Below are 144,179 nucleotides of genomic sequence, written 5' to 3'. Positions count from 1 at the left end.
TAAAAGACTAAAGTAATAAACATAGAGAGATGAGTGTTTAATGGCCTTCAACAAATTTTTATTGTAAGATCCATAATAGTTAACTATATACACTGACATCTCTGGCCTGGAGCAGCCTCGTTTTCAAAGTCAGAGAAAGAGACCCAAATCCTGCCTTGCTACAGAGGCTCATGAAACTGGCTTGAATTCAGCAGCCTAGAATGGGCTTGCCAAAATTGTCAGGTCCCCAAAACTTCCACCATATCCACAAAATTAGAAATTTTCACCTACTCCTCCTACAAACACATTCCCTTAATTCTTTCTCTAGCTGGATAACATACTGCGATCAGTATTGGACCATTTCTTCCCAAAACCTAGGCATCCACATGAAGCATCCACAAGATGCTCTTGAATTTCCTAAATCTCCAATCACTGGCCTTAACATAGTCCTACAAACACCCGGCCATAACGAGAACTGCAGTCATATTGTCAATGTTAAGAAACAACCTCAGAATGTTTCCTTATATATAGATTTTTTTATTTATAAACTGAGCATAAATAAAAGCAGAAGAAAGCAATAATCTGCACTCTGTTAAACATCATAGGTTATGAAATCGCCACAGCATAAAGCTAGAAAGACAGCACAAATATGTTAATTTCTTTTTAGGCCTGCTGCTTGGTTTTCTTTAGGTACAATAAGACTTCGTTTGGGTCCATGGTCTGTAGGCAGAGATTAATTTCATGACTGGATTCTTACTCTTCTTTGGGGGCAAAGAAGCAGTTTCAAGAACTCATTCAGACCCCCAGATTCATGGAGATCCTAAAGTAAGAAAGCTGCTTCGTTTTCTTTCTCCCCACCCCCGACCAATAGTAGATCTCAGCCTGACACAAACATAGTATAATATACATCAAGTTTCCCAGTAGGGGCAGGCTCTGAGAGAAGTTACTTTTTTCCTTGGTATCACCCGAAGGCACATAGTAAGTGCTCAATAAATGTTTACTAAATTTAAGACTATGATAAGTGTTTAGGAGACTAAATAGAAAATCATGATAGCTTTTATTTCCTTCATTGTTTTCAAAATATTGGTCAGGGATTAATGTTAGTTAATGTTAGTATGTTAGAAATAAATATATGTTAGTTGTTTTTTTTTAAAGGATCCCTTTGTGAATTTAATTGACAATAGCAGAGAGGATTGGTATTTGAGTATCAGATTAGAGAAGACAGTACCATCTTTATACCCCAAAATCTCCAGGATTACTTTTATAATAATGTAGGCTTTAGATATAAGCACAATTCAATTTCTTGTGGTTTATAAGTCTTCTGTAATTTAAGGAGGGATTTCTCTAAGTGCTGTATAAAACTTAGGAAGAAGCTCAGAGTCATGGATATCCATTCTTTTGTCTGCCCAAAACAAAATGCTTCTCTAATTAGAAGGAAATGCTCTTTCTAATACATGTTTCAAAAAGCAATGGCCACATTCTAATAGAACTTAACTCCCACTTAGCATTGGTCTAGGACCAGCCACCTGGTCAAATCTGGGCCAATCATCAAGCAAATCCCTCTGGCCATAATGACTGTCCAGGGGGTGGCACTTAGCCCAAGCAGGTCAATTTGAGGTTTTTTCTGGGCTATTTTTATCTTGAGTTAAGAGAGCAAGTTTTAGAGGCTTGCTGCCTCTCTGGCAATGAAACTAAAGATAGAAGTATAACAGTTGCCAGCTAACATGTCCCAACCATGTACAGAAACACGCAGAAAGAAGCAGAGCAGGACAAGGAATGGAGATGGAAGGTGCTGGTCCATCCCAGTCCTTCTTCCAGTTGTCCTCCTTCCTGTAATGATGATTTTCCCACCATATAGATACAATAGACACAAACTCTATAGCAAAATGCAGTAAAATAATTAGGAAGAGATAAGTTGTTTTGTACATTTATTACCTCTGTTCTTAATACAATTTATTTAATTGCAAGAGTCTCTAATGTGATTTCAATGATGGCTCTGTTTAACAATCAGCTCGCAAAATTCCTGATAATTAACCATCAGATCTGGTCCGAGATGGATGGTATGAGCACACATCTGGAGCATGGTAACCTAGGTTGGCTGGGTGCTTTGTTTTCTTTTTACCCCAAAGTTTTAAATTTTTATATAGTTAGATCTATCAAAACTTTCTGGTTTAAGCCTTTAGTATTGTATTAGCAAGGTATCCTTCTATTAGAAGGTTATAAAAATACTCATATTTCACTCTAACATTTTCATCTTTCCACAATAAAAAAAAATATAAAAAATAAAACAAAAAGTTTAACTTATCTGGAATGTATTTATATCTAAAGTATGAAGTAAGGACCTAACCTTTTCCCTTAAAGGTCAGCCTGTTGTCATAATACCTTTTATTCAAATAAACCAACCATCTACTTTGCCTTTATGATATACTAAATTCTGATGAATACTTGGATGTGTTTTTCAGATTCCTATTCTGACTCAGGGACTTATCTCTATTTTTTATGACCACAACCACACTGTTCTCATCAGTGGATCTTTAAAATGCACCCTTATCTGCTTTAGAGCATCTCTCCCGCTGCTCTTTCACATTGTTCTGGTTTGATTTGTGTATTATTATTCCAAATGAATTACATAATCTTTTTTAGTCAAGTTTCCAAAAATCCCATTAAGATTCTGATTGTATTAGCATTAATTTTTTTACCTTCTCATAATATTGAATCCTTCCATGATATCTTATATCTATATCTGTATGCCTATCATTATATCTCCATTGATTTAAATCCTCCTATTTCTTGTAAATTATATATACACATGTTTTGTGGGGGGTTTTTATCCTCATCTGAGGACATTTTTCCATTTTTTGTTCAAGTAGAGTGGGAGGGAAAGAGAGGAAGAGAGAGAGAGAGAAACATCGACATGAAAGGGACACATCGAGTGGTTGCCACCTGCACAACCCAACCAGGGCCGGGGACAAACTGCAACCGAGGTCCGTGCCTTTAGCGGGAATTGAGCCCGGGTTTCTCTGGACCACAGGCTGATGCTCTAACCTCTGAGCCAAACCGGTCAGAGCCAGATGTATTTTTTAATTTAGATCTTTCACTTTACTTATTGCTTATTTCTATAACTTTTCTATTGTGTTGCTATTATTAATGAAATTTCTCATTTTATTCAATCAGAAACCTTCCGTTAAAAATACAACTGTCAATTTTAAAGGCTATTGTTTTGTTTAATTTGTATAATTATAACTGCCCACCTTTCTGGCTCTCTTACTGATTCTACTAGTCTTTTATTTAATTCTTAGTTGTAAATAAAGATGCTTTTATCTCCAATATTTATGGCTCTTATTTCCTTGCCTTGTCTGATTGCATTGACTAGAACTACCAATTAATATTGAATAATAATGGTAAAAGTGGACATCCTAGTCTTGTTTCTTCTTTATATGCTAATTCCTCTAGTTTTTGTCTTCAGAGAGATACTTTTTACTTTAAACTAGTATCATCATAATCTCATATAACTAAAAGATGTTATTAAGACTAAATATTGACTTTCAACAAATAGTTTTCTGCCTTATGAGATTTATACAGTTTTTCCCTTTATTTTGTTAAGTTTTCTAACATTGACCTCTCCTTGTATTCCTGAAGCACTCCTTACCCTTAAATTGTTTTGATATTAAATTTAATTGTAGCATGATGACTGTCACGGAACAGTTATAAAAAATATTGATTAATTTACTGATTAATTGATTGGAAAATGAAAGTCACTGATCTTCTCTGTCATTAGGAATTGAAATTGCCATGATTATTTTGTCCTCCTTAGGATAATGAGGAAAACAAAGGTCCAAATTAATGGGCTCCAGGAGGGATGAATGCCAAGGATGAAGTTATTCTGGGTTTCAAGTCTTAATTCCCAGGAGAAAGTAGTTACTAGCCTCTAAGTAGATTTTTGTCCCTTGATTTGATCAATGTTAAAGTGAAATGGATAAGTTACATCTGAAAAACAGACCTGCTTTGCGGACCCTTAGGAGACATCATTCTGTCTAAGTTTACTGGGGTAACATCAGCAGTGACAACTTCCTGTGGCACCGACAGTGTCTGCCGATCTGCTCTCTGCACTCCATTCACGCTAAGTGGTGTCCTTGCTGCTTTCTTGCTCCATCTAGGGATCTGAGCTGAGAAGGGGGACCACCTCTTCCTCCCTCAACCCCCCTCCTTCAAGGTAGAACCTAGTATACCCCAAATAACTTAATACAGTCGTCCCTCGCCACTTCACACTTCAACTTTCACGGCCTCACTCTATCGCGGTTTTCTCCATGTAAATAAAGAAATTCTACGTGGCGGAAATTCATTTATCGCGGTAGAGTCTGGAACTGATTGCCCGCGATAAACGAGGGCCGACTGTATTCAACATCTGTAAAGAAAGATTGCAGCCTTGCCCCGTAAGACAATTTTCAGCTTTTCAGTCTTCTTGGTCAAAAAACTCTTCCCAACATCTAACCACAATTTCTCATACTCTCTCTTGTAATCAGTGTTTCAAAATTGGTCTTGTCAAAATTCTCCCCAGATAGTTTGCCCTTCCAGGTGGCCTCCCTCATTAGGAATGAAGCTAACTGAGAAATCGCTATACAAAATCCAGTTCTCCCACCTTCCATTTCCTCAGCAAGGCTTTATTGAGCACCTACTATGTACCAAGGACCAAAGTAGATTCTAAAAGGGAGTGGGAAGGGGAAGATAAGGAAACCTTTAAAATAAAGATGAATCAGACCTGGTTTCTGCCCCTGAGAAGTTTATGGGAGAAGCAAACACTAAAAACATAAAATTATTCCCTAAGGGTCCTTTCCATGGATTGTGACTTCAAAATGAGAATGTCACACATGGGAGAATGTTACCTACAAACACACGATACAAAGCACTTCACATTATTTGATGTTTATATAGATCATTTTCCTAGAAAATAAAAGTGATTTATATATTTTCCCTCAATATTTACACATCCCCTCACCCGCCAAGGGCCCTGCTTCCCTTCACACACACACATAGGGCTTTTATTGACTTCAAAGGGAGCTTGGTGCATAAGGGAATGACCCACAGAGGCTGACATGGACACACACTGCTATTAATCTCAGAACACTTCTCTGAGCTGCGGAGACAGGAAGTACTGTTATAAGCCTTTAAAGACAAAGGAATTAGACACAAAGATTAAACAACTTTCTCAGAGCCCAAATGGTTCCTGGGAATTGAGCCTGGTGATGAAGCATTTTGGCTCTGAAGTGAAACTGTTGGGATTTGAATCTTGGCCCCTATCCCTACCACCAGAGCAACCTCAGGCAATTGACTTAACCTCTCTGTGGTTTCCTAATTGGTAAGATGGGAATAAAAACAATACCGACCACATAAGGTTGTTTTGAGGATTAAATGAATCAATACATGCAAAATATTAGAATACTGCTTGTCAAATATTAATCATTCATAAGTATCTATAAGTATTGTTCTGGCACCAACGGTGCAGATTAGCTCCCAGCCTTCTGCATATTAAATTTTGATCACAGCCAACCACGCTCATTTTGGCAGCACCCATATTAGATTCAATTGCAAATCCAGCAATTGAAACCTTGAAATCTTAAAGACAGAAGTCACCTCAAAGCCATTCCACTGAATTAGAAATAACAGATCTAGGTCCAAACTGGCACAGCAAACCTCAGACAAGATCAGGGTCTACCCTTCCTCCTCCACCCCTTCCCGTAATGCCTTTCTTTTCTTTATAACAAAAACCAAAATTTCTTTTAGCTGAAATGACACGTTTCCATTGCTATGTTTCTTCTATATTTTACGGCAGGATCGCAAAGATGACATAGGGCCTGAGAAAGTTCATTTTGCCCAGGAAGATTACCTGGTTATTTCCAAAGAGATGCTGCATACAAGTCTTGAGGAAGGAAGGAACTTTTCATTCTTATGGTGAAGCTGTAAAACCTTTTATACCTAAATCAAATTGTCAGGTCATTCTTCAAGTTCAGTTAGTTTCATATGGGATATATTATTACATGGTCATGATTACAAGCTGCACTTCAAAAACATTCACACACAAAACAAAACTGAGTATTAAAAACCTTGGTCTGTAAAATCTTGCTTTCTATCCCAAACAAGTAGTCATAAACAAATATTATACAGTTATTGTGACATAATAGATGTTAGTGTATTTAAAAATCCCCCAAGTATACCTCCCTCCCATCGCCCTACCTCCCCCAGAAAAGCCCTAGGTTAACTTCTGGTAACTGGAGGTGATGCTCATGAGCCTTAAGCAAAGTTCAGAATTCAGCCTCTATCTGAACCATTTTCTTGCCCTATTACATGTTACAGATGGGCACTACAGGCCCCAACGTGACTGAACTCAACCGGTGTTGAACTCAGGTCCTTACTCAGGAGCCAATAACATTAGACTAAGTATGAATTCCAGTGACTTGCCCAAAATCACACAGATAGTTTTAGCATTAAACTTGAGTGTCTGCTCCCTTAGACTATTTTTTATTCTTTATTGATTTGAGAGAGAGGGGAAGGGAGAGGGAGAGAGAGAAACATCAATGAGAAAGAATATTGGTTGCCTCCTGCATGCCCCCCACTGAGGATCAGACCCACCACCTGGGCATGTGTCCTGATTGGAAATCAAACTGGCGACCTCTTGCTGCATGGGTTGATGCTCAACCACTGAGCCACAGCGGCCAGACTCCCTTAGGCTATTTTAAACAACATTATGCATCACCACTGCTGGGTAAAAGGATACATACGAAATTGATAACACACGGGGCAGCCGTGCTATTAAATGAAGAACACAGAAATATTATTTATATTTGCAATTTGCTTAAATGTAGAAAAGGTTTTTGAAAGATCTGCTCTGACCCCACTGGCCATCCTGGTCTAGGAGCTGCCTGTCTCACCCTTCTGGGTAAGCCCTCAGCAGCGAGGGACTATATTATATCTCCTTAAAGAGAAGGCGGGGGGAGGACACTGGCCCAAGTTTGGCCAATCATGTTTTCTCTCCTGAGAATTGGGGATTGACGCAGCCCTCCAGCCTGAGCTGGAGGACCTAGGAGTAGAGGAGATATGAGGTCTCCTTCCTGGTCTCTTTTTGACAGGTTTGCAAATAGCATAATGGGGACTGGAAAACCCAGTCAGGGGGACTGTGCATGGTCAGCAGAACCCAGGATACTGTCTTGCTGAAAGAATCACTAGCCTTCCTGCAGGAAACAGGACAGGGGTGTGTGACTGAGACCCGGTGATGTCACGGGAAGGTGGCCTTGACGTGAGCTGTCTGCATGAGGCATCTGGAAACCAAAGTCAGGCTGGAGGTGGACAGAGACATTCACATGGGAGGTGACAACATTATGTCCAGGTGTCAGGATGTAGGAAAGGTTGCTTCTTCACCTCCTGGCTCCTTCCCTGGCGCCGACTTCTGCACAGCCTGGGTATCAGCCCGTCACATTCTCCAGGCCTTTATTTAGACAGAGAAAGTAGTTGAGTTCGTCTTTTTTAATGAATTATCTATGAATAATTTAAAACATTACTCCTTTAAAGGATATTTTCATTTGTCTAGGCATAACTACTACCCACAGGAGTAGTAATAGCAGTACTAGCACTACCCTGGTAGTGTTAATAATAATCGCTAACAGTTGGAAAACCTCTAAGCTGCTGCAGAGCCCAGCCGTCCCGTGTGGGCTCTGCTGGTCCCCACAAGTACTCTCTCCTGCACAGCCAGCCATCCTGCCCCCAGTATAGACTCCGAAGTCCTGATGAAGTCCCTCCCAGGGGCCTCCCACCTTGAATGACCTTTGTTGACTTCGTTCATTGCCTCGGAATCCAGCGCATGGGGATGGCACTGGGAGTCCCTGGACGGGAACGGACGCCGTGGAAACAGACGTGAGCCTTTCGAGACAGAGTTGGAGTGGGTATAAGGCCAAAGACTAATTCCTGGGAGACACGCGGTATAAGGAATGGTGGAGGGAGAGAAGGAACCAGAGAGAAAGAGGAAGACCCAAGAGAAATATCAGGGAAGATAGGCGGGGAGAAAGTTTTCAGGACGAGGAGATGGGCTATAGTGGCAGAGAGACGCAGAGGACGGTGAGGGGCGGTGAAGCCAGCGACGGAAGGACACTGGAGCCCAGCTTTAGTCCCCTCCAGGCGCACAGGAGGACGGCACTGGCAGGGCCCACATGGCGTCAGAATGTGCCGGGAGGAGGCCAACCCCACGGCAAAGGGAGGCCAGAGACTAATTGGCTAAGACTAGTCCCAAGGAATCACAGATAATTGAAGTTGCCAAACTGAGAAAAATTGAGTCAATACTACATAAAAAATACTTAAAAGACTATTCATCAATGTCATTCCCCTCTCACCACCACCAAAAAGGCACAGGTTAGGCACTTCACACTGTCTCAGAGGAGTGCTACTATGCTTAGTGATAATCATCTCAACATATTGCCAGCAGAAACCCAGCTACCTGGAATCTTGAGTTAATCAGATTTTATTCACCTGTCCCTCACCTCTAAAACAGGGAGAAAAAAATTATCCAAAAAAAAAAATTTTTAGAGATTTAGTCAACAAAGAAATATAGGATCCCTATAGATTCAACTCAACTCCCATACTTTTTCCAGACAAAGTAACAAAAACTGATATTTGGGATAATAACCCTGAAACAAAAGATCCCAAATACTTACTTATGCTCATATGCTATATGTAACAAAAACTGTACACTTTTAAAAGCTTTACTCCATTTAATCTTATCAACAACCCTATGATGTACATATTACCTCATCAGGGTTACTTAATCAAATTCAAATGAATAATTTGGTTATAAATAGTCTCATAGCAAATTTATTTTGGCAGTATTGTAGATAGGTTTGGTATTCCTATGAGTTTCAGAAACCCAAAATTAAATCATTTACCAAGAAACTAGCCTCACCTGATTTGATTAAACACTTTTTAAAATATTCCATTTTTTTATGTAACTATTTTAAAATTATTAACATACAAAATTAAAAAAAAAAAGAAACAAGTTTGGGATGCTTTCTTTTATTCCCCTAAATTCAAAAATAACCAATTTAATACATTTTTAGATCTCTATTTTGGGTGAAAGGGTCCTATTGAAATATCTGTACTCCTTGACTATTTCACTGCACAACTTATTACTGGGGCTCTATCTGGGGAAGATAGGAGAAGGTAGCCCTCACTTTTATATAAAGCAAATGAAACACAGATATCAAACTAATAAATAGAAAAGCCAAAATTTTAACTCATTTCTCCTGATTGCCTTTCTTTTTCATTTTACTATATTATTTTTCTACCCATAGACTCTCTGGACTAATAATAGAGTCTTTTATAAATAAAATTAAGATGTGTTGCTCTAATATATGTTAATCAATGAAACTTTACATATATCAAGACTGACCAAATTTTTTATACATATGATTAAGAATTATCATATTCAGCTAGAATGCAGTGGCTGTCATATTCTTTGTCTCTCTCTCTCACACACACACACACACACACCAGCCAGCTGTTCTGACACCTTTGTGAAAGACTGTTGCTCTGTTGACTGACAGATCCCTCCGGGCCCCGGTAAGGCTGACTCATCCTCCTTTTCCACCGGCCGAGCCGGGCTGTCCAAGGAGAGATGGCCAGCTGAGAAGAGTGGCTGCAGGAAAGGGCACACGTGCAAAGGGCAGCTGTTTCCCTTCTGGCTCAGGGCGCCCAGGTGCCATGACTAAATTTCCTGGATGCTGGGCCTGGAAGAGCTCACTGACCTCGGGCGGGGGATCACTTTTTCCTTTCAAACTGCCTTTCTTTACCCATTGTAACCAGAAGATTACTGCTCACTATATTGTCTTATAAATTATTCCTCTAAGATTTATAGCCATATCTATGTTTCATGTCAAACATTCTTTTAAGGCCAAACAGAGTAATTTACTGGATTTGTGTCTCTAAACAATCTTATAAATAGTTGCTCTCTAGTTCAAGGTGAATAACAGTCAGTGGCAGGCTAGTATTCAATTTTATTACCTTTGAGGATTCACCCTAAGGAATGGGGCAGACTGGTCAAAAATCTATAGGCTGATCATTGTGGGTCTGTATTGGAAAATCCTTTGCAAGTAAACACCTCCTATAAGGGTTTTTGCATCCTCTCTTCATTGATGACCATTTATATTTTTTCTTTCCTAGAGATGCCAAGATGACAGGGTTGCTAATCACACCTGCAGTTATGGCTGAGAAGGACAACGCCTGCCTCTCACACATAAAGCCTGATTTCTAGGTTGTGGCTGCAAAGGCTTGTTTAGACCCTGACACACCTCGTAAACTCCCGCTCACCCTAACGCCATTGCAAATGGCAATGAACACAACGTTAATGCCATTACAGTTTTTTATTCTTGATCATTTCACCTGTCATTAAAGCTCGGATGAGATGCCGGCAAGATGTTTAAACACTACACATTATGTCTGGGCATATTTAATTCTCACAATTCTACAAATACATTAGCTTATGCTCTTTGGCATGGAGTTTGGTAACACATTGATACAATTTCTGCCTGTTTACCTACCAAAGAACATACAAACATTTTAATTTCCCTAAAAGCATACAGAATATTCCAAACGTGCCCTTGGGCACAGCCACCCCAGGAAAACTGTGGTAAGGTAGTGGGATAATGTAGAGAATTCTAGAATAGGAAACTCCATTTTGGTGGTGATTTTAGCCTGAGGGAACATGACAGTGGTAAACTGAGCTTGTATCTGTTTCTGTTTTCTCTCAAGTCCTTAAGATTTAGAGATGATTTAGTTAGAGTAAAAATTTAACTTTTTGTTAGATTGCTTTCTCTCATACTCTCACTTTTCAACAGCGAAGCACTTCAGATGTCACGCTTCTCCAGAGCCCAGCTGTATTCTGCGAACAAGGTCATGACGGTGTGCACGTGTGCAGACTGAGCCGCAGGTGCCGAGGGGAAATCAAAGGTGAGGAACAGGAAATGAAGTGCAAATGGAATTGTAATGTCTGTGTTATTGGTGATGTCTGTGAGAGAGGAACCAAGCCATTACTGTGGGGTGCAAAGGATTCGTGTTAATGTAACAACTAGGTAAACTTTATTAAAACTACCTTTCAGCTTCCAAAAGAATACTACTGCATTAAGATAACTAGCTACCTTAATGTTCATCCTGTTACATTGCTGGTTGCTATGGCAATATCCTCCTAGGTATTTGTAAGGTCGCAAAAGGAAGAGCTAACCCTCTTACTCCTGGAATAACTAATGCGGTTCTGTTACTTGCTTGATGTAAATGGTCTCAAGTGACAGCGAACTGTACATATAGTCAATTACAACTGCTCAAAGGAAATGATTTGTTGTAACAGCCGCTGTTCAACCTCTGTGACATCAATGTTTCTATGGAAACAGTTGCCTATTGCACTGCTTTGAATTGAGTATTGATCAAACTAGGGCCAACACTATTTCAGAGACTCGCTACTTTACTGTGTGGCAATTTACGATAGGAACTCATAACATCACTGTATATTTCAAGCCCCAAGGAACCAATTTAGCAGACAGTTACAGTAGAATATTAACAGAGGTCAATAATGGAAGTCTGATTATAGTCCTAGGACAATTATTCAATGCTTTTGTTGTCTGCCCTTCCAACTTTCCAGCAGCTATTATAGTTTTCAAATAATAATATTCACACCTGAAGAAAGGGCTATATTCATTCATCTTCTATTTTAAATTTTATTTTTCATTGTTATGTTACCTATCGATAAAATTATTCAGCTATATTAACCAAGCTGTGACCCCTCAGAAGTAAATAACTATTGATCAAGGAGTAAAGATCTACTGGTGCACAACACTGTTTTCCATTAATGATCTTATTGGCCCCACTGATGAGATGGTTGTCTCCAAACAACTGAAGATACAAAAGCAAAGAGTAACACAGGTCTAATTTCCATATAAAATAGTCAAGACGCAATCCCCTATCTCTGTTGAAGAATGGATTCTCCAACCTCAGTTGAAGGAATAGTGAAAATAAAAGCAATATCATGCCGAATCTTTCTGTCCTGTGTCATATTTCCATTATCCATGGATGTTTTATTCAATCTTCTTTGGAAATGACCTTCATAATGGTCTCATCCGAGCCTTTCCTTTACAGACCAGGAAACAAGGTGATGTGGCCTCTTTAGAGTCTTTCATAAAATAAATATTCTCCATACAAATGTAACTGTGAAAAATGTTAGGTTGGGGGGAAAAATTACATTCGTCACTCATCTGAATGAAAATACATGCCAATTATCTCTGCTCTTAGATTGATTTGTCAAGAACCTCAGTCAGCCCTGGCCGGTTTGGCTCAGCGGTTAGAGCGTCGGCCTGCGGTCCGGAGAGACCCGGGTTCGGTTCCCGCTAAGGGCATGTACCTCGGTTGCAGTTTGTCCCCGGCCCTGGTTGGGTCGTGTGGGTGGCAACCACTCGATGTGTCCCTTTCACGTCGATGTTTCTCTCTCTCTCTCTCCTTCTCCCTCTATCTGAACAAAATATCGAAAAATGTCCTCGGGTGAGGATAAAAAAAAAAAAAAAAAAAAAAAAAGAACCTCAGTCAGCCAATTCTACGAAATCATTTATTTCTACCTCTCCTCATTCTACAACAGAATTTGAGGCAGAGAGTCAACCAGTTTGCCGCAGTGACATTGACCACAGCACAGATGGTGAAAATTAATTTCTGCAGCTGAACTTATAAAACTTCAGAAAGCACTTGAATAACATGGCTACATGCCAATAAAAGGGTAGGTGTCTATGAATGAAATCTGTTTCAATGCATAGATAGGAGCACTAACTTTTTATTACCATAATTGAAAAATTATGGCTTGGGGAATGATTCTTGTCAGGTAATAACAAATTCATCCACTTGCTTGAAAGAAGGTCCTCCTTTTATAAGGAAAAAGAATATTCTCCCAGTTTAGCTATTGATTTTTAAAATCCTATCTGCATAGCTTAAAAATAAATATTAGGCCCTGGCCAGTTTGGCTCAGCGGTTAGAGCGTCCGCCTGCGGTCCAGAGAGGCCCGGGTTCAGTTCCCGCTAAGGGCACGTACCTCAGTTGCGGTTTGTCCCTGACCCTGGTTGGGTTGTGCGGGTGGCAGCCACCCAATGTGTCCCTTTCACGTCGATGCTTCTCTCTCTCTCTCTCTCTCTCTCTCTCTCTCTCTCTCTCTCTCTTGCTCTCTCTCCCTTCCACTCTGTCTGAACAAAAAATGGAAAAATGTCCTCAGGTGAGGATAAAAAATAAATAAATATGTTTTAAATATCAGTCCAGGTAAAGTCTAAAATGGTATTTAAAACATCTATATCTCATCATATCTTTTTTTTTTTTTTAAATCAGCTAAGACTTTAAGTTAGTTATCTTGGTGATAACCATTGTCTATGACTCAAGGTAACGTCTTCTTGTTTATAAAGCAAGTATTTATTGAGCACCCACTGAATGCCAGATATTTCTCTGGACCTGGGGACACAGAATAGTAGCAGGAAGTAAGAGTCCTTCGCCGTGTGGAACAGGGTGTTTGGGAAAGAGGTGGTCCCGGATGCCATACTTGATGTTCTCCCCTCGTCTCTTTTACCATAATGTCACCACCATGTGTGCTTGTTTATATAGTTATACTCTGCTTTACCACTGAGGGAGAGCAGTTTGCCACCCCAAAATATGCCTTTATGGGATATTGATTATTTTAAGCTAGTTATTTTTAAGAAACAAAAGACTCAGGAAGAACCTTTGACCTTCCCCCCTAACTGCCTAATTTAGGTAGAGGACCTGCTCCAGGAAGTGAGGTATCATCAGAGACAACTGTGGTCTAATAGGAACTAGAGAGTGATGGGCAAGGAGGAACCCAGCCAGGCCCACGTGATCAAGGTCCTCTCCATGTCCCCCTGTTAAAGATGGCCCAGCAAGCAGGTGTTTGCCAAACATTTGCTTTTCCGTCTGCACGGAGGAAATTGCTTTCCTCCCCTCGGAAGCCAAAAACCACAACTCCCCCCTCACCCCCACCCTTTCTCCCAAACTCAAGATGGCATATAAGCCTTAGTCTGATTTGTCAGGTCACATATTCTTACAGAACCCCTGTAGCTTTATATGTAATAAATTTGGTTATTTTCTTCCTTAATTTGTCTCATGTTGACCTGATTATTAGACCAGCCAGAACTTAGAAGAGTAGAAGGAAAATTATTTTTTCTTTTCCCATACCATAGAAAGGATTTAAGACACATGGACACTAAAAATAGAAAAAGAGACTAAATCCAAAAGTGAATTTAGTAAATAAAATGTATTCCAGAAGATTCTGATACAGTCTGTGAGTAGGTAGATCATAAATTTGATTCTAAGCTTCCTAGCAGCCAGTATATAAAAAAAGAAACATATTTAGCCACAAGTCCCTGTCTGGGAGATTAAAACCAAACAAGGCCAAACAAAAAGAAGATAATATGCAAAAGAAGCACAGTGACCAGAGAGAATTCTCCCCAGGTTCTCAGAAACCAGACCTTGATGATGTGGTAAACAGTATCTTCCTCAACACAAGGCCTGTAACACACCACTGTGTTTCATGGAGCTACAGCTATAAGACTTTTCAAACAAAGTCTGTGACCACACACCAAAGTGAAATTTAATGAACACAATTCTGCAGGAGAACCAAACATTGCCTTTTCTGAAATATTGATTTATGTCAACATATAGGTACTAAGGAACCATTTAAAAAAATAAAACTATTAGTAAACCACCCATACAATACCTAGTGAAATAATATACCTTCCTACTTTACCTTGAACATCAGTTAAGTGCCATAATTTACACCTGCATAAGTATATGAGTCGGCTTACCTCAAATCCTTTCATCTGTGTCTGTATCTGTAGTTATGTCTATATGTAAGTATGTGTGTGTGTGTGTGTGTGTGTGTGTGTGTGTGTGAGTGAGTGATTTTTAGCTCTATAGGCAAGATAGTTTGGAAGAGCTTTTATGTAAATGTTAATTCTCCTTTTAATCTATGGATCTCAAACTTTTCTGGCTTAGGCCATCTCTAGCTTATCCAAACTAGACCATCTGTATTAAATGAAAGAGGAGGAGGAGGAGAAAGAGGAGGAGGAAGAGAAGGAGAATATAATAAGGTAATCCTGGATCTAGCTAATATGCACAGGTGGCATTCAGTTATTAAAAGGCATATGAAATAGAAAGGGGCTAGGACACACCCCTGTTTCACATTATTCAGGCCATCAAAAGGCCCTACGTTGAATTCATGATGCTTATTCTGTATCAAGAGTCAAAGCAAGAGAAGGGCTCAACTAAATCCCACCATGAATCTACCTTGTTCCAACAGGTGACTCTGTAGAGTGCAAAGGTCATAGCAGAGGAATAACATTAAAGCCCACTTGCTCCTGATGCTCCCTTACTTTTTCAAAAAAGAAACTGGCTTGCATTTTACAAGTTTGTAATCTGGAAGAATGCTGAGTCAGAGCAATTTGAGAGTTACAAAAATTCAAGGTGGTTAAATAGGAAAGTTAAATAGGTGCCACCAGAAACCGGCCTTCACTAACCTCATTCCCCATACTATATTCGCTTCAAATAATCGTGTCCCAGAATCTGCTCTCATCATTGGACCAAACAGACAAATTTAGTTACATTTTTACTCCCTTTCCAACCATAGATTTATACCTAAATTTTTAGGCAAAAAGAAAGGTTTGTACTTCAATTTGTGAGTAAAATGGAACTGTTCCTCCTAGCCTCTTCAGTATATCCATTCTCGGATTTTTTCCTCGGTGGTATGCTGGAACCTCTCCACCGCACTCCCAGACTTCCGCAAAGGCACTGCAGGTAATTATCAAAACCAGTGTTCTTTGGGAGGAAGACAGTAGAACACTCCTACTCCACCCTTTTGCTGACATCACTCTCCTAACCTCTGTCCTTTGCCTGCTCCCGTTTCTCACTGAATGCGAGCTGTGTGATACCAAGAACACTGATCGCCCAGCCGCAAGCCCCGCCTCTGCTGCCTGCTGGGTACCTGACCTCAGGAAAGGCTCTTCATCAAGTAAATACATGTGAATGCACATCCTCTCATTTGATGGGGTTTGAAGATTCAAGGAGATACTTACTATCTGTGAAAATAAACTGCTGATTATTTGAATTTGAAAGGACACTTTATTGAAAGCATTTCTTTTTCAGTCTGCCTAAATCTCAGAACAACTGGGTGGTATTTTGGGTTTTCTGATTTCTTAGGAGATATTTTAAGCAGAACGGCTTTGAAGAGACTAATACAGAGAGGAACAGCTTCAGTCAGTGGAACCAGGTATTGCCACAGGAAAACCAGGGTTCTCAGAGTCTGACATTCTGGTGGGCACCAACCTTATTGCCAGCCCCACATGAGAGCAGGTTGGCTACTTGGCTCTCTGAGTTTGCGAACTTAGGTTAATGGTCTCCAACCAGAAGAATCCTTTTGATGATTAGTAATGAGTCACATCAGGGCACAGAGCTGGTGCTGGATATACGAGAGCTCTTACTATTTTTCAGAAAAGAAAACAAACTAAGTAGAACTACATAAATTGCGTCCATAATATTATTCTTGCACAGGGAGATTTGGAATAAGGTTTAATCTTGGAACTCATCTAGATGCGCTTAGTTATTAGAGTGCCAAAAGTTACCTCCAGGAGACTACCTCAAGGAGGTCTGGTTAGAAGAGGAAGTATGACCTTCATTTCCATTTCACAGGTGAGGAGAGCAAATGGTTACATTAGTTAGTGTAACGTTAGGACAGGCCAAGTTCTTCCAATCACCAATCCTTGCTTTCCCCCAGCTCCCTCCCAAGCACCCCGATAAGGCAGGCTGGACAAGCACTCCCAAAGCATAGCATTCTAACAAAATGTCAGCACCAGAGAGAAGTGCAGAGGAATGCTACCTGTCAACTTTGAGAAGTAAGTTTTAGCTGGCAAAAATCAGCTTCCAAAATTTTAAATAGGGCATATCCCTCCCCAGGTCTTGAGATAAATCATTCTAAAATGCCAGTTTCTAGGATTAATCTAGAAAACAGGAGCACCCCCACCAAGATGGGCAGTTACTATGTCCTCTCCCAGGTCTTCCAGCACTGCAGGCCATGTGTTACCAGAATCTGGGCTATCTCAAGGGTGCTCCAAATTCTAATCTCATCATAGGCAAGGCTTAAAGGATCTATGAAGGCCAAGAACCCTGCTGGTTTGGATTAGCCAAGGTTTAAGGAAACAGGGGATAGAAATATGGGAGAGGATGGGAAGAGAATTATTAGTGGCCCAGGGCAACAGAGTGTAACGACATGTCAGCATCAAAACTCTTTGAACTTGTTCCAATACGGATTTCTACTCCCATGCTCAGTCTTCTGGACACTAGAACCAGCTCAGGATTCAAACATACAGGTCACAGACACACAGAACTGGCAGTACACACCTGAGGTCATGCACTCCCCTAGTCTGATAGATGGGGAAAGTCACAGCTATAACTATTGGCAAAGGTAGAACCATCTGGAACCAGCTCCATTTCCCCGTCTCTCCAGTACCTCCCATACACCTTAAAGGTTGCCATCTCCTTTGGGAAAACTATTGCTGAGGTATAGCCTAGAAATCCACGATGAATATAAATAATAAGGAGGTGCTATACATTCTGGGTGATTCACTAATTAACTAAAGGAATAGTATACATCCAACAGAAAACTTCTTTAAGCAAAGACATTTCAGTGGGAAATTGGACTAACTCTTTGAATTTTTCATTAGGCACCTAATACTTCGTGGCTACTCCCAGTGTCATATCACAATTGCCCTACATCTTTTCCCAACATCTCTTCCCACTCTCTAATTGTCCCCATTAGGAAAGCCATCATGACTAATCTTAAACTTTGAAGTGAGTAAGAGGAGGGTGGTCATATATATCCAAACATTTACTTGTTCCAGACTACAGAAACAAATGTTGACTTGAAAGATCTTTATGAGTTTTCTCAGGAAACTGATGAAGTTATTGGATTGGGGCCAGGGACTTCTCCAAAAGCTGCGATTTATGCTGGAAGAATCTCAGGAAATATAAAGTCCTTGAGAATATAACATTGTAATTTTTTCTGCCTTCATTGCGGACATGTAAACCATGAATGTTTGATGTTGCATGAATCTCCCTAGGCTCTGACAACATTGTATTTTATCACATCATTGGTCTATGGGGTATGAAGGTAGAGCTTCCTCCTGGAACTAACAGGTTTTCCATGAATGGAGAGAGGCTGAGGAAGGAAATATGACCAACTCTAGTGCCCATGATCAACCTCCTCAGACTTGATCTTGTTCCTTTTCATAGAATCACTGGGCTGGGTGGGCAAAGGCTGAGTGTTGGGGTGGGAAGCATGGCAAAGATCAGGCTGAGACCTGAGGGGTAGAGCAAAGGCTTCTCTCAAATGCTGAGGATGCAGAAGAGGAAGCCTCCAGGCTTTATTGCACTTCATGACAATTCATCCACTGAAATTCATCGCTTCCTATAGTCTAACCTCAAATTCAGGACAGCATGGACTTTTGGCCACATGTACCATGAGACACACGTATCCTCAGGGTTACATGTCAGAAGCACACAGGACAGAAATAGAAAATCCCAAAGTCAGAAGTCCTTTGATAGTGGATTTCTTTACAAACCCCAGTCTTACCCTTAGGTCCTCCTTTGAGGAGTAGATGTGAATATCCTATGTCCATTACTCTGGTCCTGTTTTCTATCTTCTCTTCACTCTGGTCTGATAGTCTTATGAAGAAAACAACTTACAGCTCAGCAGTGCATGTCTGGGTTTCTCTTATTTATTTGGTTCTCAAACACTAAAGCTCGGATCCAAGGATGGTACTACAAATCCCCTTACACACAAAAATAAAACTTGGTATTTCCATAAGGCCACAAAGAAAAGGCATTTAGTCTGACTTAGCTATTCCCCTGAGCTCTCACCAGAAGTCAGGGGTAAGGGAAGCTATATTTCCCAGCATGGACACAGCATACACCTTTATGACTGAAAGAGGATGTTTTTATTTGCACTGCATTATACCCATAAATTCCATCCACTCAGCAAGTCAAATTATTGCTGGCCTCCAAAATACATTAAGTTTGGGTTTAAATCAGTCACTTTTGAAGATTTACAGCAGCCCACTTCCTAGCTATATTCGTAATATATTCACCCTGCAAATGTGCTTTAAAATGCATTGTTTGTGGAGTTGTCTTACTTCAGTCAGCCATGTGAAGATATAAGGAATAAAAACTCTAATTTGCAATTTCTTTGTGTGTGTGATTGGTCATGATCCCTACTCATGGAGCTAACGGCTGCCGAAATGCTTTCGTGCTAGGAAGAAAAAGAGCTTGCTGAATCTGAATCAAATATAATTAGTGATATAATAGTAAACAGCAATGGGAAAATACAGAGCCCTGAGCAGTTTATGTTAGCATATGGTGACAGCAGACAAGCTTTTCCAAATAATGGTGGAAGAGAAAGACAAAGAATTATTTGGGATGGCAAGCATGTGGCAAGATTAAGGTATGCTTAATGGTGATGCTCAAAATGTCTTTCCCTGACCAAGAATTCTTACTTTACAAACTGTTACACATTTGTGTTCCTCATCAATTGTCATTGAAAGAATTTCAACACGACGAACTGATTCAGAGAGCACAAAAGCTAGACCGATGATCACTTTAAGTGGCTGAGAAAGAGAGAGCTAAGATTTCCCTGGCTCCCTGGGGAAGGAAGGCCCGTTTTCTCAGAACTTCCATTTGTCACGCTGCTCTGTGCTCGGAGGGGAGGAGATGCGCACCGTGGCAGGAGACGCGTGGGCAGTGGCCCCTACCAGACTCACATTCTCTGAGCCGAGGAAGGAAACTGGGGCCCGTCCAGCCTGTGAGAAGCAGGACAATCTTGCACCTACTGCTGTTGTTTACGTCCACCTATTTCAAAAGACTGGTTCTTAAAGGTAAAAGCTGCTAAAAAAGAAGATACCACACACATTATCCACACGGAAGGCAGCATCTTTAAAAGAATATGATATGGATTCTTCTGTGCATTTCTCAGAAATCAAGCACAAATGTTTTCCTTTGTAAAGCTATTTGTGAGACCCTTTCCCATCCACATAAGCCTATTATAATAAATCTGGCGAATATTAAGATATAAACTTCCCATAACTCACATGCCAGGGCCAACGGATATCTATAATATTCTACATTCTCTGATCATCGTACTAGTTCCACACAGATTTGGGGATTGTCATATTTAATCTTAAAATACAGAAATATTAATAACAAGTAGCATTTTTGAGCACTTCCATGCCACGAACCTTGATGAACACTTTATATTTGTTATCTCCCTTATAGAACTTTCAACCTTATGAAAAATATTATTTCCATTGTGCATTAAGGAGACTGAGGATAAGAGAGGTTAAATAGCTGGCTAGAAATGTCATAGCTGGTAAGAAGCAGAGCTAGAATGTAACCTTGGGCTCTACTGAGTTCAGAGCTTCCCTATTCACTACCCACAGGTATGCCCACCATTACTGTAGAGTAAGGACAATGCATGTTACTGTTTACTGGAGCTACTTGTATCAGCTTGCAAGAGCTGATTGTTACATTCTAAGAAAGTCTGTGAGCTGTTTACTGGGAATTGGCCAGAGTGGGAGCATTTTCACCAAGGAACTAGGCAAACACTACAAATCAGGGTCTTTTTTTCTGAGAGAGAGAGAGTGAGTTTTTAAACATTTACCAGCATACCATGCCAAAGAACATTTCAAGTACGTATCATAGAATTATTTGGCCCTTTTTTTCCCTCCATATTGTTGCCTCCAAAATGTGTAATACGACAGAGTTAGAAACGAAGCGGGACAAATGCCCTGGAAAATGGTGCCCGCCTCTAGGCTTGGTGGGAAGTCACTGCACAGTCGCTTCGGGCCCAGTCTGGCCAAACACTGCCCTTCCCCCTCGCACCGCCTGCGAACCACCAGGTGACAGCAGAACAAACCGAGACATCTGATCCCGTTGTTTTGATGAAAAATCCTGCAAGCCAAATTCAGTTTTTATGACTCAAAATTAATAACCTCGGCCTAAGGCACCAATTAGCCCTTTCTCAACTCTTTTACTTTCATCAGGTGAATAGAATGTAAATCCAAAGGAAAGATATATTCCGAAGATACAGGGAATCCCTTTATGTCCCCAACTTGATGTCCACTGGGAAGAGTCATGCTCAATATTTTTTATTACTATACAATTAACATTTATTGAGTGTTAATCGTGAGCTTATATATAACACAGAGACCAGGCTCTACCTGGCAGATTGTGGGAACAGCATGTTTTTGATATCTCGGATGGCACCAAGCTCACTGTAATTTCCAATGGAGTCAGTTGCTCCTAATTTCCTGAACATCTGTGCATCAAATTCATTAAATGGCTAATGAATCCAGACATATAAGGTTCATAAAAATATTTATATCTGACATTAACAAAATGACACTCCTGCTTTGTTCCTCTACGTGACATCCTTAAGACAATCAAGTTTCTGTCCCTGGCTGGAACCTGGTAGCACCAGGCAAACAGCTGAAATCAGTCACTCCACACTTCTTCCGCGGGAGAGAGGGCTGAAGAAACTAAGGCTCAAAGCGGTCAGTGAGCACAGAACAAAGAACGGGAGCAGGAGCAGGGGTGCAGACAAAGTCAGAAGAGGTTCATATTTCCCAAAGCCATTTACATGACAGTCTCAGCAAACATGGATCGAAGGGTCACAAGGGTGAAATGGTACATGGGGTGTGATCAGTGATCATACGTGTGCCCCCTGTGTTTCCACCATCAACACCGGTCAGGGGGTCTCCAGCCCAAGCTGACACCTAGAAAAATTAATAAGTATAATGCTCTATGCTTAGAAGTTTAAATATTGTAGCAGCAACTGAAGGGACACTATTTATCATGTACTCTGAATTAAGAGTCAAATACTGGAATTTTCCTGAGTACTAACATTCCCTGACTAGGTAACTCTGTACCTATTATAGGATTTCTCTGTGGTCTCGGATTTTACCACCCATGTATAAAATAAATGGGATAGGGTTAGCTCTCCAGTCCCTTCCAAATCTAAAAGTTGTAGGCTTGTTTTACCGAACAAGGCAGGAGGCTGGCGGTTCATGTTTGCCAATTGAACTTTAGTCCAAAATTTGAACACTGATCATTTGGGGGTTTGTACCATTTAAGGACTTCTTCTGAGCCTAGTAGGGAACACCTCCAACTTCATATTCTCTCTAACACCTATTCCCTTCCAACTAGAAGTCAAGTTTGCAAAACAAGAGCAAATTTGGTCAGAAAAAGAAAACCAGGAACCCTGAAACATCTTCCCCCGGTTCACAGAGCAGTGATGCTCACCAAGGAGGCCTGGGAGTTTCGTGAAGAGATTGAGCATCACATTGACTAATGAGGGGGCCCTTGTAAGCCCTTCCCAAAACTATAGGACCTACTAAAGGGCTTTACTTACTGCCAAGACCATCTATTGCAAAAGAGTTTAGATAAAGACTTGTATAAGCAAAACTGCCTCACTAATCACCTGTGCTGCTTATTCTAAGTACTGGAACTGCAGAATGTGCTCTTCAGTTATCAAAGTATTCCGCTACCAAAGTATCATTCAAATATATTATTATTGTCCTTTACAATATGTATGATATATTGCCCTGATTTTATTATAAACTCCTCGAGAGCACAGTTTGGGTTATTCGCCCTGGAGTGTCCACAAAATGCCCTGGCATGTTGCCATAGGAGACCCTCTGTACCTTAGTTACTTCATATGTAGAATGAGGATAATGACAGCACCTACTTCACTGACCTGTGGTGAAGAGAAAATGAGATTGTAAGGTGTAAGTTATGCCTGATTCAATAAATGTTAGACAGCATATTTTATTAGTATTATACTGGGGTAAAGGAAAAAATATAGTGCTAGAAATGAGAAAAACTAAAATCTTGTTCCACCTCTACCAATTTGTAACTTTGTGACCTTAAGAAAGTCAATTAAATTCTTTGGGCCTCAAATTTTTCATTCATAAAAATCAGATAAGCAACACTCCGTGCCAACTTTCTGTTGCTGTCAGGGTCAAAAATAATATCTCAAGGTACTAATTATAACTATACAAATGCATCACTTATTGGTATTCAGCAAATATTTGATTTGAGCATTATGTTGTCCTTATTTTATCACTTAAACAGCTTGTTTTCTCCCCCTTTGGGGCCAACATGACAGCATTCATGCATCTTATGGGCTTGGAGGAAGAAAGGGGGGTACCCTGGATCCTCTGAATTTTCAACAACTGGTGTATGTTTGGGGAATCACAGCAACTTGGTCTCCTCCTGTCATAGTCTAGGCTTCCCAGTGTTTACTTTAAAGGAATATTTTTATAACTAGATCAACCAAACTAAAATTTTTAAATGTCACCCAGCCAGCCATCCCATTGTTTTATGTAAAATAAGTAAAGTGTAGTTTTAAATAGTTAACTGATCAACTAGGCTAGCATGATTGGCTATGCCAAACATGAGCAGAAAGGATCATAAGGAAGCCAGAAACCACCATGTGTCCCTGGGATGTCCCAGGGTCTCAGCACACAACAGGATGGCTCCCTGCACATGCCTAGGCAAGGTCAAGCTTTCGTGAGAAAGCTAAATGTGTCACTGATTAAATTGACAATGTGATTTCCTAACTTATGGTCTAATCTTACTTCTCTACCTGCAAACCATAAATATAATCATTCTTACTTTTTCAATCTCATGTTATCAAGTATTACGTGCCAGAGGCCATCTAAGTTGTAATAGCAACATACCAAATACCCATTCATTCACCAAATAATTATTTAACTTGTCTATGTTCAAGGCACTAGGGCATACAAAAATGAATGACACGATCTGTTTGGTATTATTTAGACAACTTATCTTAGTATCTGTGAAGATTAATGTATTCACTGCTGTGTTGGTATAATTCACAATGTTTCCATTAATGGTACTTTTTTAAAGCAAATAAAAAATATTATTCAAGTAGTAACCCATGGTTAAAATACTTAAAATTTAGTATTCTTATCCCTTCTTGAAAGACAAAAAAAAAAAGTATTTACTATTCTGACATGCTCACACTGGTATTCCAGTGAAAACAAAAAATGTACAAATCATTTTTACCTGGATAACAAATCAACCCAATAAGAAAGTAAAGTATAGTTGAAGTATACACCCTTCATGATAGTTCTTGGAACTACTCCACCTTTATAGAGGATGGTATTCATCCTAGCAACAGCAATAACAAATATGGAAGTGTAACAGAAGAGATTAAATATGGAATTTATCTATGAGCTCCTGTACATTCAACCCTTAACACATTTGTAAAATGACAATACCCTACCAGGGGTGGGGAACATCCAACCCCCAGGCTGTGTAAGGCCCGCAAAATCAATACCAGCTAACATCATGCGCCTCGCCAAATTAGCCTGACCAAACATAGCAGGCTCATTTTTAAGTTGATAATTTTGTATGGCCCACAAATGATACTATAAATAGCCAAACAGCCCTTGGCAGAAAAAAGATCCCCCACGCCTGGATCCTCAGAGTTAGGATATGAAGTAAATGTTAATGATAACTGGTGACTTCAATTCCAAGATGTGATTTTTTGTTTTAATGGTCATTTAACATATTTGCTCAATTTGCACAGTTACAGCAATAATTTGTCAGTTTAACCAATAAGATAAAAACATGTGAAATTTGTGTTGCGAGGTTCCCCATCCCGACCTGACGTGCAACAAGTAGAAACCGGTCTCCAGCCTCTGCCTTCAGCTTCCCACAAGTGGGCTCTGGGGCCCGGCCGCCGGCCGGAAGCCGCAGCAGCAGCAGCAGCCAGCACACCTGAGATAGGCAGGATGCCCATTGCTAAATCCTCTGCCCATAAACTGCTGGACCTACGCGGCACAGTGGGGTCAGGGAACAACAGCCATTTCTGTGACCCGGAAACCGCCCGCTAGCTGACACACTGGGCCTCCATAAAGTGGGAGGAAAAGGTGAGTGCACCCAGGATTGAGTGCCTGATCATCATGGCCTATCGAGATCTTGATGAGTGAAACCTGAGTTGTCAGGGAGACAGCACAGCAATGAACGTGATGTCTGTAGGAAGTAGACAGGAGAGAACGGCTATAAGATACGGTTTCAATCCGGGCTTGGGAGAAAGAGGAAGCAAAGGGTGAGAAGGAGGAGAAGTCCTGGGGCAGCAGGGAACGGGGAGAATGGGGGGAGAGGTAAGAGTTGTATGAGTACTCTATATATTTTGGAAATTAACCCCTAATCTGATATATTATTGACTGTTATGCTCTGCAAAAAAAGAGAACTGATCATCACATTTTTGGAAAAGAAAAAAAGCTCGAGTAATGAAGGGATATTGGGGTGATTAAAACATGCTATAGAGTTTTAGCAATTAAATTATGAAAACCGCCCTGGCCAGTTTGGCTCAGCGGTTAGAGCGTCGGCCTGCGGTCCGGAGAGACCCGGGTTCGGTTCCCGCTAAGGGCGCGTACCTCGGTTGCAGTTTGTCCCCGGCCCTGGTTGGTCGTGCGGGTGGCAGCCACTCGATGTGTCCCTTTCACATCGATGTTTCCCTCTCTCTTTCTCTTCCTCTCTCTCCCTCTCCCTCCCACTCTGTCTGTACAAAAAATGGAAAAAAAAAAAATGTCCTCGGGTGAGGATAAAAAAAAATAAAAATTTAAAAAAAAAAAATTATGAAAACCACTGCAAAAAAATCAGCAATTCCATGGGAAAAATAGCCTAGAAACACACATGTTATATAAAGCATTAGTATGTGCCAAGGGTACCAGTACTATCAGTGGGGAAAGAATCCTACTCAATGCACAAGGATAACTACGCGGGACAGAGAGGGGGACACACCCATGTACACATGCACCACACACATGCATGCACATGTACAAATACATGCAAGCAGTTTAAATGTGTGCAAGTAAAATTCAAAAAATTAAAGCACAAAACCTTTGAAAGGAGATGAATATATGATGTAAGAATTGGAAGAGATTTTCCAGGCATAAATGTGTCTAAAAATTTACATCAAAAAAGTAAAAAGTCAACAGATTTGACTACATGAAAATTAAACTTCTCTATTTAATAAATATAAATGATTTGAAAGCAAACAAGCTAGTAAAATAATTTTTTTGAAATGTGACAGTATGTCAATATACTTTGTTTATGAGGAGCTACTACAGTTGGATAAATCCCCAAGTAGTGAATCTCTGTCATTTAGGGGCCCACACCCAACACCCCACCCCTTTGGAGGAAATGAAATCCCTGATGGACACAGGCTGCCATCCTTGCTCGCTGGCTCATGGAGTGAGGCCAGGTGACCATATCAGGCAATCATAGGTTCCCACTTGCGCCTTTCCCTCTGTGCGGGTGAAAGTCATAGAATCCTTTAAAAGTTGTTCACAGAAGCCAGGCAACAAGCATGGGGGGAAATCAACAAAGTCTGGAGCAGTGATTCTCAATTTTGGTCCCATTACATTCTTAAAAATGATTGAGGACCTTAAAAAATTTCTGTTTATGTGGAAAATATCTACTGATATTCACCATATTAGAAATTAAAACTGAGAAATTTATAAACTTTTAATTCATTTTAAAATAATGATAATAAACCCATTACTTCTTAATATAATGTAATGACAAATAAATATATTTTCCAAAATTAAAAACAACTTAGACTATATGCATGTATGAGTAAGTAACCAATGGACATAGACAACAATGCTGGGGGGGGGGGGGGCAGCGTGGGGAGGAGGGATGGAGGGAGAAAAATGAAAAAACATCTGTAACAAAAATTAATAAAAATAACTTAGACTGGTAGCACTGTTTGACATTGTTATGAATTTCTAATGCCTGGTGTAATCAAGGGCAGATGGATTCTCATATTGCTTCAATGTTCAATCTATGTAGTATCACACGTCTTGTAGCCCCTGTTAAAACCTGCCATACACTCACAAGCAAATGAGAGTGAGAGGCAATAATGCCTTGATATTATTATGAATACAATTTTGGCTTCGCAGAGATCTTTATAGGTAGGGTCTTAGAAATCTCTAGGAGCCCATGGACACATCACTTTAATAAACTAAAAAATAAACATTATTTTTAATGATTTTGTGAAATAAAATAATACAGTCACATCTTTCATTTGTATAGAAGTTTTGCACACATAATTTATTTTCTTATCTGTATAATCAAGATAAGAATACTTCAGAAGAAAAATGTAATAATACATGAAAAATGTCAGTAATAGCATCTGGTAGACAATAAGAGCTCATTAAACGCATGCCATTATTATTGTTTCACATATACTCTATGACATAAGTAGGGCAGAAATTACTATCTTAATTTTATAGATCAGGCAACTGAGGCTAAGAGATGTGCAATGACTTGCCCAAGATCACACCACTTGCCAAGACTGGTGTTTCTTTCAAGTACACCATCATTGTTCATCATCCATGGTATAGGAAAGAAAATTCTATTCTTAATGTTAGAGAATTTTTGCCATAGGATTTTAAAACACTTTATAGATTTGTTTTTGTCATTGTTGAGATATAATTCACATAACATTAACTTCACCCTTTTAATATGTAGAATTCAGTGATTTTTCGTATATTATCAGGTTGTGCAACCATTACCACTAATTCCATTACATTTTCATAAACACTCCCCCCATAAGGAACTCAGTATCCGTTATCAGTCAATCCCCATTCCCTTCTGCCCCAAGCCCCTGGAAATCACTAATCTCTTCTGTTTCTATGATTCTGCCTATTCTTAACATTTTCTATAAATAGAACCACATAATATGTGACCTTCTGTCTGGCTTTTTAGCATAGTAGTTTCAAAGTTCATGCATGTTGTAACATGTGTTGGTATTTCATTACTTTTTTTAAGTCATTTTATGCAATTACACTTTACATTTAATACTATTTTGTATTAGTCTCAGTGTGCGGCATAGTGGTTAGACAATGATATACTTTACAAAGTGTTCCCTCTCGATATTTCCAGTGCCCAACTGATACCACACACAGTTATTTTAATATTATTGATTATATTTCTTATGCTATACTTTATATCCCCAGGACTATTTTGTAATTACCAATCTGTATTTCTCAATCCCTTCACCTTTTACACCTACTCCCCATCCTTATAAGGTCTTGGATCTCTAGGAGCCCATGGACCACACAGTGAGTACTGCCAGTTTAACAGTGGTTTGTGCTCAGACCACTTATAATTGTCTCTTACTTCTTGATCCACTTCAAAACAAAACAAAACAAAAACCTAGAAATAAAAAATGTGTTATTGATATTGTTTTTACAAGAAAGATAGCACAGATTGCCCATCATAATTAAAGAAAAGACCCCTACCCTCTGGCAACCATCAATCTGTTCTCTGTATCTGCAAGTCGTTTGTTTTGATTCTCTGTGTTGTTCTTTAGACTCTAAATATAAGTGAAATCATATGGTATTTGTTTTTCTCTGTCTGACTTATTTCACTTAGCATAATAACCTCTAGGTCCATCCATGTTATCACAAATACTAAGATTTCGTTCATTTTTATGGCCAAGTAATATTCCATTGTATCTATGTATCACCACTTTTTTTAATCCACTCATCTACTGATAGGTACTTGTGTTGCTTTCGTAGCTTGGCTATTGTAAATAATGTCGCAATGAACATAGAGGTGCATGTATTCTTTGAAGTAGTGTTTTGGGTTCCTTTGGATATATACCTAGAAGTGGTATATAAATTTTTTGAAGAACCTCCATACTGTTTTCCACAGTGGCTTCACCAATCTGCATCCCAACAACAGTGCATGACAGTTCCCTTTTCACCACATCCTCAATCAACACTGGTTTTTTGTTTTATTGATGGTAGCCATTCTGCCAGGTATGAGGTGATATCTCATTGTGGTTTTAATTTGCATTTCTCTGATGATTAGTGACATTGAGCATCTTTTCATATGTCTATTGGCCATCTATATGTCCTCTTTGGATAAGTGTCTATTCAGGTTCTTTGCTCATTTTTAAATTGGATTGTTTGAGCTTTTGGTGTTGAGTTGTATAAATTCTTTATACATTTTGTATATTAGCCCTTATCATTGTTAAATATGTTCTCCCATTCAGTGGGTTGTCATTTCATTTTTTTAACGGTTTCCTTTGCTGTGTAAAAACATTTTAATTTGATGAAATCCCATGTTTATTGTTTTTCTTTTGTTTTCCTTGATCAATGAGATATAGCAGAAAAAAATATTAGAGTTTTCTGCCTATGTTTTCTTCTAGGAGATTTATAGGTTTGAGTCTTTAATCCATTTTGAGTTTATTCTTATATATGTGTGAGAAGGTGGTCTAATTGCAGGTATCTGTCCAATTTTCCCAACACCACTTATTGAATACACTCTCTTTACCCCATTGTATGTTATCATATCCTTTGTCAAATATAAATTGACCATACAGGCATGGGTTTATTTCTGGGATCTCTATTCTGTTCCATTGATCTCACTCTTTTTTATGGCTAAAAATTATTCCATTGTATGAATATATCACATTTTGTTTATCTATTCATCAGATATATCCTAGATTTCTGATTGTAGAAATTTGACAGTTTAACTAAAACAACTAGTAAATAAATCAGTAAAGTTCAGTAAACCAAGAAAATGGCTGAATAAAATGACCAGTAAACAAACAAACAAATCAGTAAAATCCAGTTCATCTAGTCCACCCATAACTTTTTATTTCCATCACTGCCTTGAAAACCCTAATTCTATGCTTTCCTAAAATAATAAAGCCTCAGACAGAGCACTTTAAAAATTAGAAATACATTTGTTCACCTTTCCTTGAAATAATTTGTTTGTTTTCTGTTTCATTACTACAAACCAAGAATATTCTAATTCTTTCTAGGAACTTTTATATATATATATAAATATCTATCTATCTATCTATCTATCTATCTATCTATCTATCTATCTATATATATCTCCTCACCCGAAGACATTTTTTCATATTTTGTTCAGATAGAGTTGGAGGGGGAGAGAGAGAGAGAAACATCGACGCGAAAGGGACACATCAGGTGGTTGCCACCCACACGACCCAACCAGGGCCAGGGACAAACAGCAACAGAGGTACATGCCCTTAGCAGGAACCGAACCCAGGTCTCTCTGGACCGCAGGTCGATGCTCTAACTGCTGAGCCAAACCGGCCAGGGCCTTTCTAGGATCTTTTGTCCTTTGACTCATCTGTAAATCTTTTAGTCTAGATTCTCTCAATGATAAACTACAAAATATATGCATCTCTGATACCCAAGGTAGGTGCTATTAGGAAGCCTAGTTTTTTCTTCCCTAAGTGCTGGGAACTATGCTTGTTTTCTTTCTTTCTTTCTTTCTCTCTTTCTTTCTCTCTTTCTTTCTTTCTTTCTTTCTCTCTTTCTTTCTTTCTTTCTTTCTTTCTTTCTTTCTTCTTTCTTTCTTTCTTTCTTTTTCTTTATTGATTTTAGAGAAAGAGGAAGAAAGAGGTAGAGAGAGAAACATCGATGAGAGAGAACATCGATTGGCCGCCTTCTTCATGCCCCCCAACTCAGGATCAGGCCCACAACCTGGGCATGTGCCCTGACTAGGAATCAAACTGGCAACCTCTTGATGCATGGGCCAATGCTCAACTACTGAGACACACCAGACGGGCCATAGTTAGATATTTAAATAGATGATCTCTGTGGTCCTATCCAATTCCAGAAGTCTATGATTCTAGTTTTCTGTTTGTGTGTGTGGCCACAGCCCACACCCCCAAACCTACTTCACCCCCACCTGACACAACCCAGTTACATTCAAGTTATGGAATTTACATGGCACTAAGCTTTCTGTGGCTCTGGTGGCAGAAAAAAATGGAACAAGGAGACATTGGCAATCATAATACGATAACTCCAGATGTTTACATAGCACACTACAGTTTACAAGGCAATTCTCCATGCAATTTCTCAAATAATTCCCCATGACAGCCCTTTAAGTGGGTCAGGCATTTTATCAAGGTGGAAATTGAGATTTGGGAATTGGTCCAAGTTCATATGGTCAAGCAATACCCCGAGGCTCCTATCATTTTTGTTTTTAAAATGTTTTTTCTCTTATTAATTCTAGAGAGAGAGGAAGGGAAAGAGAGATAGAAACATCAATGAGAGAGAACATCAACTGGCTGCCTCCTGCATGCCCCCTACTGGTTATCGGGCCCACAACCTGGGCATGTGCCTTGACCCAGAATCAAACCAGGGACCTCATGGTGCAGGTCAACACTCAACCACTGAGCCTCACCAGCTGAGCTAAGGCTCCTATCTTTCAATCTGTGTTTATTGCATTGTCTCACTGAACCACCTCACCTCCAGTGTCACTGGGACTGGGAACAATGAGCAGCTGAGGGCAAGTACTGATGACTGGTAGGCGATTACAGTGGTCACAAAGCATGCTTCCTGACATGGCTTTCCCAAGGAGGGATACAGAAAAAGGTAAAGATTCCAAAATGGTGGCGGAGTGAATGGAAGCTACACAGACCATCTCCCAGGACCAAACTGGAATTACAACTAAAATAAAGACAAATTGCCAGGAAAAAGCAACAGAAAAACAGTTGGAGAGGACCCATATAATCAGGAACAGAAAAAGCACACTAAATTGAGCCTGGTAGAAACTGCACAAGCATGAGAGGGTGGGGCTGGGAGCCCACAGACAACAGCTGTTCTAGCTGTGAGCAGCTCCCTCAGGGTTAGAATCTCAAGCTGGCTCCACAGCACAGAGGGCCAGGACAGAGCACTAAATTAGCTACAGCCACTCACCTTGGGCTTCAGCAGAGGAAGGGCGGACTAGACAGAAACTGTGTGGAGACTCAAGAGCTTGGAGAGCTGGAAGGGCAATGGGAGTTTTTTGCTGAATCATCCTCTCATAGGACAGTAGGTATCTTACTCAAAGAGCCCCTTCCCAGAACTCTGGGGAGAAGCAACAACCCCTCCTTCAGGAATTTAACACCACCCAGTCAGGCCAGAGAAATGCAAACTGAGGCTCATTAACAGCCAGCTAACATCTGCCCCACCCTCTGGAAATCCTCTTATTCGGAACACCTGAGGGATTTTTTTTTCATTCAGTTGAGGGCTACAACCCAAGGCTCATTAAGTAACTGAGACTAATAGCCTCCAGGCAAAAAGCTAAAGGATAACAGAACCTTTCCCAGGCTTGCAAATCTACCCAGGAACATAAGACTTGAATGTGGTGTTTAACATGGGTCCTCCAATACTCATCTAAACCCAATAGAGGAAGACACAATCAGTGGAACACCAACATCCACACAAAAAATGTGGGAGGCTCCAAAACCTACTGAGACAGCCAAAATGGTGAAACAAAGAAACAAATCCCAAATGAAAGAACCATAGAACTCTACCAAAGAAGAGATAAATAAAATGCAATTAAGCAAGTTATCAGAGGTAGAATTCAGAGCTATGATAATGAGGAAGCTCAACAACATGAGTAAAGAGCTAAAGAGCATGAGTAAAGATAGAAATATTGAAAACCAACCACTTGGAAATGAAGAATGACATAGCAGAAATAAAGAACACATTGAAAGGAATAACCAGCAGAGTAGAGGATCAGTGAATTAGAAGACAGGGTAGAAAAAAATCACCCAATCAAAAAAACAAAAAGAAAAAGCAATTAAAAAACAGGAAGACAACTAAAGAGAACTGTGCAACAACTTGTAAGGTAACAACATCCACAACATAGGAGAAACAGAAGAAAATGAGCAAGAGTGACAGAAAATGCCTCTAACTTGGTGAAGGAAAAAGGCATTCAAGTTCAAAAAGCACAGACAGCACCAAGAAAGAAGAACCCAAGCAGGCCCACACCAAAACACATAATAAGTAAAATGCCGCCCTGGCCAGTTTGGCTTAGCTGTTGGAGCATTGGCCTGCGGTTCAGAGAGACCCAGGTTCGGTTCCCACTACAGGCACGTACCTCGGCTGAGGTTTGTCCCTGGCCCTGGTTGGGTCGTGCAGGGGGCAACCACTCAATGTGTCCCTTCCACATCGATGGTTCTCTCTCTCTCTCTCTCTCTCTCTCTCTCTCTCTCTCTCTCTCCCTCTCTCTCTCTCCCTCCCACTCTATCTGAACAAGATATGAAAGAATATCCTCGGGTGAGGATAAAAAAATAAAATAAAATGCCAAAAATTGGAGACTAAGAGAGAATCCTAAAGGCAGCAAGAGATAAGCAACAGGTTATCTACAAAGCAATCCCCATGAGGCTCTTAGCTGACTTTTCAACAGAAACACTACAGGCCAGAAGGGAATGGCATGAAGTAATCAAGGAAACAAAAAACAAAGAACTGATGGCAAGACTACTCTATCCAGCAAGGCTGTCATTTAAAATAGAAAATGAAATAAAGAGCTGCCCAGACAAAAAAAGGAGGGGTGGGGGTGGGGGGCAAGGGAATATATTAGCACTGCAAGAAATGTTAAAAGGACTGCTGCAATTAGGAAGAAAATAGGAAGAAAAATGAAACCATAATAAACAAAAATGGCAATAAATAAGTACATATCAATAATAACCTTAAATGTAAATGGATTGAATGTTCTGATCAAAAGACAAAGAGTAGTTGATTGGATAAGAAGGCGTGACTCATATATGCTGTTTACAAAAGACTCACATAGGTTGAAAGTGAAGGGATGGAAAAAAATCTTCCAAGCAAAAAAAAGGAAGGAAAAGTTGGGTAGCAATACTCATATCTGATGAAACAGATGTGAAAATGAGGGCCATTACTAGAGACAAAGAAGGTAACTACATAATATTGAAAGGATCTATCCAACAGGAAGATATAACCTTGAAAAACATATATGCACCCAATATAGGAGTACCAACATATATTAAAAATCTTCTGGAGGACTTCAAAGGAGAAATCAATAGCAATACAATCATAACAGGGGACTTCAACACCCTGATGACTTCACTGAATAGATCCTCTAGACAAAAATTAACAAAGAAACAGAGACTCTAAATGATGCACTAGATCAAATGGATTTAATATATATCTACAGAGAATTATACCCCATAACTGCAGAATTCACATTCGTCCCAAGTGCACATGGGACTTTCTCAAAGATAGACCACATGTTAGGACACAAAGTAAGTCTCTACAAGTTCAAGAAGATTAAAATTATATCAAGCATCTTCTCAGATCACAATGGTATGAAACTAGAAATCAATTGCAACAAAAACATGCAAAGACATTTGAATACATGGAGGCTAAATAACATGTTATTAAACAATGAATGGGTTACCAAGTAGATCAAGGAATAAATTTAAAAATTCCAGGAAACCAATGAAAATGAACACACAACAACACAAAATCTATGGGACACAGCGAAAGCAGTCCTGAGGGGGGAGTTCATAGCACTGCAGGCCTATGTCAAGAAACAAGAAAAATTTCTAATTGACTATCTAACCTCACAACTTAAAGAACTAGAGAGCAAACAAAAAGAAAAACCCAGAGCAAGTAGTAGGAAGAAATAGTAAAGATCAGAGCAGAAATAAATGATATAGAGCCTAAAAAAAAACAAAAACAAAAACCACAATTCAAAAGATCAATGAAACAAAGAGCTAGTTCTTTGAAAAAATAAACAAGATTGATGGACCCTTGGCTAGACTCACCAAGAAACAAAGAGAGAGGACCCAAATAAACAAAATCAGAAGCAAAAGAGAAGAAGTGACAACTGACACCATAGAAATACAAAGGATCATTAACAAATACTATGAACAATTATATGGCAACAAATTGGACAATCTAAGTGAAATGGACAAATTTCTAGAAACACATAGTCTCCCAAAACTGAACCAGGAAGAGACTGAAAACTGGAACAGATCAATATCAACTAAGGAAAGTGAAGAGGTAATCAAGAATCTCCCAGCAAACAAAAGCTCAGGCCTGGACGGCTTCACAGGGGAGATTTACTGAACATTCAAAGAACAACTAACACCTATTCTTCTCCAAAAAGTTCAAGAAAAAAAAGTTCAAGAAAAAGGAAGACTTCCAAACTCATTTTATGAGGCCAGCATCATTCTAATTCCAAAACCAGATAAAGACACTATAAAGAAAGACAACTACAGGCCAATATCCCTGATGAACATAGATGCCAAAATCCTAAACAAAATACTAGCAAATCGGATCCAGCAATACATCAAAAAAATGATTCACCATGACCAAGTGGGATTCAATCCAGGGATGCAAGGCTGGTACAATATTTGCAAATCAATAAATGTGATACACCACATAAACAAAATGAAAGATCAAAACCATATAATCGTATCAATAGATGTTGAAAAGGCATTCCACAAATTCCACCACTCATTTTTGATAAAAACACTCAGCAATGTGAAAATAGAGGGATCATATCTTGACATAATAAAGGCCATATATGAAAAACCTACAGCTAATATCATACACAATGGGCAAAATTAAAAGTATTTCCCTTAAGAACAGGGACAAGACAGGAATGCCCACTTTCAGCACTCTTATTTAACATAGTATTGGAAGTCTTAGCCACAGCAATTAGACAAGAAGGAAAAATAAAAGGGATCTAAATTGGAAAAGAGGAAGTAAAACTGTCATTCTTTGCAGATGACATAATATCATACATAGAAAACCCTAAAGACTCCATCAAAAATCTACTGGATTTAATAAACAAATTTGGCAAGGTAGCAGGATACAAAATCAACATCAAGAAATCAACAGCATTCTTATACACCAACAATGAACTCACAGAAAGAGAAACTAAAAAAAAAAAATCCCCTTTACCATTGCTGCAAAAAAATTAAGATACCTAGGAATAAACTTAACCAAAGAAGTAAAGGACCTATTCACAGAAAACTACAAGACACTGAAAAATGAAATAGAGGAAGATATTAAACAGTGAAAACATATAACTTGTTCATGGATTGGAAAAATTAACATCATTGAAATGTCCATACTACCCAAAGCAATCTATAGATTCAATGCAATCCCCATAAAATACCAATGACAGCCCTGGCCGGTTTGGCTTAGTGGTTACAGCGTCGGCCTGTGGTCCACAGAGACCTGGGTTCAGTTTCTCCTAAGGGTGCATACCTCGGTTGCAGTTTGTCCCTGGCCCTGGTGGGTCATGCGGGTGGCAGCCACTCAATGTGTCCCTTTCATGTCGATGTTTTTCTCTCTCCCTCTCTTTCTCTCTCTCCCTCCCACTCTACCTGAACAAAAAATGGAAAAATGTCCTCAGGTGAAGATTAAAAAAAAAAAAATACCAATGACATATTTTACAGAACTAGAACAAATACTTCAAAAGTTTACATGGAACCAAAAAAGACCCCAAATAGCCACAGCAATCTTGAAAAAGAAGGACAAAGTAGGTAAGATCACAGTACCAGATATCAGGTTATACTACAAAGCTATTGTAATCAAAACATCCTGGTACTGGCACAAGAACAGACATATAGTCCAGTGGAACAGAACAGAGAACCCAGAAATGGACCCAAGACATTATGCTCAATTAATATTTGATAAAGGTGGCAGGAGCATACAATGGACAGCCTCTTTAATAAATGGTATTGGACAGCTACATGCAAAAAAATGAAACTAGATCATCAACTTACACCATATACAAGAATAAACTGAAAATGGATAGAAGACTTAAATGTAACTCGTGAATCCATAAAAATCCAAGAAGAAAATGTAGGCAAAATATTTCAGACATCACACGTAGCAGAATTTTCACTGATACAATGCCTAAGGCAAGAGAAACAAAGGAAAAAATTAATACATGGGACTACATCAAAGTAAAAAGCTTCTGCCCAGCAAAACATACAAGCATCAAAATGGAAAGGGAACCCACTATAAGGGAGAGCATAACAGTCAATAATATATCAGATTAGGGGTTAATTTCCAAAATATATAGAGTACTCATACAACTCAACAAAAGGAAGACAAAGAACCCAATTAAAAGATGGAGAGAGGACCTAAATAGACATCTCTCCAAACAGTACATACAAATGGCCAAGAGACATATGAAAAAATGCTCAACATCACTAATCATCAGAGAGATGCAAATTAAAACAAATGTGAGGTATCACCTCACACTGTCAGAATGGCGGCCATCAACAAATCATCAAACAACAAGTGTTGGTGAGGGTGTGGAGAAAAGGGGACTCTAGTACACTGCTAGTGGGAATGCAGACTGGGGCCACCACTATGGAAAACAATATGGTGTTTCCTCAAAAAATTAAAAATTGAACTGCCATTTGACCCAGTGATCCCACTTATAGGGATATATTCTAAGAAGCCTGAAACACCAATCAGAAAGAATATATGTACCTCTATGTTCATAGCAGCACTATTTTCAATTGCTAAGATCTGGAAACAGCCCAAGTGTTCATCAGTAGATGAGTGGATAAAAAAGCTGTGGTACATATACATCATGGAACACTATGCATCTGTAAGAAAGAAAGATATCTTATCCTTTGAGATAACATGGAGGGAACTGGAGAACATTATGCTAAGGGAAATAAGCCAGTCAGAGAAAGACAAATACCACATGATCTCAGTTATTTGTGGAATATACTGAACAAAACAAGCTGATGAACAAAATAGACTCAGAGACCCAGAAAGGAGTACAGTTCAGACTGACAAACCTCAAAGGAGGGGGATGAGAGGGAGGGACAAACCTCAAAGGAGGGGGGTGAGGGGGAGGGATGAATAAACCAAAGAACTTATATGCATGTATGCATAACCAATGAACACAGACAACAATGCTGGGGGTGAGGGGCAGGATCGGGAGGAGGGAAAAGAAGAAACATGTGTAACAAAAATAAATTAATAATAATTGTAAAAAAGAAAAAAATAAAGGTGAAGACGGGAGTAGAGGAACAATTGAAAAAATACCCCAAAATACTCAAAGTTAATACCCCTGCATTACGCATTACATAAAGAACATTCAGCACTACCAACTCCTCACCTATCGAAAGCATCTGAGAAATGATGGTTTCCAAACTCCTGTGAAGGCTCACTTAAACTTGGCATCCTGATGCAGACCTTCCCAATGGAACATTGCTTGGTGACATGATGAGCTTCACTCTGAGCTTCTCTAAATGGATGTCAAGTTGCTATTAGACACTACCACAAGTAAGCCACACACAAACAAGCAAACTGCTTACTCAGTATTTTAATCCATTTCAATGCCCACCAGCCCACCCCCCCCCCAAATTTTCCCCAGACTTCAAGACCCATAATTTGTCCCCACATTTACTAGACATTCCTTCATATATATTGGCTATGTATCTGCCAGGTGTTTTGTATATAATTTATTGCAACATACCTGTGAGGTAAGCATTACTGCCATTTTACAGATGGGCAAACTAGACTCAGAAACATGGACGAGTTGCCCAGGCTACTTAGGGATAGAGCTGTCATTTAAACTCAGGTCTTTGTTGTTCTCAATCTATTTTCTTTCTACTAAAATGCAGTACCTCTATTCTAACTCTCTATTAGAATTTCAACTGAATTCTTGCCTTCAGTTGAAATACATAAAACATTTTGAAGAAGTCTTTATTAGTATAAATTTGTGAACATTCAAATTTATAAGTATACCAATAATATTAAAAAGTCAATTAGTGAAATACTAAAGCTGCCTTTATAAACACACTTGCAATAGGCATTCTAGCTTCTGCCTCTTCATGCTGTATTTTATTTAGACTGCATAGAATTTTTTTAAATCATGACTCAATAGGAGCAAATGCCTTTTAATACTGGTTTTAACAGTCTTTTAATAGAGGGTTGTGATCTCAAGTCACACCTTAATCAAACATATGACAGGAAAAATTATATTCTGCCTGCAAAAAGACTTGTTAACCTGGTTGCACAATTGACATGTTAATTTTCTCCATTGTATTAAAAATGGTCACATTACATTTTAGTGTTCATGTGGCATTTATTACAACTTTAGTAATAGTTTGAAGTGTATTTAACATTTTAGCATGAATTTTTCCCAAATTGATTTATAAATTCAATGCAATCCTTATTAAAATTCCAGTAGTTTTCTTTGAAGAAACTGACAAGCAGAAGCTAAAATGTGTATGGAAATGCAAAAGGGCCTAGACTAGCCAAAACAATTTTGAAAAAGAATAATAATAATAAAGAATAATTACCCTGCCAAATTCTAAAACTTACAAGAAAGCTACCATAATCAAGACCGTGGTTATGAGAGTAAGGATAGGCTTATAGATTAATGAAACATAATAGAGTCTAGAAATAGACTCAAACTTACATAGTCAATTATTTTTTACAAAGATGCCAAGATAAACAAGTAGGAAAATCAGCAAAATGGTGCTGGAACAACTGGATCTCTGTAAGAGACAAACACTTAACCTTTACCCTTGTCTTACAACACATACAGAAATGCACTCAAAAGAGACCACAGGCTTAAATATAAGAACTAACATTGAATTTCTGGATAAAAAAATATAAAAGAAAATGTTTGTGACACAGGAAAAGTATAAAAGTACAAATCATATGAGGAAATATTTATTAAATTAACTTTGTCAAAATTAAAAGTTTTGCTCTTAAAAAAGTTTAAAAGACTCTTAGGAAGGCATCTTTCACAACATACATCATTATTATGCTATATACCTTAAATTTATACATTATACCTTATTCATTATAATTATATCTCAATAAAACTGGAAAAAGAAAAAGGCAAGCAAAATACATGATAATGTACATGGAAAACATATATCTGACAAAAGGCTTATATCCAGAATATATAAAGAATTCTTAAAAGTTAATAAGAAGGAAACAACCCATAAAAATGGGTAAAAGGTTTAAACAAACATTTTACAAAGGAAGCTACACAAATGCCAGTAAGCACATGAAAAGATGCTCAACATCACAAATTATGAGAAAAATGCACCACATGAGTGAGCTATTTACCACACATTTGACAATATCAAGTGTTGGTGAGGTGAGGCAATGGGAACTCTCATCCATTGCCTGTTGAAAGTATAAAATAGTAGAGTTTTATGTAAGGTTAAACACATATATGCTGTATGACCCAGCAATCTCACCTTAAGGGAAATAAACATGTATATCTACACAAAAACTTTTACATGAATATTTATGGCAACATTATTCATAATAGTCAAAAACTGGAAACAACCCAATTGGATAAACAAATTGTGGTATATCCATACCATAGTATGCAACTCAGCACTAAAGGAAACAAAATAGTACTACACTCAATATTATGAGTTAATCCCAAAAATATTATGCTAAGTGAAAGAAAGTTAAGGACTACATACTAATGCTCCATTTATATAAAATTCTAGAAAAGGCAAAACTATAGCAACAGAAAGTAAATCGGCGATTGCCTTCGGACAGGAGTTGGGGGAGTGAGTTGACGACAAAGGGGCACAAGGGAACGTCTGAGGGTGATGGACATGCTGTACCTTGATCAAAGAAATGGTTTTATAACTGTCTACAATTACCAAAGTCGATTAATCTGGACACGTACAGAATTTTATGCCATGTAAAGTTTACCTCAACAAAATGGGGGTGAAGTATTTTTTCTAATTAGCAGGGTTTTAGAATCCCTTAAAAAGAAAGAAAAATATATTCTAGCATAAGAACAAACATGTATTCCCTTCTGCAAATCTGCAAATTACACAAAATATGTAAAAAGATTGACTTTTTGATGCTTTTTCTTTTTTTGGTCCCTCTAAACTCTATCTCAAGAAAAGTTAAAATTACTTGATTACACCTTTGGCTGACTTTAATGTATGTAAAACTAATGAATATTAAATAGGTCTCCAGAGAACATCTTTGTTACAGGAGACTGTCAGTGGGCCATAGCTGATAAAGGCATTTAAAGACAAGTGAGAAACAGATTGTTTTGGTTTTTCAGGTTTTTGTTGGTTTGTTTGTGTTTGTTTTTGTTTTGGGCAGCGCTTAGCTATTTCATCATGCTTTCCTATTTCCACAAAGCACATTTATGATTCATCCATCAACACCCAGTGTCAGATAATTAGCCATTAACCTACTTCGCCTATACTGTGATGAAAATGATATCACAACTTGCAAGAGATCCCCTTGAAGATGAAACTAAAAGAAACTGTGGCCACATGTTGTTTCAAACGTGTATTCATTACACCTCCTGACTGCATGTCATCCAAGAGAGGCCAAACAGATGTGTAAAAATAGCTGTTTAACAGGGAGGAAAATACTGTAAAATTGTTTATGGCAGGACAGCGGGATCTTATAGGCAAAGTAAATTACAAATAGATTTCTCAATTACTTTTTAAAGCCTGGTATTTGATTCTTATATAACAGTCAAAAATCAATTTTGCATGGAATTTATGTGAATGCCTCATTATTAATAAAACAGCGGTTGGTAGCTGCTACTTCCTCCTCACAAAAGCAGCACGCAGTGGGGAAGCATTCATGTGCCAGGCTGTGCAATCCTTTATCTTTTTATCCTTGGCTTCAGCATCATAAAAAGGAAAGGACGAAGGGATGAATTCCAGGCGAACTGAAGCATAGACTCCTGGCAGTACCCACTTCAGGAGGTGAGGAGTTCCCTGAGAGGACTCAGCGGTGGGTGTTGGAGTAGTCCTGTCTCCCCTACTCTCTGTTCACATTGTACCTGAAGGACTTTTTAAAAAATAAACTTCTAATCAAACAAATAACTCCAGATGTTGAAAAAAGACATTGAAGTCCATCTCTCGCTCTATTCCTAGCGTATGCCATCCCAGTACTAGATTTCACTGCTAACCACATGAATTTCTTTCAAATGATTGGCCCAGTGGTGCTTTTTTCGAAATTATTTAATGACAATTGCTAATTTTTAAAAGAAAAGAAGTGGTTTCTAACCTAAACAGTCTAAGCACCTTAGAAAAATATTTATTTCCAACTCACAAATAAGAACATCGAATTCCATTGCTGTCCACAGACCATAGTCCTCTGCTCCCTATTTTGGATTTGATCCATCAAATCATAAATACTCCCTTCCCAAAAGAAAGAGTGTAGTGTAATGAGAAAACTGCATCTGTGCTTAGCCTTTCCCAACCATCGGGGTGACACTGAACAAGTTATATCACTGCTTCAGGTGCCTTGTGTCTTCCCCAGGAAAATAAAAGGGTTTTTAAAAATTATCTGAGGTTCCTTTTAGAACATAAGCAATGCTAAGACTCGGGGCAATAAGAAAAAAAAGAAATCATTCCACTCCTATTACATATGAAAAACAAAAAGGAAATGGTATGTTCGATCACCAACATTGGGAAACACTCATCTTCAGAAATTAAACCATAACTACCTGCTATTTCTTCTACTGGATCTACATTTCAAAGAGTCCAACAGGGGGGAAGGCAGGGATCTCCTAACTCTGGGTGCTTGCAGCATGTTCCAGATACTTATTCTCCTTGATTGAATCTCTGCTCAATGCATGATCACATTTGGAAGCAGCTAATTAGGAATGCAGGCATAACACAACCATTAAGTCAAGCCACAAAGTTGTGGTGGGATCTAGCTTAAGAATTCTATTTGAAACAGAGGTATACATCAGATGACCCCTGTAGCTGTAGAATGCCAGGAGTTTACTTAAGAATGAAACTCTGCCCTGGCCGGTTTGGCTCAGCAGTTAGAGCATCAGCCCGAGGACCAAAGAGTCGTGGGTTCAATGTTGGTCAAGGGCATGTACCTTGGTTGTGGTTCAGTCCCCAGTCCTTGTCAGGGTCATGTGGGAGGCAACCAATCGATGTGTCTCTCTCACATCGACATTTCTGTCTCTTTCTCCTCTCACACTCTACCTGAAGATAAATGGAAAAATATCCAAGGGTGGGGATTTTTAAAAAATAATAATAATAAAGAATGAAAGTCTGAGGTCGAGAGGCTCTTATCCCTTGGTTTGTCTTTAAGAACTAGACTTGATATTTTATGGAGAAACCAAAGCGGCTTAACTAAAGACATACCTCGGAGATACCAGGTTCCGTTCCAGACCACTGATTAAAGCAAGAATCGCAATAATGTGAGTCACACAAATTTTCAGTTTCCTGGTGCATATGAAGTTATGTTTAAGGGAGATGGAGTGATAGGAGAGGATAAAAGGGAAATAAAGAAAGGCTGATGGAAGAAGACTTCATTTGGGGTGAAGTAATTAGGAATGCAGGAGTAACACAACCATTAAGTCAAGCCACAAAGTTGTGGTGGGATCTAGCTTAAGAATTCTATTTGAAACAGAGGTATACATCAGATGATGTACAATACAATGTACAGATGATGTATTAGAGAACTGTACCCCTTAAACCTATTTAATTTTATTAACCAATATCACCCCAATAAATTCTATTAAAAATACTTTTTAAAAGTTATGTTTATAGCCCTCGCTGGTGTGGGTCTGTGGTTAGAACACTGGCTCATGCACTGCAGGGTCACGGGTTCGATTCCCAGTCAAGGGCACATACTTGGGTTGCAGGTTTGATGGCCGGCCCCAGTAGGGGCATGTGTGGGAGGCAACCAAGTGATATGTCTCTCTCACTTGGATATTCCCTCTTTCTCTCTCCCCCTTCTACTCTCTCTAAAAATCAGTGGAAAAAATACCCTCGGGTGAGGATTAACACCAACAAAAAAAGTTATGTTTACACTGTAATGTAGTCTATTAAGTGTGAAATAGCATTATTGTTTTTTCTAATGTGCATACCTTAATTTAAAAATATTTTATTGCTAAAAAATGCTAGCCATAATCTGAGCCTTCGGAGAGTCATAATCGTCTGGCTGGTGGAGGGTCTTGCCTCTGTTGGTAGCTGCTGATTAATTAGGGTGGTGGCTGTGGCAATTCCTTAAAATAAGACAACACGGAAGTTGGTCCTGTTCATTTACTCTTCCTTTCACAAACGATTTCTCTGCAGCATGTAATGCTGTTTGATAGCATTTTGCCCACAGAACCTCTTTCAATTGTGCAGTTAATTCAACTAAAATCAGTAAAAATCAAGATTCTTTAGGAGCAAAGAGAATGATACTTTTTTTCCTCTCAAATTCACATTTAGGATTTACTGTACAAGTTCAGCTTATAAATTCAAGGAGAAGCCTATTCACGGCATGAATGGCCTATGTCCTTCACCTCTACTTGTATCCATGCCCTTGGTCCTGTGACTTTGCAGTTCCTTTCACTAAATAGGCAGATCTTCCTCATGCCTTGAATCTGGTCCTGGACACCTGACTTGCTCTGGCCAACAGAAGGAGGTAGAACTGACAGGTGTGCAGCACTAAGCCTGGACCTCAAGAAGCCTTGCATGTTTCTGCTGGTCATTTCCTACTTCTGCCATTGCCATGACGAGTACATGCCTGTATCACCTGTGGGTCTCAGGAGAAAGATGAGAGACATGTAGAGCAAAGCCAAGTCACCCCCAAGCAAGCCCAAATGAGATCAGTCAGCCCTCAGACATAAGAGGGAGCCCAGCGAGATCAACTGAACCCTGCGGATGCAGGAGAAAAAACATCTACTGTTGTATGCCCCTAAGATGTTATGCTTGTTTGTTACAAAACAATTTCATGACAATAATTATTACATTAACCTTCCATCATATTAACTGACACTAATGATGCTGACATGGCCACACCTTCTCAAAATAGTTGTGACTATCTGGTCTTTCCCTTCCTTTATGAGTGTAATAGATTCTGAATCATAATTTATTCTTTTTGGTAAACAATCTTCCTCATATTCTCTGAGCATCTTAGGTAAGGAGTTCTCAAATTTTGATGTGCCCAAAACCACCTGGAGGGCTTCTTAAAACACAGAGTGCTGGACTCCCCCCCGCAGAGTTTCTGATTTAGTCCGGCTGCAGTCAGCCCCCCCCCCCCCAACCAGAATGTTCATTTCTCACAAGTTCTTAGGTTGTTGCTGATGCTGCTAGTTCCAGGACCACACTGTGAGATGCACTCCCTTAGGCCATCAAGGGTTAAGCACAAGGTTGCTGGTTCACAAACCCATCTGTGTTTTTCCAAGGCACATTTTCCATCACCTTCTCCCTCCAACCAATAAATGAATGGGGCCAGAGCCAAGATTCCACAGCCTTCCAGATGAGTTCCCTCTGGAAGAGGTGGTCTCAGCAGCAAACAGCAAGCAGGGTTCCCAGGCCACACGGCAGGGACTCAGCACACCCTCTGCCCCAAATTTACAGTTGTTCCAGCGGTTTGAGAAGCTTCCTGGCTTGTGTCCAAGATGCGCAGATTTGGAGGATAAAAGAGAGTTCACACTTCTTTTCAGTGTCTACCTCAAAGCATTTGTTCTTAAAATTCCTCATCTTACAATTCTGGGGTTTTACTGTCAGGGAAAATTCTTAGCCCCATCTATTTAAATGTGTGCAATCAATTTCCCTCTCAAATCTCCATGGCAGGTATTCTCATTTCTTCCCACGTGCTGTGTACGCAGTGATCCCCCGCTGGGGAAACAGAACAGCTTTTGCTCATGGTGCAGCTCAACTCTGCCCGATTTCTGTTTTACAATGGTCTTAAGTTAAATTTGAACTCAGACACTTGCACATGGCTCCTTAGCATCATCAAGAGTTGGCAGGAATCTGGGTCCTCTGAGTGATGTTTATTTGCAGTGCTGCCTCAGAAAATTAAACCAAATTAAAAAGCTGCCCCTTGAAACTTAACATTTTTAAAATGCAATAGGGAAACAGTAAGCAATTATAAAGAACTGGCCAGCTTACTTTACCTTTCACGTCTTTTTTTTTTTTTTTTTTTAATAAAGCATGGTTTTCATCTGCTAACTGCTACATTATTCTAACTCGATGGCTGTGCTTTGAAGAAGGGTAGGGTTGCCCTCGAGGTGTGTGAACACTTGCCCAGGGGCCTGGGGAATGTCTGGCACTTTTCTGCTCATAGTCTGGAGTAGTGGAAATATTTCCAATCTGTTTTATGGAAGTAGTTTGACTTTATTTTGAAAATCTTTTTATTTTGCAAAGAATTTTCATGAGAATCTTGATGCTCAATAATTGGCAATCAACCACTATTTTGCCTATTATTAAAGTTCTAGACTATTTGACATATTAAAACTAAAGTATCTTTATTCAACAGAATTCATCAAACGTCTACTATGTGCAGGCACTGTGCCTGATGACAGAGATGCAGAGATGAAAATACTTCCCTTTACTTAAAATGAGCTAATAATACTTTTGATAAAACAGACCGCAAAATGAGTAATTATTCCCTCCTTCATTTAACACATATGTATTGGGTGCCTTTTAGGTCTTAGACAGTGTTAACTGTACAGTAGAGCATACAATGAGGACAAAGTTCAGCTTGATTCCTGCTCAAAGTTTAGTTTTGTGAGAGAGTCAATAGATACCAAAATTGTGTGGTTAGTTTATGACTTCTTTTAAGTATGTTTTTATTGATTTCAGAGAGAAAGGGAGAGGGAGAGAGAGAGAGGAACATCGGTAAGAGAGAGCCATCTATCAGCTGCCTCCTGCATGCCCCCCACCGGGGATCGAGCCCACGACCTGGGCATGTGCCCTGACCAGGAATCGAACCAGCAACCTCCAGGTGTATAGGTCAACGCTCAACCAACTGAGCCACACAGGCCAGGCACATTTATGACTTTTGGTAAAAATGTGGCAAGAGCATGGGGCAATAGATCTGGTTTTAACCTGTGATGTCAGAGAAAGCTTTTGAAAGAAGTAATACTTAAGTTGAGATCTGAAAGTGCAAAAAAAGATACTGAGAAAGGAGGAGGAAAAAGAAAAAGGAAGAGGAAACATATGCAAAGGTTGGACATAATTTGTCACCTATAAAGAATTGGGGGGAAAAAATCAGTGTACTAAAAAAGCATAAAGGAAGGACTCATAAGAGATGACAGACACTCCACTCCCTAAGGACGAAAGAGGAAGAAGAAGAGGAAAAGGATTTCAGACAAAGGTCAACCCAGCAGCAGCTGCAGCAGCTCATATCTCCTCTTGATATGCTGTCTTGGCACCATGTGGACCCAAATGGTAGCATTCTGAGCAAGTGGGTCCCAGATATGGAGAGTAGATGGAGTTATAAGGCCTGTGAAGATATTAGGTCATATATTTCATCCATTATATGTTACATCAACTCCCTTCACTCTTGCTTTGATTTTCTTTCATGCTTGGCAGTAGGTCTCCTAATTGCCAGTGGAGTCCTCTCCCTGTCACACCAGACTAGTATTTAACGGTGCATACTTTACTTCACTGTTATCATCCTTGAGTTGTTTGCCATTACTTTACAGATATAAGGACCTTTGGCTTTTTGTTCGTTTTGTTTTTATGACTAGCACCCATCAGGCACTCTTACCTGACATAGCTTGCAATTTCAGGTAATTGCCACTAGGTGGACAAGGGTTTTTATTTGTTAAACAACAGATAAAAAATTAGCATCTCAGCTTCTCTTGGGCATGAATAAATGGGAAATCTAGGTGGTATTCTTGTCCTCTTGATTTTAATTTTTCCATAAACATTGAGCTCTTTATTTAAAAAGCAACTAAGCAAAGCACGAACCTTATATGGATGCCTGGAGCATTAGATTTCTACTCCACTTAATCTTGGTTCTCCTTTAGATAGGAGCAGATGTCAGGGAGCAGGGTCTTTTTGTTTGGGGTCTCTGTCTCCCCAGCACAGTCTCAGGATGATGCTTTAGACTCAGGGCAGCTCAAACACTGCACTTGCTCTGCCAACCCAGATAGCCTTGCAGGACTTCACCAAAGAACTGAAGCCTCATTTCTTCTGGATCCTCTGCTCCTCAGCTATTCCCAGCTTTTCCATCTTTATCAGAAGCAGAAAAATTTCATAGTGCATCTAGATATTATGAAAATTCCTGATGGTATTTTTCCAAACAGCAATTTCCCTGCCATATGGCTTCTAATTCTGAATTTTTTTGTTATATGAGAAATGTTCCAGTTTCTCATTCCCCTTTCTGATCAATAGCTGGCCTCTACCTACAATCAATTCTTTCTTCAACTAGCTCTAAATCACAGTATCGGATAGAAACTGCTTTCTGTTCAAAGGTCTAGTGTTACAAAAATAGTCACAATGATACTAAAACAAAACATGTAACTTGTTTTTTATTTAGGTAAGAAATTTGATGGATTGTTTTTTTCTGTAGGGCAGTGCTCCTCAATTTTAAAATATCTTCTACTCTTGTATGAAAATATGGGAACATATTTATACCAGTCTTGGGATTCCAGGTAATGAGCCTAATTTCTCCAAAAACAACAGACTCCCTCCACCACCTACTCCCAGACAAACTTCCCTAGTCTGAGTTTGAAACTAAAGGCATATTGATTTCTGGAGAGGTGTAACTTTCTGTGTTTAAACCAGTAATTAGAACAGTGTTTATACAGAAGGTCTCAAGTGCAAATGTGTTCTAGACCTTCTGGATCTTTGCAACCTAAAATGTGGTCCTTGGCTATTTGAATATCTAGTTGCTTATCAGAATGCAGACTGCAGTGCAGATCTACTGAATAAGAATCTGCATTTTAACAAGATTCTCCAGTGATTGAGATGAACAGTAAAGTATGAGAAGAAATGCAAATAAGATGATGTTGGGTCCCAGGCAAAGAATAGCATGGGAGAGAAAGATGAAAAGGTTTTGCACCTCTGGCTGTTATTTTTTATGTTCTCCTTTCTGTAGCACAGCTACCGTTGCAGCCTTTAACTACATCCTCGCCCCGGATGGTCATGCAGGCACCCGGAAGATGCTCCTGCCCAGTGTCTCGGCTGCATCCCTGTCCGCCGCAAAGCTCATTTCTAAGATTTACATGATCAATCCTCCCCTCTCCTTCTGAATTTCCCATTTCTCCAGTGTTGAGAATGCCAGGGCATAGAATAAGGTGGAACAAAAAGAGAAAAGACTGTAACATCTCCAGAACATCCCCCTTGACTCCAGAGTAGTGCTGCCCACCAGAACTTTCAGTGATGACAGCGATGTTCTCTATCGGCACTGCTCAGTCTGACAGCCACTAACTACATGTGACTATTGAGCAATTGAAGTGTAACTAGTGTGACTAAGAAACTGAATTTTTTTAATCCACTGGCTATTTAAATTTAAATCTCAATTAATTAAAAGTTAAAAATTTTGCTCTGGCTGGTTTGGTTCAGTGGTTGGAGCATCGGCCTGCGGACCAAAGAGTCTCAGGTTCGATTCTGGTCAAGGGCATGTACCTCAGTTGCGATTTGTCCCGGGCCCTGGTCAGGGTCATGCGGGAGGCAACCAATTGATGTGTCCCTCTCTCATCAATGTTTCTCTCGCTCTCTCTTTCCGTCTCTGTCTCTCTCTCTCCCCCCTTCCCTCCCTCACCCTCTATCTGAAGATAAATGGAAAAATATCCTCGGGTGAGGACTAAAAAACAAAAAAATTAAAAATGTGTAAATTTCTTTTCTCGGTCGCAATCCCCACATTTCCGGTGCTTGATAGCCACATGTGGTAGTGGCTACCTTCCTGGACAGTGCAGGTCTGGGCCTTCCTCTTAGGCTTTCCTGGCTCCCTCCCTTTTGATTGCTGCTTGGATGGTCACTGCATCATCACTTAATGTCCAATCACAACAGCTCTAGTGGCCACAAGTGTGTGCATGTATGTATGGGGTGTATATATCAGGATATGACTGTTTTTATAGTTACCATACATATCCTTCCCTAGTAGAGAAATCTCCTTAGAAACCAAAGGTCAAAATAAGTGGCTTTTTTTTTTTAATTATCATAAAGTGCTCTAAAAATGCTCCCAAGAAAATGACCACCTTGTAATAATCTCAATACAGTTGTAAACTTCTTTGAGAGTTTTTTTCCTTCAGCAACTCCAGAGTCCAGAAAGGAACCAGCATCATCAGCAAGCTTTACCATCGAATATCTGAATGTGTTAGAAGAAATCAAATATTCTGACTGACTAATAAGAAATCTGAGCAAGGACTAATGGATCGTAATTCTCTTCTCAGAATTTGTGAGGATTCATTGTCATTTAATTAACAATATAAATATTTAAAAAGCATTTCATAATAAAATTTTATAATTGTAATAAGACACCCTAGAACTTGAATTATGGGGTACCAATTCCCACCCAGTTTTGTTGAAACTGGACATAAATGAATACATTAAAATGCATACTATGTCATGTCTCAGAGTATAAAAAATAAAGTGGCAAAAACTGTTTCAAAAATTCAAAATCCTATCCCCTTAGAAAATAAGTAAAAAAAAGCTCAATGAAAATGTAATTTATTGAGTTTGTGTTTTTATTCATTTTTCCACTGGTAATTACATTACCCACACAAGAGACAGTTATTGAAGAGGTTCAAAAAAATTAAACTGTTTTTTTTTTTGTTTTTTTTTTGTTACTCTAGATTTGTAAGCTTTCACTCCTCCGTGGAGAGGCCATACTTTTTCCTCGTAAATCACCTCATAATTTAAAAATGCAATAATAATAAAATATTAGCAGTCAGCAAAACACAAAGATCAGAATTTTCTCAACGGCAGCCCTGAATCATATTCAGTAACATAATGGCTGATTTATAATTAACTTTTATGATATCTACCATGTACTGTGCAATGTGCTTTGTTTATTTTAGCTCAGTGAATATTTACAATAACCCATGAGGTTATCATTATCCTAGCAAGCCATTTTACAGGTGATAAAATGGAGGCTTAGAGGGGTTGAGTGAGCTGCCCAAAAAGCTAATAACTTGTTAGAGACAAGATTCAAACCAAAGCAATCTAATTTCAAGATTTAGCTCTCCAACCACACCCTACCTATAGGATAGCCAGCGAAATAGCCCCATTGACACACAGGAAGACTGAAGCAGATGATTAAGAACTAAACCTTCATAATCAGGGCTTAGGCCCCTATTTAGTGAACTTGGAGTAACAAACAATGCTAGAGTCTGGCAAGCCCCTCAGAGGGCTGAGGAGAGGTTTGGAGTTAGGCTTAAGAGATAAACAGGAGAGAGTTCGTAGATCAGAAAAGTGCTTCTGGGAACCCACTGAGTTAAAAAAATAAAATAAAATAAAAATAAAATAAAATAAAATAAAATAAAATAAAATAAAATAAAATCATGGCAAAAAGATTTCATGACTGCAAGTGTTTTGATATCCAAAGGTTCCAACTTGAGTTTAAGGATCTGGTTACGTTGGGGAACAGTCAGCGATTCGGTGGAGGGTGTAGAACCTTCTGGGAACAGGTATCTTGGTGTTGAGACATGCAGTGCAAACAATGGGTGCTCAGCATCGGAGAGGAGAAGGGGGTGTTCACCCGAGCTCTCTAGGATTCCAGGAGGGCCTGCAGGGTCGGGCACAGGTATGCAGCAAAGGGGCTGGTAGAGGGGCCAGAGCAGCAACAGCTCCGAGCACTCACCGCAGCCCTGCAGCACAGCTCTGGGTTTAGGGCAGCATCGGCGACCAGAGGTCTGCCTGGATACGCCCATCCAGGAGGGGAAATGGGTGGCCTCCTGGTAGTCAGGTCTGCAGAACATACAAAACATTGCTCGGGAGCCTCCAAATCAGAGGGGAGTAGGGCAGAGAAGTACATTTGAGACGATTCTAGTGACCTGATTTTCCTCTCCAGACTGATGACCCAGGAGCAGAAACTCGCAACATCCCCTCTCTATGGTCTCAAGTTTGCGTGGGATGGTGATACCAGCCACCAAACAAAATTAAAGGAGAACTCCACTTCTGTCATGTGATAAAATTCAAATGTGGGCTCTGGGAGTTTGGGAGGAGAAAGGACCCCAACACAGGGCACTTCTTAAGACCCAGATACTTGTCAAGCTACTATTGTGACTCTATTAGCCACTCTGTTAGGACCACTCTCCCAAGTGGCCGAACCTTGGATCATCCTGCTAACCTTTCCTGATAAAGTTCAAACCACTGAATTCTGACTCTACCACAACCTTATTGCTTAACCAGAGTCTGTCTGAAGAAAACCTGAGCTTTATGGGTTACTTAACCCTCCAACTGTGCCTTTGTTTATTGCTTTTGTTTTGTTATCCGTAAGGCCTATACCTGAATATCCATCTAGGTACCAGGTGAATGGACAGGGTCCAAGTAGAGAGTATTGTCTTCTACAATGTTACATGTTGTTCTATCCTTAATGAGGCAAATGCTAGTGTCCATAATGACAAAGAAAATTCAAAGCCAAGTAAAAATCCTGCACAAACATTCCTGAGCATTTTAAAAATCAGCACAAATCAAACTCTACCCCGTCCCCCTGCCATCTGACCCAACCTCTACATGTCCCCACCCCTTTTCTGAGTATCACAATCCAACCTTGTCCCGTTTAAGAGTGAATCATCCTCCGATTATCTTGCCTGTAACCATAACTGAGGAAGATTGAGTTCTGTCATTAAAACTATGCTGGCTAATATTTTATACCAACTGGGAAAACTGCATCAGTGGCTAACTCTCCACTGTAACTTACAGCAGTCCTATTCTCCAGAAATGATTCTTGGGCTTGAGGGGGGAGTGGTTGTTTTGCTCACATTATTGGATTGTTTAGAAAGGAAATCAGGAATCAATCATCCCTACACATATTATGGTAAGTGTCATAAAACAGGTAGAACTTTAGAACTTCACATATCTGGATTTTGCAAAGCAGAGAGACACATAAAGAAAATGTTAAAAACTAAATTGGAAATTCACTAGTCCCCACATCGAAAGGGAACATGTTCTAAAACTCCTAGTGGGTGTCTGAAACCACCAATAATACCAAACCCTGTATATACTATGTTTTTCCTATATATACATATCTATAATAAAGTTTAATTTATAAATTATGCACAGTAAGAAATTAACAACTGATCCTAAAATAGAACAACTGTAGCAACAGACTAATAAAAGTTATGCGAATGTAATCTCACTCAAAATATCTTATTGCACTGTACTGACCCTTTCTCTTGAGATAATGTGAGGTGGTAAAATGCCTACGTGATAAGATGAAGTGAGGTGGATGACGTAGATATTGTGATGTCGAGTTAGGCTGTTAGGAGTGTTACTTGCACACAAGCATGATGATACCCTGAAATGACAGCCAAGAGGGCTAAGTGACTAACCAGCGGGGTGCGTACTCAGTGTGGATATGCTGATGAAGAGATGATTCATGTCCAAGGTGGGACAGACTAGGTCATGTGAGATTTCATCACGCTACTCAAAACATGTGCAATTAAAAATTTATGAATTCTTTATTTCTGGAATTTTCCATTTAATAATTTCAGACCATGGTTGGCCACAGTTAACTGCAACTATGGAAAGTGAAACTGCAGATAAAAGGGACTGCTGTATTGAAGCAGTGAGTAGGTTGATGGGCCTTAAGAAAACCCAGTCTAGCTGGGTAACACTGGTATACCAACAAACAAGCTTTCTGAAACATTTGCCCTTCAACCTTTTCTTCTTGCAACTAGATGAGGTGGTAGCCATTGCCTCAGGGAATACAAGAATCAAATGTTTTAAAGCTACAGCCCAGGTTTAAAACATAAAAGATTTGGAGAGTACATGATTAATAAGAAGGTCAGTTTTTCTAAACCCTGAAGAAAGAAGGCAGCCAGGCCAGGGGAAAGAGAGTGAGAGAGAAAGCAAGACAGTTAGACTCCAGTGGATGTCCCTGAGAAGTGGCCTAACCCCTGACCCATCACCCTCAGACTGACTCCATGGGCAGGAGATGAAGCAACAGGGAAGATGAAGTCAGAGGAGTCCAGTGCCTCATACCATGTGGGCCCCAGAGAGCAGCTAGGTCTAGGGTTCTGCTGCACCCCACTGTACAGCTGGTTCCATTGAGTTGTCTGGGAGAAAAGGCTTACAGCAGCCTCACCAAGCACTAAAATGCAGACAAGAGATAGCTGACCTGCTAGGGCTGCCTAGCTGGACAGAAAGGGCACAATAGATGCAGCTGGAGACCACAGAGGACCAAGGACAGCGCAAGAAGGATCTCCATGAAGACATGACTTCCTAGCAGCCAGTGAGTGCCCTGGCCTCCCACTGCCTTGACTCTGTGTAAACACTAAGAATTCAGATAAAGAGGCAAGAAAGGAGAAACCTTGAATTAACTGAGAATCATCCTGATTTGAGAGAGATCATCCTGGATAAATAAAGAACACATTTTCTCCACCAGGCAAAATAAAATCTTGAGATGGAAATTAAGTTTCTTATATAGCAATAAAGTTTCATTTCTTGCACAGTTTCTGAAAATAGCCAACTTTCAAAGCAGGAAAATCAGATGCTGGTTCTTTCTATTATTTAAAAAGAAAGAGCCTGGTCAGTGTGGCTCACTAGTTGAGCGTCAACCCATGCACCAAGAGGTCACCAGTTTGATTCCTGGTCAGGGCACATGCCCAGGTTGTGGGCTTAATCCCCAGTGGGATAGGGGAGGCATGCAGGGGGTGCACAATCGATATTATCATTGATGTTTCTCTCTCTCTCTCCTTCTCCCTTCTTTACTCTCTAAATCTCTCTCAATCAAAAAGAAAAAAAATTTTTTAAAGAAAGAAAGAATCCTTAAGAAAATATTTCTTTGCTGAATCCCACAGGGTGCCGTGTGCAGAGCAGATGCTCATGAGTGAGTGTTGCTGAATGTTCCTCTAAGAATAATCTGCCAGGTGCACTTGAAGTTTTATCTCATTCAAATAGTATTTAATGCACATGGTATCTAAGCTCAATGCTATTGTGTATTTGAAATGCATCTATATATATATATATATATATATATATATATATATGTTGTGTGTGTATATATATATATAGAGAGAGAGAGAGAGAGAGAGAGAGAGTTTCAGAGTAAATAATAATATGTAAGTGAAAGGACATTAAGAAAGATACATTGTTAAATGGAAATTTCTCTCCCAAACAACAAAGGGAGGCTTATTGAAAAAGATGATCCTGAAGTTGGGATTTGATAGATCATTGATAATACCCAAATTTCACTTTAACCAATAAATTTTGGAATTTCCCTGGGACAAAAAGTGTTTACAAGAATTCTCAACAGTTTGTAAAAAGCATGGTGATTTCGATCTTTCTACCTGAAGAGAGTTTGCAAGCAAGCAGTGATACATTTGAGAGAGTGAAGTAAACTATCAACAAATTTGAGAACAATGTTGTTAGGATGGATCTGAACTGAAACCCTGTGTTTCTCTAATCTTGGTATACACTAATATTTACTGTAGTTCTGATTATCAAGGTTTTTGCAAGTTTTCATACATGATTCGCTTTGTTTTGTTAGCATTGGGTCTCTGGGAAGAGGAGGTCTCCCTGCTTCATTGGAAACCCAAGTACCTAACTGACATGGCTCAGGTGGCCAACAGATCCCAGCCAGCTGGCTAGCCATAGTGAAAAGTTTTGCCTACAAGAAATTCATCTTTCAAGCCTGCATTACAGACAGGCAAAAATAGTCCATTGTTAAACTAGAACTGCATTGTAAACAGGCACCTTGCTAACTTGGGCACAATTAATTACCCAGTTAATTTCTATAACTATTCAGGCTCTAGCATTTGTTTTAGCAATGTTCTTCGAGGCATTTTTCTTTTTATTTGGACATGGGGAAGAACTGACAGTGGAGTGGAATTTATTGGGGTAATAATGTGGTTACCTAAACAAGAGATTATTGTTGTAAAGTCCATCAATAAAAATTTAGTGATTAAAATTAGAAGTGTCAGACTTGTTCCAAGTCCCTTGGCTCCTACTAAATTAGAGTAGATTTTTTAATGTTCTTTTAATGGAATTTTTTATGAATGGATTCAATTGGGTTTTGAGATTTCTTGGTCTACTCTCATACATGGCTTTTTAAATATAGAAAAAGAATAGAACTAAAAATAAAACAGAAAGAGAAGCAAAAACATGCTGATGCTTTATAGTGTCCCTAAAAGTCCAGCTCTTCTGATATCAGTCTTTCCGAAATGGCAGTGATACTCCTAGATCACACTCAACATTCTCAGGTACAGGGTCCTCCCACTCCCATAGACCAACTCACTTTACTATGACACTAATAAAACAAAAATGGTATGCAATATTGAAAAAACTTTGATAACCAGAATTGCGATGGTTGATAGACAGCAAACCAAGAATAAGGTAATGTTCTATAACCAAAAATCAAAGTTAGAGTAGTAATTTAGAGGTCGAGCCTTTCCAATGGCTGAGATCTGGACTGTATGGGAAGCCAGGTTGTCATGTCCTTCCTCCTCTGGTTTCTCCAGCTGTGACATCTGCCAAGCTCTTCTTCCAAAGCTATAAGAAATTCATCAGCATTGATAAACTTTGATATTATTATTGAGGCTTGCCTGGTCCAAATTATTCCAAATTTTTAAGTCAACCCAACCTTATATTAAGCTCTATAATTCGGGAGTTTACTCTATTTATAAAACCCCTAATCAAAAATTTTAAGCAATACAAACCAGAAGTATACATTAATTATGTCTAAATGAGAGAGAGCTTATATTGTACATATTAAATATAGATGTATATTTATATACTTATATGGATTTATCCTCTTGAAAAAACAGCTCCCTTTAGTGGACAGTAAGGTCCAATCTGGCTGTATTCCTACAAGTTCTTCAACACAGGACTTAATATCTCCTAACTCAGAAAAGTCACTCACAACGTACAGTCTTTGGGGATGAGCTGAAAGACTTTTTTTCTGGTTTCTCTCTTTAAAAATGTCTTCCTATGTACTTTTTATTATTATATTTATAATCATTAAAGTACAATTGAGAAGCTGTAATTTACCAGACACTGTTTTAATGCTTGGAGTGCATATGAGAATAAAACAAAGACTGCTGCCTTTGTGGGCTTACATTCTAACAGAGGAGATAAAGAATAAACAATGCCAATAAAGAATTGAGGGATTTTTCATAAAGATCAACCTAGATGTATTTCTTCAACTCTCCCAATGATTCTGAGTCAATTCATTCCCTCTCTTAAATCCTTTAAAACTGGCTACAATGAATTCTGCCCTCAGCAACTTAACCTCAGCAATATGATTAGCCAGCCTTCTTTGGCTCCACTCCAATAAAACTACAATAATGAAGTATTTATTAGTCAGGGTCCTTAGTTATAAGTACCTGCCTTTTGGGGGGGTGGGCATCATTGAAGGATAGTGGGCAGAATTGCCCTGGAGGACTAGAGACCCAGGTTTGGAAAACAGGAGCAAATGGAGGTCAGGGAGCAAAAACACGGTCCACCATCAGCTACAACAGAGGGTCTCCACACTGCTGACCAAGGCACAGAAAACGTCCTTGGCTGGGCAGGGCTTGTACCACTGGTTCTTCACATCAGTAGTTCCATAGGCAGTGTCTGCAAGAGACACATCTGACAAACCCTGTGTGCCTTCCCACCGCTGACAAAATTAAAGAAGTATTCCCCCACCCCACCCCCAAAAATCATCTAGTATTTTCCAGCCTCTCTAAATGGAAAAGGCTATGCCAAGGGTTGAGGTTAACAAATTCCCACACTGTAAAAGGGCTCCAAAGCTGGGTATCTCCTCTAAAATCACAAGCATCTTTAACAAAGGACTTTTTCTAAATTTCTTCCTTAAATGAGCTTCTCTTCTTCCAGGTAATATCTAAGCCTAAAATAAATCCCTCCCACAACAACATAAAGCAAGTCTTCTTGAAATTCAGACATGAAACTAAACATACAAGAGGAAAAGTACAGAAAAAATGGTGGAAGAGTGAATGGAAGCTACACAGACCATCTCCCAGGACCAAACTGGAATTACAACTAAAATAATTAGTCAGGAAACAGCAACAGAAAAGCAGCTTGTGAGAATCATATAACCAGGGACACTAACTCGATCCTGGTAGGATTGCAGAGGCCTGAGTGGGGGGCTGGGAGCCCACAGACAGCAGCGACCTTAGCTGTGAGCAGCCCCATCAGGTTAAATTCCCAAATGGATCCCAGTGCAGAGCCAAGACAGACGCTAAAATAGCCACAGCCAGTCACCTTGGGCTCCAGCAGAGGGAGGGCTGACTGGACTGGAACTGTGTGGGGACACTCGGGATCTGCAGGGCACTCAGAGCTTTTGCTGAGCTTCAGCCACCCAGGACAGTGGCCATCTTACTCCTTCCCAGAGATCTGGGAAGAGGTGGTGGCCCCTCCCTCAGAGATTCAACCCCACCCAGGTGGGCCACTGAAATGCAAATTGAGGCTCATTAACAACCAGCATCTTCCCCACCCTCGGGAAATCCCTTTACACTGAGCACCTGAGGTAGTTTTTCACTCAACTGAAAACCCAAGGCTCTTCAAGTAACCTCTACTGATAGCCTCCAGGCAAAAAGCTAGAGGATAACTGAACCATTCCTGGGCTAGCAACTCTAACCAGGAAAGTAAGACTTGACAGTGGTGTTTAACGTGGGTCCTCCCTCGCTCATCCAAACCCAGGAGAGGGAGCCACAAAGAGCAGAACACCAACACCCACAGAGAAAATTTGGCAGGCTCCAAAGCCCACTGTGATAGCCAAAATGGTAAAACAAAGAAACAAAAGCCAAATGAAATTACAAGAGACCTCTACCAAAGATGAGATAAATGTGGAGCTGTAAAGCAAGTTAACAGAGCTAGAATTCAGAGCCATGATCTTGAGGAAGCCAACACCATGAGTAAAGACATAGAAATGTTGAAAATCAACCAATTGTAAATAAAAACCACCAAGAAGAAATGAAGAGTGATAGAAAGGAAATAAAGAACACATTGGAACATCTAAACAGGAGAGTAAAGGAAGCTGAGGACCAGATCAGTGAATTAGAAGACAGGGTAGAAAAAAATCAACCAATCAGAAAACCAAAAGGAAAACAACAATTAAAAAACAGAAGACAGCTTAAGAAAACTGTGGGACAACTGGAAACGTAATAATATGTGCATCATAGGAGTCCCTGAAGAAAATGAGCCAGGATTAGAGAATATATTTGAAGAAATAGTGACAGAAAACTTCCCTAATTTGGCGAAGGAAGAAGGCATTCAAGTTCAAGAAGCACAGAGAGCCCCAAGTAAAAAGAACCCAAACAGGCCCACACCAAGACACATAGTCATTAAAATGCCAAAAATTAAAGACAAAGAGAGAATCCAAAAAGCAGCAAGAGATAAGAAACAGGTTACCTACAAAGGAACCCCCATAAGGCTCTCAGCTGACTTCTCAATAGAAACACTACAGGCCAGAAGGGAATGGCATAAAGTAATCAAGGTCAAAAAAAAGAAGTTTCTGAATCCAAGACTACTCTACCCAGCAAGGCTATCATTCAAAATAGAAGGTTAAATAAAGAGCTTTCCAGACAAAAAAAAAAAAAAAAAAGACTAAGGGAATACATTAGCACCAAACCAGCACTGCAAGAAATGTTAAAAGGACTGCTGTATTTAGTAGGAGAAATAGGAAGAAAAATATAACCAAACTAAACAAAAAATGGCAATAAATAAGTACATATCAATAATCACCTTAAATGTAAATGGACTGAATTCTCCCATAAAAAGACACAGAGAAGCTGATTGGATAAGAAAGCATGACTCATCTATATGTTGTTTAAAAGAGACCCACCTCACAACAAAAGACTCACATAGATTGAAAGTGAAGGGATGGAAAAAAATCTTCCAAGCAAATGGAAAAGAAAAAAAAAGCTGGGGTAGCAATTCTCATACCTGATAAAATAGATTTCAAAATGAAGGCCATAACTAGAGACAAAGAAGGCCACTACATAATATTGAAAGGATCTATCCAAAAGGAAGATATAACCTTGGTAAACATATATGCACCCAATATAGGAGCACCAACATATATTAAAAATCTTCTGGAGGACTTCAAAGGAGAAATCAACAGCAATACAATCATAGCAGGGGACTTCAACACCCTGATGACTTCACTGGATAAATCCTCTAGACAAAAAATTAACAAAGAAACAGAGACTCTAAATGATGCACTAGATCAAATGGATTTAATATATGTCTACAGAGAATTATGCCCCGAAACTGCAGAATTCACATTCTTCTCAAGTGCACATGGGACTTCCTCAAAGATAGACCACATGTTAGGACACAAAGTAAGTCTCTACAAGTTCAAGATTAAAATTATATCAAGCATCTTCTCAGATCACAATGGTATGAAACTAGAAATCAATTGCAACAAAAACATGCAAAGACATTTGAATACATGGAGGCTAAATAACATGTTATTAAACAATGAATGGGTTACCAAGTAGATCAAGGAAAAAAATAAAAACTTCCAGGAAACCAATGAAAATGAACACACAACAACACAAAATCTATGGGATGCAGCGAAAGCAGTTCTGAGAGGGAAGTTCATAGCACTACAGGCCTACCTCAAGAAACAAGAAAAATCTCTAATAAACTATCTAACCTCACAACTTAAAGAATTAGAAAGCAAACAAAAAGAAAACCCCAGAGCAAGTAGAAGGAAAGAAATAGTAAAGATCAGAGCAGAGATAAATGACATAGAGACCAAAAAAACAATTCAAAGGATCAATGAAACAAAGAGCTGGTTTTTCAAAAAGATAAATAAGATTGATGGGCCCTTAGCTAGACTCACCAAGAAACAATGAGAGAGAACCCAAATACACAAAATCAGAAATGAAAGAGGAGAAGTAACAACCAACACCACAGAAATACAAAAGATCGTTAACAGCTACTATGAACAACTATATGGCAACAAATTCGACAATCTAAGCAAAATGGACAAATTTCTAGAAACACACAGTATCCCAAAACTGGACCAGGAAGAGATAGAAAACTTGAACAGATGAATAACAACTAAGGAAATTGAAGAGGTATTCAAGAATCTCCAGTAAACAAAAGCCCAGGCCCTATGGCTTCACAGGGAAGTTTTACCAAATATTCAAAAAAGAACTAACACTCATTCTCCTCAAACTATTTCAAAAAAATTCAAGAAGAAGGAAGACTTCCAAACTCGTTTTATAAAGCCAGCATAATTCTAATTCCAAAACCAGAAAAAAGACACTACAAAGAAAGAAAACTACAGACCAATATCCCTGATGAACATAGATGCCAAAATCCTGAACAAAATACTAGCTAATTGAATCCAGCAATACATCAAATAAATTATTCACCATGACCAAGTGGGATTCATTCCAGGGATGCAAGGCTGGTACAACATTTGCAAATCAATAAATGTGATACACCATATAATCAAAATGAAAGATAAAAACCACATGATCATATCAATAGATGCTGAAAAAGCATTCAACAAAATCCAGCATCCATTTCTGATAAAAATCTCAGCAATGTGGGAATAAAGGGATCATATCTCGACATAATAAAGGCCATATATGAAAGACCTACAGCCAACATCATACTCAATGGGCAGAAACTAAAAGCATTTCCCTTAAGAGCAGGAACAAAACAGCGATGCTCACTTTTGTCGCTCTTATTTAACATAGTACTAGAAGTCTTAGCCACAGCAATCAGACATGAAGAAAAAATAAAAGGAATCCAAATTGGAAAGGAGGAAGTGAAACTGTCATTCTTTGCAGATGACATGATATTATACAAAGAAAACCCTAAAGACTCCATCAAAAATCTACTAGACTTAATAAATGAATTTGGCAAAGTAGCAGGATACAAAATTCACGTCAAGAAATCAATGACAGCCCTGGCCAGTTTTGCTCAGTGGTTAGAGCATCAGCCTGCGGTCCAGAGAGACCTGGGTTCGGTTCCCGCTAAGAGCATGTACTTCGGTTGCAGTTTGTCCCCGGCCCTGGTTGGTCGTGCGGGTAGCAGCCACTCGATGTGTCCCTTCACGTCGATGTTTCTCTCTCTCTCTCTCCCTTCCTCTCTCTCCCTCCCATTCTATCTGTACAAAAAATGGAAAAATATCCTCGGGTGAGGATTAAAAAAGAAAAAAAAAAGAAAAAAGAAATCAATGACATTCTTATACACCAATGATGAACTCACAAAAAGAGAAACTAAGAAAACAATCCCATTTACCATTGTGGCAAAAAAATTAAGATTCCTAGGAATAAACTTAACCAAAGAAGTAAAGAACCTGTTTGCAGAAAACTACAGGACATTGGAAAAAAGAAATAGAGGAAGATATAAAAAAAGTTGAAGCACATACCTTGTTCATGGATTGGAAGAATTAGCATCATTAAAATGTCCATATTACTCAAAGCAATCTGTAGATTCAATGCAATCCCCATCAAAATACCAATGTCATATTTCACAGAGCTAGAACAAATACTTCAAAAGTTCATATGGAACCAAAAAAGACCCCAAATAGCCACAGCAATCTTGAAAAAGAAGGACAAAGTAGGGAAGAACACAATACCAGATATCAGGTTATACTACAAAGCTACTGTAATCAAAACAGCCTGGTACTGGCACAAGAACAGACATACAGACCAGTGGAACAGTACAGAGAACCCAGAAATGGACCCAAGACATTATGCTCAATTAATATTTGACAAAGGAGGCAAGAGCATACAATGGAGTAAAGACAGCCTCTTTAATAAATGGTGTTGGGAAAACTGGGCAGCTACATGTGAAAAAATGAAACTAGACCATCAACTTACACCATACACAAAAATAAACTCAAAATGGATAAAAGACTTAAATGTGACCCGTGAATCCATAAAAATTCTAGAAGAAAATGTAGGCAACAAAATTTCGGAGATCATACTCAGCAGAATTTTCACTGATACATCACCTAAGGCAACAGAAACAAAGGAATAAATGAACATGGGACTATATCAAACTAAAAAGCTTATGCACAGCAAAAGAAACTACCATCAAACTGGAAAGGCACCCCACTGTATGGGAGAACATCATTGCCATCAGATAAGGGGTTAATTTCCAAAATATATAGAGTACTCATACAACCAACAAAAGGAAGACAAAGAACCCAATTAAAAAATGGGCAGAGGAACTGAATAGACACTTCTCCAAACAGGACATACAAATGGGTAAGAGACATATGAAGAAATGCTCAACATCACTAATCATCAGAGAGATGCAAATTAAAACAATGAGGTATCACCTCACACCTGTCAGAATGGCCGCCGTCAACAAATCATCAAACAACAAGTGTTGGTGAGGGTGTGGGGAAAAGGGGACTCTAGTACACTGTTGGTGGGAATGCAGACTGGTGCAGCCACTATGGAAACAATATGGTGTTACCTCAAAAAATTAAAAATTGAACTTCCATTTGACCCAGTGATCCCACTTCTAGGAATATACCCTAGGAAGCCTGAAACACCAATCAGAAAGGATATATGTACCCCCATGTTCATAGCAGCACTATTTACAATAGCTAAGATCTGGAAACAGCCCAAATGTCCATCAGTAGATGAATGGATAAAAAAGCAGTGGTACATTTACACAATGGAGTACTATGCAGGTGTAAGAAAGATCTCTTATCCTTTGAGACAACATGGAGGGACCTGGAAAGTATTATCCTAAGCGAAACAAGCCAAGCAGAAAAAGACAAATACCACATGATCTCACTTATTTGTGGAATATAATGACCATAATAGTCTGAGGAATAGGGCTGACCCAGAGACGTGGAAGTAGGGTACATACTCACAACCCTCAGAAGAAGGAGTGGTGGGGGGAGGGAAGAGATAAACCACAGAACTTATATGCATGTACGCATAACCAATGGACATGGACAACAAAGCCGGGGTCAAGGTGGTGGGGGGGGATGGGAAGGAGGGTGTCAATGGGGTAAGAAAGGAGAAACATCTGTAACAAAAATAAAATTTTAAAAAATAAATAAAATAAAATAAAAAGAGGGAAATTAACCCTAAATATACATAGGGCTCAGCTTCATTGCCAGGCTGTGCAGTCCTCATCCTTCTGGTCCTCAGGCAGCTGAAGATGTAACCTTATCAGACTGGTCCTCAGGCTGGTAGCTGGCCACCTTGGTTTGGAACACCTGGGCTTCCTCTGTCAGGAACACATTTGAACCCATCAGAAATCAACTGTGAGAGATAAGGTTGAAGGTAAAGAAGGATCTTGTACCTCAAAGCTTCTCCAATTTATCATTCTATATTGAACACCAGGGTTCAGCTAAGTCAAACTGCTCTAATATGAAAAGCTTCAGGGCTCTAGTCTTGCCCATCAGCCTTCACTCCACCGTCTCTGGTAGACTAAGCTAGGTTCCCTCCTCTGGGCCCTCAAGCAGGCTGTTCTTGCTGTTATTATATCACTCATCCCTATTGTGAGTATCTGTTCTGGGCTGAAAGCTCTTTGAGAAATGAGTTTATATCTTTAACACAAATTACAGTACTTAGTAGCTACAGAAAATAGGTAAATATTTTTTCAACAAATGATTAAAATAAAAGTTCACTGTCATGACTCCAAAAGGCAGAAACTAAAAATAATAGCTGCTGCTGTATTAGTTCTTAACAACCTCGGAATAAAGTCTTATTCTGAATAAGAATAAAGTCTTAAGTATTTCTTTTTCAAGAGATGGCCTTGCAAACCATGATGCACTCATAATGTTTTACCTTTTTTTTATCCTCAGCCAAGAATATTTTTCCATTTTTGTTCAGATAGAATGGAAGGGAGTGAGAGGAAGAGAGAGAGAGCGAGAGCAAGAGAGAGAGAGAGAGAGAGACATCGACATGATAGGGAAACATCAAGTGGCTGCCTCCTGCATAATCCCAAACAGGGTGGGGGACCAATTGCAACTGAGGTACGTGTCCTTGACCGGAATCAAACCCGTGATTCATTGGTCCGAGGGTCGACACTCTAACCACTGAGTCAAACCAGCCAGGGCATGTTGTTTGATCTTTAAAAACACCAAAGCTTTAGACTGTTAGGCTGAAAGGTAACTCTAATTGAGGTCCTCCCTACCCTGGGACCATGCTCTTTTGCTCTTTGCTCAATTTGGGTTCCTGAATCCCAATCCCAGCATATTCCACCCCACAGCCCCAGCACACTGCTCACCATCATTCTATTTTCCACATTTCTATGCAAGTGAACAAGCTACACCTTAAGACCAGAAATGCCACACACACACACACACACACACACACACACACACCTGTAGGTTGAAAATCAATTACTTTTTAATATTTTTTCTCACCCCACCCCATGCCTAGGATTTTTCTAGTTCAGACTTCCAATGAAATTTCTAGTCTCCCAACACATTCTGGAATGGAGGAGATGGTTGCCACCTTGACTAGTCTTTGCTACATAACACACCACCCAAAACTTGGTGGCTTCAAACAATAACCCTTTGTTATTGCTCAAGAATCTTTGGTAGGCTGGGTGCTGCTGCTAATATGGGTCAGGATTGGCTTCTCCTAGGCTTGCTCATGTATCCGCAGTCACTTGACTGGTCAGCTGGGAGGTGATGGTCTAGGATGGCCTCCTGGGTCTGGGAGATGATCTATAGTTGTCTAGAGCAACAAGGGCAACAAGTTGCATGTCTCTCATCATCCAGCAGGCTAGCTGAGCTTGTTCACATGTTGCAGTAGCAGCAGCCACCTGTGCAACAAAAGAAGAGAAGCTTCAATGTGCAAGCACTTTTCACCTCTCTGACTATCTCACATTTGCATTATTCCACTGGCCAAAGCAAGTCACATGGTCGAGCTCAGAGTCTGTGCAAGGGGGGCTGTCCACGGATATAGGTATAAGGAAGCCATGAACAAATTAAAGGTCATGACTACAACAATCTACCACACATCCTTGACCCCAAAGTGACTTCATTCATCAACGTCTTTAAAACATTTACTGAGGTTTAATTTGGAGGTTGGAAGATACCATCATTTCTGGCTGCTTTTGTGTGTTCCTTAGACAGTCAACTGCATGCTAGAACAAGACCTGAACTTTTCACACAGCAGGCAGGCAAGTGAGATTTTGAGATTTAATGTTCATTTGCATGTTCACTCACATGAGCCTGAACCTATAAATACAGAGATTTTGTGAGTCCCATTCCAGCTGTATCCTCAGAACCTAGAATGTGGCCTAATATATAATAGGAGGTAATTCATTCAGCAGTTTTTGTTTTTGTTTTTAGCTACTGTACTAGGGCTGGAGATACAGAGATGAAAGATGCAGTTCTCCTTCTAGTCAACAAACAATGGAGGTTCAAACTCAAGAGAGAGGCAAAAGGGGTGGGGCGAAAGTGCCAGAAATGAGAAATGAAGGAGGGAAATCTACAGGTCTTGGTGATTAATTACATGTCGAAAGGCAGAGTGGGGGAGGAATCAAGGATAACTGTCAGGTGACTGGGTGGATGGTGATGCCGAGGAAAGATGTTTCCTCATGTTGCAAGCCCAGCTGTAAACAACAGCAGCTAGATTCACAGTAGCTACTCTTTGTTTTGATAACAATTGTCACTAGAGAAAATCCTGCCCAATAAGTATGCATGACTTTCCTTAGCCCTACACTTTCTAAAGACTCCCTTAAACTCACAAGCCTCCAATATTCTTGTAATTGCCTTTTCAATATCTACTCTACACCGTCTCAAACATGTAATCAAACCTAAACTTAAGTAAAATTATTTTTCTATAGAGTAATATATTTTTATTGTCTGTGTCCACTGCTAGAAGCCAAGAATCTCTTTTTTATTGCTATTATCTTACCATCATAAATGCTCTCTGGTTGGGCTATGATTGCTTCAAATGAAGAAACTTAGTCCAGGTAATTTCTCACGACAGAAGTCCATGAGAGAGGTTAAGTCTGAAATCAAGCGTATCAGATAAGGCATCGAAGTTGAGACATTTGATTTATGGCCTATCTTTTCTAATGATTAAATATTCGCTGCCCCGTTGAAACCACACATATAGTCATACTGTAATGTTCAAAGCAGGTCAACTGCATACTAACTTTCCACCTTCATCCTCTGGAGAAAAACATCAGCTTGCACACAACTCATAATAACAAAGGATTGGATACTAAGATCCAAGAAAGAGTAGAAACAACTAATGAGGACCTGAGCATCAAATTACTCTCCCTAAACACCGGGTTCTAGCAAAGTTTTTCTTTGTGGTAAAGGAACTCCAGAACAGCTGTCAAAAATATGGCACTGCTAACCCTTTAACAAATTAAAAAGCACCATCTGCAGGCACTGAAGTCTGGATAAGCAGATGTGCACCACTACAAAGAAAGCCCAGGGAAGAGAAAATGGCTTGGCAATGCTGAGGTTAACGGGTCTGAAAGCAGACAGCATATGTTTCTCCAATAAAAGAAGCACTCCGCTACAGAAGCCAACAATTTGTAACGTTTATAAATCGTTATTGAACCTCTAATGTACCTCTAAATACCTACATTCATGTTTTTAAAGTTTCTTTAAGAACAGTAAGTAGATCAATTACAGAGGACTACAAGTTCAGCATCTTTCCATGTACCATTAGTCGTTCCGTTTAGCTGAAGAAGGTCCCTACACTATCTTTAATCTGTTTCTTTTCCCCCCATCTAGCAACGCCTCTCATTAAAACTAACTCTTTTGAAATATGCAACACTGGCTAGCTTGTCCCCCTTGCTAATGGTCCTGAATTGATTCTTAATTAGTTGCAGTTTTGGAAAGAATCCAATTAAAATAGTGGGGGCTTCCAATAGCAGAAAAGAAACGGCTAATATGTGTTACGCTCTGAGCTGCTGATCTTTGCAGTAAACTTGCTCAGGCAAAAGGCAGCTATGCAAAATATGGCAGGATTCAAATCACACTAAACATGTTCAGGTCTTAAACAGGAACCTGCACATGGTAATTTATCCTCTAGCCATAAAACATGATCAAAGAAAGGCAGCCAAATGCTGTTAGAAAAATTACATTCCTGCGTTCCACCTTTTCTCTCTTCTTTCTAAAAGGACAGGTTACTAATTCAGGAGAAGACAGCGGAATCTTTTCAATAAATTATACTGCATTTTTTACTTGCTGTGTATTTTCCAGTCCTCTACTTAAATTCCAAAAGGGAAGAGAAAGCTCAGTGTGGGGAGAATTGGAAAAAAAGGTAGGGGAGGGGAGGGAAGTAAAATAGGATATTTTCCTATGTTCTTTCCAAAAGCAAAGAGTCGCTACCAGCAAAATTCCCAGTGTTGTTTATGAGGGCAGATGGAGGTCATTTGACAGGTATGGCTTTTATGGTTCAGATTTAATTATAGAAAAGCAAGGGCTCAGAAAAGCAAGGTCTCAGGAAGCAGAGGCAGGAGAAGGACTCGTGCCACTGCTGGTAGGTGACAGTCACGTGACCAGCTTTTGTATTCAGCAGTAATAACTCACTGCCGGCTGCTGGGATGGAGCCCCGCTAGCCTATCCCCTGAGGACCTTCCACCAGGCGTGGATCCACAGTCTTTGATCTGCAGATTAACATGATCAGGAACACAGGCTTTGTCTTTTGCAAACATCTCCAGTCCCTAAATTTGTATCCATTGCTAGTTTGAGCCCATTTTTATTTGCGTAATGAATTGTAGTAATTAATGCACACATCGATTTTTTTCAAGCCTCCCTAAAGGCTATTTCCATTTTTAATTTATAGAAAATATATACCATCCCCTTAATAAGAGACTGCTCTATATTTCTAAATACACACAGAAGAGGCACAATCAAGCAAACGACAAAAAGATGAAACAGGTGATGTTAAAGATTGGGTCAGGGACTGATTTAAGCAAAGTCCCTTTTTAAAAATCAGTAAGAAGGAGATTTTCTTGTGGGATTTCAATATCTGCCCTGGATCTGTTCACATATTTCAGGAAGCTCTTTCAAGAAACACTTATCTGAAGTATTCAATATTCACATGGATAAATATCTCCTTCCTTTTTAAACTAAGTTTCTGGCAACTATTAATAAAGGGACATCTTGCGCAAAAAAAAAAAAAAAGAAAGAAGAGAGTTACATCTGAATCAGATGAAATTGATGTGCAATTTTATTTTGTTTTAAGACGAGCTCATATCATTTCTCCCCATGTCTGGCGGAATAGCATTTAAAATAGAGAAAGAAGAGCCCCTTGTCTCTCTGGCACCTTAATGAAGCATCCTCGGGGCTTGAAATGACAGGATTTTTCTTACTTGAGAAATAATTCTTTTTTTTGCACCAGGGTTCTCTCTTAGTAAATGGCAATAGAGAGAGGGGGAAGTGTGTGGGTAAAACAACCTGATATTTATCTGAAAATCACAGGTAAGAAATAGTGAAACATCTCCAATGGTGGGCATTCAGCAGTGGCCTGGCACAGCCCAGGAGGCAGGCGAGTTTGGAGATACATGCAAACTAAAGAAATACCTGATTAACCTTTCGCTGACTCTGAGCCACGTGGTGCGCAGTGAGCCTTCTTAGAGTGATGGCTTTAGAAGAAGATGTTAAATTTAACCTCTGGCGCAATGATAAATTGACAATAAAAAATTCAATGGCTTGGTAATTACCAATCACTTTGGACATCGGCAACATTTTTCAGTTCTGTCACTGCGCATTGGCACAAAAGCTTCAGCTGAAATTCTCTCGATCTTCCTCTTTTTAACTTTGTTTTCATGATGCAGATTAAATCTGCCACCCTATTACTGATTCATTTTCCTAATTTTTCATGTCTGCACCATGCCCCAGCTGCACCAGACTGATAATTGTGGAGCCCAGCCCTGATGATTAACATCAGAAGAATTAATTATGCCTGCCATTAAAATTCCGGGTTGCACATGGTGATCAAGAAAAATTAAGTTTCTCTAGGCCTCTAAATCATTTCACCTTTGCAGGGAAGGATAGTGCCTGGACAGCTAGGCTGCAGACTGTGTTCATGCAGAGGTCGAAACCACATGCCCTTTGTGTAATTCAACAAATGCTTTCCCAGTTATTTTCTCCAGAATTTGAACTAGGGAGTTAATGCTTAGAAAAGATACAAACCAGTTCTATCCTTTGCTTTGAGAGAGGAGAAAAATACTTTTTCAGGGACTCAGCTGCTTTTCTGAAATATCTGTTTTACTAATTTGCAGGTGACTGCATCCTGTGGAAGACGAAATGTGCAGCCCTTGGAAATAGTGGATGAAAGGAGGGTGAAAAGGGGTCTACTTTACAATCGTTATAAATGGGAAGAAAGGAAATGTTCATTCAAGTCAGTAAAGGCAGGGACATTGCTTGGAAATAAATTGATAACAGAATAAAAACAGATTCCTCAGATCTTTAGGCTAAATAATAATGAGTAAAGGACTCCTGTTGACTGACGCATTTCCAAAATGATTGTTGCATGAGAAACTCAGAATGTATTCAGTCTAGCCTAAGGTACAAAATTTACTAGAGCTATAAAGAGTAAGATGTTATGCATTTATCATGTTCTTTTTCTACTCTATGTTCCATTTTTAAATTACCATAATAATGTATATTATAGGCATGGCTTTAGAAGACTACAAAGGGAGTCATATTTTGATGAACGGATGTAAATATCTTACACCAAATGGTAAATCTCTTGTTCACCTCTATGCAAAGAGTATGCATAAGCTATGCATCATGTTTCATTTATTATATTTAAGAAGTGACATCACAAGACTGTTTCAATGCAGATATTCTTGTTAGTTTTTATTGGGAGTAAATTTATAGAGTCAAGTGACCCACCCATCCCAGGTGAGGTGAAGGGAGGGGGCAGAAGGAACAGTGAAAAATTAATTAATTCTGCCTTTCTAAAAACTGTACTAGAAATTTCTAGAAGCTTGTATATTTTGAAGTTGGCTTATTTTCACAGGAAATTTTGAACTCAGCGACATGATAAAATCCCAAACTGAATGATTTAGTGGCCTGAACTGAATTATTTCTTATATTTCTTTAAGTGACTGCCTTCTGTACTAATTATCTGGGATCATTTAATAACACAATTTCACAAATAATAAGTTATGCATGCAGGGCTGACTACAAATTTATTCATCTTGTAAGCATTTTTCAAAGATGATGTAACGAAAACTAGAAAAGTCTATGGAAATACCAAATTTTGCAAAACCATAAAATCTGTTGAGAGGACCTACGGGACTGCTGAGGTCAAAGCAGCGAGCTACTTCGATGCCTCCAACTGTTCTTTGGTTTTCTTCAGAACATACAAATCCCTCAGGAGATCTAAACAGAACAAAAAGCTGTCCCCCAAACATCACATCTACTTTAAACAAATTATAATTTAAAATACAGAGCAAATAATAGATTCTGCCTTTTCAACAGGCAAAATTGCTTGATGTAAAAATATAGAACACTACAACTTTCTGATGATGAAGGAAAATAACTCAGAACAACAACAACAACAACAAAAGTAACAAGAATCAAGCAGCAGTGAAATACCTAACGCTAAAATCACTATGGGAGAAAATCAAGATGGTGACCCAGAGGGGAGAGAGAGAGAGAGAGAGAGTTCCCCCATGAGTGAAAAATGTTTTACAATGTTCCTCTAGGTTTGGCAGAGTGGCAGGTACTGACTGAGGAAACCGTAGTGTTACCCAACAACTGTTCATGAAGGTCAAGTATGCAAGTGTAGGGTATTTCAGACTAAATAAACAGAACTTATCTCAAAATGATTCTAGCACATGATTTAATATACATAATCATAATAGTGTTATTCTCTAATTAAGAAAGAATAATAAACAGTTCCCATAAATTAATACAATTTAGATTACTAGTAGCCACTCAAATAAAATGTATTATTTTTTCGACTTTTTCTCCAGTGATGCCATAACCAATACAATGAGTGAAAATCATAGTGCGTGGTGGTGCCTTCTGCACCTTTGGTAATACCTTCCTGATGGGATCCAAACACGACATGCGGTGTCATGAAGCATTCTTGCCAATATCGTTTAACCTAAATCTAATCAATATTTAGATCTAATTCCTAGTGTATAGTAAATAAAGAGGATAGAGGAATAAATTAAATGACACCACAAGGAAACAGGTCCAAAGAAGCAGAATGCCCTACAGAAAAAGCTAGTGAAGTCGCGTCAACCTTTCAATTTCATGGAGCCTAAACAAGCTGAGAGAGGAACCCTTAATTAAGAGACATTGTAAATGAACACACTGCAATAAATTCTGGTTTCAACAAAGCAGCTCTAAAAGACATTTTGAGAAAATAATGGAAATTTGAATATGGGCTGGATGTTAAACGATGAAAACTTTTAATTTCATTAGGTGTGATAATGCTATTATGGTTATGTAGGAAAATATCATGATTGTTTATGTATGTGTTCTGGAATATTTAGAGTCAAATAATATCAATAACTTTCTTTAAAATGATTTCCAAAATAGAATAAAGAAATGTGGCAAATTTTTACATAGGGTGGATTTATGGTCCTTCATTATAGTTTATCCTCTATTTTTCTGTACAGAATTTTTTTGTTATAATAAAGTACTCTTGGTGGGGAGAGTATTAGGAACTAGACTTCACAAAAGATGATTGGATCTGCATAATAACGAAATTGAAGTAATTATATGTGTGTTAAAGGTAATGTCAAGGTAGAATCAGCTCAATCCACAGGAAGTCATTTGAGGTATTAGAAGCATCATAATGGATCAGAGAATGGCTGGTTAGTATACTTTTTTCTTTTGAAGGGTCTTTAGTTATCACCTGGTCTAACTGTAATATTTTACAGAAGAGGAAGAGAAATCAAAATAAGTGAGGGTATAGCTCAGTTCAGTTCATGGACCCCCTGAAATAGAACCAATTCTCTTGACTTTCAGCCTACCCCTTTTTTCATTCTCTCCTATTCTAAATCTAAGATTCCATGATTCTACCTTTTAAAAATAAGGACAGTTTGTACTTTTACACATTTTGTAGTTTTGGGTGTACTTTTCATACATTATTTCTTTAAATGCTTCCAACAACCCAAGAGATAGATCATTTTGCAGATGAAGAAACTGAGGTGTTAAGAGGTTCAACTACAAAGGAAAAGGCTCGTTAGGCTCCAAGCATGTCAGAACTCCTAGTTCTGTCTTTTTTCATTAATCTAAACTTGTAAATTGATGAACGTCCAAGGACTGATTGCCCAGCATCCTGGTTAGGGGACAGTATCCTGCAACAGCAAGTTTCATAGGACCTTTACTTGTAATATTAAATAAAAGTCAAATGTATAACATTAAATAACAACTCAGTGGAGGTAATTAGCTAAACAAATGGTTCTCAACTCAGGCTGCACCTCATAGACTCTAGATAGAGCCGTACTTTGGGTTTTCTACAATTCCCACGAGCTGGAAGAAGGGCAGAGCTTTTGATGAGCAGCCAGGATTAACGAAAGGCCCGAGATAAACGCCCACCGTCCTGTAGCTTCTGGTGGCCTAACTTGATGCCTGTGCACAATTTGGAAATCTGAATAAGTGAAGGCCATAATACAACATTAACAAACCTTGAAAACATTGTGCTAAGTGAAAGAAGCCATTCACAAAGAACCACATATTGCATAATTCCATTTATATAAAATGTCCAGAATAGGCCAATCTGTAGAGACAGTAGACCGGTGGTTGCCTGGGCTGGGAGTACAGGTGACTTGGAATGACGGCTAAGGGGTATGGGGTTACTTTTGGGGCAGTGAAAATGTTCTAAAGTTGATGGTGGAGACAAATGCATAAGTCTGTGAATATACTTAAAACCATCATTTTAAAACCATGCACTTTAAGGGGGTGAATTGTATGGTATGTGAATTAAATCTCAATAAAGCTGTTTTATAAAAGTGAAGGAATTGCATGTCTAAACAACCCCCTATTTTAACCATTTCTCTCCACTTCACTTTTTGACAAAAACTGGATCTGTGCATTCATTCACTGACTTAGCAACTATTTACTGACCATGTTCTCTGTAACAGGCTGTGCTCTGGGAGTTGGGATATGTCAGCAAACATGGCAGACCAGCTCCCTGTCCTCATGGGCTTACACTCTAGAGGAGGGACATAAACAATAAACAAATACATAAATTAAGATAATAACTTTTATATTATATATAAAGTGAAGGAAATAAAACCAAGTGAAGTGACTGTGTGTGGACTTCGGGTACAGGCCAGTTTAGGGGAGACGACACTTGAGTTCAGGCCTGAATGACAAATAATAGCAAACCACGCAGATCTGGGGGCTGAGACCTCCAGTATGGACAAATGCCTTGAGGCAGTAACAAGCCTGATGTCTTCAAAGAACAAAAAGAAGGCCAGAATCGCTGGCACAAAGTGAGCAAAGCAAAAGTAGGAAACGAGTTGGAGAGGCTGGCAGAGGCCAGGTCGCACGGGCCTTGGTTTAGGTAATGACGAGTATGAGTCTAAACCAGAATGCTCCTGAGTGAAAGAGGGTGCTTTACTAATTACATGGGACATGGCAACAACAGGTACAAACAGAGGACTATCTCAGATAAACCAGGATGTCTGCTCACCCTACTTAATTTTATCCTAAAATGCAATTTAAAACTGTTGGGGGGTATTAAGCTGGATTGCAGAAAATTTGAAAGTATCCCCTCTACGGGCCCCCCGCCCCCGAGTTTATTCTCAATTAGGGAAATTAAGGATGGAAATGGCACCAGCAGGCATTTATTTTGAAAACTGGAGGTGCCCCGACCGCCCACCGTCACACGGAGTGGGTCGCAGGAGTCCCTGCAGCCAGAGCCGCGGAAGCGTCCTCCTGCAGCAGCTCGGGGCCAGCTCCAGCACCTGCGAACGCTCTGCTCGGCCCCGGGTTCCATGACGCACGGCAAACAGAAATCGTTCGCCTTGGAAAATGTTCAAAGCAGGTGTTGCTAGTCATCCACCCTAACCACAGAAAAGCTTCACAAACACTCCCAAGCTGCATTTGACCCAGAGCATGGGAATTCTGTCGCTTCCCAGGGGGCTCACAGGCATGAGCCATAAAACACGCTCCCAATTAACCGCTTGGAATTATGTAACAGGTTTACTGAGTTTTGGAGCTTGCCAACCAAAAAACAATCATTTTTATCTTCTAGGGGTTACACTGAATTATTCTTTCTGGCTCTGGTTAGATACCAGGGCGTTATTAAGTAAATGAGAAACACCTAGCAACAACCAACCATTTTTACCCATAAAATCTGCTGTGGAAACAGAATCTAGGAAAGGCTGGAGGAGTTCAAATTCCAAGAAGCCCCTAAATTTTTAAGGCCCCTAAAACTATTTTTGAAAGCAAGTTAATAATAGTTACCATTTACTGAGCATCTACTATGCACCAGCACAATTCTACATGCCTTACTGGCTTTACCTGCCTATAAGCCTTTACTAGAAACCCGCAAGGTGGATGGGTGTATTATTTCCATTTTATCCACAAGAAAACAAAGTCTCTGAAAGGTCATTTTCTCAAAATCATATTCTTAAATTTCCAATTTCAGTCTAAACATAAGTCCATGTTTATTCCTAAATGCCCCTACTTGTTCTCCTCCGATGAGGTAAAACATATTCTGTGGTTTACATAAATATGCAAATGTTCCATGTGTATACCATCTTTTACAAACTCATTACTGCATATGAAAATCCAAATAATGCAGAACAAATAAATTAGGAGTTATTGTTAACGTTTCAGTAGGTTTTACTTCACTGATTTTTTAAATAGCAACCTCCCCAGGTGGCTTTATGATCTGCTTTACAAGTTTTCAATTTACATGCACCTATTCAGAAATGAATCTTCTGAGGGTACTGAAGTACAGATTTATAACCCATTCTATCACATATCTACTTTTGTGTTTCCTTATACCCCACTCCTTTGCACAAAACATTTATATACCCAGGTGGTTACCATAAAAATCCCAGAGCTTTGGCAAACGTGCTGAAGTCTCTAAACGTTATTATTGATGGTGGGTTGTGGCATATACATTTATTCAACCAGGCACTCCCTTGCCCTCAAGGCAAATTCAAACTTCTCAGCCTGGTGGACCAGCCCTTCCCGGACTCCCCAAGCTCCTGATTCTCCACTGCACGCTGCAGTAACCCAGGGCCTGTTAGACAAAGGGACAGAACTGCCATTTGGGGAACTCGGACTTGACTGGCAGGTGCCAGGGTGGGTATCCTACTGTGAGGAGGGGGGGACCAGGTTCAAAACCCATCCCCCACTACATAGAGGCCAATTAAATCAGACTGGGGTGGAGTGGGACCTGGGGATAGCTTTGTTTTGTATTTCCTGGCTTGTTTATTTCATCTCTCACTGTGGCCAGGATTAAAGACCTCTGCTCCTGCTCACAGCCAGCCGAGCTCACTGGGCTTCCTTTCCACACTCCCGAGTTGCAGCCCCACTCCTCGAGGCTCTGTACAAAAGAATTCTTTTTCCTGGAACACTGTCTTCTACTCTCTCCTCACATCCCCAGCTAACTGCTGCTTACCTCTCCAGTCTCCCTTTGGATGTGCTCTCCAGGAAGCTTTCCCTAATCTCTACTAAACAGGTTAGGGCAGAGAGCAGCTCAACACTCAACCTCGTGAAGCCCTTATTAAACTACACTGAAATCACCTATTTGATCTGCTTGCCCCCTCCCCACGGGCTCCTGGAGGTCAGGGCTTGTTTGCACTGAGCGTTGTATTCTTGGTGCCTAGCTCTGTGCCTGGAGCAGAGTACATGCTCAACATACTATGCAACAGAATGAGTGATGAATGAGGTCTATTTCCCAGTCTGAAGCAGCTTGCCAGCTGATGGGAAATGCCGGAAAATGGGACTGGACATCGTAAATGTCTCCAGAAATGCACAGAACATGCTTCGGGGGTGCAGGGGGAGAGATCTCTCTGACCGGCTCACACAAACTCCTCATCCCTTGCCTTGTATTTGGTGACTTGTATTCTCAGACACTGGTGTTGTTTTAAAACCCAAAATAACATTTATCAAGAAGTCCTCCACCTAAATCCATGCTTTTCTCACTGATTTACCATCCTTTTTCAGTTCAAAGATGTCTCCAGCCTCCAGTAGCCTGGCTGAGACCATGTCCTTGGAGTGGCCTGAAGAAGCAGGTGTACGAATGTCATCTTTAAGAGACGATTTTGTATTTATATCTGTGATTATGGACACAAGCACATTTTGATATGTTTTTTCAAAAATAAAAACAAATTCATTCCTTCTCTCTTTTTAAAATAAGTAGCTCACTAATAATCTGATTAATGATTATTTTTGTTTATATCCTTTAAACATTTTCTCAATGTGAACATTTTCTATATGCATAAATACAGATTTTCATTATTTTTGAAAAAGTGGCAGCAGAAATACTACCTACAGTTTCCTAGCCTGCCTTTTATTCCACTTAACAACATACAGAGTCTATTTTTGCATGTTAATATATACAAATTTACAACTGCATTTTTAATGCCTATAGGTAAGCTGTGGTGCTGTACCATTAGTTATTGAACAAATCACTATTGGCAGTCATTTAGGTTGATTTTGGTTTCTGTTTATAAACAATATACTGTGATGAATACCTTCATGCACACATTTTTGTGTTTATTCAAGTATTCCCTTCAAATAAAATTCTAGAAGTGGAATTCTTGAACCAAGAGATACATGTATCTTTAAGACTGAGATTTTGCTAGATTACCAACAGAATGTTAGACCAATTTTTATCACTATCAAAAGTTTATAAGAATGTGTGTTTTCCTATTTTCCTATTAGCAATGAATATTTTTAATGTTTATTCATTTCATAGGAGAAGATATCTATTGCTATTTTAATTTGTAATTCTTTGCTTATTCATGGACTTTAATATGGTTTTACATTTTTTTTGCTGTTTGTATTTTTCTACTGTCATGTTTACATTCTTATTAATTTATAGAAGCTCTTTATATATTAGGGATGTAATCTCCTTGTCGTATCAAATTATGTGTATCTCCTTGTTGTAAATATCCTTTTCCAGTTTGTTTTTACTTTTGTTTATGAAGTGTTTTTGTTGTACTATGCCTTTATTTTTAATGTAGTCAAATTATCAGTCTTTTCCTTTATGTTTTTGTCTTTGATGACATACAATTTTAGTATTTTTATGTAGTTTGTAAGATTTAAGATGAATTGTTCATTTTGTCAACAATAAAATGTCACCTGGAAATCAAATTGGAAATTTTGAAAATTTATTTTAGGATGGTTATTACACAACCATAGTCTTTATCACTACTAAAAAAAATTTTTTAATGATGACTTAAGTTAACATATTTATCAATGTTTTTGAAGGGAAAGACATCAACCTTTTCAAAATCTTGTCTGTGCCAATTAGCAGGTGATACTTTGTGTATTCCATATTTATTACCTGAAATAACATAATCCCTATAGAAAACTTTAATTTGGTCAGAAAACAATTTTACAAGCTGTTGCAGAATATGGATGCAAGTATCACAGCTTCAAACTGTGAGGAGAGATCCAGCCAGAGCTTGGCTGGAAATATTTCGATAATGACCACACATGGGATAAAACCACCGAAAATCATTCACTCTCATTTGCAGGTGACGCATTCTATGAGTTTCTCTTTCCTTTCCTGGAGATGCTGCATAGGAACCGCAAAGTTTATGAAGGGTGGAGAGACAATAAACCATAGCCTGCTGGATGACCTCCACACATGCACACACCTTCACTGATGAGAACTGCTTAGTGAGCCAATGCCTGTCCCTACAGACTTTTCTTTGATATGTTGTTCATCTAGACCCCTGGTCAGGAGAGTACAGCTAACTTTAAAATATTCAAATTTCTGCTGATTCCATAATTTAAATTCTGCAACAAAACAGTCTTCTCAATGGGTCATAAAATAATGGATGTATAAAAGCCAACAACAATTTAAAAATTTCTGTTTTAAATCAATAAAATTAACAATAGCAACAATAATCGAATAATTTGGGCAGAATGAGTCAAAGGAACCTTTCCCTGTAATAAAAACAGCTGTGTGAGATAAATCTTCATTTTGATCCCTTGAGTGCATAAAAAATCTTACAGCTGTCTTCCCATTTTCTGTATTCTATTAAGTGCTATTTAAAAAAAAAATGTTAAGAACGGTCTCATGGTCACCACTTTCACAACTGCACCCTCAGCTAAGAAAGAAGCAAATGTTTGGCAACCCTTCTCAAACTGGTCAGTGATTGTTAAATGCAATGGAGTGCTGGGGCCATGGGGCGTCCAGAAAAACCGACATAGACTCTCTGACAAAAAACTCAGCATCCATACGGAGGTGTGCAGAGACTTAAATGGGAAATAATTACATGGTATAAATACAACTAAGAGACGAACTCCTACAGTCCAGGAAAGAACAAGTAAATACAAGCTGGAGTGAATATATGCTGGGACATAAGACAGCTCAGTGGTGAAAACCAAAAGTGAGCTGAATGCTAAAGAATGAGTAGGCAGAAAGGAGGGAGAAGTGCTGTCCCAGGAGGAAAGAAGGCAACAGCTTCAACAAGAACAGAAAAGTAGAAATGAGCGTGGTACAATGAGGAACGGTGAGCAAAACATGATTTGCTTTGGGGAGCCATTGAATGATCTATTGTAGAAAGGAAGGACAAAGATCCTATCTCAAGGGGAAGGAATAGAAATAAGACAGAGAGATGCAAAAAGAGTTTCATCAGGGATGAATAGGCTATTGCCAGCCTACCTCTCAACTTTCTAGAGTTAAAAACGGAAAGCCTGGTTGCCTGGCCAGTGTGGCTCAGTGGACTGAGAGGTCCCAGTTCGATTCCCAGTCAGGGCACATGCCCTGGTTGCAGGCTTGATCCCCAGATGGGGGACATGCTGGAGGCAGCCAGCCGATTGATGTTTCTCCTTCACATTGATGTTTCTATCTCTCTCTCTCTCTCTCTCTCTAAAAAAATAAATAAAAACATTTTTTTAAATAAAATTTAAAAATAGAAAGCTTGGCTTTATAACATAAAAGTTGCTTCTAGAGCTGGGGGCGGGCTACTACAGTACTGTATATTCCTCTCTTACTGTGTGCCTCCCGTCCATCACACCTGGATGATTACTTTACACAGGAGAGGCATTCAAATTAATTTTAAAATGAACAAACAACTGAATAAATACACTAATGAACATGAGAAAAATTTTTGCAGGAACATTTTATCTGAACATGAACTATTGGGGATTTCAGGAAAAGAGAAGGAAAAAAATGGTGCAAGACAGAAAAACCAGCTGTTAGGCTACTGCAGAAAATCAATTATAAAACTATATGGACCTAGATTTAGGAAGTAGAAATAGGAATAAAAACATAGACATTAATATGAGAAAAGTATGGTGCATCACTAGCTGATTTTAACTCATGGCTTTTCCCATCAAACAACCAGGTCAAGTTTAAGTGGTCTGATCAACTAGTATACTCATTCATTTATATGAAAAAGATCTGCTGAGCACCAGGCACTCTGTGGGCCCCAAGGGCCAAAGGGAAACTCAAATTTATTTTCCTCAAATTTCTGACTGATCACAGAAAGCCCTGAACCCCGACAGCCTAACGATTCATGTGCAATTGGCCATTATCACAGTAACCATCCCTGATTACCAAAATAACCTGGCATTTATCAGGAGAGATGTTTGAAAGAGTAAATTTTAAGGCTGAGCAGCATTAAGACAGTCCCAACTGTGTATATATTGGAAACATTAAACAAGCAATTAAGCACTTCATCTTCAGTGATTCCACATTATTTATCCAGGTAAGTCCCAACTAGATACATTGTTTTAGGAAGCATGAATTCAGCTAAGGTTTTTACAATAGCAAAAAAATTGTACAACTATCGTATATGAATCAGGAGTCAAAAATTTCCTAAATCCAAATTGGACCATGTCGTTTAAATGTTATTCTCTTCTGTCATTTCACTCTGCCTCCAGGCTCTCCTACCAATCACATGCCATTCTCAACATCTATATCAAGATTAGAAGTTCTAAAACACCACTCAACAAATCACTCCTCAAGGGAATCAAGTTTATTGATTCCTTTCTCATTCCTCCTTCCCTCCTTCCTTTTCTCCCTCCCCTTTCTTATCTACTGAGTGCCTATTTTGCTTTGGGGTTGGTCCTTGGTGCTGGGGACTCCCATAGTGAACAGACACAGTCTGAGGGTCAATTGGAGGGTCCTCTTGATTCTAGCTAGGCCACTCTACGCCCTCCATTGATAGAACCCAATCTTCTTCCAGACTTATCTTCCAATTACTCCCCCATCACACCCAAACCTCCAAGTCAGACCAACAGAGCTACATATTAAACTTTAAATTCCTGGAGTTTGTTTTCGCCCCCTGACCCTTCACTGTTCCCTTATAATGCTGCTCCCCATTTTGACATAGTCTGACCTGGGTTCAAATTCAAACTTGTTTTCTATTTTTAAGATCTTGAACAAGTTACTTAATCTTCAGGATCCTTAGTTTCCTTATTAGATAAATAAAAATCATAATACCTACATGTCTGGAATGTTAAAAGGATTAAATAAAATAATGTGTGTGGGAGCATCCAATAGAGGCTTAGTGATATGTTCTCCAACCATCCCAGCTAGAAGTGAGATCTTCTCCCAAATTCCAAGAGCATGTTTCTACCACTGCACAATTATTAACTATTATTTGTATCTGTCTTTACTCCCTACTTAGGACCATAGAATGGTCCCTACATAAAGACAAACTTCTTTATGTCTTCCTGATACCTGGAAGTGAGCCTCACACATAAATGGTCACATTGAGGAGGAAGGGAGAAGAGTAGTTAATGATCCTTGATGCCTCACACTTGGCACTAGTAATTTAGTTTAAAGATTCTGCTGAATTTGGTGAATCACCCAACATTCGGATTGTTCCTCTGAGCTTTAGATGAGAATGCAAATGAGTAGTCTCCTCAGAATCACAGCAGTAGTCATGACTGACTTCACCCAGTCTGGGCAACATGCAACCTGATGCTCTCGTTGATCCCCACACGTAATATCAGAGAGGGCCGGAGCCCTGGCATCTGGGTCCCCCACCCAGAGCCTCACTGCCCCCAGTGCTCCCCCCCCAGTGCCAGAAATCTGGAGATAATCCATAATGGGAGCCACTTGCCCACTTGGACCAAGCTCCGGGACATCTTGCTCCTTCTCTGGTGAATAGACATAACTACATTTCGAGAGACTCAATAAGGACCAAAGGGAATCTTTAAAAACATGTACTCATTTAACTATGCTTTCCCAATAGAACTCAAGACATGAAGGTGACAGGACTAAGGGACAGGAACAGGCTGGCAAATTCTCAGGACACATTTGGACGTAATTGCTTTTTTATCCCCAGGAAAAGCCCCAGCAACAGGGTAGGAACCCCTCCTTGCCCCTTTCCAGTAAATTCTCCTCACAGCACGTTGTACCTCCCCAAAGACGTTTAGAGGCTGCCATTCATTTAATTGCTTAAAAAAACCCAAACCAAACAAGAGTCGCTGGAGCTTGGCCCTCTGTTTGTTGGCTGTCTGCAGATTTACAATATAGCACCACGTGGATCTTCAGAGCCAAAAGTGTTAGAAATCTGAGGGGCTCATTCCACCTCTCAAAATACAATGGGCAAGAGCGGAAAAGCTTCAAAGTCCCCAGAAGGCATCAAACCCAATTACATCGAAACACATGTGTGCAGCCCTTTAAGCTGCTCATTAACATTTGGAAAATTCTTCTGGTAAATGTCTTCCTATCCAATTTAGGCTTCTTTCCCCTTCTCTCTACCACCCTCATTTCACAGACAGGGAACAGTAATGAGCTATATAAACGTAACTCTTTAAACGAAGAATGTCATCACTTAAGAATACAAGAGAGCGGTACATGTTGTGTATGTCTACAAACTGCAGTTGCTGTCTGTTAGAGTTTGTAGCAACTTTTAAATCTGTCATCACGGCATGAATTTCATACTAAGCTCCTTCCCGGCACTTGAGCCAGGAAGCAAAGGGGGAACAGGCTGTATCATTTATGGGCAGACTGGTATTGGGTCAAGTGTGACATCACACTCTGCTCCCACCGTAATGAGGTGAAAGGCAAGGCTGCAACAACGTGGCACTTTGTTTATTGGGAAAATTTAAGTGAGGCTGTATTCCAGCTGAAACAAGGGATATGGGTTACAGATTTTTAGCAGCTCCGAACAAGAGGAGAGTGAAAAATAAGGGAGCCATATAGGAACTTAGTAAAAAATGCAAAAAGTCAAAGGATCAAAGTAGGCTCTGAGCAGGCTGGCTCCTTGGCATTTGTACAGGGCACATTTGCTCAACTAAAATATTGGCACATCAACCAAGTGTCACATTTCTGTTTCTCTCCCAGACCTAAAGCATGTGTATGTGTATATGTGTTTGTGTATGTATGTTTAAAATGTGGGTCCCATGTTTAATACTCTGGCAGGTCTCTACTTTGCTCAGAATTTCTGTATTCAAAGGTAGCATGAATATAATCTCACGTACATATCATATTTCCTTTTTTTTGTCCATATTGACTTTGGGTACCATGACCAACTTTTATTTCTCCATATAATCAACATTTGAATTTATGAATAACTCACTGAATACAACATGATGTAGAAAGATGGAGTTGGCAAGTAAGAAAGGGCAGGAAAACTTCAAGACCTAACTTTATTTAGAATTAGGAAAATGTTATCAACAATAAAATTTTATCAAGAGTAAAATGAAGACCCTAAGCTAAATACAGGCGCAGACGAAAATCAGGAAAAGCAACTAAATTCACCAAAAATGATTTTATCTTCTGCTGAAGAACTCCTAACCCCACCTTTTTCTGTATATCAATAAAGCAAAAGGCTTGAGCCCTGTTGGGATGGAACCTAAATCTCCATTCAAGTGAGAGAGACACAAAGCTTCACACCACCAAAGTCCCACAGAATTCTCCAGAGGAACTCATTCTTCAAATTGGTCTAAATACTTTTTCTACCTCATTTAAGTTAGAAATTCATTCTAAGAGAAAACATCACATTGTATGACTAAAAGTCTACAATTACCCTTTTGTTCTCAATTTTCTCAGTTCTAATCAGACACACCCTAGTAGAAGGGGACCTAAATTTTCCCAATTCTTCCCCTTGCTTTTTCTGAAATACTGGTTTCTTCCACTTTTTACAATCCCAATATTAATAGGGCGCATGCTTTTTTATTTATTTTTCCCCCTAATTATGGGCCTATTAGAAACCCTGTCTGTCTCCATGGTGATGCTATAGTCCTTCATCAACTGTACGTTAACCCCTTCTTCACTGTTTTCCACTTCCTGTAGATGCTATGCTGCCTGCCAGATGCTTCGCTAGGAACACATACTACCCATTTTTCATTCCCCATCTATAGGGAAATTGAACTGCTTCATTCTTCAAATAATCAGGATAAGAAAGTGGTTAAGAGCATAATCCCTATAATTTTTTGTTAAATTGGTTTCTAATATTGACTTTTCCATATACATCTATGTTACCTTGGGCCATAATCTTAAACCAGGCTCAGCTATGACTTTCTGACAAGTTACTCACTCCTCTGAGCCTTAATTTGCTCATCTATAAAATGGGAAGAATGAACACCTACAATAAAGCTTCAAAGATTAAATAACGTGTGAAGTACTTGGTACTATACCAGCACATGGTAAATGCTTAGTAAGTTAGCTGTTGACAAAATAATAATTATGTAATGATGAGAAAATGCTAATAACAATTATATTATATGATAATCATATATTATATCATAATCATTCTTGGTAGGAGCTCATCGCCTAACATCCCAAACCACAGTCCTTCCTCTAGTTAATTCTATTTTCAGAACCTAGTATTTTCAATCTTTCTACCCGTGGGGGGAAAACAGTGGAGAAAGAGAAAGACCATGGAAACAAAATGCCCCGACAGCCAATCAGTCAGCAAAGCCCCCACCCCATGTGCATACAATCAGCACCAGCTGTAGTCCAATTAAACTTAATCTAGTCACATGCTCATGTGCTCCTCAGAAATTAGAGGAAATCAATTCAAATGCTAATGAGAAACTCCATAATTTATTATCTGCTGAGGAATGCATGTTACATTAATTTTAACTGTAAACAATTATTTTTATTGCAAGATTAATTACCCTATCTTATACAACTTCCTTTTTTCATATTCTTTTAAGGAATTAGTTTTCAGTTGCTGTTTTGTGGCTCTGTCACAGTTCTTTAGCTTGAGAAAAGTATAATTAATTTAGGGATGCTGCAAATGTTGTTTTCTATTCTTCTGCCAAAAGAAAGTGGGATAAATGGCTAGGTCAAGCATGGAGAAAAATAGCTGCAGTTTCTGGCAGGATGAAAAGACATTAGAACTCAGAATGGAAGTGGGGGGGTGGGGTTCCAAACAGAATTTAAAACATGAGTTAATGTTGGTCAGTTCTGACTGTAGCATTTCCCAAAGGCTTCAACATGCAAGTCTAGTCTTCAAGTTATTTCTAAGTTCTAAAAGTCAATGGAAACCGCATGAGCAAAAGTTTTCAGATCAAAAGACAGACTAATAATTTTTCTTAAAAAAGTAAAATAGCATCAAAATCTGGACTTCTGTACATGCTGCGTGGGTGACTGTTTCTTTGAGCAATCAGAAAGAATGAAGTTAGTGCTGTCAGGATTCCTGTCCCCTAACAAAGCCGCCCTCACTCTGATTTGGCTCCCAAGGTGAATGAATGTTCAATACAGTGGCTTCTGGGAAATTATCCTTAAACCAATCACTTCTCAATATGGAGAATAGGATTTTAGACAGTGGATAGAACTCACAGGATTGAAAGTGTGTATTCTATTGTTTCTGACACAGCATTTGCTGACTCTTGTGCTTTCTAAAAGTTCAAGAAGTCCATTTCCTCTACAGACACAACTACATTTAGCCTTTCAAAGGTAAATATTTATGAAATACCAAAATCCATTAGTTTATTTCATTGGGACTTCCTTAATTTAAACTTCCAGTGAAAGCAACTGCAAGTTATCGATTAAAATTAAATTAGTCTAAATTAAATCAATAAGCCTGGTTGTTTATTTCAATGGGAATTTGGTTAGAAAACAGATAAGAGAATTGAGCCCAGAGAAGATTCAACTGCTAATTACTTATAAAAGTTTAGGCTTAAAGGGTAATAGGCATTTAACCTAGGAGTGGAAACAGGGGAAGAGGTGCTGGCTATACAGATCCTGGGCCACAACCCTGAGTCAGGTTCAACTGTGACTTCCTGTCAATGGGATTGGATTCCAGTTAGGTGTAATATGTTTCAGTCTGACCTTCTCTGAGAACCACGGCCTGGGAGGCCATCAGCGCACACAACAATTGGCTGGGCTGGAGTAGACAGGATGAAAAATAATCTTTCCCATGAGCAACAAGCTCTCAGCACTCCACACTGTAAATTCAAACCCAAAAGTGGGTTTTTGCCCTTTTACATACTTTCATGATTCCTATTGAATATTTTTGGAAGTCCCTACCAGGAGAGCATATGCTACTTATCAGAATCACATATAGTAGCAACAAAAACCAGGAAGTTGGTTGGAAGGGACAGGCTGTGGTGATACAGGTTACACCTGGTTTTAATTTGATTGTCAGATGTCATAAGGGCGGGCTTCTCCAAACCTATAGAGAATTACTGCTGATTTATTTTAGCAAAGAATGTTTCATGCTCTTGATTTCCATCCCAATTTCTCTGCTTAATAAACTAAGATGTCACATGTCAAGCCACATTGTAGTGAATTATTTCAACAACCCAAAGCATTTCAAATCCACTTGAAAACTTGCCACAAAGCCAAGATCTGTCACAAAGCATTAGGATTAGTTACCTCTAGAAAACTCTCCTACTATAAGAGAAACTGATACGCAGCACACAAGAAGAAAACCGTGAAGGATTTCCAAGCTCTACACACTGAAGAACTCTTAGATTCAACACCTATCAGGGTGCTAGGCCCCTTGAATTACTCAGTGCCTAGATTTAAATTTCTCTATTCTTCTGACTAGACCAAAATGATCTTCTCATGGGCCAACTGTTACTGGCATCAGAATAGCATGAACTTTCCCAAGCTCTAAACCTCTGTGTCAAGTTCCAAACACCAAATACCTGGGAAAGGGCCTCTGTTCATTTCGGAGATTCCATATAACAGAAATTTGCATTTTATTAAAGCCTTCTGATTGATGAAGAGCAAGACATCCAGCCAAATAATAAGCCACAGTCTGAATTCTGAAAGTTTGTCTTGCTCTGGATCTGTTTCCTTGCAGCCAGGAGCTGGAGGCACATTCAAGAGAACCCTCCTCTTAAGTGGGGCAAATGGGAGCATTCTCAACTCAGATCAATTGCAGATGTATTTCACACATCCCAAACCAATGTGGTTAAAGAAGAAACTACTTTGGGGAGAGTCTATAGATCGTAAATGTGATGAATGAGCCTCAGGAACCCCATCTGTAACTGCTTATGCATTCTAGGTGCAATGGTGGCACTTCAATGCCTAACCCTAAAACACTCTTCAAGAGGGATTCTTTTTTCGGCAAATGTGTATGGAATGTCCTGCAGAACCACGTGATTTCATTTTCCCTAATGTTGATCTGTGTGGGAATAAAAACAAACCAGGGGGCAAAAAACAGAGATCCTCTGTGTAGCCTCCTCCTTAAACTGTTCAGCTATTGGGAAACAGGAAGCCCCAAATATCACACTAGGAAGTATCCTATTTCATGATTTTCACAAGAGAAATTCAGTCTTTAAAAGGACAGTACTGTGGATCTGGTTTAAGGGAGTATCCTTAGATCCTTAGCTCTTCTGAGATCAACAATCTCTGGTCACACAGATGTCATTCAAGGGTCCTCATAAAGCTGTGCTCTGGCAGCAGGACATGCCTCTGCCAGCCCACACTGTCCTTGCAGGAGCTGCTGGACTTCCTGGCCCAACCCCATCAAGGTTCTAAGCAGACACTCAAGGGTAAAAGGACAGAATTCAGATGTCTACAAAGTTTGGTGAGAGAAAAAAAGATTGTCACTAAATTCAGCATTTCCTCAAATTATAAGCAGAGCAGAATAAACGCATCTAGGACATACAGAAATCATATGTATTTTCATGGCATCATTATTTTTTTTTTTTTTTTTTTTATCCTCACCCGAGGACATTTTTCCATTTTGTTCAGGTAGAGTGGGAGGGAGAGAGAGGAAGAGAGAGAGAGAGAAACATCGACGTGAAGGGACACATCGAGTGGCTGCCACCCGCACGACCAACCAGGGCCGGGGACAAACTGCAACCGAGGTACGTGCCCTTAGCGGGAACTGAACCCGGGTCTCTCTGGACCGTAGGCCGACGCTCTAACCGCTGAGCCAAACCGGCCAGGGCATGGCATCATTATTGTTCATGCAACTATCTCAAAATACCATATATATTCAGCACAACTTTAAAATTCTGATGGTTATTGGATACACTGCTGGATTTTATTATTTATCTATTGAAATAGCATATATATTACTATATCACAATTATAGAATATTTTTATATTCTAAATATAGTTTTCCTTGTAATTCTAAATATTTTATTTTATGCATTAAAAGCATGTCTGCGAGAAAGGGTTTATTGGCTTCATCAGACTTCCAAAGGTGTCCATGTCACACATAGACACACGCACAAAATATAAGGAACTTCCTCCCTAGCATGACTCTGGAATTCTTATCTGGCCATTATCACATAACTCAGGTCCAAAACACGACTTATATCTGGTTCTACAAGTACTAAAGTTCTAAGAGCCCAATTATTCTACTTTTCCTGCTTGAATCTCTTTCTTAGAAACTGGTTCTACAAGTACTAAAGTTCTAAGAGCCCAATTATTCTACTTTTCCTGCTTGAATCTCTTTCTTAGAAACCAAGTTCTTTCTGGGACTGGGTCCTCTGATTCACTCATTCACTCATTCATCCAATCATTCAATAAGTATTTACTGAGCACCCACTATGTGTCAGGTACTGTGTGATGTGGTGAAGATACTGTGTAGACAAGTCCCCTATTATAATAGATTTTACTCTTTAGTGGGAAGATGAATAGATAGAAGCTATGTAAAAAATTAGAATAAGTTGATGTCATGGAAAATGACTGGTTGGCCACGTCCGCTTGGCGGTCATGCACGACCTCTCTGAGATTTGCACGGTAGAAGAAGCAGCCATGTGATGCTCAGAGTACTTGAGCAATCAAGGAAGGCCAGGGTAGTCAGAACACAGTTGTATGGTAGAGAGTGGTCACAGTTAAGGTTAGAGTGCAAAGAAGGGTTTATTTTATGAAGGGCATCCTTAGTCAGGGTAGGAACTTTGGATTTTACAAAAGTGCTGGGCAGTTGTTCAAGGGTTTTAAGCAAGAGATTGTGACGATCTGATTTACAGTTTTAAAAAGATTGTTTTGGCTGAAGGGTAGTGATAGGCTATACAAACACGAGTGAAATCAGAGCGTGAGTTAGAAGGCTAGCGTGGTGGGGAGCCTTGCAGGACTGGGTTCCAGTAGAGCAGCTGGAGAAGGGGTGATGAATTGGGATATGTATTAGGCTGAGTCGCAGCAGTGCAAAATCAAGACAATCTGAGGGAAGTTTAAAAAATGACAGTTTAGCCCTGGCCGGTTTGGCTCAGCGGTTAGAGCGTCGGCCTGCGGTCCGGAGAGACCCGGGTTCAGTTCCCGCTAAGGGCACGTACCTCGGTTGCAGTTTGTCCCCGGCCCTGGTTGGTCATGCGGTGGCAGCCATTCGATGTGTCCCTTCACATCGATGTTTCTCTCTCTCTCTCTCTTCCTCTCTCTCCCTCCCGCTCTGTCTGTACAAAAAATGGAAAAATGTCCTCGGGTGAGGATAAAAAAAATAAAAATAATAAAAAATAAATAAAAAATGACAGTTTACAAATGTGTAGATGGGGTACAGACCCAGAGCAAGACAAACTTTTCAGTAGCCCAAACCTGTTACCCCAAGGCCCAAATGGACCGGGAAGGGAGGTTTCCAGAACCCAGAAGGAGAAAGTATAAAACATGGCAATCTCAAGAGAAGCTGTGACCTCCAGGCCAGGGGCACAGCCACCCCTAGGCTATGCCTCAGCTTGGGAAGGTCACTGAGAGGGTAAATATGCTGACCCCAACTTTCCCCCTCCCTCCTACCTCCTGTCAGGACTCACCGTTGGCCAGAGGAAAAGCAAGTCTAAGAACTGGTCCACACACAGTGAAGGAAGATGAGTGATTCTGGAGGGACAAACAGAAGATACTGGGCACAGGCTATGTCTGGGGGAGCTGTGGAGACAGCTACTGGATTGTTCTTGCCAGCCTGTCCCCAGTGCACTGCTGATGAACCCTAAGGCTGCCTGCCTGCCTACCTCCTTCAGAGTCTCAAGTCTTTTGCACTCATCAATTGTGAAGGTTATCTCCTTGCATCCAAATTAGATGTTTACATTCCTTTTCTTCATGAGGCAATGGGTCCTGCAGGATGTCCATTTCCATCTGTTTCTCCCAGAAGAGTGCCTGTTTAATGAAAGATTGTGGTATGTGAGTGAGTAAATGGCCCCTTCCAGGTTCCTGTGTTCCCACACCTATGGAATGCTGTTACTCCATGCTGGCTCTCCCTGCCGCCACCTGCTCTACAGGTAACAGTCCTTCCGTATCACTGGCTGTGCTGACACACTGGCTGTCTTCCCAGTTCCCCAGATGGGCTCATCACAGGTTCCTGTTCCGCTTCTCGTCAATCTCAAAGTCCCACTCCCTGCCCTTTTCACCCCCTCGTTGTATCTAAGGTTCTCAACCTGTTCAGAGACAATTACCTGGATTTTTATAGCTTTTTTTTTGTCCAAAGAGTTTTAATTTCTCAGGAATAGCAAGTACACAGCTTCCCCTCTGAGCTATCTGTATCAAATCGGCACTCTCGTGGCTATGTCTTAGAGCCGTGGTGAATATGCACACACACACACACACACCCCGTATACGTCTCGAAGCCCACAAGACATGGTCTCTGGCTGCATTCGGGGCTGGAGAATGCCAATGTTTCACTAACGTGTCTCATTGTATACATGTTACAACCCGATTTCCTTTGGAGATAGAAACTTGAGCCTCTCCTTTAGCTGATAAAATAAAATACCAAATACCTAAGTATAAATGAATTATGTCTGAAAAGAACAAATTACTTCATACTTATCAACCCCCATATCTTGCCTGTCCAGAATAGTAGCATACACAACTTTTCAGCTCTGCCTTCAAAATGTGATAAATTTTCCCTCTGGGGCAAAGAGTGCATCTCTGAATTTATCCAGAGAAAGAATTTAACTCTTGTCTACATGTGTTTTTTAAAAGTAGGGTGGGAGAAGAGGGAGGAGAAAAAAGGTAACAAATTGTGAAAGATTGAGTACTAAAGCAAAAAAAAATCAATCTTGAGACTTTGATGATTTAACCAGCCACAAAAGCATAGAAATGTATGAGAAAGCCCTGATTGATTTTTAACTCCGTAATCCTTCCCACCCCATCTATTATCCTGTATGGATTATATTAGCCGTCATCATGACTGAGACAAGATAGGACACTGACATCGCCTGACATGATATAACTGTAAATGGAATCGGCTTATACACAAAGGCTTTTACCTGGTTATTAATAGTGTTCTCTGTGGGTGATGGACTGGACTGATATTAAAACCTTCGTCGGCTGTGTGGAGCCACTGCAATTTGATTTCAGTCCAAGAAGCCGCTCCTCAAGGTAGTTATTGCACAGTGCCCTGACAAACTGCTCGAGTGTCATTCCTGGAGACTCACCCTTTTAAGAGGCTCATAAAATACTGGGGGCTCATGACATCTTGTTGGCACTGAGGAGTCCAAGCTACTTCTGCTAAGCGGAACGACACCATTTGATCACAAACACCTTGACGACATCCTCGTCTTCACCACCACCACCAGGAATGCAAAGGAGAGGAAGATTTAGAGAGCATAGCGTTTCAGGTGACATGCATTAGAGTAGAACACAGATGAACACATACCAAACTCGCAAGGCCACTTGGTGACTTTTGTTTGTTTCACGCACCTTCATTGAATCCATGAAAAATATTTCATTCTCAAGCAACTGTGTAGTTTCTAAGCTCCATGAGGCTTCCAACCACTATTTCATTTCTAACTCAACAAAGGGGTCAATTTGAAACATAAATGTCAGATGTCTGGACCAAGATTACACAGATTTAGAAGTGGTTCTAATTAGAAAGCCCAGATGTTTCTTTTATTTAAGAAAATATTTTTGTTTATACAACACATATTTACTGAGCCAGGAATTTTCTAGTGAGTAGAGAATAACCATTGAAAAGTAGATAAAATCTCTACCTTCATGAGGTTGACAGTCACTGCCAACCCCAGAACATTGCAGGGAGACACATATAGACAGTTGTATATTAAGTGACCAAGCACCTGTGAACTCAAAGAACCTGGCAAATTTCCCCCAAAATACTCTGGCCTCCTCCTGCCAATCTGAAGCCAAACATGGCCATCAAATTTTGAAAAACATTCTGAGAGACAGGTGGGCAGGTAGGGGAAGGGGACACCTGGTATTTTAAATTATTAACTGTCTCCTTTTGGAACCTGAAAAATATCTTCTCTTTTATAATAAGAAAATTCCTGTGTTTGGGCATTACATTCTGGGGGATCAGTTGTGAGAATTAAATGAGGTCTAGATAGATGGATAGATAGACTTTAAAACAGTGCCTGACACAAGATTCAATAGGGAGAAAGGTGCTAATGATGACACATTGAAGTCACATGACGATGCATCATCATAACTACTCCCCCACTCAACCACATAGAGGCAGAAATAGTACACGTATATTTTTATGCTATTTTATGAGATTTCAAGGTATTGCAATGTTCCCATCAGTGAATGGCATTTTCTGGGACATGCATTTGCTCCTCCTGGACTAGCATTAATGCAGCTAAGGCTAAGCCAGAGTGCCCCTCTCCACTGCAAGCCCTGACAACCAGTCAGATTCAGTACCTTTTTTTTTTTTAAATCCTCACCCGAGGATACTTTTCCATTTATCTTCAAACAGAGTAGGAGGGAGGGAGAGAAGGAGAGAGAGAGACAGAGAAATATCAATGCAAGAGAGACACATTGACTGGTTGCCTCCAGCACAACCCAACCAGGGCCGGGGATGAACTGCAACCGAGGTACGGTACATGCCTTTGATCGGAATCAAACCCAGGTCTCATTGGTCTGCAGGCCGACACTCTAACTGCTGAGCCAAACCAGCCAGGGCAGATTCAGTACCTTTGATGTCATTCTCAGAGTAAGTCTGGGAAGCTCTAGAACACCTGATTCAGGTGAGCCACTTCACAAACACCAGAGAAATAATACTCTGTCCAGAAGCAGCCCTGGTTCATCACTGAAGCAATGTACACGCATAGTCAGTGGGCAGCAGAGGGACCAGCTTTTAATTCACCTAAGACTCAGGGCTGGGAGGGGAATGCCTACACATAATGCAATTTCCCAGAGATACACTGTCTCAATCTCATTTACAATGTTCTATTGTTATCCATGCAAATGGTCTATGTCATCTATAATCACCTAGCCAGAACTCTGTTATTTAATAGTTGCAATAGGAAACTTCCACATTCTGAGACAGTCCCATTCAGATTTGATAGTTATAGAGGCACAGTTTTCATTTCTATCTAGACTCCCAAGGAGAGCCACCATCAACCACACAATATTATAAGCTATTCCAGCCTGAAGCCCTGATTTTTCTGGAGAGATCATCAATCTCTATCTAAATTTGTTTTCCTTGTTCCTCTTGCAAAGAAATCTGTCCTTTTCTGCCATCTCTCTTATCGCAGTCCATTATATTTGTGGGTGATGCTTTCTGTCTCACCTGTGACTATAAGCTACCTGAAGACTTCTGTTCATTGCTATGTAAGGACCTAACACAGTGCCAGGCACAAAGCAGTCACTCAAAGAATAATGGTGGAGTGAAAGAATTAATAAATTGGTTTTGATTCACCAGAGTCGAGGAATCAGTTTTATATTTGCTTGCTTTTATAGGGCCAACCTCACATGTCACTAAAAACGAGTCCCTATTATCCTTCCCTGAGAATTTCTGCGTGTAAACACCATTAAAGCAGACACTGACGCCCAGATTAACGGAGGGAAGCAGTTTATTGAACTGATATTTGGTGTAGATGTCATTAACAGTGCTCCTTTAGAGCAACTGCTTCAGATTAGACCAAGTCGCCCTGGCCGGTTTGGCTCAGCGGTTAGAGTGTCGGCCTGCGGTACAGAGAGACCCGGGTTCGGTTCCCGCTAAGGGCATGTACCTCGGTTGCAGTTTGTCCCCGGCCCTGGTTGGTCGTGCGGGTGGCAGCCACTCGATGTGTCCGTCCCTTCACAACGATGTTTCTTTCTCTCTCTCTTCCTCTCTCTCCCTCCTGCTCTATCTGAACAAAAAATGGAAAAATGTCCTCAGGTGAGGATAAAAAAAAAACAGATTAGACCAAGTCTCTCCCCAAGAGCATGAAGAAAATCATTTCACCACTTTTCTGCAGCTGTTTATGTGAAGCCGACCCTCTGCGAACTGTTGACTTGGCTCAGAGACAACTACTACCTCCTGTGATCGCTCTTCATTGACGCTGTTCGTGTCTCTTCTGAGAAACATGTCCTATAATAAATCATGCAGTTGTGGCTTTAGTTTTTGTTGGTGTTGCCATTCCCTCTCTCCCTTCCCCCACATTAGCAAAGTTCCAACAAGAGACAAGGTCAGTAGAGCTCCAGATAACTGTATCAAGAGGGTGAAATCTGAAAAGTAGTCTTAGAAACGAAGAAGAGGGCCCAGCAAGGTTAGATGATTTTGCAAGTCCACCAGGAATATATGTACTTTCATTTCCCACAGGGCTAGAAAGGTCCAATACATTCATTCGGCAACAAAGCAAGAATTGGAAAAGATCATACCTGTTACCTTCTCAGGCCTCACAGACTAATTAGCAGATGGCCTTTGTCCTGTTCTCTTCTACACCAGCCTCATTGTTCTGGGTTTGCTTTCCCAGTTCTACTAATACGACATCTATAGGCCCAGATCCCTACCCCCCATTCTGAAACTCATCCCCCCCTTTTCCTTAATGATTGTCCATTCTACTTCCATGCAACAGTCCTGGCTGATGAGAAGATTCCACTGACCAAATAACTAGGTGACCCATTCATGTTTAACATTTTCAGACTACTAGAAATCTCTGTATTTGGGGTGGATATTCTCCTTCTGATAACTTTGACTTGTTCTAGTTAAGCTCTTTAGAGCTACACAAAATAAACTTCTCATTATTTCCCGTATACCTCCATCTAGAGTTGAATTTCCTTCCCTTTCCATAATAAAAGTTATGGTTTTCATACCCTCTCCCCTTATGAAATACTGTCCAATTGAAAAACATCTTAACATTCTATGGGATCATTCATTTCTGTAATAGAAAGACCTTTCCATGACATTACATATAATATTGCTAACATCTAAATTCACAAGCAAGAATTCTTAAGTTAAGTCTTTCATTCTACTTATGGGGGGGGAGAAAAAGTAGATACTTTCAGAGAATTATTTAACAATGAGTATTTCATCCTGCCATTTGCAACAAAATGAATGAAACTTGAAGGCGTTTTACTAATTGAAAAAAAGTCAGACACAGAAAGACAAATATTGTATGATCTCGCTTGTGGGTAAAATCTAAAGAGCCAAACTCACAAAAACGGAGAGTAGAGCAGTAATTACCAGGAGCTGGTGTGTGGGAGGAATGGGGAGATGTTGGTCAAGGGGTACAAACTTCCAGTTATAAGATGCATAAGTTCTGGGAGTTAATGTACAGCATGGTGATAGTTAATAATATTGTATTATAGACTTTAAAGTTGCTAAGAAAGTAGATTATAAATGTTCTCAGCACAAAAAAGAAATGGTAAGTGTGTGACATGATGGAGGTGTTAGCTAACATTATGGTGGTAACTATTTCAAAATATATAACTATAGCAAATCAATACATTGAATACCTTGAATTTATGCAATGTTATATGTCAATTATTATCTTAATAAAACTGGAAAAAGAATACGGATTTCAGAAATATAGCCCCATGAATTCAACAAGAGAGAAAATTAGTAAGGACGGGAAATTAAAACAGACCAGCAGGTATTTCAGGATTCATAGATGAATAGGTCATTTGGCAGATCCATGCCTTTGTTCAGGTTCAAAGTCAAAATATGGTCAGAGATGCGGGTGGATTATGTTTTCGGATATTAGTCATAAAAAGCTAGCTAGTTGGTATTTCCCTGCATAAAAGCACCTTGACTCCACTATCCTTGTGGCCTCCAGCTTACTGAACTTGAATATATAACTTTGGCCTTCTTGGCCTTCCCTGCTTGGCATTTGATTCTTCTGAAATACAAATAATAATAACTAAATAAGCATTTTAAACTCTGTAGTCTAGATGATCTTCAAAGACCCTGATTTCCATATGAGTCTAGTAGTCTGCTTCAACAACACACATCTGTTCATGAAGTTTAAGAATTAATATTGGCACAATTTGGCAAGTAGGAAAGGAAAGATGTCCTTGAAAATAAAGTTTCCACCTGGAAATCAATATGATAGCATTAAGCACACATGAATAAAAATATGATTTTAAAAAATTCCTTTTGCCTTGGACACTTTGGCTCAGCGGTTAGAGCATCAGCCCACAGACCAGAGCGTCTCGGGTTCAGTTCCCACTAAGGTCATGTACCTCAGTTGCAGTTTGTCCCCGGCCCCAGTTGGGGTCATGTGGGTGGCAACCAGTCGATGTGTCTCCCTCACATCAATGTTTCTCTCTCTCTCTTTTCTCCTCTCTCTCTCCTGCTTCACCAGAAGATAAATGCAAAAATGTCCTTGGGTGAAGATAAATAATTTTTTTTTTTTAATATTCCTTTTGCCCAGCCAGTGTGGGTCAGTGGATTGAGAGTCGTCCCATAGACTGAGAGGTCCTGGTTCGATTCCTGTCAGGGCACATGCCTGGGTTACAGGCTTGGTCCCCAGTTGGGGGTGTGCAGGAGGTGGCCGATCGGTGTATCTCTCTCACATCAATATTTTTATCTCTCTCTCCCTTCCTCTCACTCTGAAAAATCAATAAAAAAAATTTTTTTAAATATTTCTTTTTTTCCCCTAAAAGTAATACAATAAGATTAATGGTCAATTTAAAACTAAAATCAACCCCCAGATGAAATCTCTTTCCCTAAACATTACCAGCACACATTCATGGAGCACTTCTCCCTACACTGTTACTTTTCACTGTTGGTATCCTCTGCACTTCCAGCCAGCAGCAGGAAACAGAAAAAGCCTTCCAGGAAGCCTGCACTGGTGAGCTTTGCCCCAGGTTAGGCCGCACCAAGAAGTGAATAGAATCATCACATTACCCTTGTTTTTCACATGTAGTCAGACCAAGCCTGACACTGGGCTCTCTCTGACCAAAGGGAACCCAGAATCCACACGATCAACCCTGACCTCCAGGAAGAACAGCCAAGTGAAAGTGCCATAAAGGGGATACCACAGAGTTGGATGTTTTCCACCAAACACAAAAGGATCTAATCTGAATGCAACATAGGAGCTATTTGCTAACTGTATATCCAGAACAGAAAAAGTATCAAGGCATGAGCTGCAATGGGAGACTCTTGGCAAAAAAGGAAAAGAAGAAAAACAGATATTGTGACATAATTGCATTTGTCTATCTTTTATTCTGTGGACTTTAAAATTTCCAGTTGAAATTTTAAGGGATTGGAATAAATGAATATGCAAAATCCCAGAGTCTGCTACTTAACCAATTTCAGCTATTCTTTGACTAAGACCACGTTTTTGCTTTTATGGTTTTATTTGTGTACAAACAGATATTTTAATTTAAAAATGATTTGCTTAGAGCATCTGGGTCACCTAATAAAAATAAGTAGGTAAAACTAACTAGAGTCTAGTACAAAACATGTTATCAGTGGTCCATATAAATAGATATTTTATATTTGTTTAACTCAATATGCTAGCCATTGCATCAGTAAAAATATTCCAGTGTATTTCTACCCATTACTTACCACAGATATCATTAAATAAAATTTTTTAAAAAGTAGAGGTGAGATATATAGAATTAGTAATTCCAATATTAGATCTGTTGCCTGACATGCTTTCTCAGCCCAATAAAGATAAACAAAGAGTTCAATTTTAAGTGGAAGCATATACCATGTTCAAGGATAAGAAGAATTAACACCATTAAAATCTCCATACTACACAAAGCAATCTATATATTCAGTGCAATTCCTGTCCAGATACCAATGGCATATCTCACAGAACTAGAACAAATATACCAAAAATGTATATGGAACCACAAAAGGCCCCAAATAGCCACAGCAATCTTGAGAGAGAAAAAAACAAAGTTGGAGCTATCATGCTTCCTGATATCAAATAGTACTACATGGACATAGTAATCAAAACAACATGGTACTGGCATAAAAACAGACATACAGATCAACGGAATAGATTAGAGAGCTCAGAAATAAACCTATGCCTCTATGGTCAGTTACTATTTGACAAAGGAGACAAGAACATATAATGGGGTAAAGATAGTCTATTCAATAAATGATGTTGGAAAATTGGAAAGATACATGCAGAAAAATGAAACTAGACCATCATTGTACACCATACACAAGGATAAACTCAAAATCAATTAAAGACTTAATGTTAGACTCAAAACCATAAAAATTCTAGAAGAAACATAGGGAATAAAATCTCGGAAGTTTCTCATAGCAATATTTTTTCTGATATATCACCTCAATCAAGGGAAAAAATAAACAAATAGGACTGCATCAAACTAAAAAGCTTTTGTACAGCAAAGAAAGTCATCAACAAAATGAAAAGATACCCACTGGATGGGAGAACATATTCACCAATGACACATCTGATACGGGGTTAATATTCAAAATGTATAAGAAATTTATGTAACTCAACACCAAAGAACAAACAATTTAATTAAAAACCAGGCAAATGAACTGAATAGACTCTTCTCCAAAGAGGGCATGCAGATGGCCAATAGACATATGAAAAGATGCTCAATCATCAGAGAAGTGCAAATTAAAACTACAATGAGATATCACCTCACACCTGTCAGAATGGCTATTATCAATAAATCAACAACAAGTGCTGGTGAGGATGTGGAGAAAGGGGAACCCTCATGCACTGTTGATGGGAATGCAGGTTGGTGCAGCTACTATGGAAAACAGTATGAATTACCTCAAAAAATTAAAAATGGAACTGCCTTATGACCCAGCAATATCACGTCTGGGAATATATCTGAAGAAACCAAAAACAATAATTCAAAAGAATATATGCACCCCTATGTTCTTTGCAGCATTATTAACAATAACCAAGATTTGAAAACAGCCCAAGGGTCCATCAGTAGATAAGTGGATAAAAAAGCTGTGGTGCATTTAACATAATGGAATACTACTCAGCTGTAAAAAATAATAATAATAATAATAATAATAATAATGAAATCTTACCGTTTGTGACAGCATGAATGGATCTGGAGAGCATTATGCTAAGTAAAATAAGCCAGTCAGAGAAAGATAAGTACCATATGATTGTACTCATATGTGGAATCTAATGAACATAATAAACTAACAAACAAAATAAAAACAGACTCATAGAGAACAGACTGACAGCTGTCAAATGAGGGAGATTTTGAGGCTGGGTGAAAAAGGTAAATGGATTAAGAAAAAAAACTCATAGACATAGACAACAGTATGGTGATTACCACAGGGCAGGGACAGGGGGATAGAAGGTAAGGGAGGGATAAATGGGGATGGAAGGAGACTTAACTTGGGGTGGTGAACACATAATACTTTATACAGATGATGGATTATAGCAGTGTACACCTGAAACCTATGTAATTTTATTAACCAATGTCATCTAATAAATTCAATTAAAAATTGTTAGGATGAAAAAATAGTTCAATTTTTATCTCTTCTCTTAATTAGGGAATTGTGAGTATGGATATGAGTATGAGTATGAAAGGGTGAATTATTCTTTTTTTTTTTTTTTTCATTTTCTCCCTTTTTTCCTGATCTTCCTTATCCTCTCCTGGAAAGGGAGCTGTTGTTGAAAAGACCCAGAAAAGAGACAAAGGCTTTGAGAGTATGTCAGTGCATCAAAGTCAGACTCAGAGAAGATCAGCAAAAGCACAGGAAAGTCTGTCTTGCAGATGTGAAGACTCTGAAAGACATAAGGCTCCTTAAGTGATGTACAGGAACTAAAAACAAAAACCTAATAGAGCCCCTCCAAGATGAATTTAGCACCAAAGGAGAAAGAGGTTAGAAATAGGCCAATGACATTTTGAGTAGGAGGTGGGGAAGATGATCTAGAAAGGAGACAATTCCTCTTCTACTGAGGTCAGACAAACCGACAGTACAAGGAGAGGAATATTTACTGATAATTCCTATGCTCCTTGTGTGAGATAATCGGCTGAAAGAGAGATTTTTCTTTCAGATAACAATGCCCTGCCCACCCCAGATAGGATGGACATAAAAGGGGGTTTATTCTGTGATTCAACAAGTTTTTATTGAGCATCTACCATGTGCCAGACACTATTCAAAATACTGGGATACAACTGTAAAGAAAATGAGGAAAATCTTTGCCTTTATGGAGCTTATATTGTAATAGAAGAAGCAGATAAGCTAAATAAGTAAAATATAAAACCATACGGTATATGAGATAAGGATAAAAATACCAAGGCAGAAAGAAAACCATTTGGATAGGGAGCTAAATAGACTACACATATTGAGTAACTTCAGTAGATCCCTACCAGGGATCGAGCCTGTAACCTGGACATGTGCCCTAACTAGGAATTGAACAAGCAACCTTTTGGTGCATGGGATGACGCTCAACCAGCTGACCCACACAGGCCAGAGCTGAAGCCTAGATCCCAGATATTCTGAACCAAAGTTGTAGACTTGAGGAAGGGAGGAGTTGTGGGAAGAGCATGGGTTCAAATCTTGGAAGTTTCACTCACTAGCTGAGTAACTTGTGCAAATTGCTTAGCTTGCGTGAGCCTTAGTTGTCTCATTTACCAACAAGACAATAAGACAAACAGGGCAAGTGTGTTGTGAGGATAGATTGTGGGGCCCAACTCAGTTCCTGGTAGACTCTAGACTGTTTGCCACCTCCATGCTCCGGCCATCGCCATAACTCCCAGCTCACACGGACCTTCTCCTCTCCACATGTAGAGAGAAACTGTGATCTCTATCACACAACTTGATACGTATTCAAATAGCAATTGGGATTCTTTATGTCATAAGCGACTAAAGCCCAGGTCAAAATTGCTTAATAAATAAAGGGCATTTATTAACTCTAACAAATGAAAAGCAGCACAGACAGGTAGCACCTGGTCCAGATATTCTGTCATCAGGGCTCTGGCTCCACGTCCCTACGATTCTCCTCTGGCTTTGCTTCTGCGGAGGCGCAGGCCTCATTCTCAGGCTGGCTCCCACCTTGGGAGCAAAATCTACCCCAGCATTTCCAGCTTTTATATCTACATACTACACTGATCATAAGGAGAAGATCTGGATTGCGGCATTCTCAAAAAATGTCTTTTGAGTCCCAGCTCAAGTCACATGCTCACCCCTGGACCAATCACTGTGGCCAGGGGCATGGACCTACCTCATAGTCTCAGCCGGGATGGTGAGCTCAACCCCTGCCCCAACCCAGCCCCAACCCAGCCCCAACCCAGCCCCAACCCAGACATGGAGTCACTGCCCAGAAACCAGTTAGATCATCCTTGGCAATCAGGGTTTGGAGTCAACAAGTATTTTTAATAGATTTAATGGCAATCTTCCACTGGATCCAGTTACCTCTCCCAGCGAGCATGCTGAGAGCTGTCAGGCCAGGGCTCTTCTGAGAGTGTCTGTGGCCTGGTCTCACTTGGGTTATTTTCTTGAAGTATTACTCTTCTAACCCAAAGCTGAAATAGCCTCTCTTACAGAATCCAGAATAAATAAAATTGCATGAGATTGGATTCTGCCCTTAAATTTTGATTTTATAACCTCTGAAAGCTTTGTATTATATTGTGTGCATGTGTGTAAATTGTACAGTTTTATAAAGTCACCCATTTGGCTTTTCATAGGGATAAAATTCTACATTATGACCATGACCTTTAACAAAGGTTAAGCATGCAAACTTTGGTTTAAGAAAACAATTTGTCCATAACTCAGTTTCTTTTATCTTTAAGCCTTTGAAGTAGAAGGTAAAAAAAATAAATAAATAAATCAAATATTTCATTCTTGACATCTTCAGGGAAGGTGTGTAAATAGGAAACACACATAAAATCCCTGAACATAAAGAGACAACAAATGATTCTACATAATTACAACTGCAGAAATATAGATACGAAGTAAAATAGGTTAAGGATGTTGCCCTTGGAAGCTACTTTCTGTCAATAAGGCACAGATGGATTTACTAGCCTCCTATTTCTCTGATCCACAGGTAAATTTGCCATCCTCAGATTCACTGTCACTACTTCAAATGTCAGGCTAAACACCTCGGGGGTGCCTCTGGGGTATTCACAACCTTCAGAGAGTTGTTGATAGTGATCACATTTCTTCTGAAGTCTTTGTTGATCCAAGAATACATATTTTGTTGTGTAAGTCTTCATAAATCAGTCTTTCCGCCCATTTATCATTCTTGTTGCTTTTCTCTGAACACTCTCCAGTATGTCTCTGACTTGCTAATAATGAGGTTCCCAGACCACAGTGCATCATTCCAAGCTCAGTCCCTCATTGTGCAGAGATGGACTTTGCCTCTTTTCTTCCTGACCCACTGTTTCCACTTACAAAGTTCTTATGCTGTCAGATCATATATGAACCCATAATTCATGTGCTCTCCATTACAATGCCTAGGGGAACCCCAGCACTTCCCTAAATAGGTCAATGCCTGACATGTAATAGTTGCTCAGAAAAAGTCCTTGAATAAATGAACAAATGAAAGCATAAACTCCCTGGTTGTGTTTTTGCTGTACCAAAGCATTTATTACAAAAAGAATAAGAGGGAGGGAACGTGTGTGTTTCTGATGGGGGTGGGGGAGAAGGGAACAGAGGAGACACACAAGAAATTATTCACTGAATATGTGGCCTCTATCATTCAAAGATGATAGTTTCTGCCATTTTGATTTGATTGAGATGTAGTTTCAGTCTCACTTAGCACAAGGCAAACTGAAGTCCAGAAAATGAATACATGTCACCATAGTGGCTGAACAGTTGAACTGAGAACATATCTGGAATCTAAAATTCTGATTCCCGGTGTATCCTCCAGGCTAAATCAATTTTAAAATACTCTTGGTAAAATCCTTGCAGTACTACCTCTTTAGCCAGAATATTTAAGGCATGGTTTTCTAACAGCGGTTCCTCGATAGAAGTCTTGCCTTCTAGCCACAATAGCGGGACCCAAAACATGGGAAAGATGATAGTCTAGAGCTAACCTAGTTTCCTTCTCTCTATGCTGATTGCACTGGTGGTAGTCAGGATGACAAATCACAGTAGGAGAAGCTGTTACCATTACTGAGTACCTGCTGTATACAATGCACTCTGTTTAACCCTTCACATACGTTATTTCATGTGACCTGTAAAACAACCTATTATAATAGGCATTATTATATCAAATTTACTATAAAGAAACTTAGTCCCAAACAGGTTAAATGCCTAAGGATCACACAGCAGACTTAGGGTGCTAATGTAGCTTATTGAGATTATACCACACTCTTCTGCCCCAGAATAGATCCTCTCCTTGGTTTCAATACTGTGCCGACAATCTTACTTTCTTGCTCTGATTCACTTACCATTGAGGATCCTCAATCAAAACTGAGTCTCAGGGGGAAACACCTATTCCTCTTAGTTTAACTTGGAAAAGTTTAGAGTTTCCAAAAGGGCTTTTTTTTTTTTCTAGGAAGTTAAAAAAAAAACAAGCCGTCAAGCGTGTCACTTGCTAATAGGACTAGCCAAGTATAAGGCCAAATATAAAAACACTAAAGTCTACTAGTGCAGCCCCTGCCTGACCACAGATGGCCATGGTAGCCCAGTTGCCCAGCACTGGCCCTCTTCCTCATCCCATCTCTCTACCTTGCTCAGTTCGTTCCACTGTGTGTGTCCACGGATGGCCTCCAGCTGGAGCTAGACAGGCCCATACAGCAGCACAGGGCACTGTGATGAAACACTACTGAAATGCTTGAAAACGTCCTCAAAATCACCCCTCTTTCACAGACTAATCCAAACAAAAAGCAAAACCAGATATTCTTTCTGTTGGTGAATTCATTTCCCCAACTTATCCATACCACACTCTGTCTTTACGTTGCAACTCCAAACCACCAAATACTTGGACTGTAAAATTTTAAAGAAGCACTTTTTTTAAAAATATTTGAAGAAGTAAATTCTTCAGATAATTCCACATGCCATGCAAGAGACAACATAACTCCATGGAAACAGCACTAGAGAAGAAGTAAGAAGATTTAGTAGATTTGTGACTCACTAGTTTGTTAGCAGGGACTATAAAATAATCATTTTTGAAAGCCTCCTGGGGTCCATAAAACAGTCTACAGTACTCATGAAATGTTGGTTGAATTTGTAGAACCGACCTTGGGTAAACCTCTCCATATTTCCAAGCTTCAGTCTCTACATTTATAAAACAGAAACTAATAATAACTTTCTCGTATCATATGGCTATTGTGGGAATCCCAACAGAATAATATATATGAAAGCATTTTTTAAACAATAAAACATCACACAAAACTAAGCTGTAAAGAAAAGGAGATGGACCGTGATGGTTCTGCCAATAATGTAGGCATTGTGCCAACAAGCCAGTTGAAAGTTAATGGCACTTTTTGCTATTCATCCAGATGTTAGGCACATTCAAACTATAAAAACTGAAGTGATCACTGGCGAACACTCAGAAGGTCGGAGGACTGCTAGAAGGAGCAATGTGAGTGTTCCGAGCCTCTGCTGGGCCCTGAGGAGGGCAGGAAAACTTCTGCACAGAGCTAGGGCTGCTCTAAGAGAAACCACAACTCTCACCCTGCAGCTCTAAAGGGAAAACAGTGCAGATTCCAAATATTTTGCTGTGGGGCTGAGCTGAATGAATCTACACAAGAGTTAAGTCTGCATTTTCCCTGGGGAATAAGCTCTTTAGCTCTCACACTCTCACCCCACTTCTACAGCAATCAAACCAAGCCAGAAATGTGCACTTGCAAATATTTTTGAAAGGGTCTGACTAAGCCATTTTTAGATGTTTTCCAGTCTTCCTGTGCCTCTTTCCCTCCCACAGAGCACAATTAAAACGGCACCTTTAAAAGGCTATTAAAAAACATTGATTGGCTTAACTGTGCTAATGTCATGGCTTTAAAATAAAATTCTATTAAGTCCTTAAAATATTGCCGACAAGTACTTTGCAGCAAAAACTCAGGACAACCATCCTGAGGCTCCTGTTATTGAGATATTTAGCTAATTACTGCAGTTCATCTTTCTTATCAGCTTTGGTCTTTGAATTTTTTAAATCTTCTGATAGTTCTCATGAAATAACTGCCTTTATGCATACTAGAGGCCGGTACTTAACAGACACATTTCCCCAAGTCAAAAGACTGAATTCATAAAGAATAAATCAGACATGTCCATGCTGACTTTCGCTTTGTTGCTATTTTTAAATTTATGAATAAATTTAAGAGTAAGGAAAAATACATACATGCTTTTAAAAATTGGAAGTTTTGTACAAAAATCCCTTTGTCCAGCAGTGATACACTGTAGCTGCTTAACACTCTCAGGGAAAGCACATGCAGTCCAAACTGCCATCACCCTTCCCTGAATGTTTCCCATTTTTCTCAGTTGCAGTCGTTTGAATTTGCAACCCTTGGACTTGATTATTCTACATGAAGAGACAATGCTGTTTGCCCTGGCTGGTTTGGCTCAGCGGTTAGAGCATGGGCCCTCTGACCAATGAGTCATGAGTTCGATTCCAGTCAAGAGCACATGTCTCAGTTGCAGTTTGTCCCCTGGCCCTGCTCGGGGTGGTGTAGGAGGTAGCCAGTCAATGTAACCCTAGCTCAACACTTCGATGTTTCTCTCTCTCTTCCTCTCTCTCCCTCACTCCCACTCTATCTGAAGATAAATGGACAAATATCCTCGGGTGAGGATTAAAAAAAAAACAAAGAGAGACAATGGTGTTTGATTGCTAATGTCACAGACTACCCTTCCCTCAGAGTTGTCCCGGGGTTTATTTTAGATTCTGATTAGCCCATATGATCTACTCCCTACGTTTATACTGAGTCATCCCTGTCCCTGGAGAAACTCAGGAACATGACACTAACATCCAGAATTCTTCTCTTTACTTTTATATTTCAGTCCTTGCAGTTTACATGCCTTAGGCCAGCAGACTTCCTCCCATATCCACAATGTGTGAGGCCAGTTCAAGAAAGGAAGCCTCAGGCCCTGGCCGGTTTGGCTCAGCGGTTAGAGCGTCGGCCTGCGGTCCTGAGAGACCCGGGTTCGGTTCCCGCTAAGGGCACATACCTCGGTTGCAGTTTGTCCCCGGCCCTGGTCCTCGGGTGAGGATAAAAAAAAAAAAGAAAGGAAGCCTCAGAAATAGGTCTCACTTAAGGGTGTAGTTAATCAACATTAGTTTTGGTTGACCTACACCAGGTAGTGGCCCGGTTTCCCAGGAACATTCTTCCAAACTCCACCTGGCCATAGAAGGCACAGGAGGAAGGGCAAATGGTTCAACACAGCTAAAGGTATTTGTGAACTGCACTTTGTCTTAGAAATGTTGTTTGTTACCGATGATGGTGTTAGGTTTTGTTGTTACTGAAGTAAGATTTGCTCAAGAACCAAGTGGACTCCGTTCAGACTCCAGGGAAAGTACATGATGCTACCTTAGGAGTTACATGTTTAAGTTTTGTACAAACTGCTATGAGGCAGCTTTATGAGTTACGATACAGACTCAGCTAAGAGATGTGATTGTGAATGAGTTATCATGTTTAGCAATTTCTCCTCAGCTCAAAGCCTGGGATCCACAGCCTTGGGAAAGGAACCTCCAGAACATGACTTCCCCTGAAGAACATGACTTCCAATGAAGGCCCTCCCCCATCCCGGGGCTGTCCGAGAGTCTCTGTCCTCTCTCATTCCTCATCTATCCCAGGAGATGTCATTCCTTCCCACCCTCTTAGGCCCAACTCTGTTAGTCAGAAATGATTAATGTATGAAATATTTATAAATATTATTCATTTTACTCTATCCTCGATTCTTCCTTGTACTGAGGTAACTTCCTGTTGTTAATCTGGCCTACAGGTAGACTAATTAAATGTTCCTCCCCTCTACAGAGCAGAAGAAAACACTAGTTTGTATTCCACAGATAACAGGTTTTATGTTTTATGGGTCTTTGTTTTCAATTTTTCCAAATGTTGAATGGACAAGTGTGGGAGGAAAAGAGTCTGCGACAGGCCAAGCAGCGTGTCAAGGCAAGATGCAGTACTCAGAGAATAAGACCTTCTCCGGAACATCCCTCATCCACTCCACTCAACCCCACAGAACCATGACATCGAGGGGGTACAGGGGACTCCCAGCTGGCCAGGTCAGTGTCGGAGCTCTCCAGGACTGCCCAGGACCCGCAGATTTATTCCACTGCGCCCTGGGTACCTCTGCCTGACCACTTTGGCTCTTTCCTCCTCCAATTACTGCTGCTCATCTTTCAAGACCAAGCACTGGGATCACCTCCAAGAATATCAACAGCTATGGTATCATCCCCACTTCCTAGGAGCACTTAGGAACTCTGAGCCAGGAATGCCTGGTTCATCTTCCTACTCATATCCAGGCATGTTAGCAGAGACTATAAAATAATCATTTTTTGAAAAATGCCCCCTGGAGTAAAGTACTCATGAAATATTGGTAGAATTTGTTGAACTAACATTGGGCGAACCTCTCCATATTTCTAAACTAAGACATACCATGTATGCCAATAATTTGATGCCTTTGAAACAAATGTTCTTTAAATATTGGTTTATCATTTATTCAGTGGGGTTAAGAAAAACTGTCTATTAGTGAAGACAATAATCTTTATGTTCAAAATAAGGAAAATGCTTAAAATAAATTAATATTTAGACTTATTTGGAACTGTCTTTCATACTACTCTCTTATCATCGTGTATAACTGGATAGTATTAGTATATTAGTTTTGTACTTTTGCCATAACAAACTACCGCGAACTGGGTGGCTTAAATAACATAAATTTATTCTCTTATAGTTTTGTAGTTCAGAAATTCAACACAAATCTCACAGGACTAAGATCAAGGTGTCCTCATTCTGTCCAGGCAGAACTGTATTTCTTTCTGGGAGCTCTAGGGAAGAACCTAGTAGTTGAATGTCTTGCTATAAAAGAATATCTTTAAAGAAATAAAGGTGTGCCTCTCTGCACCTGTCTAGTGGTTATGCACAAACAAGAAAGTACATCTGCAAATGATTCTGCCCACCCTACCTCCCAAAGGGGACATCAAGACCTCTTCACTGGTCTTGATATTGGTCACCTGAAGTATTTGATCTAATTTTGGAGGGTGTGGGGATGAGATATAAGGATGCAGTTTGATCAGTTACAGATTACAAATGGATCGTGGAGCTGAGCATCAACGACAACACATAGCATCAGGAGGTAATGGAGTAGAAGCAAGAAAGTGTAGACACTCAACAATTAAGACCATGAGTCAACGGCAGGAAATTGGGCTATAGCAAATTTAGGGCACTTTGTCAGTTAAATATATTCTTTTATAGCAAGAATATCTGAACAATGACTAGAGCAAGAGAACCATTAGCTTGCTTTTCATCTCAACACAGGCAGTGAGGGTTACCCTAAGATCTCTATTTCCTTCTGCTCCCTCAGCATGACACCATGAATGTTTGTTAAATGAGTGACTGATGCCACCAGGGAGCAGATCCAATGAGGCGCGAGGTCATCCTTCATTCTCCCATGTTCGTACCATCTTCTAGGTTCCAAAGCACTTGCAGACATATTATTTCATCTTTTCCTAATTATCCTGGGGTATAACAGGGCAGGAATATCACCCCATTTTACAGACAAGCAAACTGTGAGTCAGAAAGTTAGAATGACTCACCCAAGGTCACACAGGCATTTAGTACAGAGGCTTACCTAGAACGCAGGTCCTCCAGTCCAGAGCCCTTCGTTTTATCCTGGGAGAAAGTTGAAGACGAGAAGCCGATTTTACTCTCTTTACTCGTTTCTCTCATTTCTGTGGGATCAGTGACTGCATATCACTGGGGACAAAGACAGATCATTTGTAATAGTTGATAACACTTGGTGAATTTAATGTGTTACTTTTATGCTTCAGATTTCTCATCTTCAAGGTAGGATATTAACAGTACCTACCTTAGAAGGCAGTTTTGAAGATTAAGTGAATTGATGCATTTAGAAAAGTGGCTGGCACATGGCTATAAGTGACACCTCCTGCCTTCCCTCTAATCTTGCAAACAAATGCACTTGCCCCGATAATGTTTCTCTACTGCCTCTGTATGCTACAAGCACAGTGCCCTCAAGGTTTCTCAATTCTGTTGGCAATCAGGGTTACCATAAACCTTAGTTTAGAGGCTGAAATACTTCCTGTATTTTTGACTACCAAAAAGAAAAATTTTATTATTTTTCCTACGTGTATGTATATTTTTTAAGTTTTTGTCTTCCACCTGCATTCATTAAATAACAATCTATATGCCTCCTTACTAGGAAAGACACTATTTCTTTAGGCCTTTTAAAGCACTGAGAATAGTTCTGTCTCCCACTACTCCCTGAGGACTACAGTTTGAGAATTGCCATATCACTCCAACCCCTCGTTTCCAAGATAAAAAATGAAGGACCCAAGATGTTGGGAGACTTGTTCAAGGTCACTCAGCTAGTTAGAGTCCAAGTATGAGCCAGGATCTGAATCATTTCACTCAACTGAAGGCATTGGCAGCTTCCTTACTCTAAAATGCAGATACCTAGTGAGGTCCTCCTGCAACTGAAACCATTACACCAGTAATCTTTGCAATTTGGATTTCTCTCTCTCTCTCTTTTTTTTATCTCACCCGAGGACATTTTTCGAAATTTTGTTCAGATAGCGTGGGAAGGAGAGAGAGAGAAACATCGATGTGAAAGGGACACATCGAGTGGTTTCCACCCACACAACACAACCAGGGCAGGGACAAACTGCAACCAAAATATGTGCCCTTAGCGGGAACCGAACCCAGGTCTCTCCAGACCGCAGGCCGACGCTCTAACCACTGAGCAAAACCAGCCAGGGCAACAGAATATGGAAATTCCCTTTCTTTTTTATTATTATTATTTTTTTTATTTTTTTATTTTTTTGGTATGTGCTCCTAGCAGGGAACGAACCTGGGATTCTCCGGTCCACAGGCCAGCTATCCAATCGCTGAGCCAAACCGGCCAGCTCACAATCTGGATTTCTTAAAGTCAGCACCAGCCCTCATCAAAATTGTGCAGGCATTTGTTTTCACTAGCCTCAGTATAGAGTACAATCAGGCAATGGTCAAAAGACCTAGTGTTGGAAATACAGATGTTGACCTGGTTATTTGAAGACATACATCTTGATTTTCCATTGCTATAGTTCTGATTCTGTTATGAACTTCCAGTCATTTTCTACAATAGCTCTGCCCAGGAATTAGGTACCCGTATATGCTTTATAGTTTGATAGTTCTCCCTAGTACTACCTGGTAAACAGCCTTTCAGTTTTGTAGCTTTAAATCATCCATTTCTTCCTTTTTTAAAAAAAAAAAATACAGTTGAAGTCTGACTCTCTAAGATATAAGCCACCCCACCCAGATGTTTTTATTGGCAAAATTAATGAGCAGATTCCTATCCCATTGTCCCAGTCATTAAGGAAGTGTTGGCTAGGACTGGATCAAGAATGGCCATTATGGAAATCCACTTAATCTTCCCATTGGCTGATACTGAACCAATGACATAATATTAAGCTGCAATGCAGATCTCTAAAAATTGGCTTTCCTGTCATTCAGAAAAGACAAAACTCTAAAGACAGTTTAAGCTGTTAAAGGGGAAAAAAAAATCTTTAAATTGAGAACCAATTTACCCAAAGTGGGTATTCTAGTCCCAGATTACAAGAACTACATATCCCTCCCCCAAAGAAGCCACATGTCTGAAAGGAAATATTTAGTGGAAATTTAGATCGCACGTTGCTATCACAGCACATGCTTCTCAGCACCCCCAGCTACATTCTCCAGCATCCAGAGTCACCAGGGAATTTTCAGGCAGCTTGTAGTGTTCCAATTTATCAGCCAAGGCCGACTCTAAATATACAATCTCATCTCCAGGATGGGCTGCAGTGCGACTCTTCCCAGAGGGCCAGGCTACGACTTTTAATGAATAGATTATAATAAGAAATAAATATTCTCCTGTTTTTCATCTGAGACAGATAGACTGTTGTTGCAGTATGGTCCTTGTTTAGTTTTCTCCAACAAGAGACTGAAAAGCTCTAACTGTATAGTGAGCATAAAGACACCGTTGACCTGATAGCACTATTCCATTCGGTAAAAGAACCATTTCCTTTTTCTCACAATTTTCTGGTAGCATGAACAAGAACCGTGTGGAATCCAAACCTGAGCACATGGCATTTGTGGTCACGATACAAAGGTCTCCAACATCCTCCTAAACACTGGATGACTGCGGGGATCCCGCGGTGTGGCCCTGCTGCGGGAACAGCTGAAGCTTTCCCGGGCACGCTGTCTTTGTCTTCCCACACTGCGCCCAGGACGGCCGGGGGAGGCCGGGGGAGGCCGGGGGAGGCCGGGGGAGGCCGTGGGAGTTGTGGAAATGCAGCCGAGTGCTATTTGATAAAATGAGACGGGCTCACCCAGACCCACGCGGCAGAGCCAGGCTGTCTGAGTTCTAAATGGCTGAACTCTTGCTCCCCACAGACTACCCATCTGTACCTGCCACCTCCAGTCCGTGCTGCACACTCTCCTGTCACCCCCCGGGCAAGCTGCCGGAATCAGCACCAACCTCTTGGGGAAAGGGCAGCAGCAGTGACTCGGGGCTCCGTCCCCAGGGGTGGCAGAACAGGACGGCAATGATGGGAGAGGTGCTCGCAGTAATGCCTCACCAGGACTAGTTACGTCGTGGTAACAGGCTCCACATAAGCGTTTTCAGGTGGTTGGGAAGGGGCTGGTGGCTTTTGATAAAGAACAATCTGCAGCTGCCTTGGCAATAAGAAACTTGGTTCAGTTCCCAATTTCTATAAAAACATCGCCCTCTCTTCCCATGTCACAGTCATAGCCAAACCAAGAGCGGCTTATAGCTGAGGGGTCCTCCATAATTTCTATAAGTATTCTCCTATGTGACCCCAATAAGTAGACATAATAGTGTGTTTGCTACACAAATGCCGCTTCGAGACAATTTCCTTGATCTCCCCCGTCCAATCAGATAGCAATTATGTAGCCACCGCTAAGCACAGTGTTTTTCCAAAGAGCAAATTAGAAACTACCCAGAAAAATATAAACACCACTGAGAACAGTACAATGGAACAGCACAAGAAAAGAACATCACATTTGAGAGGTTTGTTGTTACAGTCATGAAAAAAGTGAGAGGGGTCTGTGCATGTGTGTCTGGGAGCAAGTAAGAAAGGAGAGTAAATACCGTGAACAAACCCATAATAAGAACCTGTGAGTGTCAAATGAAACAGTAGAAGCTACTTCTAGCTAGATAAGGCTTATACCAGCAAAAACCTCAGCACCTTTTTATTAGAACTAAGCACTCTGGAATCATCTTTATCACCTTCTCCCCTCTTCTATTGTCCCTCTTTTTTTGCTCATCCTCTTCGCTGTCTCTTTTTCTCCTCGTCTTCCTGACTCTGTTACTTTCTGGTGCAACTGGAACAAATCTCAAGAGCTACCTGTGCACCTCTGAGCTTCCCTAGCACAACTGAATGAGACATGGCCAGCACAAACGTTTAACCCATCATTTCAACCAGCATCACTTTCTAAGCATACAACTATATGCTCCAAAGCAATGTTTAGCTGTTGTTAGCATGCTGCTTCTAAATGTTATGTCACAGCCATGGGCTCTGCAGCCATGAGAACCTGCCTAGCAATGCTCCCAGTAGTCTGCTGGGATAAGCCATCTTATTACATACATACATTTGGCCCATAAGGTGACGGGTGACATTTTACCTAAACAGTGTCAGGGATCATCCATCATCTGTCACCCCTTAGCACTATCTGCCCTTCTGCGGGAATCATGTTCTTTCAATACCATTCAAAATGTGTTTTAGCTAATGTGATTTCTGGCTGTGAGATGACAGATCAGGGAAGACAAAGACTAGATCACTCCCAATAAGAAACCAGAAGAGTATATTCTGCATTAATAAAGCCCTTAGGTAGGTGTCACCCAACATAGGTCTCCAGTGTAGTCCCACTTACATGTGGACTACAATTCCTCTTCTGTTCTCATATTCTCAGCCCCAAAGCATCTTTAAAATGACTTAAACCTGTTTTCTTTCCATTTTGCTACACTGCCCAGATCACCCTTCAGGGCCAGGACTCCCATTCACCTTGCTATCTGGATGTTTGGCCCCTGCCCAGATCACAGCCAAGTCCCTCGACAGCTGCGGTTCTCAACGTGTGGGTCACAACCCTTTTGGGGGTCAAACGACCCTTTCCCAGGGGTCACCTAAGACCATCAGAAAACATATATTTCCAATGGTCTTAGGAACCGAGACACGGCTCCTCTATCCATCTCCAGGCAGGTCCGCCCACATGCAGATACGCCCACATACAGCATGAGGAGCTGTATTAAAGGGTCGCTGCAATGGGAAGGTTGAGAACCACTGCTCTACAGGAACTGCCCTTGACTAAAGGCAGCTGCCCTACTGAGATTAGCTCCCAACCACAAACATGGGGTGAGGATGGAATTCAATGACTGGATGCTAGAGAAAGTTCAGAGGTCTGGCCCCCTCACCTCAGTTTGGACAACTCTGAAACATCATTGAGCTCCAGAGCCCCCACAGGATCAGCTGAGGCCCTATATCAACTGTCCAGAAGTTCAATGTCTTCCTCTAACCAAACCTCTTCTCTCATTCCCTACAGGTACCCCAGGAACATCCTCAATAAACCTTTGGGAAAATCTTCATCTCAGGTAGCAGACCTAGGACAGCATTCAAGCAAGTACTTCAGTCAATCTGGAGAAGCACACCATTCTAAACACAGTAACAAGGGGTGGGGTGCAACAAAGGAAGAGCCAGCACTGACCCCTGCTGTGATTCATAATGATTAATTCAAGCAGTGGTTCTCAAATGGGGTGATTTTGCCCCCAGGGGACATTTGGCAATGTCTGGAGACATTTGAGACTGTCATGACTTGGGTGGGAGGGTTGCTACTGGCATCTAGTGGGGAGAGGCCAACAATGTTACTAAACATCCTACAATGCACAGGACAGCCCTCATAACCAAGAGTTATCCAATCCCAAATATCATTAGTGTTGCTGTTGAGAAGCCCTTCCCTAGAGATATCAAATAACAGTTAGCACATTATTCAAGTGAGTTTTTCTGTCTTACAGTCAGGATGTCTACCAACTGTTCCTAGGCTAGATAGACATGGCAACAAAATATGTGAACCGTGAGCTTGACCTCTCCTAGCCATGGGGAAGGCAGGATCAATGTGCCTAATTGCTGCTGAGCACCCCTTTTATCTGAGATGAGATTAACCACCAAGATTCAGTCACCTGGATTCCTTCTGACAATGGTCACTCATTGTCTGTTGAGAGTTCAGCCAGCGAGCAAAGGATGTTCTGCACACATCTAGACTAGAGGAGGATGGTTTCTTAGAGAAGAGACAACAGTTTCTATTGTTAAGAAGTAAGAAGGACACCAGAGTTAGGCAGAAGGTGTATCTACCTTATTTGTAAATGAGTAGGGGTGCTTGCTGTAAGGAGAATATTTGATACTCTAATAAGTAGAAACAGCTCCTTGGTGAGTCTTCAAAATTTTAGTTTCCTGTTGTGTGAGCAAATAAGATATTATTAGCCTTGCTTTCATACTACCTAGGGCAGTCATTTGTAACTCTGCCTAGAAATTGGAATCACCATGTGTGAAGCTTTTTAAAAATATTAATGCATGCCCTGGCTGAGTGGCTCAGTTGGTTGGAGCATCATCCCATACACCAAAATGTTGCAGGTTTGAATCCCGGTCAGGTCACATAGCCAAGTTGCATGTTCGATCCTGGTCAGGGCATGTATAGGAGGCAACCAATCAATGTTTCTCTCTCCCTTCCTCTCTCTCTAAAAATCAATAAACATATCCTCAGGTAAGGATTAGAAAAAAAGAAAGAAGAAAAGAACTAATGCCTAAGGCCCACCCCAAAAATTGGATCAGAATCTCCATAGGCAGGGCTCAAGAATTTGTAGTTTCAAAACCCCATTACACAGCCAACATTGAAAACCACTGGTCTAGCATGCCCAGTGAGAAAATGAGAGCAAAGAGGGATGCTCCCAATTTTGTGGGAGAGTTCATAACCATGAAAGGCTCTGATAGAAAAAAAGAGTCTTGACCTGAAGGCTTTGGTAGGCTGCCTCTTACTGGACATTATGGAACTATGATCTTCATGTTGCAGGATGGATGTGTTTTGTGATGACCAGATGTGGTTTGGACCATTTTCCATGTATCCATTTACATGGCTGCCAGAGTAACTTAATTATATATAAAATTATATTATGTATATATTGATGTATAAAATATAAATTATGTATATTCATGTTATTTATAAATATGTAATAAGATATGTATAAATATATATTACGTACATATAAAATTTCTATAAATATAATCTCAGAATTAGAATTAGGGAGACAGTAATCTCAAAAAATACATGACACCTGAATTCCTGGGTTATAAAATATTATTGTTAAAACTTTTTTTAAAGATTTCTTGAGGTTTTGGTCTAGTCTTTTGCGGTCAGGCTATGAGCAGCTATGCCGACTTCCATGACTGGTATTAACAGGAAAGAGAAATGTTATGTTTCCTGGTTAAAATGAAAAATTTAAAAATGGTATTATCTCATAACTATCCTACGCTGCTAGACATGCTGTCTGATTGACTAGTCTGTCACAATTTCCTGCTCATGAAAATTGTGACAGATTAGCTTGCTTTATGAGGACATGTCTTGCGGCCAAAATTCATTTGGAAAAGATCTGTTTAAAACTTCAAAACCGGAGGCTTCAGATTCTGGCCTCTACCACTGACTTACAAGTACGAAGGGAACTCACGGGCCCTTCTCCAGTGGGCACTCTGAGTAGCTCAGATAGAAAGTGAGAAATCCAGAACCTGAGTTAAAATAGATTCTGTATTCACTAAGGCCGTGTGGTCGTCCCAAGTCCTAATGAGGAGAACGAGACTCTTCCAAGCATTGCTTTTTATAGTAATAAACTTTTGTGTAAGTATAGCCAAAAGATATTTCAAGACTCTAATGATGCAGAACCAATAATAGATGGCTGAACTGAATATTGATTAACTGATCGCTGAAGATAGAGACCCAGAAAGGTGGATAAAAAGAAGGAAAGAAGGTTCCACGAGTGAACTTCTCAAAATGCACGCAGCAGTTCAAGACGACAGAGTGGGGTTTCGCTGGACTACTTAGCTAACATTTTTCTGGTCATATAACTTATCTCATTTTCCCAAGCAGAGAACTATTTACGAAGAGTCGGGCCCTCTCCTTGGCTGGATGGAAATGCTGCCCTCAAGCAGCCAGCACAGCCTGGAACAAGGATGCTTCATTGCCTCCAATAGGACCCTGGGGACTCTTATACATACACATATTTATCTTCTCCCTGTGCATCTGAAACTCCACCGTGAGGAAAACCCATGCTCTCCAAGTCGCTGGGCTTTCCACAACCCGTGTCTTCCACAGGTGAAGGAAGCATGGCCTCGTCTAAGGCACTCTACCCCGACATACACCACGTGACTGGCTTGTCTTTCCAAGGCCGAGGCTCGGGCTCTCCTCCTGTTTTCTCCCCTGAGTGAGCACCGCACTCCAAATCCCCATCCCTCCATTCGCTGGTCTTCAGTCTCTCTGTGACCCTGAACAATAATCCTATTACATCCCTGAACTCTATCCAGGGCGTTCATCTCCATCCACTTTTTTAATGGCATTGTTAATGATTTGAGGGGAGTAAATCATAGTCAAGATAATGGCCGCAAAAAAATTAATAGACATGATTTTTATGATATAATATACTAGTGTACTAATCATGAGAACAGTTAATTGAAAAGCACTAAATATTTTATTATCCATTCAGCATTCTGTCTCCTTTTACCGTTCAGCATTCTGTTTATTCTTTTCCCCATTCTGAACTTTTTACCTATTATTCTTTCATAATTCCCCATAAAGGAAAACTGCCGAGTAAGATAAAGGGGATTCTAATCACTACATCTAATTACAGAGATGAGTAAATCAGTTTAACCGTGTGGCACTCTTAAGAAAGGGAACAAAGCACAATTCAAGGAGAAGCTAATGTCTTAAGCTTGGGAAGAAATCTCCTATAACCTAAAAAGTGTTGAAATACTTGACAAAATGGAGTCTTTTTGCTTTCCAATTCTGGAGCAAAAAGTATCAATGAATTAATCTACCTGTTGCTGGGCTTTTGGGGTGTGGTCCACACACCTGGGAGGGGGCAGCGTCCAGGTTCCAGCAGGAACCCCATGATTGCAACAACTTCCACTTTCCCTCCACACACGAGGGCCCTATTCCCTTTAGGACTGTGGAAGATGCTCAATTATTGTGTATCTACTTTTCTTAACGTTAAGAATAATACAATATTCACAAACTGGAACATTCAGCTTTCCACCTTCAAATTGCAGCAATGACTTCCTCGTGGTAAAGTGAGGTATTTACACATGTAATAAATTCTAATAAAAGTTCTCAAAGGCCATGTTCAGTACTCAAGACTTGCTGGTTAGGTTGCAGAGCTGTTCAATTTTGCTTTGTTTCTTAGGTTGAGAAGAGGTTATAAATCACAATACCATATAAATTCTTGAAACCTAAAAACCCTCTATCGCACTCACTATTATCACCTTCATCTCAAAGGAAGTAAGATTGCAGAGGTTACAAACTGTGTTCACTCATCCAGAGCTGGCCCGAGCACGCTTGTCAGATGGGACAAGTTCCTCTCTGAGTCTCTCCCCAGACCTTTTGTTCCAGAGCCCTCGCCCCTCAGGCCCCTCACCACCACCGTCTTCCACACCACACCCCACCCACTATTTCTCTGCCGCCCCCCCACCAGCCACAGTTCTCCCCTACAAAAATGAAAAGCCCTGAGTTTAACTTAGTCAGAACATTCACATTTTTTCCAAGGACTCTTAAAGGCTGGGGAAAAAATTATATTTGGAATTTCAAGTCCCTGGAAACATCATCTTTGATCATTAGCCCCCAAAGCTAGAGGAGTTTCAGAATTATCTGGAGAGCTTGTTAAAAATGCAGGTTCTGGGGTCTGCTCCACAGGGCTAGACTCTCCAGGGGGCAGCCTGGCAATCTGCCCCAGAAACTGTAAGGCAGCTGAGCCGGGGCCATCTTTGGCCTGGAGGTCAGGGATCATCACGTGATCTGCTACCTAAGCTCCTTCTCCAAAACTGGGCCTGCCTTGGACAAGTTAGAATGAGAACTCTAGGGGATGAATTATCAGAAAATGTGGAAGCCACAATAATATGTACAAATTGGAGGAAAAGAATCAGTTATATCAACCACAGTTATACTTTTGCTAAACAGGATGAATCTGCCAAACTGACACATTTGATCACATAACTGTAACCAGTAAAGAAAATGGCACTGGCTAGTTTTTTTAAATATATATTTATTGATTTTTTTTTTTTAGAGAGAGAGAGATAGAAATGTCAATGTGAGACAGAAATATCGATCATCTCCCTCCTGCATGCTCCCTACCAGGGATCAAGCCCACAACCTGGACATGTGCCCTGACCGGGAATCAAACCAGGACCTCTCAGTCCATGGGACAATGCTCAATCCATTGAGCCACATTGGCCGGGCTGGCACTGGCTATTTTCAGCTTCTTTATTCCATTAGGCTATTTGGAAAAGACAGAATTTACAGGTACACATAAAGGCCTTTCCTATTCTCTAGAAATAAGAATGAAAACTGGTCATCTCTTAAACCCAATCTAACATGCTTTTGACACCAGACCAATGTTGAGCAATGATCACCTCCATTTCCCTCTGATTAAGCATAGAGATCTCATAATAATGCCACTTAGCAGAAGGACACCCCCACCCCAGCCAGAGAGAAGCCTCTCCTCGCACTTGCCGCTCTTCAGAAGTTCATCTAAGGAATCCTGACCTACAGCGGGTGCTCTGTGTTCAAGTTCTACTTACTCATCAATTCCATGACCTTGGATGTCATGCTTACCCTTGAGGGGCCTCTCATAGCATCTGTAAAATGGGCTTCAAGCTCTTTGACTATCTGAAGGGAGATGTTAGTCCCCTCACTCTCTCAAATTCTCTTTCCGCGGTGTCATCTCAACTCAGCCAGTCCTCACCCTCGTTATCCCCCAATTAAAACTATTTGATGCAAATGAGGACTCTTGCAGTTCAAATCTAATTGATTATTTGCATACCACTAGCACATTTCTATCTTAATAATAGACAATTACACTGTAAATAGCCACATTATTATGAAAAATTAAGACTATGTTCATCTGAACCATGACAACTGTTATTTGTTGAGTGTCAAACAGCTTGGATGACCCTTTGCAGGGGTATAAAACAGGCATTAGCTGAGTGCATACAACACACACCCTCAAGGATCCTTTCAACCAGAGTCTAATCCTAAATATTGTTCATAATTAAAAATATTATACCAATCTACCTCTCTTTACTCAAAAATAAATCCTTGAAAATTATATTCTGGTATTCATGTCCAATTACTGTGATTTCTGCTACTCAATCACTTTGAGGAGCAAGAAGCATGTATTGGTATGAATAACTCCCTCATTTACCTATCATGATTGTTCTGGACCCTTATTATCTTTTTTCAAGTAGCACACCCCTGAATTTGTGAATAAAGATTTTATACTTCTATAAGACCATAAGATTATAAATTACTGAATTGAAAAAAAGAGCCTTTTTTTTAAGTACTATGACATGACCCATGGCACTTAGTTAATAATCATAAATAAAACAATATATTCTTTTCCATCCTCAACACATCTTTTCCAAGGTATCATTGCTCTATCACAAAAAAGATAGGATTAAAACAACATTGTTATTATTGCTCAACTACTGGATCTGAAATCTCACACAATTCTGCCTGAATTGTAGTCAGCTATCATAGAAGTCAATATAAACCATAAGGCCACTGAGAAGGTGCAGAATGTCCTCAATACTAACACTGACATAAAATTACACTCAGCGTTTTCAAAGAACACAGCCATATGTGGCCAGATATCATGCATAATGTGGTGGCCTCTGACTTCTGTCTCCTCTTCAGGCCCCACTAGCCACACTCCACTGAAGGTCCCAGTCCTTGTCAAGTGGCCCTATCCCCAATACGCACACTTGGTCTCTCCCTGGGTTCCGGTAACCACTTTTCCCTGCTCCACCAGGCCTAGTGATGCAATCACTCTGCTGGGATCAGCCTGGCAGCGCCGCATTGTGCCTGGCTGCTTTCCCCAAACCCTACTCCCTCATCTTCAAATAGCCCGTTTGTTAATCTCTCCTCAACTACCCATTTTTAATATGCTATCTGTTTTCTGCCAAAGTCATGAATAATTCACTTCCTCAATGAAAATATACATCTTTGACCAATTTGTAAGATACATCAGAGTATGCCTTTTCATAATGCTGGGTCCTGTGGCCAGTAGCTCAGGTCCTAGTACCAGTTTCAGGCCTCTGACTGCACTGGAATAGGTCAGACTGGGAAAGGGTCAGGCCCCATGTCCCAAAATAGATTGCAAGATACAATAGAGTCTGGGAGTCAAAAAATGGTGTTACGTTAAGAGGCATGACACCTTGCAAGGTGTAGCTGAAGGCATGTCAACCCAGGATGAGAGGCACAAAGAACTATTAGTACAAGTACCAAGAAGTGTTCCAGTCTGGGACAGGACAACTGACCAGCTTAGAGCTGAATGAGAGGCACTCAGTGGTCAGTACGGATGGTGGGCAGGGCTTGTTTCTGATGACTCAGCTATGGGGAGACCTTGAGTTCCGAGGCAGGAATCCATGCAGGAAATAAAACACTGAATTAAAACCCATCTAATATCACTGAGGAAGAGGTACATACGGCAGGGATTCGGCCACAGAAGAGCTGAGCTGTGAGGCTCAGGATGAGACCAGATGCAAAAACTCGCCAAACCAGGCCGATGAGCACACTGACGCGGACTCCTTAAAACCATCTTCATGGAACTGGAGTCTGGAAAGGAATGAGCTGAAGGGGGGGGGGGGGTAGAGAACGAGGTGAAATACATCAGCTGCCAGGGTGAAAGGAATTCTTGAGTGAGATAACCTGGGGGCTAGTAAACACCATTCTACTCAACCTACCTCGGGAATCTCCTTGGGAAAAAATGGTCCCTCTCACCACAAGGCGGGAGTTTGAAAAGAAAGGAGTCTTCTGTATGTCTAGCATTTACTGAGAACTTACTATGTGCTCAGAACTGGGCTTCACATGCACCTTCTCATGATATCCACGCAGCAATTCTACAAGGTAAATATTATTATTACCTTCATTTTGTGGATGAGGAAACTGAGGCTTAGAGAGGAGAAATAATTCCCCCAAGGTCATACAGAAGTTAGTAGCAGAAATAGGATTCAAACCCATGCTGACACCATCCTTCCAATCACTGAGACACAGTATAGCAACGTAAGAGTCAATTAAGGTTGTGCACATCAGTCATCAGTGGAGTGTATGCGAGTGTGTGGTGTGTAGTATGTGTATTTATCTACTAGGGGTGGGGAACCTTTTTTTCTGCCAAGGGCCATTTGGATATCTATAACATCATTCTTGGGCCATACACAATTGTCATCTTAAAAATTAGCCTGCTATATTTGGTCAGGCTAATTGGTGAGGCGTGTGATTTTAGCTGGTATTGATTTCAAGAACCTTATATGGCCCGTGGGCCAGACATTCTCCACCTCTGGTAGCTGCAGAGTTGTAAGCTCTTAGGAAGTTTTCTGCTGTAGACACTCCTATGTTATAGTTAGGACAATAATCCATTGTTTAGACTGCAATGCTATCTTTCTCCAAGAGAAAAGGTCTGCCTACCTTCTTGCCAATGTGATCAGCACTAGTCCACTGCTGATCCTTTAAATCACACCCCACCCCGTACAATGCAATTCTCCTTGTGAGCTCCCAGTCAAGTTCAAGAGTGGAGGAGAAGGTGGGAGGAGAGCACCTTTGTAGTGGCACATTAGCTTGTCAAAAGCTTTCAAATTTTTCTTTAGCAGCAGAATTCTTTAGGAAATGCAACCCTAACTCAAAACCTCAATATAGAAAGTTTATAAAGTCAGAACTTCTCTGGTCTAAATTCTGGGAGCGGGCCCAAAACATTGCCAGTTCAACTTTCCCTAATTACCTGAAATTCTAAGTTAAAATAACACTGATTTTTTTGGAAGTTTTTTTTATAAAGCTCAATATAATCTTACTGTACGATCCGGCAATCATCATCCTAAATGTTTACCTAAATGAGTTGAAAACTTATGCCCACACAAAAACCTGCACACAAATGTTAATAGTAGCTTTGTTTATGGCAAACAACCGGAAGCAACTAAGATGTTCCTTAGTAAACAAATGGATAAATAAACTATGGTACATCCATACAATGGAACATCATTCAGCAATAAAAACAAATGAGCTATTAAGCCATGAAAAGACATGGAGGAATCTTAAATGCATATGACCAAGTGAAAGAAGCCTGTCTGAAAAGGCCACCTACTTTATGATTCCAACTGTCTGAAATTCTGGGAAAGGCCAGCCTGTAGAAAAAACTCAGTGGTTGCCAGGAGCAGGAGGACAGGGTGAATAGGTGGCACACAGAGGATTTTTAGGGCAGTGAAACTATTCTGTATGATACTGTAATGATAGCTACAGAACATAATGCATTTGACAAGATCCAAACAACTGTACAACATAAAGAATGAACTCTAATGTAAGCTTTGCACTTTAAAGACAATATTCATTCATTAGTTATAAGAAATGTACCATACCAATGTAATAATAGGGGGAAATGAGTGTGTGGTGCGGGAGTACATGGGAACTCTCTGTGCTTTCTGGTATTTTTTTCTATAAACTTAGAACTGCTCTAGAAAATATAAAATCTATTCATGAAAAAAATCTTAATAAACACTGAGTGCCCAATAGAGTTAATAAATATTTGTTGAATAAATTCACTGATTCAGCATTAAACTTGATTCATTTTGACACTGGTCATCTCTATTAGAACAGATTGGTTCATTCCATTCATAGATACAGCAACATGTTTATACAAGTTCATAAATGTGATAGGCAGAGAGAATAATGGCCTCTCAAGGATGTCCACACCCTCATCCCCCAGCTTTGTGAATGTGTTATCCTATATGCCAATAGGGAGTTCACAGATGTGATTAAGGTTAAGGGCCTTGGGATGGAGAGATTATATTGGATTATTCATGTGGGTCCAATCTAATCACAAAAGCAGTTCTGGCCAGGGTTGCTAAGTGGTTAGAGCACTGGTCCACACACTGAAGGGTTGTAGGTTCAATTTCCAGTCGAGGGCACATACCTGGGTTGCAAGTTTGATCTCCAGCCCCCATCAGGTGTGTGCAGGGGCAACATATCAATGTGTCTCTCTCATATCGATGTTTCTCTCTCACTCTCTCTCTTCCTTCCTTCCTTCTTCTCTCCCTCTACTCTGTCTAAAATCAATTGAAAAATATCCTTGGGTGAGGACTAATAAAAGCAGAGAACCTTTCCCTAGTCAGTGAGAAAAAACTGTAACTACAGAAGATGGGCTAAGGGATGCAACATTGCTGGCTTTGAAAATGATGGAGGAGGCTGCAAGCCAAGGAATGCGGCAGCCTCTAGGAGCTGCAAAGAGCAAGGAATGAGATAACCCTAGAGCCTCCAGAAAGGAACACAGCCCTGCTGACGCCTTGATTTTAGTCCACTGAGACCCATGGTAGACTTCTAATCTACAGAACCATAAAATAATAAATCTGTGTTGTTTTAAGATACTACGTTTGTGGTAATTTGTTACAGCAGCAATAGGAAACTAATGCAATGTATATATGAATCAGAAACAAGTCTTAGCTACTGCCTTACCTCTCCAGCCCCTTCCCCAAGGAAATATTTAGGTTCCCTGCCCCCTGATCAATGATTATCCACCTAGGCATTTAAGTAGTATATTTTGGGAAGACATAACACACCAGAACAGTTCATCAAGATATATTTTTCAGAGTAGTGCTTAAACTATTTCACTTAAAAAGAAAAACAAAGAAACTGCCATCTCAACTGTCTTACAGGGGAAGAAAACAATTTGATGGACTGCAAAGAGTTTGTGCTTTGGAACCAAACAGACTCTAAATCTCAGCTTGTCATTAGTCTTTTAGTTATAAACAAGGTACTCAAATTAACCTGAGTTTTTGTGTCCTATTGAGAAATGATAAAATAATAATCACATGCAAGAATACAAAATATATAATGATATATGCACACAAAATAATCAAAATGTAGATAATGTTTTCAAGAAAATAGGCATTGGAAGAGATGTTACGTTGTTCCTCTTTTGTTCTCCTTGGTGTATGCTGAACACATAATATACTGGTACCTCTAGTGAACTGCATGTGCCGGAGATTGCAAATGAAGAAGTGGAAAAGAGAAGAGAGAGGAGAGGCAGTATCTAATCTATCAATTCATGTTGTTACCCCTTTTTTTTATATAAAGAAGCACTAACATTAGATATTACGGGGATGTAGACCTGGGTGCCTACATTGCACACCCTAAAGTCTGTCAATCTCTGATGTTTCTGAAAATGCCTCTGCTCCTGGTAATTCACCAGCCTCTGCATTTTTAAGATGTTTTCTGTACAAAATTCATTGCTAAAGCAAAAGAGCCCCACAGAAGAACTGAATCAATATCCCACATCTCCCTCCAGAAGACAGAAAGGAAATCCTCCATTGTCCAGAGCTCTGACTACATTTAGCCCTTCAGTTCTGCCATGGGCACCACCGGAGCTGCCCTGGGTAATTCACCTGCAGAGGATGCTACAAAGTCTAGTGGAAGGTGATTCTGACAAGAAATGCTGAGATTGCTCTTTCCTGAGAGATTTGCAAAGCATCATACCATTATTTTTCTTTCCTAAAAAAAAAAGTATACAAATTGTTCTAAAATAGAATCACCAGTAGGCTCCCATGAACACAGAAAACAATGCATCCTATTAAGTGTCACAAATGGGCTTGCTGTCCTGCAGAAGGTCATGGGACACCAGTGGAGCGAGAAATTTCTTTGTGCATATCTCTTTCTGAGGATTCTCACAGATTAAAAACAAGATCTGATTATTACTCCATTAAAAAGTATCTGACAACTCATAAGAACTGATTTTAGAATACAAATAAGAACTCTGCTTGAAAATACAAACTCTGTGTGTGAGTGTCCTGTGATTTTGAGCTTTATGAGATAAAATTCTAAAATAATGAGAATAAAGTTTAACAACCATGCCAGGACTTAAACATTCTCAGTAAGTTATCTCCCTCAAGCAGAATCCTTGAAAGCTACTTAATTCCCATGATACTGCTGTTATTAAACATTTTTTAATTCCTTGTGAGGACCTGTATTCTGAACTCGGGCATATCCTTCTAATACAACTTTATTGGTTGCAGATGTTGGTCCCTTGGGTGATGGATTTTATTTTTGGAAAGAGCCCAGAGTCATTTGGAAGCCTGGTTTGATTAGCAATGTAGGTTCTCAGTAGAGACCATGCATTATAAATCTTATAAACAAGCTTGAAGATAAAATCATAAAACTGGGTTTTCTGGGAAACTCAGAAACTGGCCCACAAGACAGCTCCAAATGGGGAGATTTAGAAGGGGACTGAGCAATGACGTCACTAGACTAGGAATATAGGATTTCAAAGTGACTCTTCTGAAAGGCAAAACCCTCGATTGACGTATGGTACAGCATCTGTTAGAGAGACAGAGAGACAGAGAACATCTCAGTGCTTCTGAGCAACAATTCTTAAATGTTTGGCCTCAGGACTTCTCTACACCTTTCAAATTACAGGGGACTCCAAAGAATGTTTGTTTATGTGAACTACAGCTATTACTATTTGCCAAATTAGAAATTAAAACTGAGAAATGTGTAAAGTGTTTGTTGATTCATTATAAAATAATAACAAACTCACTACATGTTTATACAACTAGCATATTTTTACGTAAGATGAATACATTTTCCAGAACAAAATTTAGCAAGAATAGTGGCATTGTTTTATACCTTGGCAAATTTTTTGATGTCTAGCTTACTAGAAGACTGCCAGACTCCCATCCCTGCTCCTACATTCACTCCGTTGGGAATCACGTCTTACATTCCAGAAAACCCCACTGCACACTACACTATGAGAGAATGAGAGTGAGAGGGACAGACAGTATCTTCATGTTATAATGAAAACTGATCTTACAGACTTCCTGAAAGGGTCTCAGGTCCCCAGGATCCCTCAGACCACACTAGGGAAACCACTGCTTTAGAGTCACACCTGGAATGTGAAATAAACACAACCCTGTTTGAGAGAGAGAGAGAGAAATCAAAGCTAAAGCAAATACAAAACGGAATTCAGAAGCTCCTTAACATTGCTCTGAGGAAAATCAATTTCCAAGTCCTCATGTCTCCAACTTCCTTTTTTACCCTACCAGGGCATTGTGTTAATTTGCCCAGCAGTTCAGCTAAAGCACCACTGTCTCCGTGATCCTCCGCTACACTCTGTTTGTGCCCGGAGTGTCCTTGTCTGCCAGTTAACTGGACACTTTCGTCGGCAGCAAGTGGAATGAGCAGAGGAGCAGCCCAGCGGATCAGCTGCAGGTCTGACACTCAGAATGGCTGGGGTGAGAGCATCCAAAACATTTCCATGGTTATATTTCCTGAAAATTCAATACCAGTTTGTTCATTGTTTATTCCAAACACACAGACTCTTCTTATCCCAAAGTGACCACTGATAATGCTCAATACCCAAATCAGCCACGGAAGACCTGAGCCATCCCTCCACAAAACACCAGGAAAGGGGGCAGGGACTGGAGGGGGGAGGCGGGGGATGCATTCAGCCTCTAAAACTCTAAAAGCTGCGGACATGCTCTCTCGGATAACCCAGAAAGCATTTCTCAGACCCTCTGATTGAACAAGTTTTGAAAATGAATATGTCTTAGACCAAACATTTGGGGCGATGTTCTAGTTGACAAAGCCTTCCATCTCGGAACACATAATTGAGCTCTCCCTGTGTTCCAAGCACTGTCCTAGGTTTTTGCTATCTTAGCAGAAAGAACACTCAGTTGAAGAATCCAGCTATCTGGATCTGGTCCATGGGCTGCATCTAATTAGCTGTGTGTCCCAGACAAATCACCTAAACCTCTTCAATCTCAAATTTCCACAAAGGTAGAAATGGCTGAGGGGGGAGGGGGGTTGTAAATGAACTCTAATGACTTTTCTGTTCTACAATTCTATGACCCTAAAAAGTCTAATGGCAACCTATAAGTTCACGAGCAGAGGAAAAGATGTTTTTAGATGTGTGAGGAAGACCGTAGAGCGCATTTCTCTTGCAATGAGGTGTAGGTCCAGGGCTCCTCCCAGGGGTGCGGGTACCCCCCAGTGGAACAAAGGCACTGACAGACGATGCAGACACCATCTAGAAATGCTCCCAGAGCCTCGGGAGCTGGGGACCATGAGCACTCCCCAACTCCAGCGTGGCTGCTTTCCAGGGACTCAGCTGTTCAGGATCTCGTTATTCTTGGTGCACCAGATGGAACACAAAGCCCCCGTGACGCTGAGCGTATGGCCGGGCTAAAGAAGTGCTCTCCTGCACAGAGAAACAGGGCATGTCACAGAGACAAACCACCTGCTGGCAACCGGCATTCTCAATGGAATTATCCTTGAAACATGTGAGCACGGCTCATGTTAAGCCTTCAACTAAACATGAAAACGGTAGTCTAGACCGTATTCCCTTGAATGACTCTCCACCCCCCAAGCTCGGCCACAGGCTCACATGAAACATGCAAGTGCTCGCAGCTCGTGTTGAATAATGAATGCGCCCACCTCAGCCTATCGCCAAGCCTCAGCAGTCCGCCTGGGGAACCGGGAAAGACCTTGGAGGTTTGCGGGCCAAGCACAAAATTGAAGATGAGCTTGAATTAATAATTTGCTTATTTCTGTACATGTGCTTCAAAATAAAGTGCACATTGAATAAGGTAATAACAGAGCTGGAGTTGGGGTGGGGGTGGGGGGCTTCCTTTTGTAAACTGCTGATACTTCAATTTCCTTCTCTCACTACCCTGAATGTGATTTGCAAATGTGCTCCTCCTATATCGTCATGTGGAAATGTCTTCAGGAAGAGCCAACAATGAATTTAAAAACAATATCATGTAGCGACAAGGGGGGAAAGGACCTCTCTTGTTTAAGCTAACTGCTTTAGAGGGCTGTTTCTCAAAACTGTGCTCCGTGGACCTCTGCGCTGGAATCCCTGAGCATTGGTCGGAGACCCAGAGGAGTTTCATACACTGTTCATCCACGGCCACTGCAGCTTTTTCCTACATTGCACACAAAAAATATGGCCCTCCTGATTTTGCCAACCACAGCTATGTACACACCTCAGAGGCCGTGTTTGTAAACTACCGTTTTTGAGCACATTTGCCCCTGAATGTTGGTGTCTCGGTACAGTCCCCCTTGTTTTTAATCATTGTCTCCCTTACACCACAATCAGGCATTTGTAGATGAATGAAAACTATGTATATTTGGATCCAGCCCCAGGTCTCACCTATCTAATGTATAGTGTATCTGGGCATTATTCTGTGGTCTGAGGACATTGGGGTTGGGGTGGGGGTGAATGTAAAAAGAAGTTGGGAAATCGGTACGTACACATACACACACACACACACACACACACTCATATATACACACATCCAGAAAAAATTTAAACTCCAAATATTGTAAGAACTGCATCCCAAACAAACCTGAAAGGAGGAACAAGCTGAAGACTTTCCTTGTGTCCCAGCTCCCTTGGGAGAATCCTCTGCAAACAGTGTGGGCAGCTCACGGATCCTCTCTGGTTGGGGTAGTGCGCAGTGCCACACAAGGATCACTCCGGTAAGATCAAATTATCACCCCCTTTGCACAAGCTCTTCCTCAGCAAAAGCACTTCCTCTCCTCCTCACCTCCCAAGCTCTTCACCTGCCCATCTTACTCTGTTAGTCCTCTGCAAACCTTCCTGATTCCTTAAGGTAGGGTTCGGTTTCCTTTATGCATGTTTCCCTAGCACTCACTACTCTGGATTAAAACTGCCTAATAAACTGTCTGTAATTTAACTAAACTATAAACCGTAACATAGGAACTCTAACTTGCTAAGTTTCGCATCCCCAGTACTCTACTAGTTGCTGAAATATAATAGGAACAAACTATTAGTTGAATGAATGAGTAAACAAGTGAGCACACTTGGACTAATCTGAATGGGTTTTTGTTTGTTTTTTGTCAATTACAGTTGACGTTCAAAATTATTTTATACTCGTTTCAGGTGTACAGTATAGTGGTTACACGTTTATATAATTCACAGAGCGATCCCTCCCATAAGTCTAGTACCCACCGGGCAACATACATAGTTACTATAATATTATTAACTATATTCTCTATGTTGTATTTTATATGCCCATGACAATTTTGAACTATCAATTTGTACTTCTTAATAACTTCACCTTTTTCACCAAGCCTTCACTCTGGCAACCATCAGCTTGTTCTCTGTATCTATGAGTCTGTTTCTATTTTGTTTGTTTGTTTATTTTGTTCTTTGGATTCTACATATAAGTGAAACCATATGGTATTCGTCTTTCTCTGTCTGACTTATTTCACGTAGCATAATACTCTCTAGGTCCATCCAGGTTGTTGCAAATAGTAAGATTTCATTCTTTGTTATGACTGAGTAATATTCCATTGTATATACGAACCACCACTTTATCCAATCATCTATTGATGGTCACTTGGGTCACTTCCATATCTTGTCTATTGTAAATAATGCTTCAGTAAACATATATCTTTTCAAATTACTGTTTTGAATTTCTTCAGATAAATACCCATAAGTAGAATTGCTGGGTCATAATGTACTTCTATTTTTAATTTTTTTAGGAACCTCTATATTATTTTCCACAGTGGCTGCACCAGTCTGCAATCCCACCAACCATACACAAAGGGTTCCCTCTTCTCCACATCCTCACCAACACTTGTTTGTGGATTTATTGATGACAGCCATTCTGACAGGTGTGAGGTGACATCTCATTGTGGTTTTAATTTGCATTTTTCTGATTATTAGTGACATTGAACATCTTTTCATATGTCTATTGGTCATCTGTGGGTCCTCTTTGGAGAAGTGTCTATTCAGATCTTCTACCCACTTTTTAATTGTATTTTTTGTTTGTTTGTTTGTTTGGTGTTGAGTTGTATGAGTTCTTTATAAATTTTGGATATTAACCTCTTATGGGATGTACCACTGGCAAAAATCTTCTCCCAATTTGTAGGTTGTCTCTGTTTTGTTGACAGTTCTCTTTGCTGTGCAAAACCTTTCAGTCTGATGTAGTCCCATTTGTTTATTTACTTTTTCTTTTGTTTCCCTTGTCTGAGAAGATATATCAGACAAAAGATTACCAAAAGAAATGTCAGAGAGGTTACAGACTAGGTTTTCCTCTAGGAGTTTTGTGATTTGGGGTTTTACACTTAAATCTTTAATCCATTTTGAGTCTATTCTAAATTGTTATCCAGAGGACCGAAGGGGAGGCAAGCACAGGAAGAAAGAGTATGGAGCTAGAGAGTAATGATAGGATATTATGTGTCTCACGTCTGGGTTTCTGGTTTGCATCCAAACTTGATAGGTGACTTATGATATCACCTATCTGCTATCAATACATGGCTATATGGTCATGGGAATTAATTCCACTTTCAGAGGCCAATATCCAAAGCCAGAAGAACTGGAAAAATCATTGTTGTCCATTTTAATGATCAATGTCCTCCAAGACATAAAAGATTGTTTGAACGATAGAGGCTAGCAATCATCTTTCCTTTAGAGGTAGGCTGAGCATCTTTTGACAATCACATTCCATAAAAACCTGTCCCTGAGAATGTTCCTCTTGCCCTGCCTTTTATCCTCCATTAAGAGGCCCAGGTAAGGACAAAGATGAGGAAGACAACCTAGCACGGTCAATGATGACCACCTTCTCCCTGCACAAACCCCTCTATCTAAAAATGAGGAATTTATGATAGAGATGAGACTATGTAATGTAATCTTAGAGAGGTTTCAAAAAATAGAAGGAAAAAAACAGTACAAAATGCCATATGGACCATGATACATTTTAAGCTACTGGTCAGAGCCAATATCAAGTTCCAGAGGGAGAAGTAAAAGAAATGAAAACATCTCCACTTGGAGGGTTCAAGGGCATCTCAAACTCCCCAGGTACAAAGCTGAACTCTTCTTCCTTTCAAAATCTGCTTTTCCTCCAGTGTTCATTATCTTATCCAATAGCACTAATATTGACCCTGTTATCCAAACTAAAAACTTGGGGTTCAGTCTCGCCTTTTCATTAACTATTAATTGTCCTTTTCTACCACCATCTTATCTAATCATCCACCAAGAGCTACTGATTCTACCTTCTAATATATTTTTTCATTGCCAGTACCTTATTGCATCATTATCTATTTCCCACATTCTACGTTATTCAGGTTAACTAATACTTGCTACTTCAACAAATAAGCTTAAAATGTAGGTGACTGAACACAATAAAAATGTATTTCTTCACCCAGCAGAGTTCAGTAAGAGTTGGTGTGGGGCATGTATTGCAAACAGCTGTCCAGGGACCCGGGCTCTTTCTGTCCTCTAACTCCATCATCTTCTAGGGCTTTGGAGTCTTCTACTGAGTCCTCTTCTGGTAGTAAAGGGGGGAAGAGAGAAAACATGGAGAGTTGCCAAGCATGGCAGTAGCGAACACCACATCAACTCTGTCCCTTGGCCAGGACCCAGCCACCTGGCCTTACCAAATTGTGAAAGGGCTTGAAGAGTAATCTAATTCTGGGCCAGAAAGGGAAAAAAAAGAACATGGTTACTGGTTAGCATTAGAACTCTCTGACCCTAGATCTCCTAATATCTGTTCTTGTCCTAACCAACTCCACTCTAAGCCATTCTGCATACTGCAGACAGAATAGAAACAAATTCTGATCACAAACTCCTGCTTAGAACCTTTCAATGGCCACCATTCCTCTTAGGGTAAACACCTTTTTGTGGTGATCGGTCAGAGTTTGATCAGACAGGAAGAACCACCATGATAGACAGGGGTATATGGGGTAGACCTTATACACTTATGGCAGCTGATGGAGCAGTCTGTGTTGGCCAGTGCTCTGCATCTAGTTTGAGCCTGACGTTATCATAGGTCAACTAGACTGACGATGTGAAATCAGCTGGATATGGACGAGGGCAAAGACAAATTGGAATCCATGGGAATGAACTGGGCAACTAAACATTGTGAAAACAAACGAACCCATGTCTCTCACCACCTCCAATCCCAGCCTTAACCCCTGCACTTGAAGAAGCTGAAGGGAAAGATCTGGTGGGAGCAGTAGATCCAGGTGCTGTCCCACATTAATGAGGTTTGCCGGCTGATGCAGGACAGTATGCATGAGCTGCCACATGCAGCCCCACCCCACACGCGGACACATGCAGCCCCACCCCACACACGGCCACATGCAGCCCCACCCCACACACGGCCGCATATAGCCCCACCCCACACGTGGACACATGCAGCCCCACCCCACACACGGCCACATGCCACATGCAGCTCCACCCCACACGCGGCCATATACAGTTCCATGCCAATCTTCAGAGCACAAAACATATGGCTGATGCCTCACTTCTACCTTCCAAAGCTCCCACAAATGTCTCTTGTGACCTATAATAACCCAGAACCATACAAGGAAGGGATTTCTGGGAAACATGATAGAACTCAGCTAAGTGGACATAGTCCAAAACCACCATGCATGGCCTTGGGACCTGGCCTGATCTGGCCCCTACCTACTACTGCTCCATCCTTTTCTGAGTAAAATTCTCCCCTTTTCTATTCTTTAAAGGACACTCCCATAGAAAGATTCCATTGACCAAGATCTTTAAAATACCCAGTGCCCTTTTAATTGCTTGTGCAAAGTCTAGCTTTACCATTAGACTACAAGCTCCAGGAAGGCAGGGCCCACGTGGACAGTATGCACTACTATATTCCAGCCCAGAGCTCGGAGCACGATACATAGAAGGCACTCAGTAAAGACCCGAGGAAGGCACATCAATGGACCTCTTCTTGGATGGGATTAAGCCACACAGAATTGACACCGGGCTTTACTTTCAGACTCTCTAAAGTAGGAAAGACAGCTACTTGAATGAGAATTTATTCCAATGTCTGATATTCATTTTTATTATACCTCACATAAATCTTTAATGCCTCTAAAACTACCCAATGAAGTTCCTATTTAAGAGATAAAGGCTATTAAATTATTATATATTAGCACCAAGAAAGATAAGGCATTTTCTCTTTGGGAGATTTATTAGAAATAGTACACAGATAACATTTCTACATTATACTAGAGCCACCTGCCCAAAAGCAGGGAGATGGATTCTATGACCCTTTAGGGAAATTCCCGTTCAATGAGCCTATCAAAGTTATTTTACTAGCACAGCCATGTACAATTAATCATCTTTGTGAATTCTTAATTGCTGTGGTCAGACAACCCCCGGAGAGTAATCACGCACCGTCGCAGAATCCACGCTCCTTTTTCATTCTTCCATGATGAAATAGAGAGGAGGAAGAGTAGTTCACTACCATTCACTCATTATTTCACTCAAGAAATAATTACGAGTGTTTCCTGCAGGGTAGGAACCAAGGATACAAAGATAGATAAAGGAATTCAGAATACAGTAGGGAGAAAGGCAAGTACACAAACATGGTTGGTTTTGTTTTTAGAGGTATTTGAAGACAACCAGCTGCTATTTAAAAAAAAAAAAAAAAGGTGACCAAAATATCATAGGAAGTACTCAGTAAATATTAGCTAAGTGTCAGGCACTGATGTAAGCACATTACTCAAATTAACACATTTAGTTCCCATAACAACTCTGAGGTAGGTACGTTTATTAGTCTCCATTTTCACAGATGAGAAATCTGAGTCACAGAGAAGCTAAGTAAATTGCCAAGGCCACACAGCAGGTCCCCAGAGCCCACTGCTCTACCACTATCCTGCCTCAACCCATCTCCCTACTCCCTTCCACGATCCCCCCATAACTGTTAGGCTTAATGATTACAAATATAGTTATTAGAGGTTCAATGATTAATTTTAAATATATAATGTCATTAGCATTTTAATAAAAATGGCATTTAAAATCAATAGAGGGTTCAAATTCATAAACTTTTTTGTGTGTGAATAGAAGTACCTACCTGGTTTCAAAAGATGAATACAAATTACTCCCCAGAAGGAACTCCAGCCTTTGACTGTGTCCCATTCTTATGTCGGGCTGACCCACACAGGTCACACTTCGCAGGGGAAGAGGGGCAAAGGGGAATCCAACAATAACATTCAAATAGCTCCTGCTCTTCTCCTGCCATCCTGGGTTTTCTCAGCAGTGTCTGCGGAGGAACCGACTGGCCTCAGCTCAGGCCCAGACACAGGAGGGAACAGAGCATATAAGGAAAATGTGATTCTTTTTATTCTATTGGGAGATGTAAGGAGACATAAAAATCATTTCTTGCTTGATTTCATGTTGAAATGGATGGATCAGCAAGAAGAATCCTCTCACAGTGGTTCTGTTGCAGAATCGGGTATAATCCCTCACCAGTCCAGCTCCAGTCTGGCCACACTGGATGCTGCAGAAGTCTCCTGGGGCAGCAGCGGAGCTTCTTGGAAGACGCTGGGCTCAAAGAATATGACGTGGTAAATCCACTGGAGAATCAATGTAGTTCCCTATGACTAGAGGGTAGATAGTGAGTAGAACAGATGGTGGGGGGAAGATGGGCAGTCCTAGAGATGACCTAAAAGCAGAAGCAGGACTGAGGTCACTGAAGGTATGTAGACTTGACTCTGAAGGCCATGGAGAGCTGCTGGGGAACACGCCACAGGGACGATCACTCGGGCAGTGGCAGAGTGGAGGCCAGATGACAAGTCCTTTCCCCGAAGTTGGTGTGGTGACCTTGCTTTGGGGAAATAACTCTGCCTACTTAGTTGAGGTTCTCCATTGCCCCTAAAAATAATAGAGCAAAATAAAAAATAAGAAAGAGGAAAAGGTCATTTTTTTCTTTTTCCTTTTCTTTATCTATGATCATAGAATAGATATAAACCTAAGTCAGGTTCAAATGTTGGCAGCAAAACTCGGCGAAATTCAGAACTTCCAAAAGAGGCAATCAGGGAAGGATTGATCAGACATTGAGACCCAGCCATGAAAAAGAAAGTCTTTCTAAACTTTTTTACAGAGGCATAGATAATAGTCTTGAAATGGAATTCAACTGATGACAAGAAAGTGCCAGAAATGCTTAAGCAACCTATACTGGGGACCGACTTTAAAATATGGGTTGGAGGACACAGAAAATTGCCCTCAGGGCCACAGTCTGTCCTGTTGATGGTGGCATGCCCACAGATGCCACAGGAGAGGAATGCATGGATCAAGAGCAGCTTATGATCCTTTGTCTCATAACATTTGATCAGAGGAGAAGTTTTTATGATACTTTACAGAACATAGTAGTTAAATTGAACAAATATTATGGCCACAATAAAACACATTCTTATCACTGGAACATAAATCAGTAATTGCTACATTGTGAGGGAGTTTCCCGCACAAGTCAAGAGAGGCTGCTAGCTTCAACTGGGGGAGAAGTTTAAAGGCAAAGCCATAGCATCCAATATCATTTAAAATCAAAACACCACAAAATCAAAACCTGTTCCCCCCAGGGCTTTAATGTTGCTTTTCAAAACCTTGTACAAAAAGCTTTTCACTCTCCAGTCGATCATCAAAAAGCCACCTACATAAAACCTATTAATAAGGACCCCAATGGAGAGACTTACCATAAAATCAGGAATGCTTTGGCGCTCGGTGGAGATTCACTCCCGCCACACACAGCTTGGCAGCAACAACTCCACTCCATCCCAGTGCACATGTTTTCAATTACAAACTGTAGATTTCTATCAGAGTTCAATTTAATAGTGCTAGCGTGGGAGAAATCTGAGTGGAGAAATGTCTACAGCTCATGTCGTTGGACTTCTCAGGAAGAACGATGTACCACCTCCCACATGGCCAATCCAAAGAGGGGTAAATGTTGAGATCCTGGCGAAGGAAAATCTGTTTTGCAACTTTGATTTGAATTCCTTCTGTTATTGTACCTTCTTGAATAGTGAGATCAAAAGTTGCACCTCATAACAATCTAACAAGTACTTAGTAGTACTTATACTTCTAAGTATAAATATATAGTACATATAATAGAGTACCTATAGAATAGTATGTATAAGTAGTACCTATAGACTTCGATTATGGCAAGCTCTGAACATTTGAGACATCGTATGTCCACATTCTGCTCTTTTAAGGGCGTAAGGTGATCAAAATAAGGTGCTCTGGAGGCAGTTTTGGAAACTTCAAGGAAAACGAGCTCAGAGAGTGTTGTTCTTTCTTCATTGAGAGCTTATGAATTTATAATTTATCTCCCTTTTCTTAAAAAAAAAAATCTCATTTTTATGGAATGATCCAAGACTAATTTTGAACTAGGACTATAAAAATTCAAAGCAATAAATTCCCCACAAAACATGAAGTGGTAATTTGCTCTATAAATTTTCTTCTTCTTTTTTAAGCTAGCGAATACTGAATTCTTAGTATGTGCAAGCCACTGTGCTAGGAGATCACTCAACCCTCACAGACCCAGCGAGGTAGGCGTTCTTGTCCTCCATTCTATACGTGAAGAAACTGAGGCTCAGGCAGTACAACTAAGTTGTTTGATGTGACACAGCTAATGAGGAACAGTGACAGGATTTGAACTCAACACTGTCTGGAAATGTATTGCTATGACAAGGTACCACCCCATCAGAAATAACAATAGAAGACACTGGTGTGGGGCCTCCATTTCCCCTATACTGATATATCAGGGGATGAAACCACCTCATTAAACACATAAATGCTAATAACTGTCTGCCTCTATCAATCATTTCAATTATATAAGGCATGTATTTCTGGGGAAGAAAGGATTTCATTGCTTTTGCAACAAATATGTATAAACAAATATGTATGCAAATGAGATCTCTTTGCCTTTCATTGTCCTTTCTAAAACCTGATACAGAGATTCCAACCAATGTGTCTTCTTGTGCTCCAGATCACCACTGTATTTATTCTATACACCAGCAAGGGCATTATCTTAAGCTTTTATAAGTTTGTCTTCTTTCACAAAAGGAAACAAGGTATTATTTCTAACACACATAAGCAAAAACATGAATCAGTTTTCAAGTTTGAAATTTGCTATGTACATAAGTTGTAATAAATTCAGCCTCATCCGAGTGAAAAGAGTGGGCACAAGGAACAGAGCCGAGATACCCTCCCGAGATGGCTAACGGTTCACCCTCAACGCAAGTGCAAAGAAACAGCACCTGTTCAGCACCCATTTTCTGGTGCTATCCAACTGCACTAGTCCCAGCCAACACACAGTTAACAATATATAAAACATTTTTATTCCACAATTAATGCAAAAAGAAGCTGAAAAAAATTCTAAGGGCAACCTGCAAGAAAAACTCAAATCAAGCTTGTAAGAGTGCCTTCCCTGGTTTTATACTAATTGCCATGTAAATTAACAAAAAGGCACACCAGCAAGGAAAATGAAGGTTATTCACAGACCATCAGCAAAGTCTCCCCAGAAGCCTAAATAACATCGTGCCTGTTTCTTTAGACAATAAAATGCCAAAGTTTTTCTTTCGCTGTCAGCAAATGATGAATACATGTGGTACCGATTATTTAATACCACTAGACCACCAGGGAAGAAGATTTAGGTGAACTGCGGCAGAACTATGCCATTTATTTTTATTACCATGCATTAAAAATTACGTTTACAGATAATTGTTTTTCTCCTTCCAATAAAGCAAGATAAAAAAAAAATCCAGAAGAATATTTAATAATACTGGACCACCGGGGAGGAATTTCAAAAGTAGATTTTTTTTATTGAAAAATTAGATTTGCTTTTTTAAAATTTCCAATTATTTTTAAGTGCAATTTGTGAAGAAATTATTTTAAACCAGGGCAGTATGAATTTTCTGCTGGAGGAGTGTCTCACAGATTAAGTTACTCCTTTACAAGGGTAATTACCTAATGAAATCACCCCTCAGAACCATCAGTTTTCAAATACCTGTGTAGCTGACTGCGTGGTTTACGAGTCTATTCCGCCACACATTCTCCTGACTTTTATTAGAGTCGGTGTTTCTAAAGTCCTCAGATAAAATAAGCTCTTGATTTTCCCCCAATAATGTGGTACTACACTGGGAAATTTTTCTACTTACCACTTTATTTGAAAATGAGCATGAGAAGTAAAAGGAGGAGCAGTAGCAGCAGCAAACTGAGAGAAGAAACAAACAAAAGAAAGAAAAGCAAGAGAAAAACAAATCAAAGGAAATTAAATTAGTTTTCACACAATAGTTGAAATGATAATCTCTCTAAACTTCAGCATATTTATAATTAGGAGAGGCTGGAATTGTTTCCCTCTCCTCCCCTCCCTCCCGCCTCCTCCCCTCCCTCCCAACTCTTCCCCTCTCTCTCTCTCCCCCAAAGTGCAGAGCCCTATAATTAAAGGGGGCTTTAAAGGGCTTCTAAACTCATCCTCCAGCAATAGCAGAATGCCCGCCCCTACATCCCCAACAGATGTCAGCCCATCAGGTAGAAGCATCTCCGAATTCGCCCAAAGGCAAGTAAGACCCAGCCCGAGGTAAGAGAAGTGCCCTGTCTCCCGGGAACTCTCACTTGGACACTTGCAGCCCCACTGCGGCTCTTTGGCTCTTCGAGGCGATGAAAACAAAGAGTAAGCCTCCAGATAGCTTTGCAAATCTGTCAGCTAACCCGACCACCCCTGCAACACACATCCTGCTGGTTTTTACTAACTGCATGTGACCAAAGCAGTCCCTGTTTTCTAGGCTAAAATCAATGAGGGAGATAGAGGACCCCCCACCGTACCCCCTCTACACACACACACACCTCTTAAGTCTGGTTTTCCAAAAGGAAAGTCCCTTCCTAACTGGTTTTCAGGATAAAAGAAGAGACCAGGGCCAAACCCAGGCAAAATTATGAAATCACTCAAACTTGTCTTTGGCCCCTCCCACTTCCTCTGAAATTTGTAGATTAGGTGTTAATTCCGTCACAATATTTTGTGATAGACTATTCTAACTTGATTAAATAAGTGTGTCAAAGATTAGTTCACGTGACCCCAGTTTTTTGTGGAGTGTGTGCTCTTCCACAGAGCCCGTGCACATGAGACATTCAGGACATATTTTCTGACTCTCGTGTGTCACAGAACTGCCAACACACCCTCGCGTAAACCAGAAAACTGCTCTCAGTGCCAAGAGCTGTATTTGTCTTGAGAGGCCAACAATGTTTACCTACAGCGTAGGACAGCTTCGGGTCCCACAGTGACTCCACGGGAACCAGATGGTTTGGTAGGTTCCTTTGATTTCAGGACTGGCTTTGCTTCGATGTCAAGTCAGCTCGCTGTGCTCAATTCCCTTCAGACTAAATGGAGATGGATCTGGTTAGGGCTGGTGGGAACTGAGCCTGTTCTCAGTGTGCAGGCCCAGGCCATGGGAGCAGCATGTGACCGTGACCAGGCCCCAGGAAGCCTTCTGGAAACAGCCCCTCACACTGGGCCCTGACAAGGACCTTCTTCTGACTTCAAAGGGCTTAGTCTTCTCTGTTAACCATAAAGCCAAAAATAACCTGCCTGATTATTATTTCTCCCTTTCGAGGAAACTGCTTGCCTTTCTACCCCACTAAGCTCTTTTTCTGCAACATGTGCCTTCCGACTGCTCCTCTCTGGTTCGCAGGAGCAGAGGCCTAGGAAGTCTGGGGGCCTCCCAGCCAAGGCTCAGAGAAGGAGCAGAGGGATCAGATGCAAACCTGATTTTGTCATCACTCGGCTTAAAATACTTCTGCGGCTCTCTCAGGGACAATGGCAAACTCTTTCCTTTGGCTTCCAAGGCCAGCCTATCTGGCCTTTTGTCCTCTCCTGCCTTGGTGCTTCACCCATCTTTCTAGTACTCGGACTCTCAGGGTCTCAATGACCTCTGAACTTTTGCAGGTGCAGTTTCCTTGCCAGGCCTCCATCAAGAATTTCTCCCCATTTTAATCAGCAAGAGTAACATGAGAACCTTGACAAAGGTAGAGCTCCAAGAAGGAAGTAGGTAACTGGTGGAGGGAGCATTTTATGTCTGGAACAAATACCCTCCGATTTTTGTATTTGTGGGATTCCATTACCAAAAGATAATACAAGACAATGCCAAGACAGGATGAGGGTTTCAGAATGCCAATGTCATGCCTGCTCAGAGAACAAGATCTCTGTGACTGAGCAGAGACAGTGTTTGCACTCTTGGCCACATGGACCCAGGGAGGTGAAGGGGGTTAGCAGAGAATTGATATCGTAGACAAGAGGGGGGTGCTGGTGATTAAATACAGCGTGTCCTCATTTTCTGGGGGGTCTGAAGCTGCTGAGTGGCTTCCCTAGCAGATTCTGGCTGGCGGTTGGTGGAGGGGTTTCCCAAAGAAGTTATTTTATTAGTGGACAAAGACATTCTGGGTCTGATGGTGCACTGCTGGATGTCAGGGTCCCAGACACTGTATGAATGTATGGGCCAAACACAATTTCCTATACTAGGTTTGGCACCTTTTTTCATCTAGCTTGCAACAACCTAACTTATTAGAACATGGACTACTGAACTGGAAATCAACTACAATTGAAATAATATAATAATCAAGCTACTAAAGCAATAACAAAAACTAATATGCCTCACATTTGAATGATGCCTCCCATTTTAAAAGACTTTCACAATCATCTTACTTGAAGATATAACTGTGCTTCACAACCCTAGTGTGGAGCGAGTGATCTCATCCCCATACCACAGATAAGAAAACTGAGGCTCTGGAAGCATAAATGACTGACCGGCAGAAGGCGACAGGTCTCATAAGTGTAGTTGGAATTCCAGGCCCATCCTGAATCGGGCCCTGTGCTCTTTCTGCTGGACATGGCTGATTCTCAACAGCAAAGCAATCAAGTAGAGGCTTAATTCTCTGGTCAGGATCCAACTCGGTTCAACAAACGTTTATTGGGCTTCAACGCTGTGCCCGTACACGGCACCACTGCAGACATCTCTCAAAGGTCACGAAGCCCTTGTGGCTTTCAGTTGTCCCAGCTCCCGTTTTATTAAAACAAAACATATTGTGCCAAAACAGTCAGGACTATTTAAAGGTTCTGAGTTAACAAATTAATGTGCTGAACACACATACACACAATTAGCATGACTGGATATAAATAATTCTTTTGGAAACAATGACCGAGTCTAAACCAAAGCCCTTCATCAGGGTGAGCTCTTCCTGGCCGTGGGACAGACCCTCTGTGTCAGGACATGCCTAATTCACTAGAGATTTCTTAGACTCTAAGGCGGATTTTAAACAAAAATGTAGGACTTCAGAGAACTTTTACTAGATTCCCAAATTACCTAATATTGGCAATTAATAAATACAAGGTCTGGGAAAGAGCACTGACTAGGAGTACAGATACATAGGTTCGGACACAACTGTCCTGCACTGACCAGGAAACCACGGTGAAGCCCCTCAGCTCCCAGGGCCATCTGTCCATCAGTTGCTGGACTGCACTGTATGAGATGCCTACAGTTCATGTTCTGTGATGTGAGTGCCCATCCCCATCCCTAGAGAAGCTCCTTCCTGGTCCATGAACTAAAACTAATGATCGCTTCAGGCAGGACTACAAAACTATGTGAGAAAAAAAGAATGTGTGATCACCAAAACAAGCAAGCCCGACTTTGGAGACCAACCCACACCAAATAATGGCAAATGGCAGTAACTCGGAGGCTCACTGCACCCAAAAGGGCAGTTTTATCTACATAATGCTTGAGACCATTGTGAATTTTTATCCACACTCGTGCACAGAAATTTTCAAAGCAAATATTCTTTGGAAACAAAAACTGCAGTCCTAGATGTCATCATTTTTCCTGGACTGATAGTAGCACAGGGGACTGCATTCCGTATGGGCCCCCACAGGGGGCTTAAGAAATTTTCTTAATTGGCTCAAGGATGCTAATCAAGCCTAGAGGCTTAGAGTCATAAGTTTGTGTGTTGACATGCTGTGTTTGTTTTAAATCAGATTGCCTACTTGGTGTGAGGCTGAACTCTGTTATTAAATCCCCTTTTGTTCTGTGTGTACACCCATCAATCTTATCTTACAAATCAAATAGGGAAGGGGTAGCATGTTTATAATTAATCCCTGTAAGCTGTTTCCAAATATCTAATCAAGTGCCCTATATGCTGTGTGTCCATAAATATCTTTTAGTTATACAGTGAAGTTTATCTTGATGAAGTTTATAATCTCTTTTGCACTAAAACAATGGCCTGTAATCTCTTCTGATTTTATTGTAGACTGTAGAACTGCTTTGAGTTAAAGTATTATCCTGATTATCTTCATTATATCCAAGACAGGATAGTTTTATTATAAGTAAAGAAAAAAAAAATCACATAACCAGTGCCAGCTGACATGAAAAACTCCAAACTCATAAGTAGCAGCCATCTGAAGACCACTTTGTAGTTTGTGTCAGGTGGCCCTGGCAGAACACAGGCAGCTGACCTTGGCCTGCATATCCTAGGAGGCCCCAGAGCCAGTACACTAGTGGAAAGATTCAGATCATGTCAAAGCACAACCCAACTACCTCCACAAGTGACACAGTCCAGGGGCAGACACAGCAGGCACCAGAGTTCCACTGAACATAGCTGATACTCCACAGTGGTAGCAGCCAGTCTGTGCAGCCAACTCGCCTGGGGGTAAATTCCTCCCACTGATGTGCCAACAGCAATCAAAGCTCAACTACAACAAGCCCAAGAGGGGGGTGCACCTTGAGTGTCCAACTTGGGTGAACAAGGAACCTATAGGACACCTGCTACATTATGCCACTCTACCAAGCCCAGGAGATGCAGCAGGTCTCCTAATACATAGAAGCAAACACAGGGAGGCCGCCAAAATGAGGAGACAAAGAAAGATGTCCTAAATGAAATAACAGAACAAAACAGAACTCCAGAAAAAGAACTAAACAAAATAGAGTAAAGTAATGTAGTAGATGCAGAGTTTAAAACACTATAAGGATGCTCAATGAACTTAGGGGAAGAGTAGATGAACTTAGAGAGAACTTCAACAGCATATAAAAGGACATAGAAACCATAAAAATAAACCAGTCAGAAATGAAAGATACAATAATTGATATGAAGAATAATTTACAGGGAATCAACAGTAAAGCAGATGAAACCAAGAATCAAAACTGTGATTTGGAATATAAGGAAGCAAACACCCAATCAGAAGAGCAAAAAGAAAAATAATCAAAATTAAAATGAGGACAGTGTAAGGAGCATCTGGGACAACTTCAAGAGTATCAACATTTGCATCATGAGGGTGCCAGAAGGAGAAGAGAGAGAGCGAGAAATTGAAAACCTATTTGAAAAAATAACAACAGAAAATCTCCCTAGCCTGGTGAGGGAAATAAACATACAAGTCCAGGAAGCACAGAGAGTCCCAAACAAGATGAACCCAAAAGGGCCCACACCAAGACACACCATAATTAAAATGCAAAAGTTTAGAAACAAAGAGAGAATCTTAAAATCAGCAAGAGCCCTGGCCAGATAGCTCAATTTCTTAGAGTGTCGTCCCAACATGCCAAGGTTGTGGATTTGATCCCAAGTCAGGGCACATCAAGAATCAACCAATGAGTCCAGCCGGTGTGGCTCAGTGGTTGAACTGGCACCAGGAAGTCACCAGTTCGATTCTGTGTCAGGACACATGCCCAGGTTGTGGGCC

This window comes from Molossus molossus, unplaced genomic scaffold, assembly GCF_014108415.1.
Source record: "Molossus molossus isolate mMolMol1 unplaced genomic scaffold, mMolMol1.p scaffold_m16_p_11, whole genome shotgun sequence".
In the NCBI taxonomy this organism is placed as follows: Eukaryota; Metazoa; Chordata; class Mammalia; order Chiroptera; family Molossidae; genus Molossus; species Molossus molossus.
The sequence above is the reverse complement of the archived record's forward strand: the minus strand, read 5'-3'. Positions refer to the sequence as shown.